We start from the raw sequence: 118,101 nt of genomic DNA, 5'->3' as shown, positions 1-118,101 counted from the left end.
AAGCACAAAATGATTTCTCTTCAACACAATCTTATTCTTGGCAAAGGATGAGATTGAACAATGAAAATCAAGCTAAGCTTGTTTCTTGTCCTCTTATAAAACTTTTCACCAAGCCTTCCTCTCAGGGTTGCTTTGAAATAATGCCTGAGGCTTTAACTCATTTGCCTGCAATGTATATTCTACAGTGTAATGCTTAAAAGCTAGAGCTATGTCCTGACAGGGAGGAAATTCAAATCCTTGCTATTCCCTACACCCATTTTTCAAAGCCTTACTAAGTCCAGGACTTGAAAGGCATAAGAAAAAGGAAATGCGTTTGCCCATCATCCTCCCACCCCACGACCCCCATTTCTTACTCTGGTCACTCTGTCTGACCTGGCAATATTTAAACACTCAAATCATATTTTTAAATTTCTATTTTAATCACACGAGCCATTAATTCCTGGAAATGCACTGTCACACATGGCACTTGGGGATATTTGTGTTGCCTATTTTTATTTGGGAGGGTTCATTAGTGTTTTGGATTTTTGGTAATTTTATGTCCCTTTCTTTCCTCAGTCCCTGTTCTCTTTTTCTGCATTGTTCACTGGCAAGGGCATGAGACTGTGCTCCTTGTGACTCATTATTACTCACTATAGTAATCTACTCTTCTTTGTGAGACTAAATTTGGAAGATGCTTGAGTTGCCATTCCTGACGAGAGCTGTCCTAAGAACATATCCTGTTAACTCTCAACTCTCCATACTGATGCCTGGAAGCACTGATACTGATGACAGAGAATAGAATAGCTGTTTCACTCCATGCTAGCCAAGCCCAAGACTGCTGCAAAGACTTCCTGTTGAGAACAGAGCCAGGGGCCAGATGGGCCTAAAGAACAAATCTGGATGGTAGGGCACAGCCCTCAGCCACAAAGTCAAGAAGAAAGTCAAATTATATTTCTGAAATTGTTTACAGTTCTTAAAGTATTTTGTGCTCACCAATTATAGTTGTGGCTATGGTTATAGTCATCTTGTGTGTGAGGCAGCCAAAACTTGAAGGGTGTGGTAACTTACCTAATAACACCACCTTTTGAGGCTCCCCACAAGCCACATAGTTATCCTATAATTCGAGAATTCTGTGATGTGCACTGCTTCATTTCCCCTCACAATCAGCATGTCCTGTTTGACCCTCAGTGCTTGGTCTACATCTGGAAAGGGAGCATATGAGCAGTCAATACCTCAGTAGATCTACATTTCACTGACGTCATCCTTCTCCACCTGGTTGACCCCACCTATCTGCTGCCCAAATTGTTTGGGGAGATTAGAGTGAGGCCTGAGGCTCTCTCTCAGAGGTGCAAGAATTCACCAGAGATAGAGCAGAGAACAGAAAAGGCAGATTTATTGAAAAACACTACTAAGGAAAGCAGTGGGCAAGACAGAGGTCTGTGCCGGAAGTAGGGTTTGGGGCTCCCTTTTATAACCTGTTTTGGGGACTTTTCATGACTGGGAGTTGGTTTGGGCCACTTAGTGCTAGGATGTCTGGTCTTGGATGTTGACCTTTGACACAGAATGTGTCCTGGCCCTGCTTCCCTGTTCAGGGGCAAAGCGAATAGTCTTATAGCCTGGTTCCCTAGCAATCTCATCACTTCCCTTTATTCAAGCCTCCCAAAACTTCCTGCTGGGGAAAGGGCAGGGCTTAGATTTTAACATTATTAAATGATACCCTGACACAAATGACCCCTCAATACAGGAGTTATGTAATCAGGGTCTGGGGTCTGATTTACAGTTGTGCCTGAACTCCCACTTTTTTTTTTTTTCCAGGACTAATGGTTTATTATACAAGGTTGCAAAAAGAAATACAGATGAACATCCAGAGGGAAGAAAGAGATGGTTAGGGTAAGGTAACATGTCATTCTCACCAAATCTTCACATGTTCACCAACCTGGATACTTGAACTCCCACACTTTTGAGTGCTGACACATATTGGAACTCCCATATTGGAGTCTCAAACCCAATAGCACCTGACTCTCTAGCAGGTTTCTGGTTTCTGTCTACCTGATTTCAGTTTTTTACCTCCATCTGCCTATCCCCACCAGCCATCCTTCCTAGACAATGCTGCTTATTCCTGCCTGCCCAGTGTTAATTTCTTCTGCCTCTCCCTCTATCAGATTCTAAAGCCTATTTAAATCTTAGTTACCCACCAGACCTTCCAGACTCTCCTTACATTCTATCTGGACTCTGAACCTAATATGAAGTACCCGTGATTCCCACTTTCCTGCGCTCTCTAGACAGAAGACCATTTCTGCATGCCTCCCCTCTAACCTATATGAAGCTCATATATGGTTTGTATTTTCTTTTGTTGCTCAGAATGTCAAAATATACTCACCTTCTTAGCCTGTATGGCCTACATCATTGACGGCCATAGCCTATGCCCGAGTTGAAATAGGATATGTAAAAGCACTTTGTTTCAGCCATAAACCTCATATAGATATATCCTGCTGCTGTTATTATTAGACACATCCAGCCAGAGGTGACTTTTTCTAACCTTCTTGGTAGAAAGGTTAGAAGAGGAGACAGACTATCAGCTGAAATAGGAAGTGCACAATTATTTTCCAAAGAAAGGTATAGCAACTATGACACTACTATAGCCGATTTCTTCGTGTAGATGTTCCTGACAAGGTCATCATGATAGGCTGTTATTTGTGCCACAGGAAACAGATCAAATACTTGAGGCTATTCTAAAGGCCTCAGAACCTTTCTTCCAATCAACTTCAAGATACAGAGTTTTCAGATACTATCTACTTTGATTGATTTTCCCATGCTGAGATTATAACTCCATATATATATATAGTACTCTATACAGTATTACTCTTACCTATATTGTGTCATAAAAAGGATTTCATGGGGAAAGTTATTTTATTGTTTTAAAATTTTAGATAGGGCAGCTGAGGTTCAGAGAGATCTTAGTTAACTGACCCAAAATGCACTAATGAGTCAGGGGTCCATTGTGTACTTGAACTCAGATTTTTTTCTGACTCCAGAGAAGCTGGCTTTTCATTTCTCCAGTCCATGCATCTCAGAATTGTAAGACACCCTGGGAAGGAAACTGCTCATTTACTTCAGGATTAAGTGTAGATAGAAACACAGATATGATCACAGAACAGGCCACAGAGTATATAGTTCATGAGGCCTTGCCACGTCATGGCTTCCAATAATTATACAATGCTGCCATCTTGTGGGATGCTCACTTACTCTTACTCTCGCTGGCCTCTGGTCTATCATCAGGAGTGGCCAAAATTACCTAGTTGGATCCAACAGTCAAATGTTAAGTGCTCACGAAAGGGCTGGAACCAGGGAACTTAGAATAACATTTGAAGGGCTAAGCAAGTTCTAGGATTTTGAGCAAACCTTTGGTGCTTTTGGAAAAAGATGAATGAAACAGGAAACCAGGGAACAATCAAATAGTGTATATAATTGAGAGAATTAGTAACAGGTGATGAAGATTTGGGCATTGTTTGCTGTTAGATGGTAGTTGAAACCATGAAAAGATAAATCATATCCTAATTTTTAAAAATTTCATAGTTTTATGCATAAGCTTCCATTTGCAAGTAATGTATTTAGAAAGCCCATTATTCATATCTTGTTAGCAGTCAAAAGAATAGACAAAATGCTTTAGATGAAATGAAATCCCCAAAATTAAAAATTTGTATTTTCTGACTTCTGATTAATTTACTGTTTTCTGGAGTTGCTTCTCCTTTTTCTGACCTGATATCTTTTGGTTTCTCTTTTTTTTTTTTTTTGCTATATAAGCTAGCTTAGTCCAAGCATTTGGTCTCAGCTGTTTCAATGGTCATCACCATATAAAAATCTCATTAATAAGACCCAAACTAAATTCAATCATCTCTATTATTTATCTCTCCCACCAAGTTCTCCAAACAAAAGTCTTAGAATTCTCCTTTCTCACTCTCATTTTCTCTTTAATCAGTCACCAGGTCTGTCATTCCTACCTTCAAAATCCAAACTTTTGATCATCTGTCTCAACCTACCCTCAATCCCCTTCTCCAAATCATGTACCATCATTTTTCTTTCATTTCCTTCAGGTTAATGAAGATCATGCTTCTTGGGTAGATATTGATTTGTTAGCAAGAAATAATCTTCATATCATTAGTTTTGTAAATAAATAAAATATTATTTCATACTGGTTAAAAAAAATAGTATATGCAGGACAAATAGGAAGGGGCTTTCATGTACTCTCAAAGCACACTGCTTTTCCTCCTAGGATGGTGCCATCATGCTGTAATGCAGTCTGGGTGTCTGTCTCCCAACGGAGCACGGGGTATGAGAGCAAGACCTGTTTATAGTTGTGTCGCCATTACATCCCCAGCATTAGGACACTGGGTGATAAGTATCAAGTAAATATTTGGTGAGTTAATGAATGACAGGCCTAGACAGTAGAGGACAAAGTCAGGGTCATGGCAGAGCCAGTTTTCCACACCCAAGAGCAGTGTTCTGGTCGCTATACCACATACATTTAGACATGACAAAAGCATTCTGACTACTAAGAGAAATGAAAATGCAGTCACTTATCACACAGTGTTTTGGTCAATGACAGATGCACTCGCAACAGTGGTCTGTGTCTGTGACCTCCCTGTGTAGTAGGCTCTGCTTTCTAGGTTTGTGTTACTGTGACATTTGCACAAGGATGAAATTGCCTCAAAATGAATTTCTCAGAATGTGTCCCTGTCTTTAAGTGCTACATACTTGTATATCTAATGTTTTTGTGACTGCCAAGGAGAGTAACCATTAGGCATGTGTCTGAGGCTAATTATTAAATACTACTTTGGGGCCTCCCTGATGGCGCAAGGGGTTGAGATGCAACCTATGAAGCTATCTACTGCCACTGCTGTGGAGTTCTATCCCCTGCCAGGGAGCTAACCAAATGGCGCAGCAGACCTCTCCTGTCTTGCCTGCTGCTCCCCTCAGCAGTGTATTTTAGCCAGTCTGCCTGTTCTGTTCCCCACTCTGTCTCTGGTGAATCCTCTCACCCCCCTACATCTCTGGCCTCTGCCCCAGTTCTTGTATGTATAAATAAATAAGTCTTTAAAAATAAATAAATAAATGAATGAATAAACAAACAAACAAACAAACAAGCAAACAAATAAATACTACTTTGGACCAGTCATTATACTAAGGATGGAGTGGCAGTGAAGGACAAGAGCAGAAGAGAGATAGCCTCCACATTACGTGTTTACCCTCCACTCAGACCATGCTACTGATCCAGTAGAGCCACATATGGCAGTCATTATTTGGTGAGGACATCTTATTCCAAGAGCTGGCCTTTGTCAGAAACTTTAAAATGTCAGAAACTCTGCTTTGTCTGTGGTCTCAGAATTTGTATAAACTGCTTGAACCTTTATAGGCCTATATGTGGGGTATTATTATTACCCCATGTTGTAGCATTCTAAAGTTTACGCTTTTTTTTCCTCATAGAGTATTTCATGTGTTGTTATCAGCCCTGTGAAATACATAGATTTTTTTCCTTTCTTTTTAAAAAATCATTTATTTATTTATTTATTAAGATTTATTTATTTATTTAGGCCAGATGCACGGGAGGGTGAGAGGATTCACCAGAGACAGAGGGGGAACAGAACAGGCAGACTGATGAAATACACTGCTGAGGGGAGCAGTGGGTACAACAGGAGAGGTCTGCTGTGCCATGTGGTGCTGGAGCCTGGTGTATGCAAAAGGTCAATAGTTCGCAGACTGTGTGGAGGTTAGATATTTCTGGTGAAGAGTTAAGACTTCAGTAGAACTAACATAGATTTGATGAGTTGCTTTAGGCCATTTTGAAGTAATTGATAAATTAGCCAAGTTAATTGAGTGCTAAGGAGATAGGTTGATTTTAGTAATAGAATATAGAATAGGACTTTCATGCCCACTCTAAAACTAGGAAAGTTCAATAGAATGCTTAATTGTTACCAAATGTTGTGCTGTCTTATATAATTGATCATGTTAGAAAATGAGCTGTACCTAGGAAACTAATTGTCCCTGATGTTTCTTAAGGTAACCAAAGAAATGCCCTTTTGATATGAGACCAAGGGAGTCTCTATATGTTCATGAGAAAACATGTATTGATTGTCTTTGTTCTGCTTCAATGCTTACGCTGATGTAATCCCACTGCTTGCCTTAAGGTATAAATAAAGACCCGCTGAGACCCTCAGCAGAAGATAGTTGCACGAGAGAAAGTGTCTGTGTCTGCCTCATTTCCACTTCCCCTCAGCCCCTCAAGATTTCGCCAACGCCGTCCTCTCTTTCTGAGACCCCTGACACGACATCTAGCTGGAGCTGGTCTCCAGCAATGTGGGACCCTTACCGGCTGGCCGGGATCGAACCCGCGCTGCAGAGGCTGCGGACAGCTTCACAGCGTGGCACTCAAGCGCCTGCGCCACCAGGGGAGGCCCATAAAATTATTTATTTTTTACATCATTGTTCATTTTTAAACAATATTTCCTTCCCCCCCACCCCAGGTGTAGTCCCCATAGATAAATTTTTTATACTCAATTCACATAGATTAAGAGGCTGAATATCAGGTACAGTCCAAAGTCACAAAGATAGTAAGTAGAGCAGCCAGACTATGTTCATTGTCATTTTAGTATATGGTAAGGACCAGTGTATTTACTTGTTGATTTGTGTAGGTTTCTCTTTCAGTCCAACAGGATTTATCTCACTGAGAATTATATCTCCTCCCACTTCTATTTTTTAAATTTTTTTTAAAGATTTATTTATTTATGCGTACAAAACCTGGGGTACAGGCCAGAGGTGCGGGGGGTATTCACCAGAGACAGAGTGGGGAACAGAACAGGGAGACTGAATGAAATGCACTGCTGAGGGGAGTAGCGGATGAGACAGGAGAGGTCTGCTGCGCCATGTGGGTAGCAATCTGGTTGGGGATTGAACTGATGCTGCAGAAGCCGTGGATAGCTTCACAGTGCTGTGCTTAACCCCTTGTGCCACCAGGGAGGCCCTCTCCTCCCACTTCTAATTGTGTGTTTATAATCATGTCAAATACATCAAAGTATATTTTCTAATAACAAGGAAGTCTCTTTATAGCCATAGCAGAATTATCAAAATCAGGAAATTTAGTGTTGATACAATATCTATTCCAAAGTCTGTATTTAAATCTCACCAATTATACCTTGTTCAAATCCAGTTCAGGATTAAGCATTATGATTTCTTGTTAGCAATATTTGAATATTATGATGGAAAGTCAATGTATCTTGTATGTTACATGAGGAAGAGATAAAAGACGAAAGAAAACAAAGATTGTATTTAAAACCAGTTATTCGAACATCATCCATCACTGGTTGAAACACTTGCCTTTTCCTCATCTTAGTCAGTTTGAGATGCTGTAACAAAATACAATAGACTGGGTGACTTAAAAAACAGAAGTTTGGGGCCTTGCAGGTGGTGCAGGGGGTTAGGCACAGCACTGTGAAGCTATCCGCAGCCTCTGCAGCAGCTGAGTTCAATCCCCGGCTGGTTAGGGAGCTGCCCACATGCCGCAGCAGACCTCTCCTGCTCCCCCACTCTGTCTCTGGTGAATCCTCTCACCCCCGTACCTCTGGCCTGTACCCCAGTTTCTGTATGCATAAATAAATAAATCTTAAAAAAAAAAAAGAAGGTATCGCTTCTATTAAAAAAAAAAGAGAGAGAGAACAGAAGTTTGTTTTTTCACGGTTGTGGAGTCTGGAAGTCAAAGATCGGGTTGCCAACATGGTTGAATAAGAATCCTTTTCTAGGTTGCAGCTTTCATATAACAGAGAGCAGTTATTGGTTGTCAAGGAAAAAGAGTAAACATTACCCAAGGACTTTGTATCCTCTTTGCGGAATGAGGCAGCACCTTTACAGTTGTGTTAGGTGGAAGTTGGACCTTGTTATTGTCTTTATTTGGAGACTGTAGTGGAAAGAAATGCATATAGATGCCAAATTGACAAGGGATGGACTTGTGATGGTTAATTTTATATGTTAACTTGGCTGAGTCATAGTGTGCAAATATTTGGTCAAACATTATTCTGGATGTCTATGTGAAGGTGTTTTTTTTTTTTTTTTTTTGCCTTTGGATGAGATTAACATTTAAATAGGTGAACTCTGTGGCCTCCTTGGTAGCACAAGGGATTAAGGCAGCACTATGAAGCAAGCGCTAGCCACTGCAGCACCAGTTCAATCCCCAACCAGGAAGGTGCCCACATGATGCAGCAGACCTCTCCTGTCTGGCCCTCTGCTCCCCTTAGCAGTGAATTTCAGTACATCTGCCTGTTCTGCTCCCCACTCGGTCTCTGGTGAATCCTCTCACTCCCTGCATCTCTGGCCTACACCCTAGTTCTTGTATGAATAAATAAATAAATCTTTAAAAAAAAAATAGGTGAACTCTGAGTAAAGCCAATACCTTCCACAAAGTAGGTGAGTCTCTTCTACTCTTAATAGAACCATTGAAGGTTTTAATAAAATGAAGACTGACTTTGGGACCTCCCTGGTGGCCTAGTGGTTAAGTCTCAGTGCTGTCCTCCCTAGTAGCCTAGGGGTTAAGACTCAGTGCTATGTGCTATCACACTACCATCACTGCTGCCTGAGTTCCCGCACATGGCACAGCAGACCTCTCCTGTCACTGCTCCCCTCAGCAGTGCCTGTTCTACTCCCCACTTTGTCTCTGGTGAATCCTCTCACCCCCGCACCTCTGGCCTACACTCTTTAAAAAACAAACAAACAAACAAACAAACAAACAAACAAAAAAACTCAAACAAACAAAAAACAAAAACAAAAAAAAACAAAACCAAAACCAAAACCAAAAACAAAAAACAAAAAGACTTCCCCTAAGCAAGTCAGCAGACTGCCTTTGGACTCACACTGCAACTCTGCCCTGGTCTCCAGTCTGTTTCCCTACCCTGCAGATTTTGGATTTACCAGGCTTCCACAACCACATGAGCCAATGTCTAAAAATAAATCAGTCACTCTCTTTCTACAAACATACACCCACACACAAACACACACCTGTTCCTGTTGGCTCTGCTTTTCTGGAAAACTCTCATATACTTCCTCATCTCATTCAGGTCACTACTAAAATGTTCTCTCCTTCAAAACACTTTTTCTTTTTTTTTTTAAGATTTATTTATGCACACAAAAACTGGGGTACAGGGCAGAGGTATGGGGGTGTGTGAGAGGATTCACCAGAGACAGAGTGGGGAACAGAACAGGCAGACTGACTGAAATACACTGCTGAGGGGAGCAGTGGGTGAGACAGGAGAGGTCTGCTCACCATGTGGGGTGCTCCCTGGCCGGGGGCTCGAACTCATGTTGCAGTAGCTGCTGATAGCTTCATAGGCTGCGTCTTAACTCTGCGCCACCAGGGAGGCCCTTGAAACATTTTTTTTGACCAAACTATTTAAAACAGCCCCTTGCCCCACATCTCACCATACCCACTTCAGCTTTGTACCCCACTTTATTTTCCTTCATAGCACTTATTATCTAAAATTATATATATAATTATATATATAATATATATATATATATATATACACTTTCTTATTGACTTAGCTCAATAAGACTGGAACTTTATCTGTCTTGTTTACTGATGTATCCCCAGAACAGTGCCTGCCTCAGTAATATCTGTTGAATGCTGATTGGGTTGTATGCATTGTAGAGGTATGACCGCTAAGCATATGACTCTGAAAGCTCTTTTTTCAGTGAACAATATATTTATATTGTGGACATTTTTACAGGTCCATACCTATAGAGAAGTCTTTTTCTTAAATTTTATTTTATACTGTTTATAATAGTAAAAGCTTCTCTTGTAAAACATTAGTGATTTTTTAGCATTTTTTCCCCATTTTACTGTAGAATATATTTTTAAGAGATTTATTTATTTATGCATACAAGAACTGGGGTGTATGCCAGAGGTGTGGGGGGGTGAGAGGATTCACCAGAGACAGAGAAGGGAGCACAACAGGCAGATCTACTGAAATGCGTTGCTGAGGGGAGCAGTGGGCACGACCAGAGAGGTCTGCTGTGCCATGTGGGTTAGCTCCTTGGTGGGCTGGGGATCTAATTCATGCTGCAGTGGCTGTGATAACTTGATAGCTCTGTGTCTTTAACCCCTACACCACCAGAGAGGCTCTTGATTGTAGAATATTTTACATTACTTACAAAATAAGTGCAATTTTTGTGATTGTGCATAACTTTTCCCCTGATCTTTGGAATGCTAGTTTCATGTAACTAAAAAATGAGGTGATAGAAAACTTAATGTACTGAGAAGTATGTATATTGAATACATTTAATTATCATGTTAATTCAATAGTCCTGATCTTTACTTGGTAAGATTAAAACTCATTCAGAAATCTCCAGGATTTCACTATCCACCTTGAGAGTATGAATAATTCTTTATTTTCACATCCCACTACAGACAGCCTTATGGAAGAGTCATGGTTGCCAATACTGAAATGAGTTTCAGTCTCATCATCTACAAAATCAGCTGCTGTCTCCATTTTTTTCTTTCCCTTTTTTTTAAGCTTTTTTTTTTTAAAGATTTATTTATTTAGGCATGCAAGAGCTGGGGTACAGGCCAGAAATGTGGGGGGTGAGAGGATTCACCAGAGATGGAGTGAGGAACAGAACATGCAGATTGACCGAAGTACACTGCTGCTGAAGGGAGCAGCGGGCAGGAAAGGTCTGCTGTGCCATGTGGGTTGCTCCCTGGCTGGCTGGGGGATCAAACTCTTGCTGCAGTGGCTGCAGGCAACTTCATAGGTTGTGTCTTAACCCCTTGCGCCACCAGGGAGGCCCTGTCTCCATTTTTTCTTTTTATCATTGCATGATACATCCATCCTGTCTTTTTCTAACACAACTCTAATATCCTCAGCATAATGTATAAGTATTTGTGGTGTTTGATCTGTTCTCCATATACTTCTGAAGAGTTTTCCCATCATTGCCAGAGTGCATTCCTAAACAGAACCACTGACAGCCCCTCTTTTTATGGTTGCTTTTGTCTTTGCAGCTCCAGTGCAGGAGGTTTCTTTGCCTACTAATTTGAACATCCATTCTCTTTTTACCTTTTCCTTCCCATTATCCTACACCATTCTCTTGCCTGATATGCTTCTGTGTTCAAATTCAATCTTACAGACTCCGTCACTAAAATTAACATCCCGAATGCCTACAAGATCTATCCCTTTTTACAAGTTATAAGAAGGGTTCAATGGGTCTCAGGTCCACGTAGACACAGCCCCACCGCTTGGAGTGCCTGTCTGCTGAGGCCGCCACAGCCTGGCCTTGCTTTTTGCGGGTTGAATAGTATTTCATGGTGTGGATATATTGGGATTTATTTAACTAGCTCCTGCTGATAGATATTTGGATTCTTTCTAGCTTTTCATTTTGATTTTTTTAAAAGGCACAATAAACGATCTTATGCTGGTACCTTTGTGCACTTTTGGGGGAGGGGGTTCTGTAGGATAAATTAATAGAAGTGAAATTTGAGTCAAAAGGCCTTAACAGCTTACACTCTAACAAACTGCAGTTATGTGCTCCTTAAAAGACATTTTGGTCGGTGATGAACCACATCAATGCTGGTGGGCTTAAAGCCTGCTTAGGAGTATGGTAGGCTATACCATTCAGGTTTGTGTGGTTACGTTTTATGAGACTCTCTCTTCACAACTCATTTCTTAGGATGGATCCTTGTTGTTATGTAACATATCACTGTATTTACACCCTTGCCCTCACAATTGCACATTCTTAGTGGGTATTAACAAGCCCTTAAGACAGTGTTTCCAGGGCAGTGAATGCATATTGCAGGAAAGGGTTCTCTTTCTTGCTGGACTGTTTTCTCATGCGGTTGCGTGGTGGTGTGGGACACAGCAGTGGGGGATTTATCTGATTGCTGCTTCTCAGTCTTTTTCATTGACTCCTCTTTCTCTGCTTGCCCCTTGGTTGTGTTCTACAGGTCTAATTCCTTAGTCCTTTCCCTTTTACAGCTTCCTCTGTTACGCGGTGATCTCATTCTTTTTTTTTTTTTTTTTAAAGATGTGTTTATTTATGCATACAAGAACTGGAGTGTAGACCAGAGGTACGGGGGTAAGAGGATTCACCAGAGGGAGTGGGAGCAGAACAGGCAGATCTGCTGAAATACACTGCTGAGGGTAGCAGCAGATGAGACAGGAGAGGTCTGCTGCACCATATGGGTTGCTCCCTGGCAGGCTGGGGATGGAACTCATGCTGCAGTTGCTGGGGATAGCTTGATGCACTGTGTCTTTAACCCCTGCACCATGAGGGAGGCCTGATCTCATTCATTCTTATGGCTTCAAGTACAATAAACATGCTAGTGACCTCTAAAACCAAAGTTCCCTCTCCCAGAACCTTATATCCATCTTCCCATGGGAAACCTTCATTGTATAAGCCACAGTTTTCAGCTAGTCCCAAACTGATTTCACTTCTTACTCCCAAACATTTGCTCCAATCATTGGCTTCCAAACATTTGCATCTTTCTCTAGCTTTTTCTTTAGTGAAGGCTATACCACCTACCTACTTGACCAAGACAAACTCTTAGTCAGCGTAGGTCCTCCGTCCCCTCACATCCTGTAGGTCATCAAGTCCTATGTCATTCAACATTTTACTCTTACCATCTCCTCTACTTCACTGTTACCACAGCCTTAATCTGATGCCTTATTATCTCTTCCGTGGCTAAATTTTATTCAGCATTTTAACTGATCTCCCTACCTTCAGCCTGAATTCCTCTATGGTGTACCACTCTCTAAACAGGTGGTATTTCCAAAATTCAAATAATATCATGCATGTCCATTCCTCAGTGAATCCCTTATTATCTAAAGATAAAATCTGTTAGCATGAAATACATACCTTCCATGTTCTGTTGCCTACCCTCTCCATTCTGTCACTGTACTTGCCAGTGTATAACACTCAATCCAGTGACAAAGAAGTGATTATAATTTCTGAAAATCACCAAGTTTTTTTATGCCTTTGCATGAAGTGCTTCCTACCTGGAATAACTTTCCATGCCCATCTATCTCTTTAAATTTGAAGAAAATTTTTTTATTTATGCATACAAAAACTGGGGTACAGGCCAGAGGTGTGTGGGGTTGAGGGGTGGTGAGAGGAGTCACCAGAGACGGATTGGGGAACAAAACAGACGTATTGGGTGAAATACACTGCTTAGGGAAGCAGCAGGCAAGATGGGCGGTCTGCTGTGCCTTGTGGGTCAGCCACCTGGCCAGGGATTGAACTCATGCTGCAGTGGCTGCAGATAGCTTCATAGTGCTGGACTTAACCCCTTGCACCACCAGGGAGGCCCAACAATTCTCTTTTTAAAGACTCAGTAGGAAAAAGTTCCCTGATCCTCTACTCTGCTAGTGCCCAGTAGAATTGCCCTCTCCTTCAGCAGCAGACATTGCTGGCTGCCTTCTCAAGAACATTCCCCTTGTCCTTCCTCTTTCCCAACAAGACTGAAATTTCATTAAGGCAACATGAGTGTCTGCTGCAGAAGGCATTGATTCAGTGCTGGGTCTTCATCCCTCTAAGCAGCCAGTGATTGGTTTAGGAATGGCTTCATGGCTTGATGTGGACATGCTATTCTAGTCAAGGAAGCCAGAGGAAAAGTCTGCTGGGGAGCTTTTTGGAAGGATGTGCTCTTGCTATAAGAGATACACAGGCAGAGATGTCCTTTTCTTCTACTGGGCGTACTGTTTCTGGATGAGTTGGATTTCTGACATTAGAACCGAGTATTGGGGCCTCCCTGGTGGCACAGGAGGTTGAGCACCGCACTGTGAAGCTCTCCACAGTCTCTGCAGCACGGGCTTGATCCCGGCCAGCTGGCAAGAATCCCACATGGCGAAGCAGACCTCTCCTGTCTCACCTGCTGCTCCCCTCAGCAGTGTATTTCGTCAGTCTGTCTGTTCTGTTCCCCGCTCTATCTCTGGAGAATCCTCTCACCCTCCCGCGCATCTGGCCTGTACCCTGGTTCTTGTATAAATAAATAAATCTTAAAAAAAAAAAAGAACTGAGTATTAACTAATACAAGTAGTATGATGAAAGCAAAGCAAGTTTCCTAAAACTGGGCTAAAAATGACGATGGTAACAGGTTAAAGGCAATTGCTTGAAGTGACACACTTATCTGTGGCATAGTTCCAGCAAAGTAGACTTACAGTGAGCCTCCTAAGCTTCAAAGCTAAGATTCTAAATAATTCTATAGATTATGACAGCACTGTTTCATAGGTGAGGGCTAAGTCTTTATGGGGATATGGTGACCTTGCCCTTGAAGAGAGAGCTGGAAACCTGGAGGGAAGAGAGAACATCTGTCTTTTGGAGGGTTTTTATACCTGCCAAGAGGCAGGAACCCAGGTAGAAGGCACTGGAAGCAAGAAACAGGAAGAAACAGAAGAGGTACTATGTCACATTTTCATTGCAAATAATAAAACTGGTCCAGACGGAGGATGACATACTGGAAGAAATGGCAGGCTTCGAGATTATGGTGCTGATACTGCAATTGCAGCTCCAGATAGGAAGGTGAGTTTCTGAGCCTCTCTAAATCTCACGTTTCTCATTTGTGAAAAAGAGATGGTGATACTTATCTTTTAGGGCAAACTGGCAGAACACCTGGATTATTATATGGATTCAATAAAGCGGACACTCTTGTTATAAAAATGTTCATATGTTATAATGAGGTCACTAAACTAGCAAGTCATATGATAAAAGTTTAATTCTGCTAAAGACACAGAAGCCAATAATTTCTTGACTCATGTTTCTATCAATTTAATGTCTCAGAAGGTAGAAGAAATAAATCGCAGCACTGACATTCAGACCCAGAAAAATTTCTAAAAAATGGTGATGGGAATTTTTGAAGAAAGCAACCTCACGAGGCCTCCCCTGGTGGCGCAGCGGTCGAGGCTGCCCGCAGCCTCTGCAGTGCCAGTTCGATCCCTGGCCACTGGCGAGGGTCCCACCAAAAAAAGAAAAAAAGAGAAAGCAACCTCACAAGCAACAGTTTGGTGTAGCAGCAGACTTGGCTACCACATGTCACCTGTGAGCCATGTGATCTTGGACAGGTTATCTGATCTCTCTGAGCCTCAGTTTCTTCATCTGTAAATGCAAAGAATGATATCTATCATTGAGGGTAATTATCAGGATTAGAAATAATCTATGAATAAGTCCTAACATGTATTAGGCCCTCAATGAGTGGTGCCTATTTTTATTACTGTAGAAATTAGAGTGCTAACTTTCACAAAGTTAAACGAAAAAATAGATATGATTTCAAGACTCTAAAATAAGTAGGCAGTTTTAAAAAAATTTATCAGAAAAGTAAATTGGATGTATTAGGCTTATAGAATTCTTCTGCCCCCTAAACTACCTCAACTATGTATCCCACACTTCTTTTTATTTTTTCCCCACCACCAGCTCTTTTACCTCCTGTCTTTTTCTCCCTCCCTGTACCTCAGAACCCTCACAATATTTAAAAATAAGTATTTTCAAAATATTTTAATAAGCATTTTACTATGTCAGATCATCTGCTATGAAAATGTTCAGTACTTGTCTTTGTCATTCTGACTTGCATTACTAAGCATAATTCCCTTGAATCCCTTCTTTTTAAAGATTTATTTATGCATACAAGAAATGGGGCACAGGCCAGAGGTGGGGGTAGTGATGAGAGGAGTCACCACAGACAGAGCGGGGAACAGAACAGGCAGACTGACTGAAATACACTGCTGAGGGGAGCAGTAGATGAGGCAGGAGAGGTCTGCTGTGCCATGTGGGTAGCTCCCTGGCCGGGGAATCTAACTCATGCTGCAGTGGCTGTGCACAGCCTCATAGGCTGTGTCTTAACCCCTTGCGCCACTAGGGAGGCCTGAATCCCTTCTTTTTGCTGTAAATGGCTGCATTTCATCTTTCCTCCTGGCTGAGTAGTACTCCATGGGTGGATAGACCACATCTTCTTGGAGTAAGCGACTGTTGATGGACATAAGGCTGCATCCACATCCCAGCTATTGTCAATAGTGCTGTAATAAGCATTGGAGGGCATAGAAGACTTTTGTATTGATGATTTCATGTTTGTTGGATATAGACCCAAGAGTGGGATTGCTGGGTCACACAGCACTTCTTGTTTTGTTTTGTTTGTTTGTTTGTTTGTTTGTTTGTAGGACCCTTGCCGGCGGCTGGGGAACGAACTGGCGCTGCAGAGGCTGCATGCAGCCTCGCAGCCCAGCTCTCAACCACTGCGCCACCAGGGGAGGCCCCACACAGTATTTCTATTTTTAGTTTTTAAAGGTAAATCCAGATCATTTTCCATAATGACTGCAACAGTTTACATTCATCCCCACCAACAGTATAATAGGGTTCCTCTTTTTCCAAGTCTCCTTCAGCACTTGCTGTTGAGGGTCTTTTTAATACGTGCTGTTGTCACTGGTGTTAAAAAGCCACATTGTGGTTTTAACCTACATCTCTCTTATTGGAAGCAATAATGAACTTTTTTTCACATGTCTGCTGGCCTTCTGGATATCATCCTCTTTGGTGAATTATCTATTCATATCCCATATATTAGTTGGATTTTTTATTTATTTGTTTATTTTTTATTTACACAAGAGCCGGGGTACAGGCCAGATTCACGGGAGGATGAGAGGATTCACCAGAGACAGAGCGGGGAACAGAACAGGCAGACTGATGAAATACACTGCTGAGGGGAGCAGCGGGCAAGACTGGAGAGGTCTGCCACGCCATGTGGGACCCTCGCCTGCCAGCCGGGATGGAACCGGTGCTGCAGAGGCTGCAGACAGCTTCACAGCACTGCGCTCAACCGCCTGTGCTACCAGGGGAGACCCAGGATTTTTTTTTACTGTTGTATGAATTTTTTAATATATCTTAGATATTAATCCCTTGTTGGTTATATATTATGTAAAAATTTTCTCCTTTTCAGTGGGATGTTTTTCAATGTTCTAATATTTTCTTTTCTTTTTTTTTTTAAAGATTTATTTATGCATACAAGAACTGGGGTATAGGCCAGAATTGTGGGGGGCGAGAGAATTCACCAAAGACAGAGTGGGGAGCAGAACAGGCAGATCTACTGAAATACTCTGAGGGGAGCAGTGGGGTGAGACAGGAGAGGTCTCCTGCATCATGTGGGTAGCTCCCTGGTGGGCCGGGAATCAAACTCATGCTGCAGAGACTGTGGATAGCTTCAGAGTGCTATGCTTAACCCCTTGCACCACCAGGGAGATTCCCAATATTCTGATATTTTCTTTCATGGTGCAAAAGCTTTTTAACATTAGGTAATCACAATTTTTTTTAAAAGGTTTATTTTATTTATTTATGCATACAAAAACTGGGATTTAGGCCAGAGGTGCGGGGCGGGGGCGGGGGGTAGGGAGATGAGAGGATTCACTAGAGACAGAGTCAGGAGCAGAACAGGGGGATCTACTGAAATACACTGCTGAGGGGAGTAGCAGGTGAGACAGGAGAGGTCTGCTGGGCCATGTGGGTAGCTCCCTGGCTGGGGATTGAATTCATGCTGCAGTGGAACTCATGCCACAGTGGCTGGTGATAGCTTGACAATGCTGAGACTTTAACTCCTGCACCACCAAGGAGGCCCAACACAATTGTTTCTTGTTTGTTTTATTCCTCTAATGTTTATAATTATTTTTGCTTTTATTTCCTTTGCCCGAGTGGTTGAGTCTCCAAAAACATCTTTATCGTTGACGTCATGGGACAGGTCACTAATATTTTTTCTTATATTTTATTGTCACAAGTCTTATATCTAAATCTTTAATTCATTTGGAATTTATTTCTGTATATGGAGTTAGAGAGTGTTCCAGTTTCATTCTTTTATTTGTGACCTTCCAGTTCTCCTAACCATTTATTAAAGAGACTCTCCTTTCCCCTTGTACAGTTGTAGCTGCTTAGTCTTAGATTAGATACTGATCTATATTCAAATTTATGTTTGAGCTTTCAGTTCTATTCTGTTGATCCATGTACCTATACCTATATTGTTTTTAGTATTGTTGCTTTAGAGTAAAGTTTGAAGTCAGGTAACATGATGCCTCTGTTTCTTTCCTTTTTTCTCATAATTGCTTTTGCAATTTGAGGCCTTTTGTGGTTATATATAAATTTCAATAAATTTTGATCAATTTCTTTGAAAAAAATATTGTTGGTATTTTCATGAATATGGCATTAAATTTACATATCACTGGATAGTTATTTTGATTCTCCCTATCCATGAGCATAGGATGTCTTCTTATCTTTCAGTAACATCTTGTAGTTCTTGTCCTACCGGTCCTTCACCTCCTTAGGTTAATTCCCAGGTGTATGATTGTTTTTGAAACATTTGTAAATGGAGCTATTTTCTTAATTTTTTCTTCCTTGTTTGTTGTTTGTAGCTATGGATTTTTCTTTTTCTTTTCTTTTCTTTTTTTTAAAGATTTATTTATTTATTTATTCAAGAACCAGGGCACAGGCCAGATGTGCGGGAGGGTGAGAGGATTCACCAGAGACAGAGCAGGGAACAGAACAGGCAGACTGACGAAATACACTGCTGAGGGGAGCAGCGGGTGAGACAGGAGAGGTCTGCCGTGCCATGTGGGACCCTCACCCACCAGCCGGGATTGAACCAGCACTGCAGAGGCTGCAGACAGCTTCACAGCACTGTGCTCAACCGCCTCACCACTAGGGGAGGCTCTTTTTTTTTTTTTTTTTTTTTTTTTAAGATTTATTTTACTTATTTATGCACACAAGAGCTGGGGTGTAGGCCAGAGATGGGAGGGGGGTTGTGAGACGGTTCACCAGAGACAGAGCCTGGAGCAGAACAGGTGGATCCACTGAAATACACTGCTGAGGGAAGCAGCAGGGAGACAGGAGAGGACTGCTGCGCTATGTGAGTTAGCTCCCTGGCTGGGGTGGAACTCTTGCTGCAGTAGCTGGTGATAGCTTCACAGTGTTGAGACTTAACCCCTTGTGCCACCAGGGAGGCCCTGTATTTTGTTTTTGTAATCTGCCACTTTGTGGTATTTATCTATTGTTTCTAATAGCTTTTGGGTGGAATCTCTAGGGCATTCAGTACGTAATATATCATAGCTATTAACACTCATATATCTTCAATGTCAGACCAAGCTCCCAAGAGGGTGGGGACCTTGTGATGTCGTGTTCCCAGCTGAAAACTTAGCTAATACAGCTCACAATAATGAGACATTGGACGAATACCTTCACAGCACAGAAAATACCTTCACAGGGTGCAGGCGGATTGGCAGATCTGTCTAAGGTTGAGCAGAAAGCTTCCAGGGGAAGAGCTGAAGTAAGAATTCAGAGATCCAGGCAGCAGGCTCTCAGAATTAAATCAAGGCACAGCCCTGAAGTTTGATGATTCACGCAGGAACACAGCCAGCCAGTGAACACAGTGGCCTAAGTGCTTGCCCCTTTTTCGTTTTGGGGAGCCAAGGCCAGGAGCAGGCGGCTTAGTGAGCAGTGGGTGGATCCCTGGCATGGCTGCGGGCCAAGTCACGGCGGGTGGCTGCTGCGGCCAGGCCGCCCCAGTAGCAGAGAGTGAAAAACAACCTGACTTCAGAGAGACAATTAACAAAGGCAGGGGATCCGCCGCCCCCACTGCCTCCACGGCGCACGCACGCGCGCAGAGTGAGCAGAGCCGCGCCCTCCCGCGCCCTTCGTGGGACTCGCCGCGGCGCGGGTCGGGGGAGCAGGGAGCCCCTTTGGCCGGGGTTGCACTTTCACCTGGTGGCGGAGCTACGCGCGTGAGCTAGGCATCTGGCGCGCGCGGTGAGTCTGCCAAGGCCATTGGGGCTGGCCGGCTGGATGGGGTCGGGGAGGGGGCCCGGGAAATAGCTGCTGGACAGATCCGAAAAGGGAGGTGGGGGGACCGCAGGAGCCTTCACGGTGGGGATCGCTGGGTATCTAGCTGTGTGTTTGAGCCTTATAGGAATGCAAGCAACCTGACCATGTGATCCAGGTGTTGGGTTACAGAGGGGAACTGAGGCTCAAAGAGGTAAGCTGGTCTAGTGAGAACTAATTCTTATCCCTGGTGTCTGTTTATCCCTACCTGTTTCGAATTGGGGCAGTTTTTCAAAAGAACTCATGTTTAAACAATGGAATAATGCAAACAATGGTAAAGAATTTTGCCATGGACAGTAAAATTATGAATAGACGGACAAGGCCAGGGGTAAAGAGAATGTAGATATGAGGTCCATAAGGTGAGCTGCCTTGACCAGCGGCCCTCAGGAAAATATTGCTGAAACTGGAACTCAAAGCCAGAATGTCTGTGCCCCCCACACTGTGAGCACCCGAAATTTAAAGGGGAGTGGAGATGCCCACAGTTTGCCCAGGCACTGGTTCTAAACCTTCTTGGAATCACTGAGCCCTTTGGAATCTGGATCCCTTTCCCACAAAGGGGTTCATGCCCATGAAACACAGTTTCAGATCTGGCATGAGGCATTCCTGCCGTAAGGAGAGGCTGAAGCCTGGCCCTTGGGTTGTGCCATTCCAGAGTAATTTCATTGCTCCTTTGAAAGAAAGCAACTGGTGAAGGAATGAGTACTTACTTACCTTGAGTCCAGACAACTGCTGGACACAGCTAACTGTGTGATTTTGGACACAGAGTTTAGCCTATCTAAGATCCAGTTTTATTTGTAAAATGGAGTTAAGATTGTTTGCTTCATCCTTCAGTTATTGTTAAACTTAAGAATGAATGAGCCCAGAGCCTGGCATGTAGTATCTGCTCCATAAAAGTGCTGACTAATCATGGCGCTGCCAGTTTGGAAAGGATGACCTGCAAGAAATTGGGCTGCATCTGAAATAAATAAAATTATAAACATGCAAACATAAAGTTGGTGACAGAACTGAAGTAAGAGTGTACTTATTTAGAATAAAGCACCACTCTCAATATTTGACCCAGGGTGAAATGCTGAATGTATCTATGTGGAAACTACCAGACATTCTAACAAGGACTGTTTATTGGGCCTCACTAACCTCTTTGAATGGTTTGTTTTTAAATGAGAAGAAAGAGGAGGACATAAATGGGGATCCAGGCAACACCCAACATTACCCAGAGGTGGAGGCTCAGCTGAGTTTCTGCCAGGGTACAGGAGCTGTTGGCAGTTGGCTCACATCCCCTTGGGTCAGCAGCTTACTGTGCTAACCGGTGCCTTGGTTGATTCTGCTCTAGATCAAATAAAAGCATTTTGTTTAATTAACGATTGTATGTGCGGGGCGTGTGGTTAGGTTCCATAATGGAAGCAAAATGATGCTTGTTGAGCTAGAGTCTGTTGCTTGTTTCTTGACAGGCTTAAGAATTTAAAAAATCTCTGCATCCAAAATTGTAAGAACAGGGCCTGGGCAAGAACTGCCATTACAAAATTTGTAAGGACTGCTCTTGCAAAATACTGTGCCTCCTTCTTTCTCTGCCATTTTAGGCTTTGCAGATAAAGCCAGGAAAATATGACTTAGGGCAAATAGCTGCTACTTGGTTTGTGTTAAGACACACATTACCTGTCTAGTGAGTTGTAGTCCTTTTCATGTGTTTATAGAGGGGAGTTTTTCCTCAGAAACTCTCTCTTTCTATCATGTTTCTGGGATGTCTTTTGCCCACTCTGTATGTCATCCCCAAGTACTTATTTCTCAACCTAGAAGTCCTTCCTCTGCAAGCATAGTGATTTTGGCAATTCCTTCCCTTCTTGGCTCTGTGGCCTAATATTTCTAAATAGCTCTGACTTTTCTGATTTGACCTTTATGTGCTCCATGGGGCATAGAGCAAACATGTTTGTTCTCTCAGGCATAGGCTCTCAGGCATAGGTTCTTTATTTGAAGGCAGCCCTTCTTCCCTTCTGTATGTTTCCCCCTCCAGGCACACCTTTCATTCCTTCAACCATTCCTTAGTAGGACAAGATTAAGAGCAGAATTTCTCAAAAAAAACGATCTGCAGACAACTTGCGTCTTCGAATACCTGATACAAGGGACTTTTGATCAGGGGCGTGTGAAAATGTCCATCCCTGACCTGCTGAATCAGAAACTTTGTGGAAGAAAGAATTTGCATACCTAATTGGTGCTCTTGGTGATTCCTATGTATCTTTGGCTACCTATTTGGGGATTGGTAATGGAGGACTAATTAACCTCTTTATCAATGTCTGTATGGTTTGTCTAGTTAATGAGCAAGAGCTTTCTTAAAAATAATTTAAATTACAAAATGTGGTGTACAAAGAAGATATATGGGTGGCATATAAGCCCTTGAAAAGATATTCAAGATCATTAATCATTAGGGGAATGCCCATTAAAACCACAAATGAGCTATCGCGTCATACTTATTAGGATGGTTGAAATGAAAAAGACTGATTATACCAAGTGTTGAAGATGTGAAGGAACAGAACTGCAAGTCTTCTATATTGTTGGCAGACATCTAAAATGGCACAATTAAAAAAAAAAAAGCATTGTCAACTAAAAATAAATTGAAGCAAATAAAATTAAGTGAATTTATTCAAGAATCAAGAGTGAGGATTTGAGCCTGGAAAAAGGCCCCATGTAACTCTGGAAAAGCTCCCCAAATTCTGATCTTCTCAGTAAGGTTTATATAGAGTTATTTCAAGGATTCCTGTAGAGGCAAAGAAAATTTGGGTAGGTGTCTGTTAATGTATTTATCTGATATTATCTATGCATTGAGGAAAATTATCTATGCATTGTTAAATTTACCCTGTTTGGTTAGAACCTTATCTTCTGGGAACTGGGAATTTTAAGTGGTGTCATAAACCTCAAAGTCTGTCTTTCCTTGAAGTTACTGATTTGCTCTGAGATAGCTATCTTCAGGGGCTGCAGCCTCTTCACACGACTAGGTCTGATTCTGACCTTGCACCTCTTTCTTGAGACAGGGTGGTGGTGGGAGCATGCCTGTGGGGCAGCTATTGCTTTAGCAGCAGATTCTGCAGTATCTTCAAGAGTTGGGTGATATTACAGATTTAAACATTTGTAGCCTATTCAGATAGTTTTATTCTGTTAACTCTGGTGTGCCTCTCTTTGCACAGATCCTAGAAACAAGGTTTCCTGCATTGGGTGTTGATGACTAGAAACAAGGAAAGGGGCCCCAGAGTTAGGGAGTCTTACACAATATAGGAGCTGAGGTTTTTGTTTTGTTTTGTTTTGCTTTTTTTCAGAGAAACGAAAGCTTTGGAAGTCAGGGAGAAGTTTGTGATGGGCAGAACTCTTGGCAAGTCCAACAGTCTGAGAGACCTTGTCCCACCCTCCCACCCATGTGCACACGTTAGCAAGGGCTTGCGAGATGCAGATGAGGACATTATCTTGCCAGGCCAAAACCAGAGTAAAAGGAAGAAGAAGAAAGAGAGTTAAAGTATGATATGCTTTTCTGGGTGGACACAGCCCACATCGATGTCAGCTGCTTCTCCTCCTCGTCAATTTGGTTTGCAGTTTCCTGCATCTGCCCAGAGCCAGATGTCAGGTGGAGCCTTCACTAGCTCTGAGATATATTCTCAAGGTTCCTGCCTTTGAAGTTTGGCTGCCGTGTGAATAGTGAGGAGGAGGTGATGTAGTCTTTTCTAAGGAAATTCAAGGGCAGTCTTCATTCTTAGTGATTCCAAATGAGGAGAGTGGGAGAAAACTAGAAATATTAGTTTGGAGAGTTGTAACCAGATATTCGAAGAAACTAGAATTCAGCATCCAGTTCAGTTTACAGACTATAACAAAGCCTCAAAGATAATCAACAGGATTGCTAGTATCTACAAAGGTACAAACACAATTTTTCTCTCTACAATTATCTCCAATATTTTCTAATACTAATTTGTGTAAAATTTGGCCTGGTTATTGATGTAAGTGAAATTCTTTTTAAGACTGCTTTGCTGGCACTTTGCAAAATCTTTTGAGGTCAAGTCAAGAATTCACTATCAGATTTTACCTACAATACCTGTAGTTTAGGTGAATTTCTCTAATATGCCATTTTTGTCAAAGTCTTGGGCCTTCCTGGTGGCGAAGGGGTTGAGCACAGCACTGTAAAGCTGTCCATAGCCTCTGTGGCACTAGTTCGATCCCCAGCCAGTCAGGGAGCTATACCCACATGGCACAGCAGACCTCTCCTGACTCACCCGCTGCTCCCCTCAGCAGCAGTGTACTTCGGTCAATCTTCCTGTTCTGTTCCCTGCTCTGTCTCTGATGAACCCTCTCACCACCCACACCTCTGGCCTACACCCCAGTTCTTGTGTGCATAGATGCATAAGTCTTTAAAAAAAAGTCTTGATAATATAACCAATATTTCCAATTGTGTCCTGTTACAAGGAGGGTATAATATATTTATCAACTTTATGCAAATAATTAGCTATATTGACTAAATTCTGGAGGGATCAGGTAGGAAGGAAAATGTTTCATTTGTTTACAAAAGTGTTCTTTACCAAATTGCTGTAATCATGGATAGTTCTTAAGGGGAACGATTTCAAACATTAAGGAATCAGCAATGTTTCAACAAAAATTTTTTAAACTCCATGTAATAAATTCTTGTTTTAGTTGAATCCAGTTTTTCTACTAGTTCTGGAAATTTTTACCCAGTTCAGTGTTATGATCTTAAAGTTATTAGGAACCTGTATTTGTCCAAGTTTTTCCCATGAATCTCCTTGAGGATGAAGCACTTTTGTAGGAACATTTTTGCCAAAACATCAGAGTAAAACATTAACTATAAATGACCAAAGATGGCTAAACATCTGTCCAGAGTTTACTATAAAGCAATTGACAAGGAAATGTTATTCTGTGCTGTCCATTTTCAGATAATAACTAGAATTAGTATTAACATTATACCAGGATGTATCAGACTTCATATAATTTCACACAATTTTTAGAACAGTTTTACAAATAAAAAATAAAGAAGACTTAATATTCTTATTTGGCTATGCTTACCATACCAAATAAGCCTAGTTTGTTATTTCTTTTTTATAAGGAGAAAGAGAACAAATCATGTGCGAGATGTTCCAGAGACTGTGAAAAATTTCCACCACCTTAGCAATAAAAAAGACTTCATTTAGAATTTTAATTTGGGAAGTTGGTCAAAAATATAAAAATATTTTGGACATTTGACTAAAAAGGATCACAGTTCATCATGAAACAATGCTTTATTATCCATTTAACTAAAGTAATGATGAAAGGTTTTAAAATCAAATATAGAAGCTTTCAGTTATAGACAAAACTTAGCTCTTTTGTTTTCAAGAAGACTAGGTTTACTTAAATAACCAAGGACCTGATTATAAAGATGAAATTATGTTGCTAAAAATACATCTTTGTTCTCTAAACAGATTACAGAAAATAAAAAGAGAAAAACCCTTTATAATCTATTATTAAAAAAATAATCCAAGAAAACCTTTCTCCATTTAGCGTGTAAAAGAAAATTGGGGTTTTGCTTTTATATAAGTACATAATATTAATATTAAAGCATTTTAAAATCACTTATGGTTCAATCACTCTCAGTTTCTCCTTCCATGTGGAAGAACACTTTATGTTGAGAGTAACTGTCGCGATGACTTCCTGACTTCCAGCGCATTGTTGAAACCTCCAATGTGAGGCCTTCTGGCCAAGCATCTGCCATTTCATATTGTTGGACTATTCATTGTATCTCTGGGACTTGCAGTTTCTTATAAGTTTGGTGTGGCTGAACCAGAAAAGAAGGTATATGCAGATTTCTAAAGAAATTATGACTCCATGAAAGCTTTTGGGGAGATGGGGAAGGCTGGTATCTTTCAGAGTGCAAAATGATCTTGAAACAAAGAATTTCCCTGGCTTGACTTCCACGGAAGTTTGTCACTGACCTGTATTCCTGAACTATGAAACATGAATGATTGGGCTAAGGAATAGTTTCTCTTGATGAATAAACAAATAATGTGAACAGAAAAAAGAAATAGAAGCTGTTATAACAAATTTATTCAATGTTACCCAACTTGTTCTCACATAAAATTTCTTTCCCTATGCTCCTTTTTACCTTCAAATTCATTATCTTTAGATAGCCAGTCTCAATTTGGGGACAAAATTACTTTCTTTCCCTTTAACAAAAGCACATCTCCATACATTCACTTGGTGAAAACATATCTTGCTTTCTCTACATACAGGAATGTTTCCTTTAGTATTTCTTGTAGCTTTAATTACATACATTAATTAGAATCCTTAACCCTTAGAAACCTTAACTTCTAGTAAAAACTAAGAAGTAAGCAATTATGAACTATCTATTATACCAGCATTCTTTAGATTGGCAAATTAATGAATGTATTTCATAATTTCTAGAACATGCTTCCTCATTTAATTTTTCAATGTGGCAGAAGATATGTTTACTCATTGACCCACATTTTTATTTTCTCTTTAATAAGCTAAAATAAATAAATTTATGTTCAGTAATTAATGCCTCAGTATTTTATCTTATTTATAGTAAATCTAGATATTCAATAAGCTTTCATCATTTAATTTAACTTAATTTAACAACTCTAAAGTTTTGAGTTGCCAAAAAAGAGTTAGGAAACCATTTAAGTAGACATATCATAAAACAATCATTACAGAAAATTTCACCTAAAAACTCTTATCCTGTTTACATCTATTTAAAGCATTTACTCCCACCAAGTTGTTTAACCTACTCCTGAAACTTTATGTAACATTAGGCAACTATAAATTTTGTAACAGATACTGTAACAGGGTGGTGCCCAGGAAAAGGGGAAGTTCCAGGTTCCCTGCCACCCAAAGGAGGGTGGAGCTGGGCAGGGAGAAGAAGAACCTAGAGAGGAGACTGAGGAAGGAAAGAGGCAGGATGGGAGCCAGAAGGAGACCTGGAGGCGGCACTTGGAGCAGAGTGACATGTGAAGAAACTGCGCTTGCCTTTTGGTCCTGGACTCGGTAAAATAGATAGGGGTGAGAGACCCGTGGGAAGGTTACAAGGTTATCTTGATTTTGATTTTGCTCTTTTCCTCCCAGACTTGTCTAACTGTTTCAGACCCTTTTCTATGCCAGAAGGTGCTAATTTAGACTCGTGGCAGGTTTTCAGGACCTGCTCTGGGCCAATCTCGTTTGGGTGAACTTTTACTCACGAGGGGATGGGTAACTTTGGGTACTTGATTTAGAAACTATATTCTTTGTCTTTTCTGTATTGTTTACTAATGGTATTAAAGTTCCTTTCCATTAAAGGTCTTATATGTTTTGTCTTGATACAGTGGATGGCAGAACCTGCTATTTAGAGCAGCCAGGTTTGGGGGCTCTGGGGTGCCCCTCTCCCTGCCCTGTAACAATAACACAAACTTATTTTCTTATTTTCTCTTTAGTAAACAGGGAGAGACTTTAGCTTTATAGCCACTGTTCATAGCTTTTAAGATGTGTCTATTTTTTTTAATTCCACCGATAAGTTTGACTTAGCTTTTATTTACCCCAAATTTCCCTAAGTCACATGACATTGAAAAACATTTAATTTATCAAGCTTTATATTTATTAATTTTAGATATAATTTATATAGGCACTTACCAGAATCCAATTAAATAAAAATTTTCACAAATTAATTCGGCAATAGCATCCAGAGACAAAAATTTGAAATACATTAACATACACGGTAGCACAGGCTCAACATGTGAGCACATGCAGAGGACATGAGACTTTTATTTTGGATTTTAGCCATGAGTCAGGCACAATGTAAGACCCCTCATTTATAAAGGAACAGTTGGATTCATATTGTTTCTCACAATTGGAAAAAATCAAGTTTATCTGCTCAGATGGCCAAAGTCTTTTATTACCAATGTTTGTGGAGAAGACGCTTAACTTTCATTAGCCCACTTTCCAGTAGTTTCATTTCCTGCCCTTCAAAACCTCTCCCTTTGAATTTGTGTTTCAAAGTGGGGCCTCTTAGGTCTTAGAGAAGGTGGAGGTAGAAAGTTTATATCACAAAGGCATAGATTCCAGTTTCCTTAGATCAAACTTTTAAAAATACCTGCAAGCATTTTGAGATGAAGGTTTGGGATGGTGGAGTTGGGTGGACTTTGAGATAAGACTTTGAATGGTTTTTGGAGCCACACCCGATAGCAAAATACCGACAAGCCCATCTACCTATGTTGGAATGTTTTTCTTCCCCTCTGGATTCATTTAGCTTAAGGGAGAATGTCTTAAAAAAAATTGCTGTTATGTTTTATTCACCCAAGAGCCACTCCCAAAGATAGCCAAAAGAAATATAATTCTTCTGATTTTGCAAAAAAAATAAATACATAAATAAAGATAACTCCCAGGGGCACTGACAGTACACTGTAGCAGAAGTGGTGGCTTATAACCCATATCTCTGTCTGGCGATATTTTGGTTTTCAGCCTGATAGTTACCAAGCCAAGTTCTCAGGATATAAAAGAAGAAAAGCAGAAAGGCAGTAGCTTTCCTTGGGAGAGCAGTGGCCATAGACTTGAAAAGGAAGGAACAATGTGAAGTTTCATTTCTTTGTCTTGGCATAACTGACTCCATTTTGGGCCTGTTGTTTCTTTTTTAATGGTGAAGTTGTGGTTCTTTGGTAGAGGGGTGGCAATCAGGGAGACTTGTCTGGATTTCGAGCAGGAAAATGAAGCTGTCAATTACATCCTGTGAAAGATTGCTCTACTTTGCTATGAACGTGAGTCAGGAGCTCGTATAGGAGTAGAAGTTTAGACTCACAGGTTCTTAGAGCAGGATGACACCAAAAGAAGTAATGCTTATTTATGTTCAATAAAACAGGACACTGTCCAGAGGTTGACAATTGACCTACACTGTTTGAATTTGGCATTTTTATCATTTTTTTGGTCTAAATTATTGTCCTTTGCTTCCTCCTTCATACCTTACCTTTCAGCTTCTCTCACCACCTCTTATTCCATTACCACATCTTACTCCTTTTTTGTAAGGATGTTATGAGATCCAGATACCCTATTCTAAGGCATTCCTTTGACTTGCTGATCTAGTCTACTTTCTGTAAGGGAATGAAGAGAGTCTTACAGAACCTGTTTTATTTTTTTGTTGTTGTTGACCTATCTTGACTGTAAGTGATCTCTGTTTCCCTTCCCAAGATCTGACAGACCATTTGTTTTAATCAAGTGGCTGAAATCCAAAACTCAGAGTGGCTTAGGCCAAGTGCAGTAGGGAATGAAAATGTATTAGCTTTAAAATCCAGAGGAATTCGGTCTCCATAATGACTGGATTGAGTGATGTCATAAGGACTCATCTCTCAGCTCCATCCTTTGGTGTTAGCTGCATTCTTGTCAGGCCTGGGTGTATAGTTTTTTATTACTTATTATAACATCATCACGATTAGCTGTTCTTGCCATCTGCTTGAATATGAGCAGCCAGCTATCCTTAGACCACATCTTCAACCATCTGATCCATAGTATTACTATCCTTTCCTGTTAAACAATAATTAACAAAACCCAACCTGCTAATATTGTTAGTAGCTTGCTATGTACTTTGCAGTCTGTTAGGTCTTTACATGTATTATTAAGCTATTACTTATTTATATATTTACATAATTATCCAGGAAAGCCAGCCAATTGACTGTGGGTCTGGACTCTAAACCTTCACAATGCTTCCCACAGTGATGCTTTAGGGCTAAGAAAAGGAAAGTATAGCCATCACATAGGACTGTTTCTTGCTTTTTTCTAAACATAAATCTTAAACTATACTTGGCAAAGTAAGGCTGTGACCTTACAATTTTGTCAATCCCAGAACCTTCTAGATTTTAGGGTTTTGCAAGCTCTTTGTACAGGATGGATACACACACCCTTTATAAACCAGGCTTGTTAACTGGGGCTCCCGTGTGACCACTCTTGGTTCTATAGGTGTTTCTTCGTTATTCTTCAGCACGGTTTTGCTGCCATGATGCCTGAATTCACCTTTGATAGCCTCACATGGATACTTTTCTCTAGAGCTTCTGGCTAGAGATTACTTCCTTAACTTTTTTCCTTAAATGTTCAAAGTGACATCCTTCTAAAACCTGGAGTGGAAGGCTGATGGATGTTCAAATTTCCCTGCTGTGACATTTTACCTTTTGAAAGTACTTTAAAATGGTGGTTTCAATTTCCCAGGAATCTGCTTATTTCCATTCCTCCATTCACTTCTTTTTTTTTCTTTTTTAATATTTTATTTTATATAATTCTTACATCAATTTTCATTTTTGCACAATGTATGCCTTTTCATTTTGGTTATGTTCCCCATACAATTGTACTCCCCTTATTTTGACCCTAATAATCCTTCCTCTCCCTGCCCTCCCCGCCCTGTAGTGTGTCTCTGGTTTATAGTTGCTTGTTGATTTTGATTTTATTCTTTATTATAGTTAGTCTATTCCTAGTCCCTTATTTTTTTCTGATGAGATGCTTAATTATTATTTTTTGAATATTTTATTTTATATAATTATTGTGTAATTTTTTATTTTTTACACAATGTGTGCTTTTCATTGTGGTTATATTCCACATACAATTGTACCCCCGCTTATTTTGACTCTAATCCTTCCTCTTGCTTATTTCGCTGAGCATGATCCCTTCCAGCTCCATCCATGTTGCTGCAAATTGCATGAGTTTATCTTTGTTGATTGCTGAGTAATATTCCATTGTGTGTGTGTGTGTGTGTGTGTGTATGTGTGTGTATATGTGTATATATATATATCATATCTTCTTGATCCAGTCATCTATTTTTGGGCATTTGGGTTGTTTCCAAAGCTTAGCTATTGTAAACAGTGCTGCTATAAACATAGGGGTGCAGGTGCCCTTTTGGAATTAATGTTTCTGCATCATTTGGGTAAATACCTAGGAGTGGAATTGCTGGATCATATGGAAGCTCTATCTTTAGTAGGTTGAGGAATCTCCACACAGCTCTCCACAGTGGTTGGACCAGTTTGCACTCCCACCAACAGTGCAGGAGAGTTCCTTTCTCTCCACATCCTCACCAACATTTGTTGTTGCTAGTTTTTTTAATATGTGCCATTCTCACTGGTGTAAGATGGTATCTCACTGTAGTTTTGATTTGCATTTCCCTGATGACAAGTGATGTTGAACATTTTTTCATATGCTTGTTGGCTGTTTGCATTTCCTCTTCAGAGAAGTTTCTTTTTAGCTCTTCTGCCCATTTTTTGACTGGATTATTTTCTTTGTTGTTGTTGAGTCTCATCAGCTCTTTGTAGATTTTTGTGATCAGTACTTTATCATTAGTGTTGGGTGCAAAAATGTTCTCCCAGTCGATGGGGTTTCTCTTTGTTTAGGTTATTGTCTCTTTTGCTGTGCAGAAGCTCTTTAATTTGATGTAGTCCCAGCTGTTGATCTTTGCCTTCACTATCACTGCTTTGGGTGATGCATCTGTAAAGATGTCTTTGAGGTGCATGTTATGTAGTGTTTCGCCTATGTTTCCTTCTATATATTTTATGGTTTCAGGTCTTATGTCTTAGGTTCTGAGAATCATCTCCTTTGTTATTTCTTCTACCTGAAATGGGTAACATAATCAGGTTGTCCATAACACTACTTTAGTCTTTCTTGCTTTTACTTAGATGAAACCTGGAACAAATAAGCAGTTTTTTTTATTTTTAACATCCTCTCATTATAGTAGAACCCTTTTTTTTTCACCCCTCGTGATCTTTATGTCCTCAGAATCCATGCCATTCATGCTCCAAAAATTTGTTTAATGAATGTGTGAATGCCCAAATCCCTCTGTAGCAGCGTGGCTAGAGAAGAGAGAGGAAAAGAGAATTAACTTGGTTTTATCCTGAGTGTCAGAGGCAGTTGCTGCAGAACGTTCCATGGACATTTTTTTTTAAAGATTTATTTATTTATACAAGAACCGGGGTACAGGCCAGAGGCACAGGAGGGTGAGAGGATTCACCAGGGACAGAATGGGGAACAGAACAGGCAGACTGATGAAATACACTGCTGAGAGGAGCAGCAGGCGAGACAGGAGAGGTCTGCTGCGCCATTTGGGACCCTCACCGGCCAGCTGGGATCGAACTGGTGCTGCAGACAGTGCTGTCCACGCTGGACAGCTTCACAGTGCTGCACTCAACCACCTGCGCCACCAGGGAGGCCCTGGACATTTTGTTTTTGAGCCTCAACTGTGTGCTGGGTTGAGTTTTGTTCTTGATTGCCTGTTACAGAACATCAAAGAGGTGTCAGGACTGAACATGTTCTGGAGTGTGTTCTCTGGTATAAACCTTCTTATCTGGCCTGACCAGGGACTGAAATAACGCACCCAACCTACTCTCCCAGGGATTTTTTTTTTAAGATTTATTTTATTTATGCATTCAAGAGTTGGGGTATAGGCCAGAGGTGTGTGTGGGCGGGGGTGTGGGATGTATGTGTGTGAGAGGATTCACCAGAGACAGAGTAAGAGAACAGGCAGATTGGCTGAAATACACTGCTGAGGGAAGCAGCAGGCAAGACAGGAGAGGTCTGCTGAGCCATGTGGGTTATCTCCCTGGCCAGGGATTGAACACGTGCTGCAGTGGCTGCCGATAGCTTCATAGAGCTGAGACTTAACCCCTTGTGCCACCAGGAATGCCCTCCCAGATTTTTAAGATGCATTTTACCTGAGATAGTGGATAACTTAAGCTATATGATATATTGCTTCTTTTCATTTATTGTTACGTTTTAATAATAAAAGATCAATCCTAAGTCAGATAGTATAGATTCTATGTACCCTCCATCCAGGTTTCTCCAGTGGTTGCATTTTATCTAAATAAAACACATTATCAATACCAGGAAGTGGGCATTGGTAAAATACATGAGTATGATGGTCTATGCCATTTAATCATAGGTGTGGGTACAGAACAACTCTATTGCCATCAAGTTCTCCTTGGTGCTGTTCCTTTATAGTCGCTCCTGTCTGTCTTTCACCCTCTTCCCTAAGTAGGTGGCCAATGATCTGTTACCAGTCTCTATAATTTTGTGTGCCATAGAAATGAATCGCACAGTATGTAACCTTTGGAAATATTTTTTTTTTAAAGATTTATTTATTTATTTATTTATTTATTTATTTATTTATTTATTTATTTATTTATTTATTTATACAAGCACTGGGTACAGTCAGAAGCGCAGGAGGGTGAGAGAATTTACCAGAGCCAGAGTGGGGAGCAGAACAGGCAGACTGGCGAAGTACACTGCTGAGGGGAGCAGCCGGCGGCAGGAGACTTCTGCATGCCATGTGGGACCCTCCCCCTGTGGCCGGGGATCGAACTGGTGCTGCAGAGGCTGCGGGCAGCTTCACAGCCCAGCGCTCAACTGCTGCGCCACCTGGGAGGCCCTGGAAGTTTTTTTTTCCCCCATTCAATTCATTTAATTTCAACAATCTGTCAAAAAGAGCCAACAAACACATATTGAATTACATTTTCCTGTTTTTTTTTTAAACCCTCAAATTCCAGACTATAAAAACATCTTGTGAGTCTCCCACCCTGACCGACCACCCTGCTACTTTCACATATACCTCAGGCCACCCATAGATACAAAGCCAGGGAGTGAGGCTGAAATGGTCTACTTGGAGCCAGTAGACAGGAGGGCAATGAGGCCTGATGAAGCACTTATGGACAAAATGTAATTCACTGTGGGGCTGAAGTTCTTCAGGATAAAAAAGGAAACCACAATGACAAGAACAAGGAAAAGAGTGTTGTTATAGAAAATGGAAAATGTTGTTGCTTCATAATCAGCAACTTCGTTCTTCTTCCACAAGATCCTTTCATCTTTTTCTTTCCGAGACATCTTTCTATTATCAGCTTCAGAAAGTTTTCTCATCACTTCTTTGGAAACAGTATCCTCCCTCTTCTGTGCTACTTTGTGCTTGAGAACAAATTTCACATTTTTGTAGGCAAATGCTACCAAGTAAGTGCTTACAAGGGTCATCACACTGTACAGAACAGCAGACTGAATAAGATCCATATGCCATATTCACCAATATAACCAGATCGGGATGGCCGACACGGTGAAGGCGTTCCCGAAGAAGAGGGCGGTGGATTTGGCCGAAAGGTTGCGGCTGAAATCCTGTAAAAGCAGGTCCTCTTCGGACTGCTGCTTGGAGCCACCTTTGGGCACCATGGCAGAGCCGCTAGCAGAGGCGGACGCTCAACCCCTGGAAGTATGTTTTAAGGCAGCACAATAACCTTAAGAATCATCTTGGTTGTTGTAGGTTATCAGTACCCACTTCTCTTTATTTCTGAGTAGTCAGTGGTGTTGGATATACCACCGTTGTTTTTTAAATCGTTCGTCTATTAAAACAACATTGTGTTGCTAAACCAAAAGAAATCTGGTAAAAGCAAAACAACTGGCTGCTTTTACTTTTTGGCTCTTACAAAGAGAGCTTCTGTGAACATTTGTACATAGATTTTTGTGTGAGCCTAATTTTTTTTTTCCCCTCTGGTATAGATGCACTGGGTTGTGATTGCTATTAAGGTTGTGACAACTGCTAAGGGTATGTTTAGTTTTTTTGTTTGTTTTTGCTTTAAAGATTTATTTTTATTTATTTATGCATAAATAACTGGGGTGTAGGCCAGACTTAATGTGGGGGTGGGGGTGTGTGAGAGTATTTACCAGAGTCAGAGTGAGGAGCAGAACAGGGAGATTGAAATATACTGCTGAGGGGAGCAGCGGGCAAGACAGGAGAGGTCTGCTGCACCATGTGGGTCATCTACCTGGCTGGGGATCGAACTCAGACCACAATGGCTGGCGATAGCTTGATGGCGCTGAGACTTTAACCCCTATGCCACCAGGGAGGCCCTAAGGGTATGTTTAGTTTTTAAAGAAACCAACAATTTTCCATAGTGGCTAGACCACCAACAATGAGAGATCTACTTCTCCTGCATCCTTGTCAGCATTTGGTATTATCTACTATTTTTTTAGGTAACAGTGTTGGTGTGATAGGATTCATATCAGATAATTCCCCCTTTTAAAGTGTAGAAGTCAATGGTTTTGAATGCGTTCACTGAGTTGTGTAACCACTACCACAATGCATTTAGAATATCTTCATTATCCCTGCACCCCATAGCCACCACACCCAAATCCCTGTCCATTTTAACAGTGAAAATCACTTATCTACGTTATGTTTCTATAGATATGCCTATTCTGGACATTTCACATAAGTGGAATCATACACAGTGTCCTTTGTGTCTAGCCTCATTCACTTAGTGCTGATGTTATCAAGATTCATTAATGTTGTAGCATGTTAGCAAGACTTAATTCCTTTTCATTGCCGAATGACATAGAATATTTTTAAAGAACTAAAAGTATGTTTCTTTCCATTACATGGGCTATAAACTAAGAGATAACTATAGAGAGGTTTTGCCAGCTCTGCTGGGAGATCTAGATTGCAATTAACCTAAGTGCAAATTAAAGCTATTTTAAATATTCAGCAATTTTCTATAAAGTATTACTTAATGCTTTTTTTTTTTTTAGCAACAGTTCTGAGTTGTAGAACATGAGTGACTCTCCTGAAAACCTGCTAAGACTTTTCTAGAACTGCTGTATACACACAGGGTGGTGAATGTCAGCTGACCACACACAGGCAGCTTTTAGGAGCTAGAAGAGACAATGCCTTCATGTGCATCAGACAATGCCTTCCAGGATCTTTCTGGACCCTTCACTTTTTTTTTTTTTTAATTTTATAGAGGCATGTTTATTTATATTTTTTTATTTATTTGTTTGTTTGTTTTGTTTATACATGCACTGGGTACAGTCAGAAGCGCGGGAGGGCGAGAGAATCCACCAGAGCCAGAGCGGGAGCAGAGCAGGCAGAGGGACCGAGGTACACTGCTGAGGGGAGCAGCGGGCGGCAGGAGAGGCCTGCGCGCCATGTGGGACCCTCCTCCGGTGGCTGGGGAGCAGCCGGGGATCGAACCGGCGCTGCAGAGGCTGTGGGCAGGTTCGCAACCCAGTGCTCAACCGCTGCGCCACTGGGGAGGCCCCCCTTCACTTTTTGACCAACCTTGCTTTTACCACTCAACTTACATATTATCATTAGTCAGGTCAAAGCAGGTCAGTGTTTAAATACCAGAACAGAAATTTCTGTTGCTACTAACATATCCAGAAAGATCATTTATGTATGGAATCTGTGTTAATCACCAGTGTTCTGAGGCACAGAGGAGGACACAGATGAATGGGTGTTCATCGTGTCTCTAAGAGCATAGTGTCTCACTGGAAAAATGAGGCAGAGCTATAAATAACCCCAGTACAAGGTTAAATGGGATGTGTGCCACTTTAAATATCAAGAAATATTTTAACCACTCAGAAAAGAACTAAGAATAACAAATACCCATGTTTCTACCACCTAGCATTGTTTAATTTTAACATTTTTACCATATTTGCTTTAGCTGTTTATTTTACTTTCTTCTTATGTTTCCCTTTTTAAAAAATTTGCTTCAGTTTTTTAAGATTTATTTTATTTATTTATGCACACAAGAGCTGGGGTGCAGGCCAGAGGAGTGGGGTGGGGGTGAGAGGATTCACCAGAGGCAGAGTGGGGAGCAGAACAGGTAGATTGACTGAAATACACCATTGAGGGGAGCAACGGAAGAGACAGGAGAGGTCTGCTGCACCATGTGGGTAGCTCCCTGGCCAGGATCAAACTCAGGCTATAGTGGTGATAGCTCTGAGAATTAACCCCTACGCCACCAGGGAGGCCCCCACCATCCTGTATCTTGACAGAATCAATGTTCTGGCTGTGATATTATTGTACTAGATATCACCACTGAGGAAACTGAATAAAGGTACTATTTCTTGCAACTACATGTGAATCTATAATTACTTAAAAACTAAAAGTTCAACTAAAAAAGCCCTCAGATACCATGAAGTCCTCTTTGATCCAGATCCATTCCTCTGCCTCCCTTTCCAGAAGTTACCACTAGCCTGAATTTATTGTCATCATTTCCATGAAAATTTTAATACCTCTGCTACATATGTATGTGTCCCCAAACAATCTCTAGTATTGTTTTACATATATTAAACTTAAAAATAGTATCATGCTCTGTGTACCCTTCTGGGATTTGCTTTATATTTTTCTTTACAGTGTTTATGAGGGTATCCATATTGATATGTGGATATATAGTTTATTCATTTTCACGGTTGGCTCAGAATTCCATTATATGTCTCTACCATGAGTTACTCATTTACTCTCGTTGGGACATCTAGGGCATTTCTAATTTTCTGTTAACCTGGCTGCAGTGACTATACTTCCACATTCCTTCGGTATATGTGGAAAGTTTCAGGATAGATCTGGAAGTAAAAATTTCTGGCTTGGCAGTGTATGTTTTCTAGATCTTGCCAAATTGCTCCTTAGAGTGGCAACAGCAATTTACATTATCACAACAGTATACCAGTATGTGAGACTTCTCATTCTTCTATAGTCTCATCAATATTTTTATATTTTGCCAACCTGATGGGCATGAAATCAAATGTGGTTTTGATTATTTACGTTTGCTTAGTTATTAGTGAATTGAACAATTTTTATGTGTGTATTAGCCATTTAAGTTTCTTTTTGTCTGTGAATTACCTGTTCATAGCAGTATCAGCCAGGGTTTTATTGGAGATAACACAAGATAGATTGACAATCAATGTTTATTGACTCAGATACAATATAAATATCAACTATGTAACAGATAATATCTGCTACAGAAAACTTCTGGGATATATGATATAAAAGCTAAACAAAATAAACTATGAACAGAGAAGTCCTACTGTAACTTAAACCAAGAGAAAGATAAAGGTGGGTAATTTGGAAAATAGCATAATTTTCATAGAGAAAAACAAAAAAGCATGATTTAACAACTGATTTACTCTAAACTTCACCATTCCTTTAAAAAAAATTGTTACTTTATATTTCGAGGAAACTATTTGGAGGCGATAGACAAAGAATAAGAGTTGAAAAATGTCTGACATCTTTTACATAGACCTAACCTAATTTTTTTCAAACATCTGATTGCTGAAAACTTGTCTGCATTTTTTAAAAAAAGATTTATTTATGCATACAAGAGCTTGGGTACAGGCCAGAGGTGCAGAGGGTGAGAGGATTCACCAGAGACAGAGTGGGGAGCAGAACAGGCAGACTGACTGAAAACACTGCTGAGGGGAGCAATGGGCAAGACAGGAGAGGTCTGCTGCGCCATGTGGGTAGCTCCCTGGCCAGGGATCGAACTCGTGCTGCAGAGGCCTCAGATAGCTGCATAGTGCTGAGACTTAACCCCTTGCACCACCTGGGAGGCCCAGTCTATATTTTTTAATGAAATACTTAGTTCTTAAATCATTCAGCTTTAATTAGTAAAGGATTTAAAAGCAGGTACCAGGTATTTATCAGGTTGGTGAGGGGCCAGACAATAGGCCACAGACTGGGACTCTATGAGGGGGTCCCAGAGCTAAATTGCAGGAAAGAGCCTCTAGTGGAGCTGTTGTCTTCCTTGACAGCCAGGACCCTGGAGGACTGGAAGCTGCCTTCCCCCTGCTCCCTTCAGGATTCCAAAGTTTTAGCCTCACTCTATTGAGGAGTAACACAGTAGGTACTATTACACGGGCACCTTAAACACCACCTCTCTTCCTAGTTAGCTCAGTTCTAAATTCAGGGTTTACATGAGGCCATCTGATTGGTGAGGCTGAAACCATATTTTTGAATTTTAGCTCAAGGGAATGTAGAAAATGGTTTTTAGCTCTCTAATTTCAGTATTATAGCAACACTTCTAAGGATGAGGTTAAAACTGACATTGAGTCAATTAAAATGCTGTATTTGCAACAATAACTTCTGTCTATATTTCTTTTAGATTGCTTTGTTTTAATGATTCATGGAAATTCTTTATATAGTCTAGGTATTAAACTCTTACAGGTTATATTCATTACAAATATTTTCTGGTTTGAGACCTCTCTTGTCCTTTTGCATATAGAATTGTCTGATAAATAGAAACATTCAATATTATTATACTGAGGTTTTTTAATCTTTTAGGATTTATATATTTTGTGTCTTATTGAAGAACTCTTTTCCATTAAGAGAATAAAAGTATTTCCTTTTTATATTAAATTATTTCTTTGTTTTCTTTTAAGAATTTTATTTTTTATTTTTATTTTTTTAAGATTTATTTATACATACAAGGGGGGTGGTGAGAGGATTCACCAGAGACAGAGTGGGGAACAGAACAGGCAGACTGTTGAAATACACTGCTGAGGGGAGCAGCGGGCAAGTCAGGAGAGGTCTGCTGCGCCATGTGGGCAGCTCCCTGGCTGGGGGTCGAACATGTGCTGCAGTAGCTGCAGATAGCTTCATAGGTTGTGTCTTAACCCCTTGTGCCATCAGGGAGGCCCTCTTTTAAGAATTTTAGAGTTACACAATTAACATTTATTTTTTATTTTTTTATTTTAAATTTTCATAGCTGCCTAGGAAGTAGATCTCTTTTTTTTTTTTTTTAAGATTTATTTATTTATGCATACAAGAGCTGGAGTACAGGCCAGAGATGCAGGTGGGGGTGAGAGGATTCACTAGAGACAAAGCCGGGAACAGGACAGGCAGACTGACTGAAATACACTGCTGAGGGGAGCAGCGGGCGAGACAGGAGAGGTCTGCGCGCCATGTGGGTTTCTCTCTGGCCGGCCGGGGATCGAACTCGTGCTGCAGAGGCTGAGGATTGCTTCATAGTGTGGCACTAACCCCTTGTGCCACCAGGGAGACCCTTCACAATTAACATTTAGATCTTTTAATCCATCTGTAGTTTATTTAGGGTGTGATGTGGAAATGCATTCATTTATTTTCTATATAGGGAAGCCAAGTTTCACATGGGCCATTCTTTTCCCATTGACTTTTAATGACACTCTGTTACATATCAAGTTTCCAGATGTATACTTTTGTTCTGTTTCTGGGCTCCTTAATCACTTCCACTGATCTCTTCCTCTGCCCCTGTGCAGGTATCATACTGCTTAATTGTTACAGCTTTCAAGTAGATCTAGATCTTTGCTGGGACAGGTTGTCTTACTTGTTCTGCAAAATTGCTGTAGCTATTCTTAGCCTTTTTACTCTTCATTTGTATTTTATAATCACTTCATAAAGTTCTACTTTAAAAATTGGGAATTTTATTTTAATTTTATTGATTCTGGGGGAATTTTCATCTTTATGATATTGCATCTTCCTATCCATGAACATATTTAATTCATTCTTAAATATCTTTCAATACATTTTAATAATTTTCTTGATAAAGATCTTGTACAGCCTTTGTTAACATTTTAGAAAGGAATACATATGTTTTATTTTTAAATTTTTTTTAAATTGCATTTTTAAATATTGTCATTATATATAAGAACATGATTTTTTTTTAATATTGATTTCTAGCAAACCTGAGTAACTCTCACTTTTCCTTACATTTAGTTTTAGTTCATATCAAAGCTGTAAAAGTACATAATTTAAAGAGCTGGGTAGTGGATACTTTTATATTTGTTAAGAAAAACAGCCTGCCCTTTTCTCTTTCCTTCCTGCTTCAGCCACTACCAGGCAATACCTTCTGTCATTTTTATTTTTAAATTTTTTTCAAAGATTTATTTATTTATGCATACAAGAACTGGAATACAGGCCAGAGGTGTGGGGCATGAGAGGATTCACCAGAGACAGAGTGGGGAACAGAACAGGCAGTCTGACTGAAATACACTGCTGAAGGGAGCAGTGGGCGAGACAGGAGAGGTCTGCTGCACCATGTGGGTAGCTCCCTGGTCAGGGATTGATCTTGTGCTGCAGTGGCTGCAGATTGCTTCGTAGTAGTGCTGACGCTTAATCCCTTGTGCCACCAGGGAGACCCCCCTTCTGTCATTGTTAGCTGATTATCTTAGTATTTACATCCATCTTTTTTTTTTTAAGATTTATTTTTTATTTATACAATAGCTGGGGTACAGGCAAGAGGCGCAGAAGGGTGAGAGGATTCACCAGAGACAACAGGGAGCAGAACAGGCAGATGGACCAAAATACACTGCTGAGGGGAGCAGCGGGCACAACAGGAGAGGTCTGCTGTGCCATGTGGGAATCTCCCTGGCCAGCTGGGAATCGAACCCCCACTGCAGACGCTGCGGACAGCTTCACAGCGCTGCGCTCAACCCCCTGTGCCACTGGGAGTCCCCATCCATGTCTTTATTTTTTTTTATTTAAATTTTATTTTTATATTCCCCATACAATTACAACCCCCTTATTTTGACCCCATTCCCTCCTTTCCCCGTCCCCCACCCCCCATAGAGTGTCTCTGGTTCATAGTTGTTTGTTGATTTCGATATTTTCTTTCTTATAGTTATTCTTTTTCCTGGTCCCTTATTTAGGTTTTCTAGATTCCTGCTATGAGTGAGACCATCTGGTATTTTTCTTTTTCTTTCTGGCTTATTTCGCTGAGTGTGATCCCTTCCAGCTCCATCCATGTTGCTGCAAATTGCATGTGTTTATCTTTTTTGAATGCTGAGTAATATTCCATGGTGTATATGTACCACATCTTCTTGATCCAGTCATCTATTTTTGGGCATTTGGGCTGTTTCCAAAGCTTAGCTATTGTAAACAGTGCTGTTATAAACATAGGGGTGCAGGTGCTCTTTGGAATTGATGTTTCTGTGTCCTTTGGGTAAATACCTAGGAGTGGAATTGTTGGATCGTATGGAAGCTCTATGTTTAGTAGGTCCAGAAATCTCCACACAGCTCTCCATAGTGGTTGGACCAGTTTGCACTCCCATCAACAGTGCAGGAGAGTTCCTTTTTCTCCACAACCTCGCCAACATTTGTTGTTGCTAGCTTTTTCAATATGTGCCATTCTCACTGGTGTAAGATGGTATCTCATTGTTGTTTTGATTTGCATTTCCCTGATTACAAATGGTGTTGAACATTTTTTCATATGCTTGTTGGCCATTTGCATTTCCTCTTCAGAGAAGTTTCTTTTTAGCTCTTCTGCCCAATTTTTGACTGGATTATTTTCTTTGTTTTTGTTGAGCCTCATCAGTTCTTTGTAGATTTCTGTGATCAGTCCTTTATCATTAGTGTTGTGTGCAAAAATGTTCTCCCAGTTGGTGGGCTTTCTCCCATCTATGTCATTAAATAGCATGCATGCACTGCCACTTTTTGAAATTTAAGTCTAGGCATTGTTCTTTGATTTCCACTATAGAAGATAAGGAGTTAGCTATTTTTCACTTCTGCTCCATCACCCTAGCCTCCCGGTATAGTAATACATAACATTAATTAGCTCACTTGCATTATTATTTGTGTAAATTCTATTTAGAATAGCACCAGGTGATAATATATAATTTTACCTTTTCACAATTTTTTATTATAAAAATTGTTATAACAGTATTTTTTTTTACATTTGTTCCTTAGTTGTGTATGTATTATCTGTGTAATTATTCCTTGATAAACACTATGTTCTCTATTAGTCCAATAAATCCAAGACATTCTAGTACCTTCAGCAGTATTCTGGTCCAGACTGCTTGCCCTGCACCTGTAGCTAACAGTCAATTCTTGAACTTTCTCCACCCATCCTGGAGATTTCTTCATCTCTCTACCATGTTACATCACTGATTTCCTGTATCCTATAAATTCCTCCTTCTTAACTCTTTATTTTGATGGAACACATTCTCCAGTAGTTTCCTGAGACAGGAACATACAAAGTAAATCCTCTGGAACTGCAAGGTTTTGTAATTTCTCCTCCATGTATTTAAATGTGGATTTAAAAAATATTATCCAGCTTGTGACCTATACTTCCTGCATCTAAGACTGCATATATTTTAGAATTCTGTACAATTTTTAGTCATACCTCTTCTATTGTTGCTTTTCCTCACTGTCTTTATTCTTGCCTTCTAGAATGAAGATCTGATATGTGGCTCTTCTTATTTCATTATCTAGATCTCTTAAATTCTCTTTTATATTTATCATGCTTCTCTTTCTCTTTAATAGTCTGAATAATTTCTTCATATCTATCTGCCAAGTTACTGTTTCTTTTTCCTAAGTGTTTGTTTAACCTGTCCAACTTTTAAATTTAAAAGAAAAAATTTTTTAATTTCTGTTAAGTTCTACTTGTTGCTATAGGTAATCATACAGGTCTTTATTATTATTCTGTAATGTCTCCCCCCCCTACTTATTTGATCATTTAGGATAGTTTATCTGATGTTCTTGAGGTCTAATCTGGTGTTTTACTGTTGATGCTCATTCAGAGTAGAGTACTTGTAATTTTGGATTTTAAATCCATGATAGGGTTATCTATTGGATTACCATGTGGCCTAGGTTAAGGATTTGTCCTTCTGAAGATATTTTATTTGTCCTGTGGGCACTCAGAGTAGCATTAGTCCAGAACATCTCTTTTTGTTAATTTCTCAGTTTGGGCCTACTTGGACCATGTAAATTTTGTCTTGTTACAGCATGTGGCGGGGGGATGAAAATGGATTACTCAGAGTCCATGTCCAGAACAATGAGAAGCCTAGAGGGACTATACCAGGAAGGTGCAGCCCAGCTCCAAGGGCAGTCTCATTTTTATTTAGAATCAGACAGAAAATAAAAGATCAAAGAAGCCAGCAGGCAAATGAGGAATGCACAAGTGTATGGGGGATACGTAACCAGCTGGCCCCAAGCAAGGCTGAGAAATAAGGAGAAAGAAAGCCAAGGAAAGTCTCAGTGTTTATGCTACTCTAACCATAACACCTATTGCTGTTTCTGCACATGGTGTTTTCAGTGTGTCTAGATCCTCACACCAGGACCTTTGCTCTGAGAGGTTCCTTATGTTAAACTTCCCCTGTTTCTACATACGCTGTTTTCAGCATGTATAGATCCTCATACCAGGACTTTTGACCTTAGAGTTCCTTATCAACTATCCCTGTTTCTTCACACTGAGAGGCACAGAATACTCAAAGCAATGAATAATCAAGGCAGAATATATGAGGCACACAATAATACAAACTCCCACAAAATTTGAATCTAAAAACTAATGAAGGGGTTAAGTTGTAGCACTATGAAGCAATTCACAGCTACTGCAGCATGAGTTCAATCCCCAGGCAGGAAGGTGACCCACACGGTGCAGCACACCTCTCCTGATGCACTTACTGCTCCCCTCAGCAATGTATTTCGGTAGATCTGCTTGTTCTGTTTCCCACTCTGTCTCTGGTGAATCCTCTCACCCTCTGCACCTCTGGCCTGTACCCCAGTTCTTGTATGCATAAACAAATACATCTTTTAAAAAAATAAAATCCTATGAAGGCAAGTCTGTTGTTAAGAATTTTCAGAGGAAACTTTTTTTTTTTTTTTACCAGAGTAACTTTTTATTTTTTTAATTTTTTTTTTAATTAATAAATTTTATTTTTATATTCCCCATACAATTGCAATCCCCCCATTCTGACCCCAATCCCTCCCCTCCCGCCCCCCACCCCCAAAAAGTGTCTCTGGTTCATAGTTTTTTGTTGATTTTGATTTTCACTTTCTTATATTCATTTTCCTGGTCCCTTATTTAAGTTTTCTAGATCCCTGCTATGAGTGAGACCATCCGGTATTTTTCTTTTTCTTTTTGGCTTATTTCACTGAGCATGATCCCTTCCAGCGTCATCCATGTTGCTGCAAATTGCATGTGTTTATCTTTTTTGAATGCTGAGTAATATTCCATGGTGTATATGTACCACATCTTCTTGATCCAGTCATCTATTTTTGGGCATTTGGGCTGTTTCCAAAGCTTAGCTATTGTAAATAGTGCTGCTATAAACATAGGGGTGCAGGTGTTCTTTGGAATTGATGTTTCTGTGTTCTTTGGGTAAATACCTAGGAGTGGAATTGCTGGATCCTGTGGAAGCTCTAAACATTTTATCCTCATGCAGGACTCAGGCCAAGATAGAGAAGCAACTTCGTCACCTTCTGTGTGGGTGAGGAGACAGCTTTTTCTGATCCATTGTTGCACCAGAATCATTGGGGGTCTGTTCTGTGAAAGAACTTGTCTCCTATTCCTTCCTGGCACTAACACCCAAATCCTGTCCACCATGTTGGACAATGCCTGTTCCTGTGCACCCCCTCTGCTTCCTGTCATAGCCTCATCAGCTCAGCTGCTCCTGCTCTGGTTTTCAGCTCCCTCTACTTGAGGGCCTGCTGATTTCCTTTGCTTTACCCTGTTGCCAGTTCTGACAGGCAGAGAGAAGGAGGTTTGTTATAGCTGATCCAGCATTTCTAGGTGTTTGGGAGTAAGAAGATTTTTCAGGCCATCTTGTCCACAGTGTTAGCGTCTGTACTTTTAAGATTGAGAGATAAAGGGCTAGTGGGAGCTTAAAAGAAACATCCAACTGACAGGTCAGGAAAGATGTTAGGGGGATAAACGGGGAGAGAAACTTGGGGAGGGCACAGCAGATACAAAAGCACAGAAGCAGGAAAGGACCATGCAGGTCTGCAGAACAGCACAGAACTCTTATCTGCTGGAGTGTGTCTGTGAAGGGGAAATGCATGGGGATCCACAAGGAGCAGGGAGCTAGTAAAGTTTCATAGAAGGGAATGGTACAATCACAAACTTTGTCCTAGGAAATTTAAACTGAATGTTCAAGATGAAGAGATGCAGGTGGCATCCTTCCTTCCAGCCTCCTGCCTCATGGCCTCTTTTGTGGCCCTCTCTGCCCCTGTTTCAGTTGGCACCCAATGGGGACTCAAACCCACGACCCTGAGATTAAGAGTCTCATGCTCCACCGACTGAGCTAGCTGGGTTTGGAAATTTGGTGGTGGAGGCTGTGGAAATAGCCCAACGTGGGGCCCGAACCCATGACCCTGAAATAAAGAGTCTCATGCTCTGCTGACTGCGCCAGCCGGGTCTGGAAAGTTGATGGTGTAGGCTGTGGAAATAGCCCAGGAGAGAGGGTTGTGGGAATGAAGAGGAGGGAGCCTTTGGGAGGGAGACGGTGAGAGAGACTGAGCCAGATAAAGAACCTGAAAAAGAAATCTGGGTCAAAAACTGGGGAAGAAATGCTAAGCAAGCACATTGTCTGAATCTTGGGAAAACATCAACAGTAATTGAGCTGTGTTCTACCTTTTTATATTGTTCAGGTGCTGCCCACTAATGCTAATACACAGTTCATCTCTACTCTGTATGTGGCTAAAGATGTTTTTAGGCTGCTTGATAAATAGGTCTGTCTGATTTAGAGACAGCATGTCCCCCCAGAGCTCCCGGAAGTGAGTCAATATGTGTTGTCTTTTCCAGAATCTGCTGACATGACCGATCATGGGGCTGAGGAGCCTTCCTCCAGGACAGGGAGTTCAGATGGGGACGGTCAGGAGGACAGATGGTCGCTCCATCAGGGGCTGGCCATCAGGGAGCTCATAGACACTGAAGTGTCCTACTTGCATATGCTCCAGCTCTGTGCCTCAGACATCAGGAGCCGCCTGCAGCAGGTACCTGGGTGGGGCCACACAGTTTGTTGTTACAGTGGTAAAGAGGGTCCTGGCTCAGGAGACCTCACCTCTGTCCCTGGGATGGGCCTGCTAGCAGGGGAAGGCATGGTGAATGTGACCTCTGACAGACGTGGACATAAGCCCTGGCCAGTACCTCCAATTTATTGGCCATGCAACTTTCAGCAAGGTATTTAATGCCTTGGAGCCTTAATGTATACATTTGATACATTTGCTGAATTGGGGGGGGGGAGATAATTACATTAAATGAGTGAATGGATAAAATGGCCCTTTTTGGAGTTTAGAAAGCCAGCTTAAACTGACCTGCCTTCTAATGATCTCATTTGAAGGGTGGTGACATGGAGATGTTATCACCATAATGGATTTCTGTTTTGGTGTCTTTTTTTTTTTTAACATTTTTGTCACCCCTGATTTCAGAAATAATTAGGAACATACTATAAAATTTTAGGCATTCCCTGGCATGTAACTCTCTAAGGACAAGGACTGTTTAGTTCAATATATTCCAATTGCTGACATGTAAGTGATGGACTTTCAATTAGTATTTCTTGAATGAATGAAATACTAAAGTCAATAATGTATAAAGTGAAAGTTCTCTCTTATTTTACTCTCTAGAAATTAGCTTTATTCTGCTGACATTCAACAAAGAGAGATTATTATTTTTTCTGACAAAAATGAGAGCTTTGTCTAGCTATATTTGTAGAGTTAGCTTTTCCCACTTGACTGTGTGCACAGGATAGATACATACATACCTCCTCTGCATGCCCAAACACTTATATAGATGTCCTGCAACCTTTTAAACAGGGGGTTGCCCAATTAATAGGGGGAGAGGTGAGCTCAGAATACATCTCAAGGTAATGCTGGTAGGTGCCAAGTATGTCGGAGCTGGATATGACCTGATATGACAGATGGGGAAACTGAATGAAGAAAATAATAATTGGCAGCAGATGTAGAATGAAGCCCCAGCTCAGCTCTCCTTCCATGCTGAGTGCGCCATCTCTTTCTTCTTGTTGAGTAATTAAAATATCTAATTTATAAAATTTCAAAGTCCTTGCTAACATTCCATGGTGACAGTTTTCCCTGGAGGGGTGGGGCCCTATGGTGTGAGGGCTCAGGACAACTCTGCAAAGTCTGCAAATAAAGTCACTTTGACAAGTTCCCAGTGACCTCCAGGGCTACTTTTTTCCTTCCAGCTGCCACAGGGAGATCTGGATGTCCTGTTCTCAAACATCGATGATATCATCAAGGTAAATAGCAGATTTCTTCACGATCTGCAGGAGACTGCCACCAAGGGAGAGGAACAAGCGCAGCTAATTGGTAAGCAAGGGACTGAGCATTTGTCAGCCTTGGATTCCTGGGGGATTGTCCTCTGCTTGTAGGCACTGCTGACCTGTCTGCAGTGTTCTGAGTAAATGCAGCTCAGCAAGAGTCTGTTTTAGGTGATTCCTCAACCGTAGCATTTCAGAGCCGGCAGGGTCTTCAAATAATACCTAATCCAATTACACAGTTTACAGATGAAGACATTGAGGCCAGAGGCATTGCCCTCACAGCCTGTGTCTTTACTATGTGGCTTTTTCACATCAATTCATTGGACAGTTGTCTCTGAGCGCCTGCGCTGTGCAATATGCTGGTGTCACAGCGTCAACTGGGAGCCCCAGCTTCTGCTCTTATGGGTGGACAAGTTAGTGAGACAGAAGATAAAAGATAAACACAGAATTTTAGGTAGTAGTTTGTAATTTAGAGGAAAGAAACAATTGTAGTAACTTGAGTCCTGAAGAGGACCCCCAAATAGGGTCCTCTGCCCAGCAAGGCAGTGATCTGCCACATAGGTTTTGCATCAGGGAAAGTGACCTTATTACTGACCATGATGGGGTTTTCGGAGTCTGTGGATTTGGAGTGCGGGGTCCTTGGGTTCACTCTGGGAAAGGTTTCACCAGAGTTCTGTTGCAGCGAGTTTCCCAGGCAAGTTTCTCCACGAGACAGAGACGTCAGTTATATTTAAAGGGCAGGTTTATTAGGGAAAGAGACAAAGCAGTAAAAGACACTTGCATAGACACAGGCAGGCAGGACGAGCTGCCCGGGAAGGAACAGGCCTGAGAAAGGCCTGTAGGGTTGCAGGCGGGCGTTCTTGAGGGGAGCTGCCTCTGCTGAGGGAGGTCAGTGAAGAGAAGCCCTGGCATGGGACAGGTCACGGTCAGGCAGGAAGGCTGCTGCCCTGCAGAGGGAGAGAGTTGGTGAAAAGAAGCACTGCGTGGGCAGACAGACTGCTGCCCCATTGTGAGGGCTGCGTTAGGTTTTTTCATCTTTAGGGAGGGCCTCTTTGTAGGTGAATGGTGTGCTCCTGACATTCCCCACAGCAGTCCAATAGTTTCTGGGTGTTGTGCCTCCTGATCTGGGTGTTGATGCCTAAGGGCCCTGGTCTCTGCAACTGGCCTACACTCATCCCATCTACCCCTCCCTCCCTGTGCCAGCCAGGGTCCCGACCCTGTATCTCCCTTCTTCCATCAACCAGTCCGGTAAGGAAGCCAGGAGTCTGCTGAAATCTGGCCTCCTCCTATCATGTGGGTCAAGTCTTTTATTTATTTATTTATTTGTTTATTTTAAAGATTTATTTTGTTTTTTTATGCATACAAGAGGGGTGGTGAGAGGATTCACCAGAGACAGAGTGGGGAGCAGAACAGGCCTATTGGCTGAAATACACTGCTGAGGGTGCAGCGGGCGAGACAGGAGAGGTCTGTTGCTCCATGTGGTAGCTCCCCGACTGGGGATTGAACTCATGCTGCAGTGGCTGCGGATAGCTTCATAGTGCTGAGATTTAACCCCTTGTGCCATCACAGAGGCCCATGTTTAGGTTTTTTAAAGGTAGGGTAAATGGGAAGTAGGGAATGGACCACAGGGAGTGGTCAGGAAAAGGAGAAATCTGGAGTTTTTCTAAGCAATGGGTGCTGTTCATGCCTCTTCATGCATCACATGCTCATTGTGGGGGAGGCTTGGTATGTGCAGGGTTGTGGGATTTGTTGGGCTCCACTTCACAAGGTTATTCTCAGCCAGCTTTTAGGCAGTCATGCAAGTACTTTGGGACTTTTCTACGGATGGTCAGTCTAAACCTGCCCCAACTGGTCCCCGACTGGTCAGGCCGACCAACTTTGAAAAGAAACAGGCAGATTATAAATCCCGAAAAGGAGGATGTAAACTGGAAACAAAGTTTCAATAATAGTTAGAGAGTCTATTAGATGATCAAAGTGAGGATTTGAACCCAGGAAGCAGTTTGAAAGATATTACTCTGTGAGAGCTGATCGCTTATCTGATAAAATAAGTTTGAATTTACTTATATAGGTAGGAACAGTGAGTCATTGACATGAAGAATGTAATTATTCTTAGTTCTAAGTTGTCCTGACCTAAAGATATACTGATGCTAGCAGGAGGCAATGCCGGGCTCACTCTCTTCCTTTCTAAAGAATGCAGTGCAGACAATGGAATATTACTCAGCAATCAAAAAAGATAAACTCATGCCATTCGCAATGACATGGATGGAGCTAGAAGGAATTATGCTCAGTGAAATAAGCCAGAAGGAAAAAGATGGTTTCACTTATAACAGGAATGTAGGGGAACCAAATAAGACAACAGTGTAAAAAATAATAATAATAACAGTACAAGCCACAACAAAGCAAAAACAGACAATTATAAACCAGAGTCATCCTGCAGGGGAGGAGGAGGGAGAGGGATCAGAGGGAGGGAGGGAGGAGCACAGGGGACTGTGGTGATGGTGCACAGGTGCCTTGGGGAAGGAAATTCTGGGGGACTAAATCTGAGGGGGTGGGGGAAAGCAAAGATGTAAAAAATGTAAAAAAATGATTAAAAAATGATAAAAAAATGTCTAAAAAAAGTAAAAAATGATAAATGTTGAAAGAAAGAAAGAAAGAAAGAAAGAAAGAAAGAAAGAAAGAAAGAAAGAAAGAAAGAAAGGAAAAGAAAAATAAAAGAATGCAGTGCAGAGATGCAACCTGGGTACCCATTGTTAAATTTTTTTAATTAATAATTTTATTTATTTTAAATAAATAAATTTAATAATAAATTTATTAATTTTATTTATTTTAAATACTTTTTTACATGGTTCTTCATTTATTTACAATGTGTGCTTTCTCAACTCAGTTATTGTCCCCATGAAATTCCCACCACCCATTCACCAGTGTACCGTCACTATGGTCCCTTGATCTCTTCCCACCCCTGTTTCGATCCTACTCCCTTCTTCCCCCATGCAGAATGTCCCTGGTTTATAGTGCTTGGTTAAATGTTCTTTATCTGGCTCATTGGTCGGGAGTGGGTGTGAAAAGATTGGCTTTACCTTTAGGCAGCAGAATTCCTGCATCAACTGTGGGGTGGAGCCTGTTCACGCTTTAAGTCTATGAAGATAACTGCTCTCTTGCCTGCTAGCTGGGGAGTGGAGGATGGGACCTCAGAAAATTTTACTATAGGTTCACAGGAATATACATGGGAAAGAAAGAGTAGAGTTAGTTCTTTACACAATTTTGATTTCCTTGAAAAAACAGACCCCTGTGCTTTGCAAGACTGCCTTTTACCTCTGTGCACTGCAACATGACTTTTTACTTTACAAAATCTTCTGTGTTTTATGAAACAGTTTCCAACCATGGACATAAGCCCCTGCCTTACAAAACAATGTCTGACCACACCTTTACTTCATTTTATTTTTTTTTTATAATAAAATTTATTTTTATATTCCCCCATACAATTGCAAACGCCCCATTCTGACCCCAATCCCTCCCCTCCCGCCCCCACCCCCCAAAAAGTGTCTCTGGTTCATAGTTTTTTGTTGATTTAGATTTTCACTTTCTTATAGTTATTCATTTTCCTGGTCCCTTATTTAAGTTTTCTAGATTCCTGCTATGAGTGAGACCATCCGGTATTTTTCTTTTTCTTTTTGGCTTATTTCGCTGAGCATGATCCCTTCCAGCGCCATCCATGTTGCTGCAAATTGCATGTGTTTATCTTTTTTGAATGCTGAGTAATATTCCATGGTGTATATGTACCACATCTTCTTGATCCAGTCATCTATTTTTGGGCATTTGGGCTGTTTCCAAAGCTTAGCTATTGTAAATAGTGCTGCTATAAACATAGGGGTGCAGGTGTTCTTTGGAATTGATGTTTCTGTGTCCTTTGGGTAAATACCTAGGAGTGGAATTGCTGGATCCTATGGAAGCTCTATGTTTAGTAGGTCCAGAAATCTCCACACAGCTCTCCACAGTGGTTGGACCAGTTTGCACTCCCACCAACAGTGCAGGAGAGTTCCTTTTTCTCCACAACCTCGCCAACATTTGTTGTTGCTAGTTTTTTTAATATGTGCCATTCTCACTGGTGTAAGATGGTATCTCATGGTAGTTTTGATTTGCATTTCCCTGATGACAAGTGATGTTGAACATTTTTCATATGTCTGTTGGCCATTTGCATTTCCTCTTCAGAGAAGTTTCTTTTTAGCTCTTCTGCCCATTTTTTGACTGGATTATTTTCTTTGTTGTTGCTGAGTCTCATCAGCTCTTTGCAGATTTTTGTGATCAGTCCTTTATCATTAGTGTTGGGTGCAAAAATGTTCTCCCAGTTGGTGGGGTTTCTCTTTGTTTTTGTTATTGTCTCTTTTGCTGTGCAGAAGCTCTTTAATTTGATGTAGTCCCAGCTGTTTATCTTTGCCTTCACTATCACTGCTTTGGGTGATGTGTCTGTAAAGATGTCTTTGATGTGCAAATCCCGTAGTGTTTCGCCTATATTTCCTTCTATGTATTTTATGGTTTCAGGTCTTATGTCTAGTTCTTTAATCCATTTTGAGTTGATTTTTGGGTATGGTGTGAGGTAGTGGTCAAGCTTCATTCTTTTGCATGTAGCGACCCAGTTTTTCCAGCACCATTTATTGAACAAACTTTCTTTGCTCCAATGCATATTCTTTGCTCCTTTGTCAAAGATTAGTTGACCATAAATCTGTGGGTTTATTTCTGGATTTTCTATTCGATTCCATTGGTCTGTATGTCTGTTCTTGTTCCAATACCATGCAGTTTTGGATGATTATGGCTTTGTAGTAGAGGTTGAAGTCTGGGAGTGTGATCCTCCATTCCCTTCTTTTTTTTTTCAGGAGAGCTTTGGCTATTCGGGGTTTTTTGTGATTCCATATGAATTTCATCAATAATTGTTCTATTTCTTTGAAGAATGACATTGAAATTTTGATTGGAATAGCATTGAATCTGTATATTGCTTTTGGTAGGATGGCCATTTTAATAATGTTTATTCTTCCAATCCATGAGCAGGGGATGTCTTTCCATTTCTTTGGTCTTCTTCTATTTCTTTTAACAGTGTTTTATAGTTTTCTTTGTATAGGTCCTTTACCTCTTTTGTTAGATTTATTCCCAAATATTTGATTTTTTTTGTTTCAATAATAAAAGGGATGGTTTTTTTGATTTCTTCTTCTTCAGATTTATTGTTTGTATATAGGAAGGCTACTGACTTTTGCGTGTTGATTTTGTATCGGCCACTTTACTGAACTGATTGATGAGTTGAATTAGTTTTTCTGTGGAGTTTTTGGGGTTCTCTATGTATATTATCATATCATCTGCAAATAGTGATAGTTTGACTTCTTCTTTTCCTATTTGGATTCCTTGGATGTCTTTCTCTTGTCTTATTGCTCTGGCTAGGACTTCCAGTATTATATTGAAAAGCAGTGGTGAGAGTGGACATCCTTGTCTTGTTCCAGATCTTAATGGAATTGCTTTCAGCTTTTCACCATTGAGAATGATACTGGCTGTTGGCTTGTCATATACGGCCTTTATGATGTTGAGGTACGTTCCTTGTATCCCAAGAATTTCAAGGGCTTTTATCATGAATGGGTGTTTGCACTTTGTTGAAAGCTTTCTCAGCATCTATTGATATTATCATATGGTTTTTATATTTCTTTTTGTTGATGTGTTGGATAACGTTGATTGATTTTCGGATGTTAAACCATCCTTATGTCCCTGGAATGAATCCTACTTGGTCGTGGTGAATTACCTTATGGATACACTGTTGGATTCTGATAGCTAAAATTTTATTGAGGATTTTTGCATCAGTGTTCATTAGGGAGATTGGCCTATAGTTTTCTTTTTTTGTGTTGTCCTTGTTCGGTTTTGGTATTTAGTGTAATGTTGGCTTCATAGAACGTGTTAGGTATTATACCTTCCTTCTCAATTTTTTGGAAGAGTTTGTGAAGGATAGGTACCAATTCGTCTCTGAAGTTTTGGTAAATTCATTTGTAAATCCATCAGGTCCTGGGCTTTTGTTTTTGGGGAGGTTTTTGATTACCATTTCAATTTCGCTAATTGTAATTGGTCTGTTTAGGTGTTCTATTTCTTCTTTATCTAGCTTTGCGGTGATTGTGTAGAGTTGTAGGAATTTGTCCATCTCCTCTAGATTGTTAACTTGTCTTCACAATTATAAACTGTATTCATAGTAGTTATTAATAATTCTTTTGATTTTCTGCTGTGTCCGTGTTGTGATTTCTCCTCTTTCATTTATTATCCTATTTATTTGTGCTTCTCCTTTTTTTGCCCTTGTGAGCCTGGCAAAGGGTTTATCTATTTAATTTATTTTTTCGAAGAACCAGCTCTTGGTTTCATTGATCTTTTGGATTGTTTTTTTAGTTTCGATTTCATTATTTCTGCTTTGGTTTATATTTCTTTTCTTCTACTGGTTTTGGGGCTTTTTGTTGTTCTTTTTTCTAGATCTTTGAGTTTCGAGATTAGGTTGTTTCTTTGAGTTCTTTCTTGTTTCTTGATGTGAGCATCTATTGCCATATATTTTCCTCTTATTACTGCTTTTGCTGCATCCCATACATTTAGGAAATGGTGTCCTCCTTGTCATTCAATCAAAGAATTTTTTAATCTTCTTTTATCTCCTTGTTATCCAGTGGACTTCCAGTAGTGTGGGTTTCAATCTCCACGAGGTAGGAGAATACCTTGCCTTCTCTTTATGGTTTATTCTAGTTTGATGCCTTCATGGTCAGAAAAGATGGTTGGTATGATTTCAATCTTGGTGTATCTGTTGATGTTGTCTTGTGCCCCAGTATATGATCGATCCTAGAGAATGATCCGTGTGCGCTTGAGAAAAATGTATATTCAGATTTTTTTGGGTTTAGTGTTCTATATATCTGTTAAGCCTAAGCACTCTAGATCCTTATTTAGAGCTTTAGTGTCTTTACTTATTTTTTGTCTTGTTGATCTATCCATTGTTGATAGTGGTGTGTTGAAGTCTCCCACTACGTATGTGTTTTCTCTGATGTCTGTTTTCAGAGATGCCAATAGTTGTCTGATATATTTTGGTGCTCCCTGTTTGGTGAATATATGTTAATGAGTGTTATTTCTTCTTGAAGTATTATCCCCTTGATCATAATGTAATGACCACTGGGGTCTCTTTTTATCTTTTTAAGTTTGAAATCTGTTTTATCTGATATGAGTATAGCTGTTCCTGCCTTCTTTTTTGTCCATTTGCTTGTAGAATTGTTTTCCATCCTTTAACTTTGAGTCTATTTTTATCTTTTGCAGCTAAATGTGTTTCCTGGAGACAGCAAAAGGTTGGGTTTGTTTCTTAATCCAGCCTGCAACTCTGTGTCTTTTTATTGGAGAGTTTAGTCCATTTACATTTAGAGTTAGTATTGATATGTTAGCATCTGTATTTGCCATTGTGTTTGTCTTTCCTTTGATTTTATTTATTTATTCTTTTAATAACTTTCTTTGGCCTTCTTTTGTTGTTATTCGTCCCTCTGAGGTTCTGGCTTTAGGACTCCTTGTAGTATTTTTTGGAGTGGGGGTTTAGTCGCAATGAAATTCCGGAGTTTCTGTTTGTCTGGGAAGGTCCATATTCTTTCTTCAAAGAGGAAGGAGAGCTTTGCGGGATAGAGTATTCTTGGTTGGCATCTGTTTTCTTGGAGTCTGTTGACTATGTCCCTCCACTCTCTCCTTGCCCGTAGTGTTTCTTCAGAGAAGTCTGATGTCAGTCTGATTGGTTTCCCTTTGAATGTTATCTGTTTCTTCCCTCTTGTTAGTTTCATTATTTTTTCTTTGTCTTGGATTCTTGGGAGCTTTACTATTATGTGTCTTGCTGTATTTTTCCTTTCGTCATGGAAGTTTGGTGTTCTTCTTGCTTCTTGTATATCAATTTTCAGATCCTTCTTAGAGTTTGGGAAGTTCTCTTCAATTATATCCATGAATATTTTCTCTGTACCTACATCTCTCTCCTCTCCTTCTGGGATTCCTGTAACTCTTATATTTCCTTTCCTCATGGAGTCAGATAGTTCCCGAAGTCTTTCTTCACTCTTTTTCCTTCGTACTTCTCCTTCCTTTTCTGTTTTAGTTCTTTTTATTTCTGTGTCTTCAAGAGTACTTATTCGTTCTTCCATTTCATCTATTCTGCTTTCCTTGCTTTTCCCAGAGTTCTTTAGCGTCTCCATTAATTCTTTGATCTCCTGCATTTCTTTTACTTCCCTCTTTAGGGACTCAATTTCATTCTTCTGGTCATTAATTATTTTCCCCTTATCATTGTTTTCCTTTATGACTTCTGTCAGTTTTTTAATCACAGCAATTTTAAATTCTCTATCTGGAAGGCTCAGAAGTTCTTCCAAGTTACTGTCGTTGCAATCTGGTAGATGGTTTTCTTTTTGTGGTGTGCTATTTTGCTGAGGAGTTGCTGGGTTGCATGTTGTTTTTCTACTCCCTACTGCCTGTTTTCTAATTTGCCGTATTCCTTGTGACACTGTGTTGCTGGTACTGGCCGGCATCTTGGGCGACCTTCCCAGCTCACCACTGGCTCCTCTGGGGAACTTCTGCTGGGTTCACAAGTCTCCAGCAAAGACAGGTCCCTGCTCTGTCTCCTCGGTGAGCCTTCTGCTGGGTTCACACAGTCTCCAGCAAGAAGGGTCCCTGCTGCAAAATGCCAGAGCCGGGGACGCGCTCCCCTGCACGCCCGGTCTGCCCCAGCGGTGGGTGCTGCTCCCCTCTGGGCTGGAACTGCAGGCTAGAAGGTGCCCGGTGTGGGCAAGCCTCCCAGCTTAACCTCTGTCTCCTCGGTGAGCCTTCTGCTGGGTTCGCACAGTCTCCAGCAAGAAGGGTCCCTGCTGCAAAATGCCGGTGCCGGCGACTCGCTCCCCTGCACGCCCGGTCTTATTTCTGGATTTTCTATTTGATTCCATTGGTCTGTATGTCTGTTCTTGTTCCAATACCATGCAGTTTTGATGATTATGGCTTTGTAGTATAGTTTGAAGTCTGGGAGTGTGATGCCTCCATTCCCTTCTTTCTTTTTCAGGAGAGCTTTGGCAATTCGGGGTTTTTTGTGATTCCATATGAATTTCATCAATAATTGTTCTATTTCTTTGAAGAATGACATTGAAATTTTGATTGGAATAGCATTGAATCTGTATATTGCTTTTGGTAGGATGGCCATTTTAATAATGTTTATTCTTCCAATCCATGAGCAGGGGATGTCTTTCCATTTCTTTGTGTCTTCTTCTATTTCTTTTAACAGTGTTTTATAGTTTTCTTTGTATAGGTCCTTTACCTCTTTTGTTAGATTTATTCCCAAATATTTGATTTTTTTTGTTTCGATATTAAAAGGGATTTTTTTTAATTTCTTCTTCTTCAGATTTATTGTTTGTGTATAGGAAGGCTACTGACTTTTGCGTGTTGATTTTGTATCCTGCCACTTTACTGAACTGATTGATGAGTTGAATTAGTTTTTCTGTGGAGTTTTTGGGGTTCTCTATGTATATTATCATATCATCTGCAAATAGTGATAGTTTGACTTCTTCTTTTCCTATTTGGATTCCTTGGATGTCTTTCTCTTGTCTTATTGCTCTGGCTAGGACTTCCAGTATTATATTGAAAAGCAGTGGTAAGAGTGGACATCCTTGTCTTGTTCCAGATCTTAATGGAATTGCTTTCAGCTTTTCACCATTGAGAATGATACTGGCTGTTGGCTTGTCATAGATGGCCTTTATGATGTTGAGGTATGTTCCTTGTATCCCAAGAATTTCAAGGGCTTTTATCATGAATGGGTGTTGCACTTTGTCGAAAGCTTTCTCAGCATCTATTGATATTATCATATGGTTTTTATATTTCTTTTTGTTGATCACACCTTTACTTTATTTTTTTTTTTTTTTAAATAGAGGCATGTTTTATTTATTTATTTGTTTGTTTGTTTGTTTTTGTTCTGTTTATGCATGCACTGGGTACAGTCAGAAGCGCGGGAGGGTGAGAGAATTCACCAGAGCCAGAGCGGGGAACAGAGCAGGCAGAAGGACCGAAGTACACTGCTGAGGGGAGCAGCGGGCGGCAGGAGAGGTCTGCGCGCCATGTGGAACCCTCCTCTGGTGGCCGGGGAGCAGCCGGGGATCGAACCGGCGCCGCAGAGGCCGCAGTCAGCATCGCAACCCAGCGCTCAACCGCTGCGCCACCGGGGAGGCCCCACACCTTTACTTTAAACTGAGAAGTGAATGTTGGGAAGGAGCCAGCGGTGAGAATATCTGGAGGGAGGGTGGAGAGAATAGTTGTGGACAGACCCAGAGGCAGGGATGAGTCTGGAATGTTTGAATGACAGACAGAAGGAAGGCTGGTGTGGCTCCAGGGCATTTAGTAAGGGAAGAATGTTAGGGGATGAGATATTGTGATTTATAAGAAAATGAATATTTAGATGACCCAAACACATGCCTCATGCCTATTTGGTGTTCATTGACAGTTCCTGGCTCACAGCTCTGAAAATCATTGGAATTTTCCAAGTGTAGAGAGTGTTGTGCCTCTTACTGTGTGAATGAGGTGACTTTGAGAAGCACCTAGAATGGGGGCTTGTTGCCAGGAGAATTAACCACATGATTTCTAAGTTGGAAGTCCCAACCCAGACCTCTGGGGAGAGGAAAAGGCTGGAGGTTGAATCAGTCACCAATGACCAGTGACTTAATCAATCATGCCTATGTTATGAAGCCTCCATAAAATCCCAGAGGTGGGAGTGCTCTGGGTTGGTGAACTTGTAAAGATTTGGGGAGGGTAGTGTGCCTGGAGAGAGAATGGAAGCTTTGCATTCCCTCCCTCCACCCAGACTTTGGCCTATGCATCTCTCCCACCGTTCTGAATAATATTCTTAGTAATAGGTTGGTGATCTAGTGAGTAAACAGATTTTCTGAGTTATATGAACTACTCTAGCAAGTTAATTAAACTTGAGAAGGAGATCATGGGAACCTCTGATTTATCGCCAGTCTGTGGGATTGGGGTTGAGACTGTGATCTGAGGTGAAGGGGGGTCTTGGAAAACTGAGCCCTTTTCCTGTGGAAGCCGATGCTCTCTGCAGGTCGTGTCAGAATTGAGCCAAATTAAGTTTAATATTTGGACTGGTTTCCAAGAATTGCTTGGTGTGGGACCCGACACACACACCCACATTATAGTTGATTCCAGGAAGCCTTTTCAAAGGATGAGACAGAAGAGGCAGAGCAGGACCAGGTCACACAGAACCTTGTAAGGCCTGGTATGGAGTTCAAATCTGACCCTTAGTGTGATAAGCAGCCATTGCAGTTTTGAACAGGGTCCAACTGATGTTTTTTGAAGATCTCTTTGTCTGTTGTGGGTAGTGAATCGTGACAGGGTGGCGAGAGTGAAGCACTGAGACCAGTTGGGGGTGTCACTGGTTTACCAGGTAAGAGATGATGGTCACCTCCTGATTGATTGTGAGCTGGGTGGGATAACCAGAACATAAATAAGGAGAGAAGACCCTCTCATCTCTTTCTCCTTCAGGTCTCTTCCCATTGGCTGCCCAAATTGCCATGAGTTCATCAACCCAGATGCTCCAAACAAGGAGTTTCTAAACAGCCCACTTTCTGAGTGTTGACTGACTGCTCGGCACTGTTCTGTAGTGGCATCTTAGCTCACCCAGCCCTCCCAATGACCCGGAAAGGTAGATGCTGTTATCTCATTTTACAATTGAAACTGAGGCACAGAGAAAGGCAGTTACCCGGCCAGGGCCACAGAGCTCGTGAAGAGCCAGGACTTGAATTCACGCCTTGGGCCACTGGAACAGGTGCTCTCAACTGGGACCCAAACACCTTCCACTCAGCAGAGAGTGGGGTTAAAGCCAGCATGTGTGCTATTCCCTTGAGTATATCATTCTTTATTAAAGCTGCTATGTGAATGAGTTACTCTTTAAATAATAGATGACTATAAAATTAATGAACAGGATTTTCTAAAATCTTACCTTTTATCTTTTTATGCTGGTTTCTGTTAATAATGACCACTTATTTGAGTTGGCACTGATATATTCTCAAGCTGAAGGACCTCCAAGGTCCGGGACTCTGGGGTCAGGCTCCTCTGCTGCTGTAGGTGTGAGCTTCGGCGTGGTTCCTTGGTCAGGGTCTGTGCTTCCCCTTTGCTTCCTGCTTGGCCTGCAGAGTCAAGGTGCCCCTTTGTTCCTGCGCACACATGGTGACCTCTTCTTTCTCCTCCTTCACTTCTTTCCTGGTGGGATTGCCAGATAAAATACCAGATGCTCAATTAAATTTTTATTTCAGGGGCCTCCCTGGTGGCGTAGGGGTTAAGTCTCAGCGCTATCACGCTATTACCACTGAGGCCTGAGTTCAATTCCTGGCCAGGGAGTGAACCCACATGGTGCAGCAGACCTCTCCTGTCATGCCTGCTGCTCCCCTCAGCAGCGTATTTCAGTGGATCTGCCTGTTCTGCTCCCCTTTCTGTATCTGGTGAATCCTCTCATTCCCTGCACCTTTGGCCTGCATCCCACTCCTTGTATGCATAAAGAAATAAAAATAAATAAAGTTTGATTTCAGATAAACAGTGAATACTGTTTTTAGTATAAATATATCCCATACAACATGGGACACAATTATATTAAAAAATTACTCACCCTTTCCTCATATGAGGATACAAGACCCAGAAGAGGCCCTCACCCGACCATGAATAACTGCATTTAAAAGATTTTAAATATGGTGATATGAAGTTTAATGACACGTTTTATTTAACCCACTATATCCAAAATAATACTTTGATATATAATCAATGCAAAAATTATTCACAAGATAGCTTACTTCTTTTTGTGTTTGTGAAGTCTTGGAAATCTAGTGTCTTTTACACTGACAGCACATCTCGATTGGGATTTTCCATGTTCAGGTGCCCAATGGCCATGTGCAGCAGCACAGAGCTGGAGGTGTAGACCAGGGCCTGTGGAATCCGCCTGGCCAGGCTCTGCTGCCCACAAGTACCTTAATGTCTTTGGGCCAATTTCTGCCTCTTTAAAAGGAACTTGAAGGGGCATCCCTGGTGGCACAGGGATTAAAAACACAGCGCTATCAAGCTATCACCAGCCACTGCAGCAAGAGTTCGATCCCTGGCCAGGGAGCTACCCACAGGGCGCAGCAGACCTCTCCTGTTTCTCCTGCTGCTCCCCTCAGCAGTGTATTTCAGTAGATCTGCCTGTTCTATTATCCGCTCTGACTCTGGCGAATCCTCTCACCCCCTCACCTCTGGCCTACACTCCAGTTCTTGTATGCATAAATAAATAAATCTTTAAAAAATAAATAAAATGAGCATGAAAATAGTCTCCCTCTATGTCAGGCATGACTCAACCATATAACAGAGTGATCTCCATAAAAAGAGGAGGTTCCATGTCCCCTGCCACTGTGTAGGAAAAACAGAGGAAGACTTGAAAGAGGACAGGAGACATGTGGAGCTGAGACATGTAGAGGCACTTGGAAGAGCCGAGAGAGAGAGACCCATGGGGAGGCTTACAAAGACAGTCTGTAATTTGATTTGTACTTTGGTTTTGCTCCTTTTATCCCAGACTTGTCTGGCCCTTCTGCCCCTTCCCCATGGTTCCCGGCCAGAAAATGCCTCAGACTTGTGGCAAATTTTCAGGCCTCAGTGGTCCCACTTTGGGCCAACCCTCTTTGACAGGGCATTTACCCACAAGGTGATGGGTAACTTTGGGTGTTTCATTGGGAAACTATTATCCTTTTTTGTTCTTCTCTGTCTATGCACACTCATCCTATTAAAGTTCTTTCACACTAAGAGAATGCTTTATCTTTATTCGGTGGATGGTGGAACCTATTTAGAGTGTATAGGTCTGGGGGATCCCTGGGTATCCTTCAGTCTGCCCACTAACACATGTATTAGCCCTTTCCATTCTCACAACACTGTTACTTGTTGATGACAATGGTGATGATTATCCCCATCTTACTAAAGAAAAACCCAAGGCTCAGAGAAGTTAAGTAACTTTCCCAAGGTCACACAGCTTGCTTGACCAGGAAGTCAGAAATCGACTCATTCAGAGTCATTTGACTCTTTCAGAATCCAGAGATCTAGTTCTTGACATTGTGCCTCCCTTCTCTTTTCCCCCACTAATCCCACTAGAGTTTTCTTTTGATGCCAGGAGTAACTTCTTTGCTGCTGTGGTTTCCTTACAATCTGTAACTGTGGAAGCATAGGAAGAGAAGAGATGTCTTCACTTTTGTGCCCTGGGCATTCCTGCCTGTGCCTGTACTCTGGGAGTTTGCCCTCCTCTACTCTTCAGTTACTGAATTGCCCCACCCCTCATCAGACTGGTTATGATATACTTTTTTTGGCATTAGTCACAGTGATGGGCCACACCCACGTTGGGGAGAGTATGGGAGCCACCCTAGGTATCATGGCTGTGCCCAGCCTATCTCTCACCAGGGGTCATCCTGCAGCTAGCCTGTCTCCACCATGCAGTCTCCTGCTAGCTGCAGTGTTGGTGATCTTTCCTATCATGTTCTCTCTAGTTCTGGGGTCTTCTCCTGAAGATTGGGACCAGCACTCAAGAAGGATTGAGCCCGGGGGATCAGGATAATCTCTCTCTGAGGGTCTTTGCTCATTCTTCTAAGCACCATCCGACATGTCCCAAGGCCTGGTCTAGACTAGAGATCCAACCCGGAACTTCAGCAGGCAGAAAGGTCAGTGGACTTCCTGTGGTTCCTGGCTTGCACCTGCCCTGCTGTAAATAGTTCTCTTCACCCTCACCATCTCCCCCCCACCCCGAGGTAGACACCCAGATCCTGATACCTGGATGTTTGTGGTGCCCTCCTAATAGCCATTCCTGTTATGGCATTCAAAAACTAGTTTAGTCTCAACATGGTATAGATCTTTCTTAAAAATTTAGTGGACTCTATGTTTTGGAGCACTTTCAGATCTCCAGAAAAATTATGTATTAACTCCTGCATACTCTAACCCCCTCCCTCCAGAGTTTCCTCTACTATTGACATATTTTATTACTAGTGTGGTCTATTTATTATAATCAATGACTGAATATTGATAAGTTATTATTATTATTTTAAAAGATTTATTTATTTATGCATACAGGAGCTGGGGTGTAGGTCAGAGGTGTGGGGGTGAGAGGATTCACCAGAAACAGAGTGCGGAGCAGAACAGGCAGATTGACTGAAATACACTGCTGAGGGGAGCAGTGGGAGAGACAGGAGAGATCAGCTCCCTGGCTGGGGGATCAAACTCATGCTGCAGTGGCTGCTGATAGCTTGATAGTGCTGAGACTTAACCCCTTGCGCCACCAAGGAGACCCGATAAGTTATTGACCAAGGACGGTAGTGCACATTGGGATTCACTCTTCGTGTTGTACAGTTTTGTGGTTAAGAAGACCCATGTATGTCATTAATCCACCATTTTAGTATCATAGAGGTTGTTTCCATGCTCAAAAAATCCTCTGTGCGCCTTCTATCCATCTTTCCCTCTTTCCCCCCCATTCCCACCCCTGGCCCTTGGAAATCACTGATTTTTTTACTGCCTTCATAGTTTTACCTTTTCCAGAATGTCACATGCTTGGATTCATACAAAATGAAGCCTTTTCAGCGGTGTCTTACACTTAGCCACATGCATCTGTTTCTCCACGACTTATCAGTATTTGGGCTCATTTCTGGCAAACATTCCTGTCTTCATAGAGGCCTTCCCTAAGTGGATCTTCTAACACTCATTCTTTATCTGACTTTGTTTCGCTGCCTGGCATATGTATTGAATTTATTTGTTGTCTTCCCCAATAGGCTATACGCCTATTGGGCGTATAGGGAGGGGCTGTATTTTATTCATTACCTGGCACAGCCTGGCAATATTTGATGAATGAATTTGTGTAGGGCACTTTACTTGAGTTTTCATTTAATCCTGACAAGAAACACTGGAACTGAGGACTGTTTTCTCCCTGTCTCTAGAGGAGAGATGGAGGGCCAGAGGGGTCAAGTGCTTGCCCCTGTGCTGTGCTAGTGTGTGTCCGTCCTTCCTTCCTTCCTTCCTTCCTCTTTCTTTTCTTTTAGACACAATTGACATATAACATTATGTTAGTTTCAAGCGCACAACATAAGCTTTCAACACTTGTGTATATTGCAAAGTGGTCATCACAGTAAGTCCAGTTAGCACTCGGCACTGCAGTTACATTTTTTTGTGTGTGTGTGTGTGATGAGAAGTTTTAAGATCTACACTCTTAGCAGCTCTCAAATATGCAGTACCTGTTCATTATAGTCACTCTGATATACCTTCATCCCCATGAATTAATTATTTTGTACCTAGAATTATGTACCTTTTGACCCCCCTCAATTTTCCCAGTCCCTATGCCCTAGTCTCTGGCAACCACCAGTCTGTTCTTTGTCTCTATGAACTCATTTTTATTGTTGTTTTGATTTTGGTTTTAGATTCCATGTAAATGAGATCTAGATAGACAGATAGATATAGATATTTATATGTATTTGTCTTTCTCTGACTTATTTCACGTTGCATAGTGCCCTCAAAGCCTATCCATGTTGCAAATGGCAGGGTTTCTTTCTTTTTTATGACTAAATTATGTTCCATTCTGTATATATAGTACATTTCCTTATCTATTCCTCCATCCATGGTCACTTGTTTTATCTTGGCTGCTATAAATATAACAATAAACATGAGGTGCAGTTACCTTTTTGAGTGAGTGTTTTCATAGTGTATCTTTGTTAACTGGAGGTTTGGAGTTGTACTTGCCACACATGTTCATTGTAAAAGTATCATTGTAAAGCTTTAACACAGCTGTGTTTTGCAAACTGTTGTGCAAATATGAGACTCATCAATATTATCACTGTAATTATGGCCCAGTTATTAATGGAGTTCAGGGCAACAGTGCACCAATCTGAGCCCTGTGTCACTCTGTCACCTAATCCTCATGACAGCTCTTTGGAAGTGAGATAAAAATGGAAGCTCAGGAAGGTGACACAACTGATGAAGCCTGGCAACCTCATGCAAGGGATGGGGTGCTCCGTTATCTCACTTACTGTCTTGTTATCCCAAGCAAGGGCACAGACAGACAAGACTCTGATAATTCATTGTTGCTTTTTCACTGTCAGGTGACTTATTCCTGGAATTCCAAGAAGACCTGGAGCGAGTTTATAAGGTCTACTGTGCCACCTACAACCAGGCCTTGCTGTTAGTGGAGACCTACCGGAAGGAACCAGAGCTGCAGCAGGAGATCCAGGCTGTTATTGAGGCCGTGGTGTGAGTAGAATGACCAGTGAGCACCCACTCCTGTTGCGGCTGACCCTGAGGTCAGGAGCAGTTATGGTCTTACCACCACATGGTACTGTCACTCTTCCTCAGGACTGTCTCAGTCAGGATGGCCCAAGTTATGCTGCAGAGACAAATAGGTCCCTAGCCTTGGTGGCGTCAAACAACAGCAATTCATAGTCTTCTCATTGTGGGTTAACTTGGGATTCTTTGCATCATTCTCACTGTGAGACCCAAACTGACAGCAACCACCATCCAGAACATTGCCAATAACTGTGGCCAAGGGAAAAAGGAGCTCTAGAGGGTCAAATGATGGTAGTTAAATGTTCCAGTTCAGAAGTGATATCCATTGTTCCTCATAAATTATTGATCACATGGCTTCAGCTAACTAGGAGGCCAGGGCATACAATCCTGGCATGAAATCCTGCCATGTGTGTTAGGTGGAAATGCAGAAACTATTGAAAAACTTCTCTCATGACTATGCAGGAAGGGGAGGGAGATGGTGGGAAACGTAGTCTATAGGTAGCAGTGTCGGGAAGTCTTTTACACATGGCTGAAGTCCTGCTGGTGGAAAAGAAACAGAACTGTCGGGCCTCCCTGGTGGCACAGCAGGTTGAGCGCAGCATTGTGAAGCTGTCCATAGCCTCAGCCTCTGCAATGTGGGTTCGATTCTGGCTGGCTGGCAAGAATCCCATATGGCACAACAGGCCTCTCCTGTCGTGCCTGCTGCTCCCCTCAGCAGTGTATTTCAGTCGTCTGCCCCTTCTGCTCCCCATTCTGTCTCTGGTGAATCCTCTCACCCTCCTGTGCCTCTGGCCTGTACCTACCCCAGCTCTTGTATAAAAATAAATAAATCTTTAATAATAAAAAAAGAAACAGAACTGTCCCTGGTGATCCCACAATCCAGAGCTGGCACAGGTGGGTGGAAGCTGCAGAGATATGTGGAGCACAGACTTTTTTAATTAAAAAATTTGAGTGGGGGCCTCCCCAGTGGCGCAGTGGTTGAGCGCTGGGTTGCGAAGCTGCCCGCAGCCTCTGCAGCGCCGGTTCGATCCCCGGCTGCTCCCCAGCCACCGGAGGAGAGTCCCACATGGCGCGCAGACCTCTCCTGCTGCCCGCTGCTCCCCTCAGCAGTGTACTTCGGTCCTTCTGCCTGCTCTGCTCCCGCTCTGGCTCTGGTGAATTCTCTTGCCCTCCCGTGCTTCTGACTGTACCCAGTGCTTGTATAAATAAATAAATAAATCTTTTTTTTAAATAAATAAAAATAAATAAAAAATTTGAATGGATAATTCATGGCTCAAAAGCACAAAAATATCCAAGTTTATATAGTAAAAAAATCATTCCAGCCCTGTCCCTTCACCCCGTTATTACCCCATCCTAAAATTAAGGTAAACACTTTTAAAATTCTTTTTTTTTAAAGATTTATTTATTTATGCATACAAGAACTGGGGTACAGGCCAGAAGTATGGGGGGTGAGAGGATTCACCAGAGACAGAGTGGGGAACAGAACAGGCAGATTGACTGAAATACACTGCTGAGAGGAGAGGCGGGCGATTCAGGGGAGGTCTGCTGTGCCATGTGGGTAGCTCCCTGGCTGCGGATTGAACTCGTGCTACAGTGGCTGTGGATATAGCTTCATAGGTTGCATCTTAACCCCTTGTGCCACCAGGGAGACCCCACTTTTAAAATTCTTATGGACCTTTGTAGAGTTCTTTCATAAATAGATAAGAAAATACAATTATATACTCTTACTGCCTTTTTAATGAAAGTTTTTTTTTCCCACTTTAATATATCTTGGAGGTCTTTCCACCTCAATACATACCTGTTCTTCCATCACGTGGCTGTTGCATAGTTTACTTAATGGACTTTTGGATTGTGTCTAATCTGTTGATAGTACAGATAGTACTACAGTGAATATTCATGAGTATTTGTCATTTTACTCAGCTGCAAGTAAATCTGGAAGGTAAATTTCCATACAGGGAATTGCTAGGTTGAAAGAAGTACATATATATTGAAATCTTTACAAATATTGCAAAGTTTCTCTCCCTAAAGGCTATGCCAGTTTACATTCCCATAAGTACCATATGAAGGCTTCTGTTTCCTCCCAGCCTCATCAGCAAGCTGTGTTATTAAACTTGAGAATATTTGCCTCTGAGCTAGGTGAAAAATGGTGTCTCAATATAGTTGCATTTTGCTTTTATCTTCTCATGATGAAAATTGATCTTTTTGCATTTTTGAGAGTCATTTCTATTTCCTTTCCTGAGAATTGTTCTGCTTCCTTTCTGTTTTAAAAAGGCGTACATCTTCCCCAGGACGAGCTTACCAATAAAGGGCATTTTCTGGAAATCAGAATAATGTACTATTATTATTACTATTATTATTAGTTATTAATATTGTTTTGTCTTAGTCAGACTTTCCCTACATTTCTACCGCCCTTAGCTAATGCTTACCTATCCTGCCCCTGAAGTCTCCTTTTAAGTACCCGTATCCCAGCTCCTCCCTGCCTCCAAAAATGACACTCATTTTCCTCTTTGATTGAACCTTCACAGGTCCTACAAACTTAGGCTTCTGCAAAGGTCACTAAATACATTTCTCTCGGAGTGAGGCAGATAACAGATATGAGGGTAGCAAGGTGCCAGATATGGGACAAAAGGGAGTAGTGGAGACTCTGGTTTACCAGAGCCAGCAGACACTGTGCGGTTCACAGCTGCAGCCCAGTCTCAGCTGAATGTTGCTGTTTCAGGTAACTTTGCTATATAGCAATCTATGAGGTAGTAGCTTAAAGTAAACATGTCTTTAATTTACACTTCTGCAATGAGCTGGATTCGGTAAATTAGTTCTGGTCGTCCTGCCTGAGCACACTCACATGTCTGCAGGCAACTCAAATCAGGTCTGCTGATCTTGGTTGGACTTTCTTGTGTATCTGGGGGAAACACAAGCAGACTCTGTCTGCTCTTGCTGCACAGCCTCATGGTCCTGCAGGCTAGTCCAGGCTTGTTCTCGGGGTGATGGCAAGGTTCAGAAAGAGAGAAAACAGAGGGGAACAAGGGGAGCGATGCCTTCGAAGTTCTCAGCTGGGAATTGGCATGCTGTCACTCATTCTACCTTTGAGGCTCGTGCAGACTCAAGGGGTAGAGAAACAGTCATAGTCATATTCAAAAGGCATAGATAGAGAAGAATAATTGCAGTCATTTTTGCAAACTATCTACCTCAGTTGCCATGTAGAAATGTGAGTCCATTGTGGCCAGATCCTCTGATTTTTTTTTTGAGAAACCAGAAGCTTTGATGTAATGTCTCCCATGTGTTAGATGTTGGCACCCAGGTCAGGCATTCAGAAATGCTGTACGTTGGGGGCTGGGTTGGAGGGATCTGCAGGGTTGGCAGCGGCTGCTGTTGCTCACACCCTCTGCATGCTGATCTTCCCTAGCCAGGGCAGCCCAGGCCTTTCCCATGGGTTTAGGCGCCAGGCTGCAGTGTAGGGGCTGGCTCTGCCCCTCCATCACCTTGGCAGGGCCTTTTCATGTCTCAGAACCTAGTTTCCTTATGTGCAAAGTGAGCGTAATAGCAGCACCTCATGGGTGTACAGACTTATTGCACACCAGTGACACTCAATAAATCCCAGCTATTAGAGTGTTCTTGGCTAGGCAGGGTTACATTTCTCTGAGACTACACTGTGTTTCTCAACTTCTGTGTGTCCCAATATCCCCATTTTTAATAACTAACATTAAATAAATTTATTATCCTGAGATATATTCTGGAAAAAATTAACACATAAAATACATATACATAAAATGAGTTCTAATACAGTGATATGTATTTCAGTGGCAAATGCTTGGGCCCTGCCACAAAGGTATAATGAAGCAGTCAGATGCTTGCAGCTACTTATAATAAATAAGTTTTGATTTAAGGAAAGAAAAATCAGAAGGCATTTTGCATATGAAATACAAGAAAATGAAATAGCAGAGAATGTATACACCCTCAAATTACAGCTAGCAATGGTCACAAACAGGACTTCCGTGTAAGTGATAAGAGATAGAAGGGGTAACATAACTGAAGCTGCGATCACGTTACAGGCTGGAGCGGTCAAGTGGTAGAGTCTTGCAGATGGTCTAGGTCTTATTTATGAAGACAGTGTTGTCATCAGTCCAGTGTTATGACATGTGACTGGATGAAGTCGAAGTATAAGCATCTCAGTTCTTGAAATCAGCCCATCTGGAGGCACTCATTCAGCTTCTGAATGTTCAGAGGGACACATGGGACATAGAACTGTCCTCCATAGACTAGGACTGGACTGTCCTTGCCAGATGTCCCGCATCCCCCAGTCCCTACCTATTACATGCCTGTAGGACCCCATAACCCACAAGTCTCTCAGAGCCCTCAATGAGAACCCTGATCCAGCGTTGCACCAGGAACTGCATTCTTCCTGATCGCTTGCCTTTCGTTCTCCCTCATGAGATGCTTTCTTCTGCTTCTCAGCATGGACCACTTCCTGGAGCTTGGCTGACTCGGATCACCATGCTAGCCATAGTGGTTCTTTCTCAGACAGTTGGGATAGATGGAGCCATCTAGTCTTTGTGATTCCAAAATGTATGCTGCCTTCCACCTGTCCCGACACGCGGGATTCGGAGGCACGGAAAGAGAAGGGCTGAGGATTGAAATGAGGGGCTTGACAACTTGACGCTAGCGTTTACTTCTTTATTTTTCCTTTATCCTTTTCCTACTTTTCCATGTCTTTCTTTTCCCTGACTTTCTTACTTCCCTGGCCTTCTCTCTGCTCCTCTCGCAGTAACCCTTGCCGTATCTCCTTACAGTTTCCTCGCAGTCCTTTCTTTCTCTCTCGCGGTTCCCTTCTTATACCCTGGTCGCTCCTCCCATCGTGCCTCTCAGTCTCGCGTGATTTACAGGAGAACGCAGGGGTTTCTCCGAAGGCGAAACAGTAAATTGAAACCTAATTCATCGAGCACATGTGCAACATGGCGCATGCTCCAGGCAGCTCCGGACATCCACCCTTTATTTGAGTGGTAGCATGAGTAGGTGCTCAGTTTATACTGTTTTTTTTTTAAGATTTATTTATTCATATAAGAGCTGGGGTGCAGGCCAGAGGTGCCAGGATGAGAAAATTCATTAGAGACAGAGTGGGGAACAGAACAGGTGGATTGACTGAAATATACCGCTGAGGGAAGCAACAAGCCAGACAGGAGAGGTCTGCTGTGCCATGTGGGTAGCTTCCTGGCCAGGGATCAAACTTGTGCTACAGTGGCTGTGGATAGCTTCATAGTACTGAGACTTAATCCCTTGGGCCACCAGGGCCACCTGTTTGTCATGTTTCTTAAGACAGCACTTCCCACCTGAATGTCAAGGGATCAAAGGCTTGCCCTTGCAGTGAGCAGGACCTCTGCTTTAGGTAGGACCCTCTTAATGGCATCACTATTGAGGGGCTGCTCACAGAGGCAGATCAAAACACCAAGTGCAGAACACCAAGGTTCTGGAGTAATGACTGAGGCAGAGTTTTTAAAGAAGGCAATTAGGGGCCTCCCTGGTGGTGCAAGAGGTTAAGACGCAACCTGTGAAGCTGTCCACAGCCATTGTAGCACGAGTTCGATTCCCGGCCAGGGAGCAACCCACATGGCTCAGCAGACTTCTCCTGACTTGCCCACTGCTCCCCTCAGCAGTGTACTTCAGTCAATCTGCCTGTTCTGTTCCCCACTTTGTCTCTGGTGAGTCCCCACACCTCTGGCCTGTACCCCAGTTCTTGTATGCATAAATAAATAAATCTTTGGGCCTCCCCGGTGGCGCAGCGGTTGAGTGCTGGTCTGCGAAGCTGCCCGAAGCCTCTGCAGACCGGTTCGATCCCTGGCTGCCGGGCAAGGGTCCCACATGGCTCGACAGACCTCTTCTGTCTGGCCCACTACTCCCCTCAGCAGTGTACCTTGGTCTTTCTGCCTGTTCTGCTCCCCGCTCTGGCTCTGGTGAATTCTTTCATCCTCCCACACTTCTGACTGTACCTGGTACTTGTATAAATAAATAAATAAATTTTTAAATTAAATAAATAAATAAATCTTAAAAAAAAAAAAAAGAAGAAGGCAGGCCTCCCCTGGTGGCGCAAGTGGTTGAGCACCGTGCTGTGAAACTGTCCACAGCCTCTGCAGCACCAGTTCAATCCCGGCTGGCTGGCAAGGGTCCCACATGGCACAGCAGACCTCTCCTGTCATGCCCGCTGCTCCTCTCAGCCGTGTATATCATCAGTCTGCCTGTTCTGCTCCCCACTCTGTCTCTGGTGAATCCTCTCACCCTCCTGCGCATCTGGCCTGTACCCCAGTTCTTGTATAAATAAATAAATAAATCTTTAAAAAAAAAAAAAAGAAGACACTTAATCTTCTTTGCTTTTCTTTGTTGGCAACTTCTGTTTGTTTTAAATATAAGAGTAACATATGCTTATTGAAGAAGAGAAAATTCAAACAATGCCCAAGTATATAAAGTTAAAAGGAAAGTCATTTTCCCCTTGGTTTCTGGTTTCCCCATCGTTCCCCCTAGTGGTTAACATTTCCCATCCAAATTTTCTTCGGTATATTTTACACACAAACAAATAGGAAGTAGGCTTTTCATGGGAATGGATGGATGGGTGGATGGATGGAGGGGAGTGGATGAGTGGTGGGGTGGATTGGTGGTTTGGACATATGTGCAGGTGAGCGGGTAGATGGATAGGTAAGTGGCAGACAGGTGGATGGGGATAGATAAATTTTTAAGGGGCTCCTACCATAGTACTGTTCTAGAGTTTGCATTTTTCACTTAACCATAAACCAATGAATATCTTTTCACAGCTACCAAAATCTACCAAGCTCATTTTATTTTGTTTAAAGATTTATTTATTTGTACAAGAACTGGGGTATAGGCCAGATGTGCGGGAAGGTGAGAGGATTCACCAGAGACAGGGCAGGGAACAGAACAGGCGCGTCAGGAGAGGTCTGCTGTGCCATGTGGGATTCTCGCCGGCTGGCCGGGATCGAACCCACGCTGCAGAGGCTGCGGACAGCCTCATAGTGCGGCGCTCAACCGCCTGCGCCACCAGGGAGGCCCTACCAAACTCATTTTAGTGACTGCAGCAGAGTTCCTTGCTAGGGCAACTCACAGGCTATGAAGTGCTTCCCTATTGATGGAGATTTAGCTTGTTTCTAATTTTTTACTGTTATAAACAGAGTTGGTGAGTAACTTCTGCCTTTGTTGTTGCTCACTTGCGCTGATGACTCTGGGCAGTAGCACCGATGAAGCCCAGGGTTTGTACATTTTGCAATTCGCCAAACTACTCTGAAAAGATCTCACTGATTGATATTCCCACCTAAAGAATTTAAGAGGGTCTGAGTATTGTCTCTCAATTTTTGTTGCCTCTCTGTAAGGCTGCATAAAAAGTGAACTAAGAGACTATCATAATACTTTTTAATGAAACATACATTGATATAACATTGGTTTATAACATTATATAGTTTCAAGTATGTAGCTTTATAATTCGTCATCTGTATATGGTGCCTTATGATACTTATAAAAGTCTCATTTCTGTCCACTATCATACTGTTTATCCCTTTATCCCACATACCTACCACCATCCCCCTCCCTCTGGTGACCACTATTCTGTTGTCAGAAACTAAGGATTTGTTTTTGTTTTGTTTTCTTTGTTCCTTTGCTTTGTTTCTTTATCTCCCACATAGCAGTGAAATCATATAGTATTTGTCTTTCTCGAAACTGCTGTTGTTCTGTAGGGACTCCTTGCTGATTGTGGAGAAGAGAGGTGATCATCTCTTTACAGATACCCTTCCCTCTGGTTTGTGAGGTGAATGTTGAACCCATGGGAAAGCTGGTCCCTTCCCATGGAAAGTAAGCCCAGAGGACAGAGTTTGACAAATATGTGGCTTTTGTTTCTACCTCTCCTGTCATGTACTAGGAGGTCCTTGTGAGAGTAGATGGTCAGCGTGGGCGTGTCCCACAGGTGATCTCACCCCATGCCCTGCAGCCAGTGCACAGCTACCTCCTGCTCTGCCTATTCCCCACCACATGGCCCATCTTTCCCGGCTATTTGGTCTAGAGATTTCTCCTTAAGAAGAAAAGCAAGAGGCAAGGGTGCCACGGAGAGGGCCTAGCTCAGCACATGGGGTCCTTTGTGGGGATGCTTGAATATTGAGGTTTGAAACCCTCTGGGATTTCTCCAAAGGTGGGTCTGAATAATAATAATGGTTGTGATCCAGGAAAGACTGTTGGAGCCTTTTCCCAGATGCCGTTGACCTTTGGGACATCGTTGAGATGGGGCTAGCAACAGTCATCCTCACATCTGACGGTGCATCCGGGAGGGAGCTCAGCAGTACTAGTTCCCATGCTTTCCTGTATATTTCACTTGTTGAAATGAAAAATACAGTAATGTAATGGAAAAATACAATAATGTAACAAACGCACACATACCCGCCACCTGAAATTAATTACCGTTGGTGTTTCGCTGTTTTTGCTTTATCTATTTTTATGCTAAACTATTTGAAGGGAATGAAGATATGATATTTTACCCTTATGTCCTTAAATACATCTCTAAACATTAAGTTCCTGTGATTTTAGAAGCTTTCCTTTCCTAAGGGGACAGAATCATTTTATAAAGTGAAATATAATTGGATGCCCTCGCTGTGGAGTTGTGCTTGGCCAGCCGAGCGGAGATGTCGAAGCAGTTGAGCCTGGAGGCCCAGACAGAAACGGGGAGTGGACATCTGGGTGTGGGTGGGCTTAAAGCAACAGGACTGAATGAGGTCGATAAGAGAGTGAGTGGAAAGGGAGGAAAGGAGGCGCCCAGCATTCTGGCACTGGAGGTTTGAAACCCTCATAGGCCCAGCAAAGGAGGCCTATAGATTATGAGAAGTAGGAAGAAGGGCATCTCTGGGGTCAGAAGAAGAAAGTGTTTCTAGAAAGAGGGAGTGGTCAGCTTTGTCTGTTGCTGTAGACCAAGCAAGCCAAGGGCAAAGAACAGACCATTGGCTTGGTACAGAGGGCCAACTAATGCCCTAAAGTGGGTAGAGTGGGAAATAGCAATGCCCATCTAACCTCTAGACCACACAAGTTACAGATGAGGAAACTGAAGGCCACAGAAGGAAGGTCATTTGCCTGAGATTACAGTGAGTTAAGTAGCAGAGCTGACACCAGAGCCCAGGCCCCCTGGCCCCCAGAGGGTGGGCTCTACCTACCTAACACCAGCCTTCTCCCTCAGGCCACATGCGGGACCCTCAGGCCTCAGTTTCTTACTGGTAATCCCTCTGCAGAGGATTACCAAGTACCCATTACTGCTGCAGAAAATCCTGGAGAACACACTCCCTGATGCCAGTGCCTACCCTGTCCTTCAGAGGGCTACCTCTGCCCTCCAGGACGTGAACGCCAACATCAATGAATACAAGAGGCGCAAGGAAGTGGGTAAGGACTTGGGGGCACTTAGGGCCCACAACAGTGTGAATTCTTCCAGTTATGAAAATCTTTACTGGCTTCACCAGTAAAGGGACCGTATTGGCTCATAGAACCACACATTCGTGGGTAATATGGGCTTCAGGTAGGGTTTGTTCAGGGTACCGGCACCAGTTCCCTATTGTTCTTCATGCTATGATCTTTATTGTATGTCAGCTTCATCTTCAACCTGGGCTCCCTCCAAATAGTGAATAGCTATTGCTGTCCCAAGACTCACTTCTGTATGCCACATTCTCCAAGGTAAAACAGGACCTTCCTCCCCTTAGCTGTAAAAGTCAAATTGAATTTTCAATTTGAAATCTAAGCCTCATCCTGGTAAGACCCACTTCAATCATGTGCTCACCTTGAACCAATCACCATAGTTAGGGGAATATCCTGATCTGATTGGTTTAGGCCAGGATTATGCATTGAACCAATCACTGTGGCCAAAGGAGAGGGATTCTATGGATTGGTTTATATCAGTCAGCCCCCACCCCTTAACCATAGTGAAATAGAGTCCACCAAAACCACATGGCTTCCGTACTGTGGAAGACATGCATACTGAGGAGGCCAAGAGCTGTTCCCATACCAGGGAGGGGACAGGGAATCTTGCCTCTCAAGTTGTTGAAACAAAAAGGTAGAATGAGACCTTGGTCATTTGCTCCAAGTCATGGAGCTTGTAGAGAGGGAGCTACCTTTCACTCAGGCCTGGGGCCAGGCTGCCAATCAGAAAGTCTAGAGCTCTGCCAATCAGAGTGGGAACGTGTGGTTTTGGCTAACACTGGCTGAGGGACCTCAGATGAATCACCTCTGCTGAGGAAACAGGCCTACGAAGTGGTAACTTGCCAAAGTCAAGCATACAGACAGCTCTTGAGCCAGGTTCACACCTGAGTCTTGTGCCCTGCCTTCAAGCCTAGTCATGCTGATGGATGTATCTCTGGTGTTTGAGAAAGGCTTCAAGGCATGCCAGGGACACTTTGCTTTCCTGGGTCAGCCAACCATCCCTGTCCTCCCTCTCCTCTGTGGTTGCAGCCTCCAAGTACAACAAGGTGGAGCAGCTGACCCTACGGGAGCGGCTAGCCCGAATCAACACGCACACCCTCTCCAAGAAGACCACGCGGCTAAGCCAGCTGCTGAAGCAGGAGGCCGGGCTTGTGCCCAGGGTAAGCATGGGTGGAAGGAATGGTCACATCCAAACATCCCAAGGGCAAGACTGTGCAGTGGGTGGGGAAAGGGTCTTAGAGTCCCTTGGATATGAGGAACCAGAGGCCAAGGGAGTGAAGAGACTTCCCAGCATTGCATAGACAGGAAGAGCAGTACTGGCGTGTCCTCCCTAAATTGGGAGTCTCAAGGTAGGGCTCTCTCCACTGCTGCTTGTGCTTTTCTTTCTCTGGAGATAGGAGAGCTAAGCTATGGGTCCAGGCAAGGAACCAGCCTCGAATAGCTGCTTGTAGCTCAGGTTGACTGAGTACTTACTCTGGGCCTAGCATTATTTGAGCTACAAAATGAAGTAGGTGTTCTTATTCTCTCCATTTTGCAGATGAAAAAACAAAGCTCAAAACAAAACACTTGCCCAGGGTTACACAGCAGGAAGCAAGTAACCCAGGGCTCACGTTCCTGGCTCTGGTTCTGTGGTCCAAACACAAAACCACTAAGCTGCACTCACTGCTTCCAACAGTCCCACTTAGCTTTGGGGCAGGAGGAACTGGCTCTGATGGCGGGTCCCTGGGAAGAGTCCTGGGGGAGTATTGGGTGCACATGGGATAGACACTGCCCCCATGTGGCTGTTCTTGGCCCTCACAAGCATGAACTTTACTCTCAGACGGAAGACAAGGAATTTGATGACTTGGAAGAGAGGTTCCACTGGGTGTCGCTGTGTGTGACAGAGCTGAAGAACAATGTGGCTGTTTATCTGGATAACCTGGAGGTGAAGTGCCTGCTGTGCACAGAGGGCAGGGCGGGATTTCCTGGGCGGGAGGCAAGTGGGGGCCATCTGCCTGCCAGCAAAGGCAGTGACTGTGGGGACCTAAGGAAAGAGGTCATCCAGTCACTGGCTGCAAGCCAGAAGGCCCATGGGCAAGCACCCTCAGCCCACAGGCTGTCTGGGGCAGCTTCTGAGCTCTTGCAGGGGTGAGGGTCAAAATTCCCTCCAGAGGGCCCCTGCCAGCCAGCAGACCTAGCAGGGGTGCCGAACTTGGGCCAGGTGGATAATACTACCCAATGAAATGTACAGATGTGCAAGGCTTGGCAGGTTGTTTATGAGATGCTTCATTAGAGTTAAATATATAATAATGCTTGGAATTTGAACTATGGAATGAACAAATGAATGAAAAAATTTAAAGGGACGGCTATTTCTTGGCCGTCAATGAACTAGCAAGCTGGGATCTGAACCCCAAAGTGCTTGCCACCACTCTAGTTACCGCGTGGAAATGGGACCCAAAATAGCCAGTTCTTCTGACTTGAAGCAAAAAAAAATCGTGAAATTCAGACTTTTTTAGGTGAAATCTCATGACGTGTCCATGTGAGCAACTAATTAAATCAGCATTTAAATGCTACCAGACCCAAGAAAATGTATTTCTACCAAGTGAGTTCAGCCCCCGGGAACACCAGCTTACATTCCCACCGAGCCCGTCACTTGGCCTGTGCCAGCTCCCGCTCCATTCTTGTCATCGGTGCTGACTCATTCCTTCCACGCTGTCCCTTTTATGTGGTTTTCTTCTCAGTCACATCTATTTGTGCACACCAGCTGGGCCAGACTGTAACGGGCTCTTGGATAATGGGATTTGGGGTGGCGTTAGCTAAAGTGGGTAAAGGAGTTCAGACTCTTCTACAGGACTGATTCCCCTGCTGCTTCCTGCTCATCCTGCACCCCCCAGTGGGCAGACTGGAACAGCACAGAGAGCCTTGACTTGAGGAAGAATGGAGGGGCCTTGGGAGACAGAAGCCAGAGGCACAGGGGAGAGATGCCACTTGGCAGGGTGAGAGGGCTGTTGGGAAGCACTAGGCTGTGTTTCCCTAGACTCAGGAGTTACACAGGTACACGGACATGACAAGAAAGTGGCTTCCGCTCATAATCCCCCGAGTCTAGGAAGAGCCTCTTTTTCTGGCATGCCTTTACCATGGGCCAATGAAGCCTTCAGCAGCCAGGGACATCTAGACAGAGCTCATTAACAATGCTTTTATAGCAATGGATCTGAGGTGCCTATTTTTAGCAATTGTTGCTGTCTTTCCCTTTATGGTAGCATCATAAGGGTGTGTGTGTGTGTTTAATATATTAAATAGAAACAGTTAGTAGATCTAAAGAAAAGTATTAATAGAACACGTAGAATATGGACCTGGCAAAAATAGTCACAAAGGTGACTGTAGATGTATGAGGTTCAAGAAGTGCCAGAATGGGGAGTTGGTGGCTCCATCTGAGGAAGAAACGTCTAATCACCCAAGTTGTGCAAGGATAGAACAGCCCGTGTGCTTCCTGTCACAGGGGTGAGCAGACAGTCTGGACCTCTTTGGGGCATGGCAGAGGGAAATTCAGGTACAAGATGGTCACCACAGGCCACGAGTATCTGTCTCCCATTTGCCCCGTGCAGGCCTTCCTCTGCTTCCGGCCGCAAGACTACGACCTGGACATCCCCGGCGGCCCTGTGGTGCAGTACTGCAGCCTGGCCGGGGACCTTCAGCTGCAGGCCTTCCCAGAGTTTGTGAGTGGAGCTTCTCTTTCCTCCTTTCCTTGTTAGGCAGGGGGCAGAGCCTGTAATAATATTTAGAAGTCAGGACTTCGCACAACTGCCACGTCTCTAGCCGCCCTAGTAGTCAGCAGGACAGATTATTATTAGTGCGTTTTACTGATAAAAATAGCCCAGCGAACATTTATTGAGCTTACTATCTGCCAGGCGCTGCGCTAAGCCCTTTATATTCTTCACCTCATTTAATCCTCACAACACAGCTTACGGAGTAGGTCCTATTAATAGCTCCATTCTGCAGAAGAGAGCAGGTGGCTCAGAGGGGGTGACCTCCCTGGTTATTCACATGGTCAATGAAATGGCAAGCTGGGATCTGAACCCCAAAGTGCTTGCCACCACTGTAGACAATATCTTTGTCAAGTTTTGTGTACAGAAATGGCATTAAGAAGTGAGATATATTGAATACATATTTTGTGCCAGGCATTCTCCCTGCCTCCAAAGTCCCTTTTCCCAGTACCTTCCCTCTGTCACCTTCTCCCCTGACTCCCAAGCTCACCTCTGCCCACAGAAGCAACGCCTGGAAGGCCTGGTATGGCAGCCGCTCTGCGACATGGCCAAATCTCTGACCGGCCCCCAGAACCTGATCAAGAAGCGCCTGGACAAACTGCTGGACTATGAGCGGGTGGAAGAGAAGCTGTTGGAAGTGGGCAGCATGACCTACGAGGAAGAACAGGCCCGGCACACGTACCAGGCACTGAACTCCCTGCTGGTGGCCGAGCTCCCGCAGTTTAACCAGCTGACCATGCAGTGGCTGGGCCAGATCCTGCGCACGTTCATGGCCCTGCAGAGGGACCTCGCAAAGCAAGTCCTGCAGAGGGCAGAGGGCGGCATGGCCCAGGTAAGACCTCTGGGCTGGGTGCCACTGGGGGAAGAGCCAGGCAAGGCCTCACAGCCCCTTCAGCCAACTATTGGCAGGACTGGAAGGGAGTAAGGTTGAACCTTCCCAACAGATTAGAGGTGCATGGGAGGAGGCTGTGGTGACATTCTGGATCTCTCTCTTACCTGTTCTCCCTCCGTGAATGGAGTCAGACCATGGAAGCAAGACCTGGGTCTGTGGGCCCTGGGACCCCAAAGCAAAAGACATGCTACTGGTTTAGAAATAATTCCACAATGTGCCAGAGTTCAGTCTGTAAGTGAAAATAAAGCTTTATTTGGGGTTTTTAGGAAGACTGCAATTTGGCAAGTGCTCCTATGTGGGGCTAAAATACAGAGCCTATGTAGGCAGGGCTGCCTCCTACAGGGAAAATAATACAATTCACTAGAGGGAGAAAACATTCAAATAGAAGGGATGGCTGCACGTTAGTGCAGTAGCATATTGTCTTTTTCGAAGCCCGGTGCTGTTTCTCAGAACTCCCCAGATTCCAGGTGTCAGGATGCCAGTTTCAAGGGGGTGACATGTGTGTGATTGTCGTCAGGGCCAGGGTGGGAGATGTGCAGGCGCTGCAGCCCCTGATGGCCTCCTCACTCAGTCTGGATAGTCCCTTTATCAGGTTGGGTGCCATTATTTATTAGTTGCCTGTACACAGGGGAATGGCAGGCCCTGGGGCCAGTGCGTCAGAAGCTGGTGACCAGGGTAGGTCCCTGCTGTGCAACCTCAAGCTGGCGTTCCTGCTGCTCCTGCTGCCTCCACTAACTCTGCCACCAGCACTTACTGTGTACCTGTTTGGAGCACCTGCCTTAGCTATCTCCCTTAATCCTCACAACAACCCTCCAGAGGAGGTATTGTTATCATCCCTCATTCAAAAGGAGGCCAAAGCCTGAGAGGTTAAGCGGCTTGCCCAGGGCCGTACAGCTGATGAGGATTTGCACCCACCAGTTGAGCCCCAGAGGCTGGGCTTCCATCGCAGTGCCTGGCAGCAGCACGAGGCGCTGTCTGCTGGAAACTTAAATAGGGTGCAGAAAGGTTTGGATGAACCTCCAAGTGTGGACTTTGATTTGGGAATTTTGAAGATTGGAGTTGATAGAGGAAAGAATCCAGAGAGCTCTCTCTGATGTCAACTTCGGAGCTGAACGGTCGGTGGGGCCAGCCTCAGGAGCAGCCAGTGCTCCTCATACCCCGTGTTGTCTCAAGCTCAGCGTCCCCTTCCTGTTTGTGCCATGAACATTCCTTTCAAATTTGTTCTCCATGCCCACCACCTTTGCAGCACCTGGTCCCTCTGGAGGCCCGTGGCCACCGTCCCCTTGCACAGACCACCTCCTATATGTGGAGTGTCTTTCCCCACTGTCCTTCATATCTTTCACAGCTTCTGGCATATGGTAGGAGCTCCCCAGATATGACAGATGAGCAGGTCCCAGCATCCCCTCCCCTGGAGGGAGTATCCATCTCCAGCCTCTGGCTCCAGCAGCCCTCGGCACAAGCTTGTGCTCAGCACACAGCACGGCCTGCCTGCTGCCGGGTGATGGGTGCGTCTCCTCATTGAGGGGGGCTGGAACTGTGGGCTCTTCTTCTCTTTGGCCTTTATAGCATCTAGTGCACTATATCTCAGACACTCTTTGAATTGAGTTAGGCCTGAGCCATCTGCAAAAAGAAGCATTTCTCTTTCCTGAAGGCAGAGGGGTACACCTGATTAGAGGATTTCTTCCTTCTCCAACCCTCTTGTTTTCTCTGAAGCTGCAGCCCCCCCCCCCCGCCGCCCCCCCCCCCACATCCCAGTATTAAGGTTGGAATGTCCAGGACTGGGGAGTGTTACAAGATGCTAGTAGTAGGGAGGTCAAGTTGATAAGAGCAGAAAGAGCATTTCTTCATTGGTGCTTTAACATAGAATGTTATGTGATCCCTGGCAGCTTCTTGTCTGTGCCCACGGTCCATTCGCTGCACTGCCTGCAGATTGGGGGCAGGAGCGCAGCTCTAAGTCAGAACAAGAGTGTGAGTTTGGTGACAAGCAGAGAAGACGTCTCTGTTACTCCTGGGGTTGTCTGATGAGAAAGTGGGTGATGCCTTACAGGGTCAAGGTCTCAGGAGAGGGATCAGTCCTCAGCTCAGCTGCACGCAGCACAGATAAAGTTGCCAGCACTCTGACTTTCACTCCACCTCTGAGCTGCTTCCCTCTCTGGCAGGCTTTTTTCTGCACCTGGGAGAGGTGGCTACCAGTAGCTGCAGGGGGTAACTTTGCGTCCCAGATCCCAAGAGAGGGCGGCTCTTCAGTTGTCAGCTTTCATGTCTGACGGGAGGGTTCTCAGTGACTTTGCTTAACCTGTTGTCCTATCCTGGGACCATAATGGCAGATAGAAGGAAGGGGTGCTAACTGTTCCTGACCTTAGCTAGAGGCCCAGACTGGGCCATGCTGCTGGACCCATCAAGAGACGCTCGCATTGGGCTTCCCCGGTGCGCAGCGGTTGAGTGCTGGGTTGCGAAGCTGCCCGTGGCCTCTGCAGCACCGGTTCGATCCCCGGCTGCTCCCCGGCCACCGGAGGAGGGTCCCACATGGCGCGCAGACCTCTCCTGCCGCCCGCTGCTCCCCTCAGCAGTATACTTCGGTCCTTCTGCCTGCTCTGCTCCCCGCTCTGGCTCTGGTGAATTCTCTCACCCTCCCGCACTTCTGACTGTACCCGGTGCTTGTATAAATAAATAAATAAATCTTTAAAAAAAAAAAAAAAAAGAGAGAGAGAGACGACGCTCGCATTAAGGAAAGCAGGCGCAGCCAAAACCACGCTGACTAAGATAAGAAGTACCATGTAGACACATCAGGGCCTAGAGTGTAGGCTGCCCGGTCTCTCCGTCTAAGGCTCTGATGATATGCCTGTCTCCCCCTAGCTGCCCCACCACCAAGTCTCTGAGCCAGCCTTCGGGAAACTGCTGGAGGAAGCACTAAGTCACAACAGTAACCAGCTTCGCTTCTTTCAAGAGAACTTCGAGAAAGTGCTGCCGCCTCCCACCGTACAAGTAAGTGTCCCTCCTTCCTCTGGAGACTCACTGCTGGTAGAATGACCCTGCCCCTATTGCCCTTGCTTTTCCTGTGTTTCCTCTCCCTCCCCCTTCTCTCTCTGAGCTGGGGTGAGGTCAGGTAGGGTGTGCACCCATATACACCCCTGCCCTTTGGGTGTATGTTGGATCAGTACACATAAAAGCAGAACAAAATTTTGGGTCCAGAGTAAGAAAACCCAACATTCCCACGGGCAGTGAGAGTCACCATCATAATGGGAAGTTGGCATTAACATCAGAACGCGTAAAACTTCAAGTTTTTCACCAGAATCTCTCCTTGTTAAAGCACAATCTTGTCTAAAAAACTACATCAAACCCCAGCATTCAAGATGAATGAAAAGGCATCTAAATTTTTGTTTTGCAATGGAATTTTTAAATTGCAAAAAACAGTATTCCGGCTGCATTATGGTTTACCATGCTTTTGGCCAAAGGCTCCACATGGAGAGTCTCTCCAGGAAGGATGTGTTTTAGAAGTAGCTGAAGAGGGCCTTCCTGGTGGTGCAAGGGGTTAAGCACAGCACTGTGAAGTTATCCGCAGCCTCTGCAGCATGAGTTCCATCCCCAGCTGACTAGGGAGCTACCCACATGGTGCGGCAGACCTCACCTGTCTCGCCCGCTGCTCCCCTCAGCAGTGTATTTCAGTCAATCTGCCTGTTCTGTTTCCCACTCTGTCTCTGGTGAATCCTCTCACACCCCACACCTCTGGCCTGTACCCCAGGTGCATAAATAAATCTTTAAAAAAAGAGTAGCTGAAGGGGGTCTAGTGAGAAGGGACACCCACAGGAGGATGGAGCCTGGGCTTGATGAGACTGGAAACTGTTCATTCACCTGAGAGATGTAACGTGAGGGTCAGGAGCTGCCCCCGAGCCTCCAAGAGGGAAGGGCCCAGAGACCCAGCGAAGGAATGAAAGACACAGAGCTGCAGACAGGTGGCTCCCCACTTGGCCAGAGTGACAAGGACCATCGGAGATGCACGTCCGTGCCAAGGCGACTGTCCCCACCACCTGTTCATGCTGAGACTGCTCGGCAGAGGTCCCCTGGTACTATGGCATGGGCCCTGCCACTTGGGGTGCAGAAAATGAAGAACAGAACAGCCACTCCAGTGGTTGGTTTCCTACTTAAAATCAAGTAACACTTTTCTTATTAGAAAAGCAATCCACGCTGCTTATAGAAAAGTGAGAAGACCAGGAAAAACAAAAAGAAGAGACTAATGGAAACCCCATGGCCGCAGGGTGTGTCGCTAACTGGTAGGAAGAGATCCTTCCCTTCCCCGCTTCTCCCTTCCCACCTCTCCACACCCCCACACATCCTCCCTATAAATTCCTGACTTGTTCCACTGTTGGAACAGGATTTCTAGATGTGAGGTGGCCCCCAGAACAGGAGCAGTCCTAGATACCGTCACATGCCTCCCGGCCCCTCCGGCGTGCTCTTCTCACACAGGCGGGGGCTGCTGGGCTTGGGGGAGGAGGCAGATGTTGGCCACACCACTGGCCCATACACTCACATTAACGTCACCTTTCTTCATCTACCTTGTCTCTACACGTCTCTTCAAGGGCCTTGGAAATATCAGACTCTTCTGGCCCTTGATTGTGATCCGGTGATGCCGTTAGAGTAGGTGGTCAGTAGAGTCCCTGCACAACTGCCCCTTCCCTACTCCCAGCACTTTCCCTTCCAGAAATGACCCTGTAGAATACGCTGAAGATAGATATTATGTAGACAGATGTAGGGATGTAGGTAGGTAGGTAGATTATATAGTTAATCTGTATTTAACATTTTCAGTTTCTTCCTGGTTTTGTAAAAAGGAGACATTCCCCTCTGGGTCCTCTTGTTGATACTGCTGCTAGAAGTGGTGAATGGAAAAACAGGCAGTACCGGAAAAGTTTTAGATGAGGTGAAAGTGCCACCAAGTCATTCTCCCTGGCTAAATGACATCAGGGCAAAACTGTGTCCTGTGTCTGCTGCACCACTGATGAGTCTACCTGAGCCTTGTGAGGAGTAGATGCTCAGTACATACTTGTGATAGGATCAGGGTGTTGCCCCCATGCATGCTGGCCCTGTGCTGGCTGCTGATGGGATGGGGAGGGAGGTCTGGTGTCCACAGGAGGCTCACTCTAAATGGCTGGGAGACCTGCGCCAGGCACTTTCCTGGGGGGTAGCTTAGTTTGACATTATGAATAGAATTTAGGACCTGATGGTGGGGCTCTGTAACTGCGACATTTCAGAAGTTGAATTAGAATTTTAGAGAATCTCAAAAGTTCAGACCTGGAAGGATTTTTAAAGGTTCAACTAGAGGTTTCTTCTGAGATGACTTTGGACTCTTAGAAACGTGGCTCTCATCTGGCCCAGCCATCTGTTAGGAGGTGACTGTTGCCCTGGCCGGGATGCATGCAGCAGCAACCAAGGTGGGACTGGCCCGGGAACACTGGCTCTCATGCTAACTCGGACCCCTGTGTCTGTCGCTGTCCCTTCTCCCCCAGCCTCTCCTGCCCGGAGCTGAACGCCAGGTGCAGGCTCTCCTGAGCAGGTATGGTCCTGGGAAGCTGTACCGGGTGACAAGTAACTTCAGCGGTGGTGGGCCCATGGACCTGACACTGCTGCGGGGACAAATCGTGGCCCTTCTTCAAAACAAGGACACCAAAGGCAACAGCAGCCGCTGGCTGGTGGACACTGGAGGTATGTGGACTCTGAGGCCTTTCCCCTCCTACTGGGGAAACCATCCCCCAGAAGCCTGTGGGGAGACCTAGGCAATGGTGTGGGCTGGTCCGACCATGCCAAGCAGGATGGGAATGAACACAGGTGAAAACGCAGGGCTTGAGGCGCAGCCGGCCTTGCATGGTATATTCAATGCCAAAAAGGGGAGTTGTTATCACGCACCTACTGTGTGTCAGGTACGATGCAGGAAAGGCCAGGACCCTGCCTCAAAGCCCTCACAGACCATTGTGAGCAGAGATAGAGGGAGAAAATTTCAACTTCACCCTGAGAGCTGGAGATGCTTGAATCTCGGCCTTGTGACGGACTTCTGATGTGCAGAGTAAGGGAGGTGACCCTCTGGCTCTCCCTGCACTGGTCACACCCTTTGGGGGAGCTTCTCAGGTCTGGGTGCCCCATTATAACCAGGCAGGAGGCAAATGGTCTCACATTCCTAGAGAAAATAGCCCTATAGAGTATCTTCCAAAAAGGGGCGTATAACCCACAAAATGAGATTACACAGGGCTGTTGGGGAGAGATCTAGGACCAGATTCCCCTCCCCTGACAGTTTATTATAATTAAGCACCTTGATATATATTAGGAGGAACATATAACTAGTACATAAACCCTTGATTTTATTCATATTACTGTATACTACAAGACTAAGTTTTTAAAAGTGAGTTGATTAAAAAATTAAGAAAAAGGCACAAATCTGACAGACCGCAAAATGTCAGTTTTATGACTCCGAGGAAAACAGTTGAATGGGGATTAAAGCTAGACCCCTGGGGCCAAGGGATTGGGTCAGAACCCCAACTCTGCCACTTACTGACCCCATGACCACGGAGAAGCCATACAGCCTCTCTGAGTTTCGCTGGCTCGGCCCTCAAATGGACCCGATGGCGCTGACCTCCAGAGTTCTGTGAAGCCTGGAAAATCAAATATCGGTTCTGATGCCTGGCAAGCTCTCAGGAAGCGATGGCCATTTGTAAAGGGGGTGGCTGGAAGAGCGTTGGCAGTAGTCACTGCTCAAGAAACAGCCGGGGACGGTGGGCTAAAGAAGAGCAGTGTGGGCCTTCTGGAAAGGGCTGTCTCCAGGGAGAAGCAACCTAGCTCTGGGCCACCGCTGGAGCAGGGAGATCAGTGTGCCAGCACCGGGAAAGAGGTTTCCATGCAGTCCCAAGGAAGCACTTTTTAACTCTGCCAGATCTGTCCACAATGGAGTAGTAGGGAATGAGCATCCTGTCACTGCAGGCATGCAAGCTGAGGCTAGAACAGTGAGCGAGGGGGGTGGCTTGTGAAGTTCTGAGATGACCTTTTCAGGTCCTCTTTTTTTTTCTTTTTTAAGATTTATTTATTTATTTATACAAGCACCGGGTACAGTCAGAAGCGCGGGAGGGTGAGAGAATTCACCAGAGCCAGAGCGGGGAGCAGAGCAGGCAGAAGGACCGAAGTACACTGCTGAGGGGAGCAGCGGGTGCGGCAGGAGAGGTCTGCACGCCATGTGGGACCCTCACTGGCAGCCGGGGATTGAACTGGTGCTGCAGAGGCTACGGGCAGCTTCGCAACCCAGTGCTCAACCACTGCGCCACCGGGGAGACCCCAGGTCCCCTTTTATGCTGAGAAGCTCTGTTGGGGTGTTCACACCCATGTACTTCCTCCACATTAAATGGGGTGGGGAAGGTCACTCAGTCACATGATGTTCTGTTGTCTTGTAGGACATCGAGGGTACGTGCCCGCTGGGAAGCTGGAACTGTACCATGTCGTCACCTGGGAAGAGCAGCCCAGCAGGCCGGCGGGGTCTCACAACAACTCCCCCCGATGTTTAACACCAGAGCCTGCCCCAGCCCCCATCTCCTCTGTCCCAACCGTGACCCAGGTGAGCTGGGAAGGGTGGAGGGTTGCCTCTCCGTGGCTACCTGCACCAGGGTGTTGATTTTCCTCCTGTCTGGAGCAACCGCACCCTGTGATGCTGGGGTCTTGATCCGGAGTCACGTCAGGGTTGTGGCCAGGGTTGGTACCCAAAGAAAGGAGTTTCCCACCCCTGCCACAGTGACCACAAAGCGTGAGCCCCATGCTCCCCATCAGCAGGGCAAGTGGGATTCATTCATTCCATATTTCTAGACACTGCGCTAGATGAGAGAGGTAATGATGAGCAGTAATAGCAGTAAATCTTGGTGCTTGCCCCCTCACATTTATAATCATGGGGGGTACAACAATAAAATAATCATACGAATAATGTGAAATTAAAGCAGTGATAATTGTAGAACCCTAGGCGTGGGAGAGCTTCAGGCATAGTTTTCTGGAAGGATGATAACTTTCTCTCAGCTATGAAGGGTGAGTAGGAATTCATTGGGTAAAGGAGTGTGTTGGGAGGCGAAAGCGAACAGCTCCCCAGAAAGTGTGCACCACGAATGCCAAGGCCCAGTGTTAGCGACAACTGGGGTATATGAAGAGACTGATGAGGCCAATGTGGCTGGGGAAGATGGAGGGGCTTTGGGGGAGGAGCACTGGAGAGGTGAGCATGGCCAGACCAGCAGGGTGTTGGCGAAGGCGACGGCTGTCCTCTTAAAAACAGTGAGGAAACGTGTACATGCATAGACATAGCACTGTTCATAAAAATCCCAAAGTAGAAACAACCCAGTGTCCATCAACTGGTGAAAACATACACAAGACGTGATCTAGCCTCAGCACTGAATATTATTCAGCCACGAAAAAGAACCAGGTGCTGATATGTGCTTTATGTGTAGCGAGACTCAAAAGGTCACATTTCCTGTCATTCTCTTCATGTGAGATGCCGGAATAGGCAAATGCACTGGAGGAGAGGAAATTGGGGGCGGGGGGTGACTGCTAACTGGTGTGAGCTTTCTTTTTGGGGTGTAAAGATGTTCTGGAAATAGGTAGTGGTGGCTGGTGCACAACTTTGTGAACACTTTAAAAGTGAACACTTTAAAAGTGTGTCACCTGTATCTCAAACAGAAAGGCAGTGAGCGAGGCGGGTGGGCTTGTGAGGTATCTCAAACTGGGAAGGCAGTGAAGGGTTTGGCTTTGCAGGGTCTGAGTCCTGGGGCTGGGGAGAGACTCAGCAGGGTGGCTGTGAAGATTGGAAGAGATAGTTTAAAGAGAGACTGTGCTGACTGTGAACCTCAGTAAGTGGAGGCTGCACTCACAGCAATCAGCGTAATGGGGGAGCAACACAGATGGTTGGTGAGCGACAGCCCCCAGACAGGGCTTGGACAGGTTTTTAGGGGAGAGCCAGGGAAGCCTTTGGCCAGGACAGCAGTGGAACATGAATGGGTGGTGGAGGGCCACAGAGATGCCTATGGATGCTGAGAGTATGATTTGGGGCACCCCTGTAACAGCCCCCCCACACACACACCCCCCCAGAAGGCTCACAGCCCAGTGCCTGGGGCATTGGACAGAAGGGAGTGCCCCAGGCTGCCACCTTGGGACATCCCACCCATCAGCAAAGGACCCCCTAAAGGACCAACTTGGGCTCACCCCAGCTCCCCTGGGGAAGGGGATACGGTTGCTGCTGTCACACTGGTTGCAGCCAGCGTGGACAGTGTCTCCAGGAACCCAGCAGTGTCTCAGGGGCTCACTTGGGGAGCCCTCAGCTGTCCATCTGCCTGGACACTTCAGCTGCTTCCTCTTTGTGGGGCTGCTCAGGGGGATCATGTAGGGACATCACATCCCTCTCCCCGCTCCCGATTGTTCCTTATGACAGTAATAGCAGCCACAAAATTTTAAGGCAACCAGCATATATGGAGCCCTTACTGCATACCAGTCCTTCCTTCATTCACCCAGAGGTGAGAATGTCATTACTTCCGTTTCGCAGATAATAAAACTGAGGCCCAGGGAGATGAAATATCAGCTTAACAAATGCCCTCCCTCCAACATGTTCTCTAGTGCAATGCCTTTCCCTAAAAAAGTAACCAAGTTGCCCACCCCTATCTCCAAGCTGGGAAACTTGAGATAACTTAGATCGGGGAAGGTGCTGAGTCCCATTCTCGGAGAGACGGCAGAGTGGGCTGGGAGCACCGGTTCTGGGTTGGACAGGCCGAGCTTCACAACTTGGGTGATTTTGAATCAGTTCCTTGACTTCTCTGGATTTCAGTTTCCTTATCTAAAAAAAGGATCAAGCAGAATGATAGACACAAGACGGGCAAAGTGCTAGAACAGGCTGCCACATTCGTGGGCCTTGGAGGTAGTGGAAGTAGCAAAGTCCTTAGCACTAGTGATGAACTTGGAAGGTGCTGACTGCTAGGCGCTGGGGCAGAGTCGGTGAAGGGAACAGGGTGAACAGCCTTTCCCGGTTGGGTGCGTCTTCCCTCCTGATCCTTTCTGTGTCACTCCCCATGTGTTTCAGGTGGTGGCAGCTTACTCCTTTGTGGCCAGAAGCAGCCACGAAGTGAGTCTGCAGGCGGGCCAGCCGGTTCTGGTCCTGGAGGCCCAGGACAAGAAGGGGAACCCGGAATGGAGCCTCGTGGAAGTGAACGGACAGAGGGGATACGTGCCTTCTGGTTTCCTGGCACGAGCCCCGAGTCCAGCTCCTTGGGGCTGGAGTCTGCCTTCTTAGGGTGCCCTCCTGGGAGCCCGTGTTGCTAAGGGATGGGTAGGCTTAGAGGGTGCGACCTGGCAGGGCTGCAAGGGGAGATCAGGTCAGGTTGGAGTGAAGAGCCCCCAGAAGGCAGCCAGAGTGGTGGGTGGGACTTGTAGCGTGCCTGGCGTAGGTGGTCATGAGAGGCCGCGGCCAGAACCGCTCACTGCATCTGCAGAAAGAGGGCCTTCCTGCCTGCAGTAGCTCCCAGCAACTGGCCAGGACTCGCTGCAGCAAGTGCCCCCATCCGGGGCTCCCATGGGAGTGGGTCACCCCAGTAACTGTTCCCTATGTGTTGTGTGGCTACAGGGAAGGGATGTTGGAGAAATCTGAAACTGCCCCAGTGGGGCAATTCACTTCCTACCTACTGTATCAGGAGACACCATGGTTGACCAGTCATCTTTAATTTCTCCCTCCCTGCTAGGAGCTGGGTTATCTCAGGTAGCGAGCCTCTGGGAGCTCTTTCTGGCGGGGGAGGGAGGGCTTGTCTGGGCAGTGGCGAGGCTTCCAGGAGACTCCTAGCTGTGTCTGGGAGTGGGTGTGAGCCTGTCACAGTTCTAGAATGTGTGTAGGCACATCCAGAGGCTGTTTCAGGAAAGGGGATTTTGAGGGTGTGTGTTAGGTAGGGTGCAGGAGGCTGTTGGCAGTGATTGTACACCGTTGCCATGTTCTCCCCACTAGGGGACAAAGGGACACACAAATTAAAGAGGAGACTCTGAAGCAGGTGATTAAAATCCTGGTGGGTGGAGGAGCTTGGGTAATGGCTGGGCTTCCTGTTTCTGGAAGAAGGAGAGCCTGGGGAACCCCCAGTGGTTTCAAGAGTTCACCTAGGGCCAGCAGGCAACAGTAGACATGACATCAGTATGTTGTGGAATGTCAGACAGAGGCCCTAACCTCGGGTTGCCATCCATAAAGCCCTAATCACAGGGTAGCAACAAGAATGATATGAGGCCAGTGATGTGGAGGCCATCATGTCATGCAGTACGATCAAACTGCAAATTGCCCTTGGTAACAGGATGTGCTAGACATCGTCTCAAGCACAGCCCAGTCACCAGCCATCCCAGGCTGGCAAATGACAGCAGCATGCCACCACGCCACAGCCAGCCCAGGGCACTCTATAATCGATGTGGTGTCCCTTTCCATGCACCCAGCCTCTGGCTTGGGATCCTTCTTGATTCCACATTCTAGTAGCCAGTCTCTTGAACTCAGTGAGATCGAACCTTCTGTCTTCCTTTTCTAGAAGCAGGAAATTAAATCCCTCAAAAACAGTTCATGTTCAAAGAAGAATAACTGATTGAGACAGATCTGGGTGCAACATGGTTGGCTCGTCACCTCTAGATTTCCACCTTGGGCTGAGATAAATTGCAAGACATTTCATGCAAATTAAAATCCAGTGTATAACATTTAATACAGATTACAAATCTTGGAACCAACCCAAGCTAGAGTATATGTAAAAACAGGTGGCAGTTTAGATTTATTTCTAAGAACATCTCTGTTATAATAACTGGCACTCTGACTCTTAAGAACTGCAAGTGTGTGTCAGACAGTCTGTAAATTACCTCCTGTGGGCTGCTGAAAGTGCGGAGACTGCACAACGCCAGAGAACAGTGCCCACGATCCCTTTCCCAGCCCCAATTCACTTTATAAAGTGCTCTTGACTAATTTCCCTTTCCTTTTCCTGCTCAGATTTTGGATAAAAATAGGAAGCCCAGGGGAGCAGGAAATAAACTAGGTAATCCATGTGTGCATGCTGAGGGCCTACTGTGTGCTGGAGCCCAAGCTCAGGGCTTCTTCCCTGGGAAGCTTCCACCTGAGGCCAGGATCCCATCGAGAGCTTCTGATGCACTTGGTCAGGGTTGTGGCCTGGGCCTCAGAACTCGGAACGCTTCCCAGGTGCCCCTAGGGTGGGCAGGGTCGGTACCTCCGTCCTAGACACGCAGTGCTGTACAAGATGGCCCCAGGGCCAGAAGCAGCCATATGCTGTAAGCTAGGTAGGCTGTGCCTCATCTGAGCTCTGTAGCGGCAGCTTTTGAGGTTGTTTGAAATAGGACAACCTGTTCTGTCAGCTCCCAGAATGTATATTTATTAAGTGCCATTGAAAAGGACATGGACAAAATTGAATGTTCTGATAGGCATAAGGGAGAGAACTGGAATGCCCTGGAACTGATACACTCGGTTCTCATATACTTGGAACCAAATCTATCTCAAAAGGAAAAATGAGAACGTGTTCAGTAGCACAAGGGTTCTGGTTTCTCGTGAACCAGGGCATGAGATAAAAGTCACTGAAGTTTGAGAGAATGCGTATTGAGAAGATGGCGAATGGCCTGAATTTTCTCCAGGGGACTCTGTAATGTGCCTTCTCCTCCCAATCCCCAATTCCTAGAACCAGTGCACTGTGTCTTATTTCTTTCCTTGCTGCACTGTCAGCTGTTAAACTTGCTAAGGTATTTGCCTCAGAACCGAACAAGACCTTTAGGAGTTAAGACTGGTTCACAGTAGATGGAGGCCTCTTAACCTTTTGGATTCCACCCCAGTTTTGGACATGCAGACAAAGTTACAATGTGAGCAGGAAGATGAATGGATTCTTGGTTAATGTGATGAGCTCTAGCTTGGTCAGTAACTTCTGTCAAGGGCTGGGAATAAAGGCTTCAAAGAGGAAAATGTCTGGATGTTGTGTTATCTAACCAGTGGATAATCAGATGCCCCCTTGTCACATTTGTTCACGGGCACTTGACATATATAAAAATGGCACCTTATTCTTACCTGGTCATTCATTTCATGAGCGTCCACCACACCCCCTGGTACCTCTAGGGGTTGGCCTTAGCTGCTGGGAATACAGCAAGAAATCAGACAGGTGGACTAGGAGTCTGCCTTCCCAAAGCCCACAGTCTGGTGGGGGGAGATATATAAGTCAATATCCAATGTGTTAGGAGAGGGGACAGCAGGTGCCCTGGAGTTGGGACTCAGTCCCGACTTAGACGTGGCTGCTAAGGAGGTCTGATGGGTAAATAGAGGTAGGTGAAGCAGGGGAGGGAAGGGCGCCTGCCAAGGCCCAGAGGTCAGAGCAAAATCTGGTGTCAGGGAACTGCAGTGCTGTAGCACTGGCACGTAGGCTGTGGCTGGGATGTGGGTGCAGTGGGAGATGGTGCAGAGGTCAGCACACTAAGAAGCTTTGGGTTTGGTTCTGAGGGCAGAGGAGTGACACCCCCAAAGGTTTATTTTAGGGTGGTTCATCCTGGAATCTCCCTAAGCATCTGTCATGTTCTTCAGCTAATAAATGCTCAATACTTACTGCTCAGACAAACATCCTAGAGGGGTGGGGACATGGATGCCCTGCTTCCATGGAATCTCCCAGCTAGTTGGAGAAAAAGACTACAGTTACCTGAAACCACAAGGCAGGGTGCTGTCAGCCCCAAAGGGGTGCCATGGAGCAGGCTCATAGGTTTTCAGACAATGGGAACGGTGTGGGGGTAGTGATCAGGGAGGTTTCCTGGAAGAGGTGGAGGCAGGTGCTACACCTCATGGGATTAGTGGGACAGGGGAAAACCAAAGAGAAAGCAGCCTGGGGGCAGTCTGGCAATGTGAAATCGCAGGGCTCCTGATCTTAGAACACCTGGGTTAAGGCCTCCTTTGCCGTCAGCAAGTGCAAGTACACTTCTCATGGTTTCTGCAGATAAGGAAGTTAGATGGGGGTTCTCACCCTATCCTGTCCCTGCCAATCAACCCCCAAAGTATTCAATGTAGAGTTCGGGTTTATCTGAGTCCTGTGACTCCCTCCACCAGGATCTAACTTCCAGAGTGAGAGGAATCACCTTAGGCCCTGTTTTGGCAGAATCGACTATAGCCTAGGTCACATGGGTAAGAGTCAGCTTCCATTCCTAGCGAGGAGCTGGCATCCTGAACAATTCATTCACTGAACTTGCTCATCTGTTTTCTTATCGGTAATTTCTGAACTTACCTTTTCTATTTTGTCATCTGTAAAACAGGTGCAATTCCTGTTTTCATGGGGTAGGTGAGAGATTAAATGAAACAATTTGCATGAATGGCTTTCGTCACATCCGGATGTCCCTGCTGTGCTGTGACAACCTGTGCGCGTGACCACCAGATGGCAGCAGGGCTCCACAACCGGCTGAGGGGAGCTGGGCAGCACCTGGGTTCTAACCTAAGGGCCAGAGGGCCAGGCAGCAGGCGCAAATGAGTGAAAGACCAAGTGAAAGACATTAGGGAGTGGTGGGGCTGTCTTGGACTCGTGTGCACACTCATTCTAAAGGAGTTGGAAGCTATTTGGCTCTAACCAATAATGGTCACATCAGAATGGTGTCAGTCTGGCTTTTCAAGAGAAGCCAGGAACCAGGGTTTTCATTTATTTTTTTTTTTTTATGTGAAACCTCCTGTGAGGAAATTGTGTGGATCACAACAGGCCCCCTATTTGCATCCTCTGCCTGAGTGTGGGTGGAGAATCTCCTCTGAAAAAAGATTAGTATCCTGTCTTTGTTTCCTGTGAGTTGCCTTCACGCATCCTCACTTCACTCATTGCTGCCTCAGACATTCATTTCCCTTCCTCAGGTCTCCCGGGAGTCCCATATCCTTTCATGCTTTTGTTACTTACTAGATTATTTTATTACTAGACTATTACTAGATTTTCTGACACCCCCCCCCATAGCCAGTGGGACACCCCATAGTACCTACTTCACAAGGGTCTTTCGAGAATTGTAAACAAGACACATAGAAAATCATTTAGCCCAGGCTCATCAATGCTGAATAAACACAGTTCTCATTATGAAGACTTTAGAAGGATGGCAGGACATTTGGAGAATGTGTGTGGGGCCCGTCTCCCTTGTCTCAGGGATGGTCACCAGGCCGGGGCCCTCCCCTATGTCAATGAAACCCCTGGTCTCAGGTCCTGACTGGGGTTGGGCACAGCCTTTCCCTCAGAGTCACTCTCTAAAGGCATTTCTGGGACTTTGCCTCCTCTGCCACCCCTGGTGCTTCAGGGCATGTCGGTTTCCCATCCAAGGCAATGCCCACGGGCTCAAACAACCCTGATTCTGCACCCCCCTCCTTTCTCCAGCAACGGGGCTTTCCGCTGTCCTCTGTGGCAAATGTGCTAACGAGGTAGGTAATTGAGCAATCATCAGGCACACAGGTACTGCTGGGGAAGCTCCTCTGGCGTAGGCTCAGGGGTCTTTACCGACAGGAGCCGCGTCTCATGGTGTTTCCAGGGGCATCCAGAGCCTTTGGGGTCTAAAGTTCTTCGCTGGAGTGCAGCAGGTTTGGGAGCAAAGAGGAGGGACCTTGTCCTCGAGGATTCTGCCTTAGAGCGGGGCTTGGGAGCATCAGCTGCTGCTGGTCAGTTAATACCGGGGTCTCAGGCAGCCCCCAGTCTCCAGGACATTTTGAATTGGCTCTGGGTTCCCATCTGCCTCTCTGCCTCTCTGCATCCTTGGGTTTGGTTCATGGAAACCGAGCTTTCAAGAAACAGTGGCTGCAGGTTGGGACAGCGCCGAGGCACAGGAAGGGGCCGATCTTCTCTATGATCCGCTCCTACTGGAGGCCCTCCCTCAGGATCCCAGGTCCTGTTAGCCAGGCTGGCTCTGCTTCCCATTTCTGTCAGGTGGCTCCAGAGGCTGGATGCTGAAAGCGCCGCCTCTTCCCCAAGTCCCTCTAGCCTAAGGAATAAGATGTCTTTTGTTGTTGTTAATCTCTGGGGCTCTTCTCCATCTACTTTCACCCGTGCAACCCCCTCCTTATATTCAATTCCTTTGTTCAAACTCTATAGAGTAATTCTCTTTCTGATGGGATAGTGGCTAATAGGCTGCTCAGGAAATGGGGGTGCAGGGAGGGACTGACTAGTGGAACTGGGGGCTCCACCCTTCAGACTTCCCTGGGAGATACCTGTCCTCAAATGTTCCCTTGGCTTCCTGGCCACTGGCCTCCCCCCTCATCCCTGGGGAGTGTGTCCTGGGGTCATTTCCCTTCAGGGAAGATTGGAACCACCAGGTCTGTCTCGTCCTCTCCACACGGAGTTCTTGGAAGTGTCTTGAGATGCAGAAAGATCCGGGCTCAGTTGCTGTGAAAGTCAGTTGAGCCACCCCCGGTGCTGGTCCCATGAGGCTGTCCCACAGAGCCCAGAGCCGAGACGCAGAGAGACACACAGGCCACTGTGTGAGGGGAGGGCAGGGGGAGAAGATTAGTGTCTGACTCGGAGATTTCCCATCTCTGAAGTGGGGTAGGCCTTCTGGCCAGGAAGAAGCTGCTGGTTGTGCTTCTGGGGTCTTGGGGCACATCAGCAGACCCTCAGCCTGTAGAAAGACCAGCACACTCACCACCACTTCCAGTCCCTACCCCCAGGGCTGTTGGAGGGTGACCTGAGGAAAATTTGCTCTACATGGTTAAGCCAGTGCCTGGCACATAGGACACGTTCAAGAGATGCAAGCTAAACAAAAAAAAAAAAAAAAAAAAAAAAAACCAAATACAAATCTCAAGAGCAGCCACTGTGGACTTCATTCTGCAGACATTTCACAGCCCCAGCTGTGTGGCAGTTAGATTGAGCTCTAGCCCTCTTCCTTTTAGGCCGGGCCAGGGCTAGGGATGCAGGTTCAGCTGCCAGGGCTAGAAGAGGGTCAAGTCAGGTGACAGAGTTGGGAGGTTGGGAGGGCATAGTGATCCCAGGACACACTCCCCAGGGATGAGGGGGGAGGCCGGTGGCCAGAAAGCCAAGGGGACATTTGAGGACAGGTATCTCCCAGTGCCCAGGCAGAACAGAATCAAAGGTCAGGTCAAAAAGTGGAAAGAAGGGTCACAGACTTTGGATTGAGGCCCATTAAAGAAACAGAGATCATGGCAGGAGGCAAAATTGAGAACCAAGTACAGGGTTGGGGTCCAGCTTTTGGCACAGGGACTAATTATTGATCCCTGGGTCCAACCTACAGCTGCTTGAAGCCCATCCATGGGAGGAAGGACAGGGCTGGCTCTAGGGAGCAAGGTGTGCGGGACCTGGGAGAGGGTCTGGAATGAAGCAGCAGCGGTGGCAGTGATCATGAACCCAGAACTCATTGTGTAGTGCCCAGATTCAAAATCCTGACCCCATGCTTATCAGCAATGTAACCTCCTCCTCCTCCTTTTTTTGGGGGGTAACCTGCTTGAACATCTTAAGTCATCTCCCTAAAACCTTACTTTCCTCTTTGTGTGTAAGCCAGGCAATAGTCCTCCCTCAAAGGGTTGTTGGGATGTCAAAAAGGAAAAGGCATTTGTCACTGTACCTGGGATGCATGAGGTGCTCACCAAACAATTGAGCAGACAAGCCAGTTCCGCTGTCTCCTACCCCCTCTTGATATTCCTTGCAATCCCTTGAAAGGCAGTGGCCCCTCATGCCCAAGTTCTCTCTTCTCTGGGCTAACACCCCCATGTCTTCAACCTCTCCTCTAATGGCTGTGTTCCTGACCCTTCACCACTGCAGAATCTGAAAAATACCTTCTTGCCGCGTGAGCGCTCTCAAAACTGAAAGCAAGTGGATGTCTCAAGAGGCCAAAGGTTGTTTTCCTGGGAACAGATTGTGACCTCGACCTCAGATACTCTCTGGTGATTAGAGCCAGCCATCTTGAATTACTTCAGTCTCTCAAGAAGCTTCCCTTTCTGCCTGCGGCTCCCTGGAGGTAGCCTTGCCAATGTGGCTGCTGTTTGTGAGACCATATTTCCACATTTTTTTTTAATTTAAAATTTCTAAATGTTTTTTTTTAAAGATTTGTTTATTTATGCACATAAGAACTGGGGTGTAAGCCAGAGGTGCGGGCAGAGGGACGATGAGAGGATTCACCAGAGAGTGGGGAGCAGAACAGGCAGATCTACTGAAATACACTGCTGAGGGGAGGAGCCGGTGAGGCAGGAGAGGTCTGCTGCGCCATGTGGGTTGCTCCCTGGCCAGCTGGGGGATTGGACTCGTGCTTCAGTGGCTGGTGATAGCTTGGTAGCACTGTTTTTAACCCCTGCACCACCAGGGAGGCCCAAATTTCTAAATGTTTTTATCTCAATTCTTTTTCACCCTCCTGATAGTTCAGAATGGCAACCACAAAATAAAAGCACAAACACAATGACACACACACACAAATTTCAACATCCATCCTCCACTTGGAAAATCCATCCTTTAGCCCGACTTGGAAAATTTCAGCTACCAACCCCAATCATTTGGTCCAGATTTATTTTCTGTAGTTCGTATTGTGAAAACAATGAATTTTGGGTTTCTTTTTATGTATGACAACATATGGGCAGCATTATTTTAATAATATGGGATTTGAAATATATCAATTCACCCACCCAAGGATCTGTCATGCTCCTTCGCATCCTGTAAGGCACAGGGCCAGCCAACAAGTACTTCATTGCAACTGCCACCCCAAAGTCACTCTTCCTGCAATCTCTCTCCCTCAGTTGTTCGTACTCAAAATTTGGGAGTTGCCCCAAATCCTCTTTCCTCTCCACCCTTCACATTCAATCCTTCAGCAAAGCCTGTCAACTGGACCTCCAAACCTCAAATCAGTGCGCTTCTCCTCTTCTCTACACCTGCATTCCAGGTGAAGCCGCGCCATCTCTCACCTGGACTTCTGCAGGATCCAGCTCAGGTCTCCGGGTCTCCACCCTTGTCCTTCACTTCACCTTCAGCCCATGCTTCATAGGTCCTTCTGAATGAGTCTTCAGAAATGTAAGTTAGAAAATGTCACGCTTCAAATAAAACAAAACCCCAACTCTGACCTAAAAAGCCCTGTATCATAGGCCTCTGCTCCAGTTCTTCCCTACCCTTCTCTGGGAAGTGCTCATCCCCACTTGCCCATGGCCAACTTCTGGCCTGGCAGGGCAGCTGCTCCATCTGGCTGGTTGCCAACCCACCCTACCCTGACCCTCCAGTCCCAGCCACTCACCCTGCCTCACTTTCATTATAGACAGTACCACTCTTAATATCTGGTATGTTACCTGATTCCTCATTAGAAATTAAGTTTCTCAAGGGCAGAGATTTTATTCATCTTCTTCAACCCAAAATCAAATAAATGTTAGTCTGTCCCAAATGGATGTTAAACTAAAAATTATTTGTGGTTTATCTGAAATTCAAATTTAACTAGGTGCCTGTATTTTAACTGGCAACCCCTACTCGAGGTCCATGCAGCCACATTTCTGGGACAAGGGCCCAAGAGAATGGAGCTGGCATGTGAAGAGGAGAGAAGAGAGACAATGAGATGCGGGGCGGGGAGTGGGGAAGCGAGCAGGAAGGGGACGAAGAGATACAAGATTCCGGCTATAAAATAAGTCAAGGAGTTGGACACCAGAAAGCCCGATGACTTGGGTCAATCATATGGAATTTTGTGTTTGGAAGCTACTAAGAATGCGTTTTGAAAATCCACTTCACAAGAAAAATTGTAGCTTTTTATAGGAATGGACTTACTGGGGTGATCACCTGCAGTGTATACAAACATAGAATCATGTCATATACCCGACACTGATATAACCTGTGTCAATTATACCTCAATTAAGACAAAAGGGTCAGAGGGCCTCCCCGGTGGCGCAGGCGGTTGAGCGCAGCACTGTGAAGCTGTCCGCAGCCTCTGCAGGTGCGGGTTCGATCCCGGCCGGCCAGCGAGAATCCCACATGGCGCGGCAGACCTCTCCTGTTTCGCCCGCTGCTCCCCTCAGCAGTGTATTTCTTCAGCCTGCCTGTCCTGTTCCCCGCTCTGTCTCTGGTGAATCCTCTCACCCTCCTGTGCATCTGGCCTGTACCCTGGTTCTTGTATAAAAATAAATAAATCTTTTCAAAAAAAAAGACAAAAGGGCCAGAGAGGTCAAGATCACAGCAGACAGGGAGCGAGGGAGTTGTAGGTATCACTTCCTGATAGTGTTCAAGTTCGGCAGTTCAGTGGTCCAAGGTCAAGGTCAGTTCCACCCTGTCCTTTCCATAGTTTGGTTGTTTACAGGCACCAGTGGAGACTCCTTTGGCTTCACGGTGATCACCTGCATTTCCTGAGCACACTTGTGGCCAACACCGGGCCAAGAGCTTTGGATGTACTGTCATTTCTGCCGGCATCTCACAAGGATTCTCTGAGGGCGTGACTGTCATTCAATTCCAAGAAGAAGAAAAAGGAACAGAGAATGAAACACATGCTCAAGGCCACATGGACTCTAAGCAGCAGACTGGGATTCCGGCCCAGACAGTCAGATGTGTCACCATCACTCATGGCCAGGGAGGTCCTGAGTTGCACCTGGGGGGCAGATACTGAGGACTCTGGGCTGTAGATCCCCGAGAGTCAGCTTAGTGTCCTCCAAGGGCTCGGCAGTCAGATGAAGCAAGATGGGGTCCGGCTTCTCCCTCTCTGGCATGACTGTGGAAAAGTCCTTCTCTTTCTCTGAGCTACTGTTTGTGTAAAGTGAAGCTGAAATAATGCAGCTCCCTCTAGGGTGGACCTGGGGTTTAATTAATCGATTGATGAAATGATTGCACACACACAAAGCAGGTAGCCCAGACAAGCACTTAAGTTTTTATAGGCATTTTTATTATTTTCTGCTCATCTCTGAAGCCCAGCCCGGGGATCTGGCACAAAGCAGTCTTAGGTGCCTGGATGGATGGCAATATGCCTGGGGAACATCAGTGAGCAGCTAGTAGCACTGCGTGCCCGTACGAAGCACCTTACACACATCTCAGTCAGTCTCACCACAGCTCAGCCACGGCTAGACCATTACCCCTTTCCACACTTGAGAAAACTGAGGGTCCAAGATGGCAAGTGACTGGAATGGCTACAGAGAGCGGTGCAGAGGCAGGTTCTCCGGCCTGGCTGATGAGGAAAGGAGACTGAGACTGCGGTGGTTTGCTTTAACAAAGACAGGAAGCAGAGGGTGGAAACTGAGCTAGTCTTCTAATGAGTGAGCTGGAATTCTTCCCATTTTCTTTTCAAGCCCTTTCATGTCCCTTACCGATGCCCTGCATGCGTGCCTTTTCATGACTTACCTCTCAAGAGGGCATAGTCCCATTTTCTGAAGGTGCAGGGACTTGCCAAGAGCCACAGAGGGATTAACAAGAGGGTAAGTTCTGAACCCCACTTCATCTGACCCCTGTTCAGTCTCTGTCCCCTGTAACTGTAACTGACTCTCTGACCTACAGAGAACCCAACAGAGTATGACATCCCTCACTTGTCCCCAAGGCACCCATTTTTTGCCCTCTCCACTGCCAGTGAGCATGCCAGGTTGGGGGTCCCCGAGCATGCATTCACCTGCAATCCCACAAGTCTCCTGCACCCTGATCCACCTTTCCTTTTCTTGGTTACCACCTGGGTCACCTTTCAAAAACACAGATCTGATTGCAGGGCTTAGAGGTCCTTCCATGATTCCTGTTTATCCCTCTCCTTTAACTCTGTGGTCTCTCTGGCTTCCTTTGCACCCACTCTTTCATCTGGGTAGTACCCCCTCCTTTCCTCAAGTCAGCCTTCAGGTCCTGGTGACACAGTGACATGTCGCTTCCTCCAGGAAGCCTTCTTGGTTTGGTTCAGGGGCTTTTCCTATGTGTGCCTCTTTTCAGGTCCATCTCCCTCTCTGTTAAAATTGCCTTTTCCCTTGAGGGTCTCCCCCACAGAGGCAGCTCCAAGAGACAGGGGCTGTGTCTGACTATCCACACTGCATCCCCAGAGCCTGCCATGGTGTCTGGCATACATGGAGGTGTTAAGTGAAAAGCTGGTGAATGATTGAGGGTTCCCTAAGGACATCCTGTTTGATTACAGTGAGCAACAAGCTCAGTTTGTTGGTACGCAGTAAGCTCCCGTCCATATCTGTTGAATGTATGATGGATGAATACATGAATAAATAACATGGCTCAAGCCCCCTCCCTCCCCAAATTTGCTCACTTCTCTGCTTTGCGGGTCTCTCAGCTGTAGTGATCTCCTGCAGAATAAAAGGGATCCCAATTCCTTGTTTAAATGCTGGAGGCTATGAGTAGAAAAACTAGTGCTCCTTCAACAAAAAGCATTTCAGGTGACAGAGGCCTTTCTTGTTGGGGAGGGAGGGAGGGAGCAAGGATGCCTCACCCCATTTCAGGCTGGCCTCAATTGGCCCCAAACTGACTAATAAAGTGTGAAATTGACTTCATCCTCTGCGCAGTCTCCCGGCCAGTGTGTCCCTGTAGCACTCCCTCTGCTACAACCGATGTGGTGCCGTGCGATCCCCTCTGTCACTGCAGACAGGCGGGTCATCAGCGCCCACGCAGCCCATGCAGCCCCAGGCTGGCTCTCTGCAGAGCTGGCTAAGCTGGTTGGCTTGGGGCCAGGATGGGCTTTCAAAGCCAGAAGCATCCAATGTGGCATGTCTGGCGCACCTTCTAGCCAGCCGCTGCCCCCTCCTGTCCCCATGTTCTCCTTGGGCACTGGCTTCCACACCAGAGGTGGGGGCAGGAGGGGGGATAACATTAAGTGAGACCTTTGAGACTCCCCCCGCCCTGCCCTGCTCATGGCACCAAATGCAGAGACGAAGAATCGGGACAAAGGACCCCAGAGCAACGAAATCGGGGAGTTCAGAGGAGCCCTGGAGTGTCTCAGGGGCTGCTTGGGAAATGAGGGAGGACCCCAAAACCGTCCTTCCATTACAATGGAGGCATGTTTGGATATATTTTGTTTATTGGCTTCTGCTTAAGATTTCCTAGGAAGAAAGGGATTCTAGGGCTCTAACAAACCCTAAGATTGGTGCCCTATCCAGCAGCCATCCCCAGACCTGCCCGTGTATCAGAATCAATGGGTAAGAAATGCAGATCCAAGCCCAGGAGTGTGCTCATCTGTTCAACACCGATTTCCTCTTCCCCTTAGTACCGTCCCACTGTTACCTTAGCAAGTCGTTCCTGCCCCACATGGAACCCCCGGTGGTTTGGGTGGAGACCCCCAGCTTGTTCATGGGCCAGCCTGTTTCCCAAGGCTGGCCGGTCACTGACAGAGTGGTCAGTCCAAGGTCAGAGCTGGGCTGGCATGGCAGCCCCAAGACTTGCTCAGAGCTGCAGGGGAGGGGATGCTTTCTTTTCTTGAGGTTTGGGGCTGGCAGCTAGAAGCTTGGAACTGCTGGCGAAGAATGAAGACCACACAGACAAACCATGACAAAGAATGAAGGAGGAGGGAGGGAGGGAGGGAGAGAGGAGGGAGAGAGAGAGAGAGAGAGAGAGAGAGAGAGAGAGAGAGAGAGAACCCCCACATGACATGTTAACAGGATGTGCATCCAACCAGGCCTGAATTTTACACCCCTGGCTATTCAGAAACCCAGGCCAATAAATTGTTCTTTTTTTTTTTTTTTTTTTCATTTTTGCTTTAGCTAGTTTGAGTTGGGGTCTTGCTACTGGCAGCTGAGAGAGTACTGACTAATACGTACTCCCATTTCAGGCCCAGTGAGCGTGATCCCCATGGATGGAGTCCAGGAATCTGGATGGTTCCAAAAGTTTCTATGAAAATTCTGATAAAAAGTCACTTTCTGTGCCTCCCTGGTGGTGCAAGGGATTAAGCACAGTGCTGTGAAGCTATCTGCAGCCTCTGCAGTATGAGTTTGATCCACGGCCAGCCAGGGAGCTACCCACATAGTGCAGTAGAATTCTCCTGTCTCATATACATAGAGAACCCCAAAAACTCCACAGAAAAGCTAATTCAACTCATCAATCAGTTCAGTAAAGTGGCAGGATACAAAATCAACACGCAAAAGTCAGTAGCCTTCCTATACACAAACAATAAATCTGAAGAAGAAGAAATCAAAAAACCATCCCTTTCGTTATTGAAACAAAAAAAATCAAATATTTGGGAATAAATCTAACAAAAGAGGTAAAGGACCTATACAAAGAAAACTATAAAACACTGTTAAAAGAAATAGAAGAAGACACAAAGAAATGGAGAGATATCCCCTGCTCATGGATTGGAAGAATAAACATTATTAAAATGGCCATCCTTCCAAAAGCAATCTACAGATTCAATGCTATTCCAATCAAAATTTCAATGTCATTCTTCAAAGAAATAGAACAATTATTGATGAAATTCATATGGAATCACAAAAAACCCCGAATAGCCAAAGCTCTCCTGAAAAAAAAAGAAGGGAATGGAGGCATCACACTCCCAGACTTCAAACTATACTACAAAGCCATAATCATCAAAACTGCATGGTATTGGAACAAGAACAGACATACAGACCAATGGAATTGAATAGAAAATCCAGAGATAAACCCACAGATTTATGGTCAACTAATCTTCGACAAAGGAGCAAAGACTATGCATTGGAGCAAAGAAAGTTTGTTCAATAAATGGTGCTGGGAAAACTGGGTCGCTACATGCAAAAGAATGAAGCTTGACCACTACCTCACACCATACACAAAAATCAACTCAAAATGGATTAAAGAATTAGACATAAGACCTGAAACCATAAAATACATAGAAGGAAATATAGGCGAAACACTACGTGATTTGCACATCAAAGACATCTTTACAGACACATCACCCAAAGCAGTGATAGTGAAGGCGAAGATAAACAGCTGGGACTACATCAAATTAAAGAGCTTCTGCACAGCAAAAGAGACAATAACAAAAACAAAGAGAAACCCCACCAACTGGGAGAACATTTTTGCACCCAACACTAATGATAAAGGACTGATTACAAAAATCTGCAAAGAGCTGATGAGACTCAACAACAACAAAGAAAATAATCCAGTCCAAAAATGGGCAGAAGAGCTAAAAAGAAACTTCTCTGAAGAGGAAATGCAAATGGCCAACAGGCATATGAAAAAATGTTCAACATCACTTGTCATCAGGGAAATGCAAATCAAAACTACCATGAGATACCATCTTACACCAGTGAGAATGGCACATATTAAAAAAACTAGCAACAACAAATGTTGGCGAGGGTGTGGAGAAAAAGGAACTCTTCTACACTGTTGGTGGGAGTGCAAACTGGTCCAACCACTGTGGAAAGCTGTGTGGAGATTTCTGGACCTACTAAACATAGAGCTTCCATATGATCCAGCAATTCCACTCCTAGGTATTTACCCAAAGGACACAGAAACATCAATTCCAAAGAACACCTGCACCCCTATGTTTATAGCAGCACTGTCTACAATAGCTAAGCTTTGGAAACAACCCAAATGCCCAAAAATCGATGACTGGATCAAGAAGATGTGGTACATATATACCATGGAATATTACTCAGCATTCAAAAAAGATAAACACATGCAATTTGCAGCAACATGGATGGCGCTGGAAGGGATCATGCTCAGCGAAATAAGCCAAAAAGAAAAAGAAAAATACCGGATGGTCTCACTCATAGCAGGAATCTAGAAAACTTAAATAAGGGACCAGGAAAATGAATAACTATAAGAAAGTGAAAATCAAAATCAACAAAAAACTATGAACCAGAGACACTTTTTGGGGGGTGAGGGGCGGGAGGGGAGGGATTGGGATCAGAATGGGGGGGCTGCAATTGTATGGGGAATATAAAAATAAAATTTATTATTTAAAAAAAAATAAATAAAATTATGTGAAAATATCATGTCAACTATATTTGAATAAATTAAAATGAGCTATAACTAAAAAAAAAAAAAAAAAAAAAAAAGAATTCTCCTGTCTCACCTGCTGCTCCCCTCAGCAGTGTATTTCAGTAGATGTGCCTGTTCTGCTGCCCCCTCTGTCTCGGGTGAATCCTCTCACCCCCTGCACCTCTGGTCTGTACCCAGTTCTTGTATGCATAAATAAATAAATCTTAAAAAAAAAAGTCACTTTCCAAGTCATTGTTTGGATGTCACTGAGATCCTGGCCCAGTGATATAGAGACACAAGTGAACCTTCCATGAATGGACGTCTGCTTACCTTCTAAGGGACTCTATAACAAGGTCTCAACTCTCACAACAATCCATGAAGTGCAGATTATTCTTCCTATTTTACAGATTAAAACACTGAGGTGCAGGAAGGTGAATTAATATGTTCAAGGGCACATACCAGTGAGTAATGGATCTGGGGTTGTAAGTCTGTGAAGCTCCTCTTCTCTCCATCATTCTACGCTTCCCAGAATGGCTACGTGTTTTGCATAGAGCCTCAACAGCTGGTGGTGACAATAAACTCTCCAGACTGTTTCAATCAGCAAAGCTTATCGGAACCACCTAGTGTGCTGTGGTTACAATCCGAGAGGATGTCAGTGTGGCCGGTGTAGACAATAAGGAAAATGTATTAAGTAATATTCTCAGACCCAAGGCAGAATGGCTCCAGAGTTCATGAATTCCATGGCTTGCTCAATGTCATAAGCCAGGGTTCGGGGTCTTTCCATTTTTCTGCCCTGTCCTCTTCAGGTGCCAACGGGCCTGCTGGCTCAGCTTCTCGGTTACGAGATAGTGCCTGCACTTTCGGACAAGATGAAGTTCAAAATAGGCTGATGGTCTGTTTCTTCTTGTTGGTGAAGAGTTTCTTGCAAAAAGCCGGTAGCTCCTCTCATTTCCTTGATGAGAATCACATCACATGTTCATACCTAGTCCAATCATTGGGGAGAGGGGAGAGGCCATCAGATGGTCTTGTCCAGTCACAGTGCACCCAACTGGGCCAAGGGCACCTGAACAGTACTCGGCTCTTTCAAAAGGAAGGGACCAGGGCACGGGGCGATGTCTGTCTCTAGTGTTCCCTGGGTCTCCTTCCCTGATACTGGGTCCAGACTCTCTTTTATCAGTCATACTCCTTACAGGAAGGTCAGCTTTCAAAATTCAGAATCCTCTCTGTGGCTGCTGTGTTTTTTTCTTCAAATCCTTGCCCATGGCCAGTAAGGGGTCCTGAAGAAATACAAGACTTTCCCTAAACTTTCAGAGGCGCCCTTCCTGGCCTCACTTCCCTTCCCCCCCACACACACACACCCCCACCCCGTGGGCTGATATCAGTTCACTGCATTGCTGGGAGGCCTGATATCCTGTGCTGGTGCCTGCCCATATCCTGTTCTGCTTTTAACTACAAAAGACACAGGAGACCTTAGAGACAGGCCTTTCCCACCCTCAAGTCAATCTTGATAGTAACCCCAACTCTTTTTCCCTTTTGAAAGATTTATTTATTTATGCATACAAGAGCTGGAGTGTAGGCCAGCGGTGCCAGGGGTGAGAGGATTCATCAGAGACAGAATGGGGAGCAGAGCAGGTGGAACTACTGAAATACACTGCTGAGGGGAGCAGTGGGTGAGTCAGGAGAGGTCTGCTGCGCCATGTGGGTCAGCACCCTGGCCAGGGATTGAACTCCTGCTGCAGTGGCTGCATATAGCTTCATTGTGCTAAGACTTAACTCCTTGCGCCACCAGGGAGGCCCCAGTAACCCCAATTCTTAAGGTGTCTTCCCCTTCATTCTGGGGCCTGAGTTGGGCCTGTTTCCCATCACAGCATCCAATGCTTCTTATCACTGGACTTGATTTTGGATAGACAATCACCCGGCAAGTTTTATGAGAGTCAATTTTTGAGCCTTGGCTTCAAACTTTTGGGGAAATTCTATTTCTATGAAGGTTGTCAAGCTGCATAAGTCTAGAGCTTTCAGCAAACATTTCGCAACTTCCTATAAGAAGGCTGGTCAAAGAATGAAGCTCACACAGAGCATAGAGAATGAGACAGTGCGCCTCTGAGCTGCTGGATCCAGTGGGCTTGGTGCCAGACAACCCCCTACATGTCAGTCCCATGAGTCGATAAATTCTCCTTTCTTGGTCAATCCGGTCTGAGCTGGCATTCTGCCCCTTGCAATCAAAAAACAACTAATATAGCACGTGCTGTTGAAAAAGTTGAACTGTGCTCTGCTTTGGCTGAATCACACACATAGGAAGGGGAGGGTGGGAAGTAAGGTTGGGAAATTAGGTTGTGGATACATGGCAGGCGGCCTTGAGGGCTGAGATGGACCACCCTGTCTCTGAGGCCACTGGGGGCACAGGAGCCCCTGAGGTCAGAGGATCCCAGGGATTGCCAAACAGGCTAAACTTTGACCCCCCCAGGGATCACATTGATGTTTTTGTAGCTGCTGATAAAGTAGGATTCTTTACCTACAATCATCCTCCAGGGACATCTCTCCAGGGGAGAGCGCTGCATAATTGAGAATGTTTGCAAAACAGGAGTCATTGACATTTATTAGTGGCTTTATGAGGTCCAGGGATAGTTAGGGTAGCCAGAAAGCTAGTACAACTAATGAGCAGATCTGGGGATACCAGTAAGTGTGTCCCATTCCTTTTAAATTGCCCGGAATAGGACCTAGGCTGACCAGTTTAGAGGCAAGTACATCCTCCCTCCTTGCACAAGAGCTACTTCTATTAATGCAGCCTGAGATTGGACTCACTTTGGTGGCAACACATTAGGCTTTGTATTTATATGGATGTCATTAATGCTGCTACTTTTGTCATGTCTCCCCTATACCTCGAAGAGCCTTCCAAACTCTTTCCTCCCTTGGGAGAACTGCTTCCACATTCAATTCCTTCAACTCCATGAGTCAAAAAATTTTGTCCTCTTGGGGAGGTGAAGTGGTCATGGCAGAGATGAGAAACCAGCTCTCTCTCTCTCTTATTTTTTTAAAAAAATTAGTTTTATTTATTTATGCATACAAGAACTGGGGTGCAGGCCAGAGGAGCAGGGGGAGGGGCTGAGAAGATTTACTAGAAACAGAGTGGGGAGCAGAACAGGCAGATTGACTGAAATACACTGCTGAGGGGAGCAGCGGGTGAGACAGAAAAGGTCTGCTGTGCCATGTGAGCCAGCTCCCTGGCCGGGGACGGAACTCATGCCGCAGTGGCTGGCTATAGCTTGAGATCACTGAGACTTTAACCCCTGCGACACCAGGGAGGCCCTCTATTATTTTTTAATATCAGCAAAAAACAAAAGCAAAACATATATTAATATGACCATAGAGGGTTGGCTACCCTTAGGCTTCACTCTCTAAATTGCCTTCTGCACAGTGGGTGCATTTGCTCCAGGCTTAGCCTCTGGGAGTCCAATTCTGTCCTTCCCCAGTTAGTCACGTTCACTTCCACACCCTTGGTGGTGCAGTCCATCCTCTTATCTCTGAGGTCTTTGAATGTTTGTGTAGGGGCAGGAAGGGCACTGAGCAGGTTTCTATGATCTGCGCAGATGGGGTAAAGGAAATTCTTGGAGCCTCTGTGGCTTTCTCAGGCTTTTATTGAGATCTACATGCAGTGCAGCAACCAGGTACATGGCAGGCAGGGATGCCGGGGGGGCCAGGAGGCCGGTAGGCCTCCAAGCCCCTGGCACGTCTTCACTCTGGGCTTCTCTGGCTTCTTTCTCCCCTTCTCTCTCCTGCTTCTTCTGCTGCTTCTGCTTTTCTCGGTGACTCTCTTAACACTCCGCCCATGGCCCACAGAAGTAAACAAGACAGTCTACAACAATGCAACAATGGCAGGTGCCCCATCAGGAAGGGCAATCTCAATGGCGGGAGGGCAGAAAAACCTGAAAACCATTTACCCTACAGTCTGACAAAAACATAAATAAATGAAAGTTGCTCAGGACAGTACCAGGGATAAAGCCACCATCCTTTCTGACTATGCTTCCAACCAAATCCAAAACACAAGATAAATGCTTAATTACATGATATTTCACTTGTTATTTCCAGGCATTGGTTCTGGTGCCTTCACATATTAACTCATTTCATCCTCAAAGCAACCAATAACACACAGTTATTTTCACTTTACGTAAGAAATCAAGGCACATATGGACCAGGCGACCTCCCGGAAGTCACAAAATTTGGGCAGATCAGAGATTTGAATCCGGGAAGTGTGTACCCTGTGCCAGTGGCAGGCAAGTGCTCCTGTAAAGGGAAGGGCCAGAGAGTAGTTTAGGTATTAAGCACCACATCCAGCCTCTGTCCCAACTACTCACGTCTGTTGCTGCTCAACATAAAGTGGCCGTAGACGTTGCAAAACCAATGAGCGTGACTGTGCCAACAACAATTCAGAGCCTCTGAAATCCGAACTTCATATCATCTTCAGTGTCATGACATTTCACTCTGTTTTTGATTCCTCCCCTCCCCTCTACCGTTTAGAAATAGAAGGTCCATTCTTAACTAGCAGGACATTCAGAAACAGGCTGGGAGCCAGACTGGCCTGCAGACTCTGTGAGGTCCAGACCCCTGCTATGCTATTGTTCAAGCCACTCGTCCACTCACCCTCTTATTATTTCCATTTTCCAGACAGAGAAATCGAAGTTAGAAGAGGTTAATCACTTGCCCCAGGCTGTACAGTGAGCATGTGGGGGAGTCAGGATCTGTGCCCAGGATTGTCTTCCTCTCCAGAGCCTCAGTTGAGGACAGCTGGCAGAGGCCAGAGGTGGGAAGGAAACAAGCTTGAGCTGGAGGGCACCCGTGCTGCCCAGGTAGCCAACAGCTATCAGTCCCAAGTGCTGCAGATCCCCTCTCCTCCGCCTCCACTTCTCGCAGGAGCTGAGGGCTGTGGCCTGGGGTCTCCTCGTCTCATCTGTCACTGAGCCCTTTTTCATGCCCTCCTGGGATTTGCAAAAGACTGAAATGCTCTGTCTTCCAAGGTTGGAGCCAAAGCCCCAGGAAAACCCAGAGGCTGTTTGACTTGATCTGATCTTGCCAATGGTAATTATAAGAGCAGGGCCCTGAGCTGCCGCTTTTGGGAACACATCAGCTTTCACCTGGCAAAGACTGGAAAAGGCAGGGGAGGGAGAGGGACAGAGGGCAGAAGAGGAGACTGAGCCACAGACAGAAAGACAGAGGGATACAGAGAGAAACATGAAGTCTAATGGATACGGACACATGCATACATGTATGAACACACACACACACACACACACGATGCTTCACGCTGCTTTTCTGAACCAAACTCTATTTCCTAGTTTCTCAGCTCTGCACACACAGACAAGCCAGTGTTGTCAAAAAAATCTCCCTGCGTTACCTATTGTTAGTTGGTATTGATTTATTGTGTCTTTTCTAGGTTTCTAGAACCTTAACTTCATTCAAACCGACAAGCAGAGGAAGGATGTGGGGCTCAGGTTGCTCAAGCAATTTGCTCAAGATCACACAGTTTGAGCAAGTAGGTCCCGAGCCCCAAAGATCCAGCCTCCCGAATCTCAGTGCAAAGTGAGCCTCCTACAAGCCACCCCCAGAAGTAGAGGAGACGCTGAAGGTCAGGGGTTTAGTTCCTTCTCTTTCCTTTAGTGAGTGAGCAACTACATTCCCTCTTTGACAAGGAAACAACAATGATAGTAGGAACTTGATCAGGGCAGTGGACAGTAGGTGTGTGATGTCTTCATGGTCAAACAAGGAGGAAGACTGTGAGACAGAGTCAAGGACAGCTGGTTGGGTGGATGGTGGTCACTGCGAGATTGGTGCCCAAAGGGTATAGGTGAATCAGTTTTCACATAGAAAGATGTCATGTTATGATTTTTATTACTAGAATTGAATGACTTGCGTTCTCATCCCATCTCTTCTGAGAATGATTTGTGGTGCTCCTTCCTAAGACAAGTGCAGTCACGTAGTCCAAGGGCCAGTTCTAGTTCCCACTTCCTGGAGAACAACCCAGAAGCCTGACCATTAAGTATCCCTGCAGTTGCTGGAACTGCCACATGAGGGCACTGTTGCAAGGAGGCAGCTTGGTTTCCCAGCAGCAGCCTCTCTGAGTGTATCTCTGGAGCTGGAAACATGTTGTCAACAATGCAGGATCCTGCAGGTGCTCCTCAGGGAGATTTGGGAAAGGGAAAAGACATCTCAAGCAGCTATGGTTACTCCAGGACCTAAGCCTGGGCACGCAGTGTTACTGCTCTTCACTTACCCTTGATCACAGTGGTTTAGCAGTATCATTTCCCTAGGTATACAGTAGGGTCCTGGAGGGCTCAGGTTGGGACTAGTTTTCTCAGTTGGCTACAAATTGCCCAAGAAGCAGCAATCTCTTGTCCTGGCTCTCTCTGAGCTCTCCAATGGGTAGCTCTTTGTTGGGACTAAACCACCCATTCCCCTCCTACAAGAACTCCAGTTTCATTAAGGGAAATGACCTCTCTCTGACTATCTCGAGTCAAGGTTATACTTGGCTCATTCTCGGTTTCCTCCAGTGACGTCGACAGGGTCAGATCCTTCCTCTACTCATCTGGGTGGATTGATGGGGGAATATGCAATCTAACTTGAACTCTGACAAGGATAATTTCAGGTCATTCTCTTTATGACGGGAGAAATGTAGAGTCATTAATAGTAACCCCCATCTCTGTCCCTGTTAAAGCAATGTCTACTTTCCTTACTTCCAGCTTCTTGGTCCTCAGAGATCCCCTAGTTTCTACATCCCAAGCCTACTCAACCAGTCCTTCAACAATTTTGTAAGCTCCTGTTGACCTCCCAAATCTCTTCCCTTTAGGTTTCTGGCACCTGCACCAAGAACCGGGTTGGATACAGCCTTGGAAATGAAAGACCTCTCTCCCTCTCAGGAGGATAGTTGGGGTCCCCCAGGGTAAGTCCCCACCTTGCCAGTTAGAAATCATCATAGAAGAAGCAAACAGAATAGAATACCTTACAAAATGTCAGTGTGAGCACAGGGTGCTGAGACCACTACAAGATTTCTTTTTTCCCCTTTTTGCTCTTGTGTGTCACCTGGAAAAAAAATCTTTTCCCATATCTCTACAGTCCATTTATAATTAAGAGCAACAGTTTTCTGTGAGTTTGTTCAATTGCAGAGAAATAGAGACACTGAGAAAAGTGCTATAAAGCACTTTTCAGCGGCACTCTCCGACCGGCAGAGAGGAGGGAAACAACAAACCAAAACAACCAACAAGAACAAAGGACGCAGCAAGCGGGACTGTGAGTGGAAAGGAACTATTGCAGCCACCACACCCCGTGAAGGGGAGCTGAGGCGAACCCTGCAGGATTCGCCTAGGCGGTGAGCGAACGGCTCCGGCGCCAATAGAGAAGAACAAAGACCCCAGAAGACGCGCACACAGCCCGGGCTGCCGGTAAGCTTGCGCGGAAACGCGGCGCGCTCGGGGAGCTTGAAAAGCAAGTGCAGACCGGAATCGCGGCTGCCCAGGTACCCACGCCTGCGACCTAGGCTTGCGGGGAGACGACCTAGGCTTGCGGGGAGACGCGCGGAGGTCCTCACTGAGGTGAAGGTCCCTCCCTGAGTGAGCAGGAACCAGGCACCCGGGCACGGGAGCAGTGCAAAAGGCGCCATTCCCGCGCCACTGAACTGGGCTACAGCCCGCGTCCTGGAACTGAGGGCTTTGAACTGAGACCCGGGGCACGAAAATTCGGGGCGTGGGTTCTCCACGACGGTGGGGCACAAGGCAGACACAGCACCCCAAAGCTGTTGAGGTGTACCCTACCATTCCCGCTCTGCTCCCTGTCCCACGGGGTTGGGGGGACGAAAAACAGCCCCCCAAGGGCACTAGGAGAGATCTCTGGCGCCACCTAGTGACCAGGAAAAAAAAGTCACTAACACCCATAGAACAGGAAATTTCTTAAGACTGCTTGAAAAGGGCAGAAGGCTTCTGCAGTGGCCAACCGGGAAGTTATTCCACGCCAGGCCCCTTCCGACCAGCAGTCTGAGCCCACAGAGGGAGCAGGCACTCACGTCCGGGGCAGACCGGGGGCGCAGAAGAGTGTGCCTGAAACCGGAGGCGCAGGGACTGCATCCCGCTTCGCCATTTGAGAACAGGGACATTTCTTCAGTAAAAACTGCCTAAAACCAGCAGAAAGCTCCCCCAGAAGGCAGAGATGGCTCCTGGAAGAGCCAGAGGGGAGCGGAGAAGTTCACCCAAGATGCCAGTCAGTCCGAGCATCACAGTGTCCCAACGCATACGACAAATTAGAAAACAGACAGTAGGGAGTAGAAGAACCACACGCAACCTAACAACTCCTCAGGAAAGAAGCACACCACAAAAAGAAAACCACTCCCCAGATTGCAACGACAGCAACTTGGAAGAACTTCTGAGCCTTCCAGAAAGAGAATTTAAAATTGCCATGATTAAAAAAGTGATAGATCAGAAGAAGGAAATTGAGTCCCTAAAGAGGGAAAACAATGGTCAGAAGAATGAAATTGAGTCCCTAAAGAGGGAAGTAAAAGAAATGCAGGAGATCAAAGAATTAATGGAGGAACTAAAGAACTCCGGGAAAAGCAAGGAAAGCAGAATAGATGAAATGGAAGAACGAATAAGTTCTCTTGAAGACACAGAAATAAAAAGAACCAAAACAGAAAAGGAAAGAGAAGTACGAAGGAAAAAGAATGAAGAAAGACTTCGAGAACTATCTGACTCCATGAGGAAGGAAATATAAGAGTTATAGGAATTCCAGAAGGAGAGGAGAGAGATGTAGGAACAGAGAAAATATTCCAGGAGATAATTGAAGAGAACTTCCCAAATGCGAAGAAGGAGCTGAAAATTGATATACAAGAAGCAAGAAGAACACCAAACTTCCACGACAAAAGGAAAAACACAGCAAGACACATAATAGTAAAGCTCCCAAGAATCCAGGACAAGGAAAAAATAATGAAGCTGACAAGAGGAAAGAAACAGATAACATTCAAAGGAAAACCAATCAGGCTGACATCAGACTTCTCTGAAGAAACACTACGGGCAAGGAGAGAGTGGAGGGACATAGTCAACAGACTCCAAGAAACAGATGCCAACCAAGAATACTCTATCCCGCAAAGCTCTCTTTCCTCCATGAAGAAAGAATATGGACCTTCCCAGACAAAGAGAAACTCCGGAATTTCATTGCGACTAAACCCCCACTCCAAAAAATACTACAAGGAATCCTAAAGCCAGAACCTCAGAGGGACGAATAACAACGAAAGAAGACCAAAAAAAAAAAAAAAAGTTATTAAAAGAATAAATAAAATCAAAGGAAAGACAAACATAATGGCAAATACAGATGCTAACATATCAATATTAACTCTAAATGTAAATGGACTAAACTCTCCAATAAAAAGACACAGAGTTGCAGGCTGGATTAAGAAACAAAACCCAACCTTTTGCTGTCTCCAGGAAACACATTTAGCTACAAAAGATAAAAATAGGCTCAAAGTCAAAGGATGGAAAACAATCCTACAAGCAAATGGGCCAAAAAAGAAAGCAGGAACAGCTATACTTATATCAGATAAAACAGACTTCAAACTCAAAAAAATAAAAAGAGACCCCAATGGTCACTACATTATGATTAAGGGGACAATACTTCAAGAAGAAATAACACTCATTAACATATACTCACCAAACGAAAGAGCACCAAATATATCAGACAACTGTTGTCCTCTCTGAAAACAGACATCAGAGAAAACACATATGTAGTGGGAGACTTCAACACACCACTATCAACAATGGATAGATCAACAAGACAAAAAATAAGTAAAGAAACTAAAGCTCTAAATAAGGACCTAGAGCATTTGGGCTTAACAGACATCTATAGAACACTAAACCCAAAAAAAACGGAGTACACATTTTTCTCAAGCGCACACGGATCATTCTCCAGGATCGATCACATACTGGGGCACAAGACAAACATCAACAGATACACCAAGATTGAAATCATACCAACCATCTTTTCTGACCACGAAGGCATCAAACTAGAAATAAATCATAAAAAGAAGGCAAGGAACTATCCTACCTCATGGAGATTAAAAGCCACACTACTGGAAGACCACTGGACTAACGAGGAGATCAAAGAAGAAATTAAAAAATTCTTTGAATTGAATGACAAGGAGGACACCAATATCCTAAATGTATGGGATGCAGCAAAGCAGCAGTAATAAGAGGAAAATATATAGCAATAGAAGCTCACATCAAAAAACAAGAAAGAACTCAAAGAAACAACCTAATCTCGAAGCTCAAAGATCTAGAAATAGAACAACAAAAAAACCCCAAATCCAGTAGAAGAAAAGAAATAATAAAAACCAAAGCAGAAATAAATGAAATTGAAACTAAAAAAACAATCCAAAAGATCAATGAAACCAAGAGCTGGTTCTTTGAAAAAATAAATAAAATAGACAAACCCCTAGCCAGGCTCACAAAGGAAAAAAGGGAGAAAGCACAAATACACAGGATCATAAATGAAAGAGGAGAAATCACAACGGACACAGCAGAAATCAAAAGAATAATCAGTAACTACTATGAACAGTTATATGGAAACAAGTTCAACAATCTAGAGGAGATGGACAAATTCCTACAACTCTACAATCACCCAAAGCTAGATAAAGAAGAAATAGAACACCTAAACAGACCAATTACAAGCAGCGAAATTGAAATGGTAATCAAAAACCTCCCCAAAAACAAAAGCCCAGGACCTGATGGATTTACAAATGAATTCTACCAAACATTCAGAGATGAATTAGTGCCTATCCTTCACAAACTCTTCCAAAAAAATTGAGAAGGAAGAGACAATACCAAACACGTTCTATGAAGCCAATATTACACTAATACCAAAACCGAATAAGGACAACACAAAAAAGGAAAACTATAGGCCAATCTCCCTAATGAACACTGATGCAAAAATCCTCAATAAAATTTTAGCTATCAGAATCCAACAATGTATCCATAAGATAATTCACCACGACCAAGTTGGATTCATTCCAGGGGCACAAGGATGGTTTAACATCCGAAAATCAATCAACGTTATCCAACACATCAACAAAAGAAATATAAAAACCATATAATAATATCAATAGATGCTGAGAAAGCTTTCGACAAAGTGCAACACCCATTCATGATAAAAGCCCTTGAAATTCTTGGATACAAGGAACATACCTCAACATCATAAAGGCCATCTATGACAAGCCAACAGCCAGTATCATTCTCAATGGTGAAAAGCTGAAAGCAATTCCATTAAGATCTGGAACAAGACAAGGATGTCCACTCTCACCACTGCTTTTCAATATAATACTGGAAGTCCTAGCCAGAGCAATAAGACAAGAGAAAGACATCCAAGGAATCCAAATAGGAAAAGAAGAAGTCAAACTATCACTATTTGCAGATGATATGATAATATACATAGAGAACCCCAAAATCTCCACAGAAAAACTAATTCAACTCATCGGTCAGTTCAGTAAAGTGGCAGGATACAAAATCAACATGCAAAAGTCAGTAGCCTTCCTATACACAAACAATAAATCTGAAGAAGAAGAAATCAAAAAAACCACCCCTTTTATTATTGAAACAAAAAAAATCAAATATTTGGGAATAAATCTAACAAAAGAGGTAAAGGACCTATACAAAGAAAACTATAAAACACTGTTAAAAGAAATAGAAGAAGACACAAAGAAATGGAAAGACATCCCCTGCTCATGGATTGGAAGAATAAACATTATTAAAATGGCCATCCTACCAAAAGCAATATACAGATTCAATGCTATTCCAATCAAAATCTCAATGGCATTCTTCAAAGAAATAGAACAATTATTGATGAAATTCATATGGAATCACCAAAAACCCCGAATAGCCAAAGCTCTACTGAAAAAAAAAGAAGGAAATGGAGGCATCAAACTCCCAGACTTCAAACTATACTACAAAGCCATAATCATCAAAACTGCATGGTATTGGAACAAGAACAGACATACAGACCAATGGAATCGAATAGAAAATCCAGAAATAAACCCACAGATTTATGGTCAACTAATCTTTGACAAAGGAGCAAAGAATATGCATTGGAGCAAAGAAAGTTTGTTCAATAAATGGTGCTGGGAAAACTGGGTCGCTACATGCAAAAGAATGAAGCTTGACCACTACCTCACACCATACCCAAAAATCAACTCAAAATGGATTAAAGAACTAGACATAAGACCTGAAACCATAAAATACATAGAAGGAAATATAGGCGAAACACTACGGGATTTGCACATCAAAGACATCTTTACAGACACATCACCCAAAGCAGTGATAGTGAAGGCAAAGATAAACAGCTGGGACTACATCAAATTAAAGAGCTTCTGCACAGCAAAAGAGACAATAACAAAAACAAAGAGAAACCCCACCAACTGGGAGAACATTTTTGCACCCAACACTAATGATAAAGGACTGATCACAAAAATCTGCAAAGAGCTGATGAGACTCAGCAACAACAAAGAAAATAATCCAGTCCAAAAATGGGCAGAAGAGCTAAAAAGAAACTTCTCTGAAGAGGAAATGCAAATGGCCAACAGACATATGAAAAAATGTTCAACATCACTTGCAATCAGGGAAATGCAAATCAAAACTACCATGAGATACCATCTCACACCAGTGAGAATGGCACATATTAAAAAAACTAGCAACAACAAATGTTGGCGAGGGTGTGGAGAAAAAGGAACTCTTCTGCACTGTTGGTGGGAGTGCAAACTGGTCCAACCACTGTGGAAAGCTGTGTGGAGATTTCTGGACCTACTAAACATAGAGCTTCCATATGATCCAGCAATTCCACTCCTAGGTATTTACCCAAAGGACACAGAAACATCAATTCCAAAGAACACCTGCACCCCTATGTTTATAGCAGCACTGTTTACAATAGCTAAGCTTTGGAAACAACCCAAATGCCCAAAAATCGATGACTGGATCAAGAAGATGTGGTACATATATACCATGGAATATTACTCAGCATTCAAAAAAGATAAACACATGCAATTTGCAGCAACATGGATGGCGCTGGAAGGGATCATGCTCAGCGAAATAAGCCAAAAAGAAAAAGAAAAATACCGGATGGTCTCACTCATAGCAGGAATCTAGAAAACTTAAATAAGGGACCAGGAAAATGAATATAAGAAAGTGAAAATCAAAATCAACAAAAAACTATGAACCAGAGACACTTTTTGGGGGGTGGGGGCGGGAGGGGAAGGATTGGGGTCAGAATGGGG

General features: G+C 44.2%; 2 protein-coding genes and 1 pseudogene across 2 annotated transcripts; 1 reads left to right on the top strand and 2 right to left on the bottom strand.

Moving 5' to 3' along the window:
* Nucleotides 1–10,353: 10,353 nt before the first annotated feature.
* Nucleotides 10,354–12,877, bottom strand: LOC119242883 (fas apoptotic inhibitory molecule 1-like; annotated as a pseudogene).
* A 6,808-nt stretch (nucleotides 12,878–19,685) lies between these two features.
* ARHGEF37 (Rho guanine nucleotide exchange factor 37) lies at nucleotides 19,686–92,046 on the top strand. The gene is made up of 13 exons (XM_037508964.2): nucleotides 19,686–19,779; nucleotides 46,125–46,315; nucleotides 47,524–47,647; nucleotides 64,737–64,884; nucleotides 74,129–74,328; nucleotides 75,388–75,518; nucleotides 76,178–76,282; nucleotides 77,943–78,053; nucleotides 78,604–78,933; nucleotides 81,850–81,978; nucleotides 84,495–84,690; nucleotides 86,421–86,581; nucleotides 89,072–92,046. Exons 2-13 carry the CDS (start codon nucleotides 46,136–46,138, stop codon nucleotides 89,279–89,281), a joined length of 2,025 nt encoding a protein of 674 aa, XP_037364861.1. The 5' UTR covers nucleotides 19,686–19,779; nucleotides 46,125–46,135; the 3' UTR covers nucleotides 89,282–92,046.
* Nucleotides 33,267–34,034, bottom strand: LOC119243281 (translocon-associated protein subunit gamma-like). Its single transcript, XM_037508965.2, is given in 1 exon segment — nucleotides 33,267–34,034. A coding segment is annotated over 1 exon segment (558 nt). The 5' UTR covers nucleotides 34,030–34,034; the 3' UTR covers nucleotides 33,267–33,471.
* Nucleotides 92,047–118,101: the final 26,055 nt, after the last annotated feature.

Source organism: Talpa occidentalis, unplaced genomic scaffold (assembly GCF_014898055.3).
Source record: "Talpa occidentalis isolate TD23 unplaced genomic scaffold, MPIMG_talOcc4v2.1 talOcc4.13, whole genome shotgun sequence".
Taxonomy (NCBI): Eukaryota; Metazoa; Chordata; class Mammalia; order Eulipotyphla; family Talpidae; genus Talpa; species Talpa occidentalis.
The sequence above is the reverse complement of the archived record's forward strand: the minus strand, read 5'-3'. Positions and strand labels throughout refer to the sequence as shown.

Bases quoted from the DNA above. Each gene is read 5' to 3' on its own strand.
- ARHGEF37 (XM_037508964.2), top strand. From the start codon at position 46,136: ATGACCGATCATGGGGCTGAGGAGCCTTCCTCCAGGACAGGGAGTTCA. The intron at 76,283-77,942 runs GTGAAGTGCCTG...TGCCCCGTGCAG, and splicing joins TTTATCTGGATAACCTGGAG to GCCTTCCTCTGCTTCCGGCC. The intron at 78,934-81,849 runs GTAAGACCTCTG...GTCTCCCCCTAG, and splicing joins CAGAGGGCGGCATGGCCCAG to CTGCCCCACCACCAAGTCTC.